The sequence below is a fragment of the Aphis gossypii genome, chromosome 3, assembly GCF_020184175.1.
Source record: "Aphis gossypii isolate Hap1 chromosome 3, ASM2018417v2, whole genome shotgun sequence".
Taxonomy (NCBI): Eukaryota; Metazoa; Arthropoda; class Insecta; order Hemiptera; family Aphididae; genus Aphis; species Aphis gossypii.
Window position 1 is genome coordinate 12,035,810 of NC_065532.1, and position 138,103 is coordinate 12,173,912.

Genomic DNA, 138,103 nt, shown 5'->3' on the forward strand with positions numbered 1-138,103 from the left:
CACTTGCACGTCGTCAACCAATCTCGAGTGAAAGTTTAAAATTAAAATGTATTAAGCCGGAAATAACAATATTAAAATATATATCCTGCCATTTGCCAATGTATAATAATAAATATTTTTATAGCTGAAAAAAAAAATATCATCCAATCTACAATAGCATATTATAATAACGAAATTTTATAAAAAATTATGTAATATTTTATAGTATTAGTAATAAAATATAAAAATAATTTGTTTTTAATAGGTACTAATAATCGAAATTTAATTGATACCTCAGTCAATATCATTATTATCATAATATTTAAAATCTGTTATTATTGAAATTAAAAAAATGTGCTACGTTTTATTCTGGAAAAAAAAATATTTGCTATAAAACAATTTAACTTTTTTTTTCATCCACCCAAAGTAGTTAGTTAGTAAATATTGTGCTTTCACATCATTTTCATTATAGACTTTTATTTTCATTGAATCAATATTTAACTAAGTAAATTAGGTGAATTAAACTAAAATTTCATTATCACAATATAATCAATAAAGTCTCGTCTAAATCTGGTTATTCGGTTCACCAGATTTCAAATGTAGTATTTCAAAGGAACATACGGCATTGTGCCTTTCTATTGTAACGTTCATAATAATGCGAATTGATTTCCAAGCAATCCATTTTCACCGTTACCCCTTTGCGCTTCCGGTTGCCTTCTCGTTATTAACGTATTTCTTGCCTCGTATAGAGTTTCTCTCTTATAGTGCCACGTGATAACGCGGCGTGTGACTATATAGTAAAAATAAATGGTCGAAATATCTTAAAATCCATTTTCATTATTTTCAATGATTCGTTTCTAATAACAGGTACCTATACTTCATAATTGTACTTTGTACTGTTGAATACTGATACACATAATGGCAGTCAATGCACTTTCGACTGAATTGACAATTGTATAAATAAAAAAACGCTGTATGGTTCAACTGAAACGTATTATGTTAAAAAAGAAGGTCGGCAAATGGGTACCGCTTTTCCGTGCATTAGTTATCGATTAGGTTACTGTAATGGATGTGTTAAATTTTAATTCAATGATATATCATTGTAGGTATACAAACAACGATTCTAAATGATAAAACGATTTGATAGCTTACATATTATATATCACTACCTAAGTATATTTTATAATAAATGTTATATGTTTTTCGATATAGGTACCTATTGAAGTCATTAATTTTAACATTATAAGTTGATTTACTTTTTCCCTTAAAAAATTCTGATTTATTATATGATTAGTGTTTGATCATAAAAGTAATACGTATATATACTAGCTAATTTATCCGGCGTTGCTCGTACCATATGATATTATTACTATTATTATTACATTTTATTATTTTAAATTATTATTAAAAGTCAATACCACTAAACCGTAAAACGGTGTGAATGAGTTCATCATATCAATATAACAGGTATTATCTTAAAACTAATTGAATTATTTTGAAAATTATATTGTGTAAAGTAAAATTCATAATGTGCATACCTACAAGTCACAATGAATATGTCTTTTTAAATTATAACAAGGATAGTAATTAAAGTGAGTAATTTCATAAACGTGTGAAGTTAGATGTTTATAAAATTAATTTAATTTATATATTTTTTATCATGTGTGGCATTTTAAGTTATAGTCATACAACTAGCCATGACACACTTAGTCATCGGTTTGAACCTTTGTGCAGTGCAAAAAATATTACTTCGTAAATACGAAATCTTCACCATCATTCCGATTCCTAACCTAGTCACCACCGGACTATTCAACTGAGCATGACGTTCATACACGTGAAAAATGATCTTTTTAGAAAAAGGGGTTATAGTGAGCCACACAAACACTACCCTTTCAATTGATAAAACATTGACAAAAGCTGATAAAGTCATATCAATAAATAACTAATAATAATAAAAATATTTTTTAGATTTTGCACTATAAAATATTATCTATGAAGAATATTGTGTTTAATTTGTAGACCTTTACTATAAAAATTGAAGATATTACAAATTTTTTATTATAAAATACGTCTTATACTTTGTAAATTTTTATGAATTTGAAAAAATTCATTTTAGTTCTAACTCAAAATACTTGTACACAATTTATTATTTTTATTTATTCAATGGTATTTTACAATCTAGTTATTAAAATATTAGCTATATTTAACAACTCATATAAATTTTAGTGGATTTAATCTCAATTATTTTTATTTCTATTATCATCTATTATTAAAAACTTATAAAATACTTTGTATTATATTTTCAAGGTTTTTGAACCGAGTGAAAATATTTTTTCATTATCATTTATAAAAAAAAAAAAACTAAGAAAGTCGAATATTTCAGTTGTCTATAAAACACTAAAAATATTTTGAAAATTATACCATATATTTATATAAAACAATAATATTAACATTTAGTAAAATTTTCATATTTCTAAGATAAGTTATTAGCAAGGTTATTCGTTTATGAGTTATAAAAAAATATAGAAATCAACTCTTTTTTTCTCTAATTATTAAAAAATTTAATCAGCATTTTTTACGTTTTTCTTCCCAGTGTACAAATAAAATGAAATTTTCTATCAGAAATCATCTAAAATTAAAATCAAAGCATTTTTACTGTCCTAAAAAGTTATGGTAAACCCAAAAAAAAAAAACATCGTATAATCATTACATGTATTGCTCCACTCAGAATCTAAAAATAAGTAATTGTGTAATTGTGTAATTGTGTATTGACTATTAAGATAATTTAAAATGTTAATGTTTCAAATGTATATTATTGAAAAATATTATTGTCTTAACTTTAGAACTCTAAAGACACTTAAAAATACTTTTATGTATTCTTTAAATTTTAAAATTAATCTCACATTATTAATTGTATTATCGTGCAATTTTGATGCTTTGAAAAATGAGATTACTATTATTTGTTTTTGAACTAACTAACATATGCAATAATAACTTTGTATTATAACTTTAATATTTTTACAGTATAACATATTTTAATTTTCCGTCTTTTTATTATACTAAAATAGTTCAAAAATTAATTTATTATCTTTTTGATAGATTTTATATATATATATATATTTATAAACAATGATTTTATAAAATAAAATTTCCAAAACTTTAATTTAGTTTAGTTGGTACAAAAATTTCTGTCAAACTGTTGCATAGTATTCTTTAATAAAAAACTTTCTGAAAACTTTTGACTCTAGTTAGACCTGACGACATCTTAGAACTTTTGCTTTTAATATTCAAAAAATGCGACCATAAAATATTTTAAAACTAAAATGTTTCAACATATGTGTTCAAATAATATTGTAACTAGTAAAATAGATACAATCTATTAAAATGATAAAGGCAGTATAATATCTATTGATATGGTATGTACCTATTTTAAATTAAGTTTTATTTCACAAATTAAAATATATTTATAGCCTAAAAATAAACTAATAATCAGAGTTTATCGTATAATAATGTACGAGTTAAATTGAACGTTTTATTTTACAATAATAAAAATAATATAATGTTCATAATTCATTTAATATTTTGATAATCATTTTAAAATAACTATATCATGGCTCTCTAGATATACACATTAGCTAACTTTTTTAATTAATTTTATTACAATAGAATAAAAGAGTATATTATTATATTTGTATATAAATCTTTCAAATTATGCCATTAGTAAAATGTTTTTTCTTTCTTTAACGGCAAATGAAAAGAAATGAAACTATCAATAAATTACGCACAAATTTTTATACGTCGTTATTGCTTATTTATATTACTGCATCTATCACTTTTATACAGCTATTTATTGGAATACTAATTTGATAAATGAGGAATAAATCTAATGTAAAATAATGTAATTTGTTTTTTTCTCAGAAAATTTTATAACTATCTTTTTTTTTAACTCAATTTATTTATTTTAATTCCTTTTAATCAGATATTTAATCAGTAAATCAGTAAATTATTGGAGTAATAATATAAAACTTACTACTATAGCCATTTTACATTATTTAAAAATAGGTATTTAATTATATTATATTGATAATTTTTTTTCTCCACAAATGAAAAACTAATATAACAACAATAAATCATGCTAAATAAAAACATTTCAATGGATAAATATAACGTAAAACACAAAATTATAAAACAACTTTTATAATTTTATTTTAGTGTCTACATTTTAATAATATCAAATTATGCAATATATTTGTTTCTTAAAAAAATGTCATTTAATTTCTGTAAATTATGTTTAAGTAATCTTGAGTTCATCAGATTTCAAAATTGCTACTTTAGATTGAGATATACCTACGCGATCTTTTTACATACCTATTCCACCAAATTGCACAGTACCAATGTTTATATTTCTCGTTCTTTCAATTTTCATCCTTCCATCAGTTGATGGAAAATACATATGTTCCCGGAAAAATCTTCTCGATACCTCGCGCAGAATCTATTTCGAACATTACAGAGTTAAACGATACTGTATAGATACATGGTGCAGGAAGAGACGAGGACGTACAGTGTAAGCGGATAACAGATTTGGGTACCTACACGTAGAGAAATTCAAAATGCATTAGAGACCACAGCCATTTTTAACATAAGCACTCCTTTAGCACGATACCAGTTTCGACCCAAACGTTAAAAATGTAGTCCGTAGATGTCTTATCTTTCGATAATATTGCTGCTTGTTTGTATCATTTTCTATTCGCTTTAGGTTTGCACGAGTACCCAATCGATTAGATAATACCTACGCCACAATGTATTGGTAATACACAATTGCATTACACGTGTGAAAATCATCAAAAAGTGTGCAATTTTAACCTAACTCACACAAAGTAATTTTAAAACGATAAATTTATTTCTAACTGGTTTAATTTCGACTTTTAAATTTGATCGTCAAGATTTGTACGTATTCTATAGATATTTCTTTTCATTATTATGAAAATATCATTTATTAAACATGTATTTTACTGATTATTAGTTTACTAGTATTATCGTGTGTTATATTGATGATAACTTGTACATAAATATAAATTTAATTATATTGTAAAAACTAAAATTAATCTACAATTGTCGGAGATTAGCATATCCAAATAATATAATAGATTGGTTAGTGTATGATTGTGTATAAATAATTAAACATATAACAAATAAAAATGAATTAGTTTATAAAAGATTTTAATAACAAAGATGATTACAAATTATACTGGAACGACTGAGTTAGTAAATACTGAAATAATCAGATTAATATCACAGGGGGTTTGGATATTTTATAGGAAAATTATACAATTATTAATACATACAAATTTCAAGAGATAGCAATTTCCAATTTTCAATTTCCTCGAAAATGGCAGTAAAGTCAGAATGTGGTTTAGCGACTACAAGTCCCGTAATAGCTGTAGTGTTTAAATGCACTGTGAATATTCTACGGGACAATATTCTGTTATATTTGTGTATAATTAGATTAAAAGTAATTATAATACATGTTTGATAAACCAATAACTTATGAGATCAGGTCAATATATTATGTTATCAATATATATAATAGATTTTAATTTAAAATCCAGTACGAAAAGTGAAATAAAACCACACAAAATGTACCTACCTTTACATCAAATAATTATATTTTGGTATTGCTGCGAGTAAAAATAACATTGTATTTAATTATGATTTTAGTATATTTTTTAGAAGTTAAAGTAGGCACACTTGCTAAGTGATTTTTTTTTTTTTTTTGACATCAACTACATGTTGATAACTGAGTTATTAGCACGAATTTTGATTTTACAATGGATTTACATGATCTAAATTTATACAACTAGGTAATTTATTTATTTTTTTAAATATGGTTTATTCTTTTGATATCCAGAAATGGTCTGATTATTTCATAATGGTATACAATTTTATATACTTATAGATTTTTCCAACTATTGCAAATATTGTACAGATGTCATTTAAATTATCTAATAATTTTATAATATAATATTATATTTTATACTTTGATCACATTGTGATTTAAAAGCAAATTATGTTTGTAGTAATTATATTACACTCCTAAATTAATTTATGCTAAAAGTTACTATAAACATGATTCTGCCAGAATCATTATAGGTATCTTGAAATGGTTTTATTTCTTAAATTATTATTATTATTCAGGAAAAAAAATATGATTTAACTTATATTTTTGCTAGAAAATTACATTTTATTAAAGCAAAATTTATATTAAATTATATATAATATTATGAAGTGTAAAACATGCAAACATTTTAAAACCATTATATTTAGAATACTTTTTACCAAAACCATTTTGTATCCTCTAAAATATATACTGCGTTTTAATGATCAAAAGAGGATTTTCCTTTTGTGTGATATCTTTTATGTCATACAATATCCACTATCGTGTTTCGATAAACTAAAATATAAGTTGAAGAGAAAATCATAAATATATTTATTAATAAAACTAGAATATATTAAGTTTTTTTAAAGGAGTGTATCACCGATATAAGTATACAAAACTAAATCAGTGAAATAACTTGAAGTTGTATTTTCGATTAACAAATAAGACATAAATGAATCAATGAAATATTTGAATAATTATAATATAATAGTAAAATCATATTTTTAATAGATATATTACTTTATTGAAATATAAAAATCATATTTTTGTCTCAAATTTCATTTATAATTTTTATATTTATTTATTTGTTTGTTCTTATACTTAAAACATAAAAGTATACAAAAAAAATAAACTATTTGAGCTTGTCAGTATCAATCATCATTTTCTCTTTAAAAGTTCGTGAAATAAGAAATATAATACATATCAATATAACTTAGCGCTTGGCCAGTATTTTTGTTTTGTTTAAGACTAAAAAATAAAGTTGTTCTATGATTAATACGTTCAATTGACAATTAAAATTAATATATTTTCATCGTAGACAGCATATTTATATTTAAATGTAAATAAATTTGTAGAAAGTCTGATGTTTTTATCCATGAATAGTAAACAGTGTTTCTCAACCTGAGAGTCGCGATCACCTTAACTAGGGATCACGTAGGTCAAAAATAATAAAAGAATAATTAACAAAATAAACATTTTTATTTAAAATTGTTTATTGAATAAAAAAAACTTATACTTTTAACAAGTTTAAATTAAGTACTACACATGGTATTTATAAATGCCAAATGGTATATTTTCTTTGGTTAATTGGTTAATGATATGATATTTATATCGTTTAAATTTGTTCTTAATATACATAGGTTTACTTTTTGGGGGTCACGACACTAAAAAGGTTGAGAAACACTGGTTAAAAAGTTAAATTTAGTAATTCTTTTTTTATTATTATTATTATTTTCAAGTTCATACCAAAAATTATTTTTTTTTTAAGTTTTTAACTCAATTAAAAAATTGGATACACCATGATACAATCTAATCATCAGGTTAAAATCATAATTAGAGCAAATATTCACAATGATTAAAAACAAAAATTTTGGAAGTAAAGGTAACATACTCATAGACCTAAAACATTAATTATATTAAAATGTATAATTATAGAATTATAACATTTAATACGTGAAGTATAATACTTTTTTATTTGGTCAATAATGTATTTTTATATTTAAAATAGGAAAACTGACTGGCGCATTCCGATAATAATTTAAGGCAGTTGAAAATGAGGTGAAGAATATCATACATAGCGGTATTGTAAATATTTTCAAGTGGTAAAATGAAATGAAACGTGAAAGCGTTTCCCAATAATTGAATTATATTTATTTTACAAATTCAGAAGTTAGGGCTGAAGTCACACTACGAAATTGTAATACTATAAGTTGAGACATTCCGTGGATTCTAACAGTTATAAATCAAATATTTCCAATTAATAGCTTAAAGTTTAAGGTTACTTTTTAACACACACCCACACACACACAATATCCCGGTGTATCCAATCTTCAACTTGAATCTATACGTTTTATTAAAATATATAATGAATTTCCATTAAAATGTAGATATATATTAACAGGTTGAACTTAATTTTGAAAAAAGGTTCTGTATAATATAAAAAAAATACTAAACATATCTACCGTGTAAAATAATCAGTGTTCTGATAAATTTAAAATAAGATAATCGCTTCGGATTAAAAGAGTAAACATAAAATAATTTTCTGTTTAAATTTTATTTTTTTATTTCTATACAAAACAGTTTATTTAAATCATAAACAATATACATTCATTTTTTGCTTTCAACAAAATACAACAAATATCATAATATTACTCACAATACGTTTAAAAGATTAATATTAATGTAAAAAAATATATATGCATATTACTGAAGTATAATTAAATAATTTAAAAAAATTTAATTTTACTGATTATCAACTATATGTATAAAATATCAATATTTTTTTTTGGCACATCAATCATTATAATGTTTATGTTACTCGTAACTTATCACATTAATTTATAAAAATCGTCAGTTTTAGATATTTCAGTATGATAAATATTTGCTATATTATTCAAGTTCGATGTATATTATATTGTTGTACATTGTATCAAATTATTTATTAATTTGAAAAAAATAGTAAAATTATTATTAAAAAATATTATTACTAAGGTTCGAATCTTAAAAGCATATGTTTCTTTTTTTTATATATGAGATAAAAGTCTAATTTTTATACATAAATTCGTTTCACGTCACTCTAATTCTAAATACGAGTAAACAAATTTATTTTTGTTTTTTTCTGCTTTTTTATGCATAAATGTTTTTTTTTACTTTTTTCAGTTACTTCAGCTCTATAATAAAATTTTTATATGTTTATTATGCTATTATTGTAATAAAAACAAATTAATAAATAAAAAAAATGTAAAAACCCAAAATACGGACTAAAATTTTATATTGGATTATTATTGTTTTCGTTATCGGCTTGTTTATTTAATTTATTAAAAATATAGGTAATCGATTTACATATAACCTGTAGTACCTTTACGTCAGTATGCTTACAACATCGATATCGATCGTTTCAAAATTTAAGATTTAGTGTTGTAATTTGAAACCTCGTGTATGAAGTATGCACCGATCATTTCAGTGGAGGTACATTGTACATAGTTCGTTTTCTATGGATAAAAATATGTTGTCGGACAATATAGAATCAGCTTCACTACTGCAAATCTAGAGAAATACACAGTAATTAATTCTTGTTTAATTTAAATTAATTTTTCAAATTTTTTATTCTTTTTATGACTAGTTCGCGTTAAATGTTAGACATGTTTCTTTTTTAAAAATAAATATACACCTTTTTGCTTTTTAAAAAAAGCGTGTGGTTTTTTTTCTTAGTTACTTATTATGCTTTAAAATTCGAGTCTTAATTATTATAACCAATATAGGTAGCAAAAAAAAAAAAAAAACTCTAACAATGATTTACTTGTTAGTTGTTTTCATTATAGATACCGAGATAATTAAATAATTGTATAGTCTCAAACCGTATAACTAAAATGTTATTAATCTAAACCCCTCATTCATAGATTTTTTTTATTAATTAGTTACTCTTCTATAATATAATTGGTGTCGTGTTTATCTCGTAATAGAGCAGGTCACCGTAATGAATGAGCTTTATATAAATTCAATGAAAAATAATTGAAGAATATGAGTTCTTTTATCTATCCAGAAACTAAATGGTTTATTAGCTTAAATTCTTTAAAGATATTTTATTATAAATCTTTATTTTTAAATGAACACAATACGATAGATTTAACAAATTTTTGCAAAAAAAAAAAAATCGCTTACATTAAATTATTATAATTTTATTTCATATTATATAACAATTATTTAGTATAAGCTTTTTGTACAATACTACAACATATATAATATAATATACGTTATAACAGTGTTATATATCTCTAAAAATATAAAAATACATTTGTGTTTCTGGGATTTTTATATTTCTTATAGTTAGTCTTATAGTTTAGTTTTTGAGTTTTCAATTCTTTTATAATTAGCTATAAAATGGTAATAACTTTAGTTATAAACAATAATTTAATATTATTATTACTAAATTATTTATTTACGAGTGTTACTTTTTTATTATACTTCTATAACAAGTATACAGTAAATTACTATACCTACCCAATAAAAATGCTGCATTATATACACAATTCAATTCACATTTTAAATTCTAAGAAGTCCGTAAGCTTTGTATTAGTTTTACACTTTTAAAGTGGTGGTTTATTTTTCTATTTTTATGAACAATGTTCTGGGTAGAAGACGAATGATCGAAAAATGCATAAAATTCCTTTGGCCTTTGATAGTCGTAAATCAAGTCTGTATACTATTTTGAAGAGGTAATTTTTCGATTTTCTCGATGGTTTCTGTATAAGCGTAACAAAAATCTACCACCGAGAATATTCCAAAAAACGTTTGCCATCACGGTTGTGACTTTCCTCGCTCAAAATCCTTATTCTAATATTGATAATTGCCTTTAAAATCGATATCCCGAACCACCAATTATATCGAAATCTACAGTAACATGATCACAGAAGTTTTTCGCCCAGATTTTTAATCACTTTTCGTCTAATGCAAGAGCCATACAATACGATACCTACTCAAGTTAGTGAACACTTGCATTACACTATAGCGTGCCGTATTATTTCTTCATCGAATTTATTCACATCACGTCTTATTATAATATAGTGAACACTGAACATCCTGTCGACTAATGCTTTAATTCTTCTAAATACACTATGAAAATGGTAATCTCGCCCATTGTTATACCACACTGTTTTTGTATGCAATTATTTTCCATGTTATGTTGCGTTTATTGTCTATAATCGTGTACAAATCCATTAAAGCTTGTTGAGACACGTATTTCTTGCTTTAAAGACCGTTGTTAGTTTATCAATATAAACAAAAAGAGAAGTATTAATTCTGATAATGAGCAATCATCTCACTCGAAATTTAATTCAGCAGAATTACATTTTAAAGGTTATCTTAACCGCTGGATGGCGGCAGAGAAAACACGCAACATTTTGTGTTTGATTAAAACTTAATTGTTGTTCGTGGTTTTTTTTTTGCGAACACACAACAACGAGGATTTTCTATTCTAGACCAATCCCAAATATCGTATTACTATCACTAATCATTGACCGCACGTTAAATTAGGTGTTTAGAAATGTGTAAGTTTTCATTGCGATCTCATCAAATATTTTAATTTGACACGAAAATTAAATCTTTTATAAACCAAGTATAATACTAAGAATAAAATATAATATAATTCAGTATTTTTAAAGTATTCTATGTATAAACATTATCAACACACGTGGTATGTTGATTTTAATTCATGGAAAATTGATAGTATTATAAAATAAAAGAGATCCGTTCCATATTATAATTTGTACTCTCAAAAGAAAAAAAGGTCAACGGTTTTTTAGTTGTCCATCATGTCATAATACTAAATGACTAGTGGTATATCCCTCCATCTATCTTCCGCCGTCGGTTACTCGCGAACACTTTCTATATTCACGGAAAGACCCACCTCCTCCCTCTATATTTGCAATCAACACTCTTTCCACGTATCCCTATGCTAGCGTTTTTTTTTCTATCACCTGTATTCATCTTCCTCTGAGGTACGGTTTACTGAAAGAGAAATCGATAATTTCTCATTCATACCTCATTACGCCGCTTTTGGTTGACTAAACATAAATTTATGATTTTATTACAAATCATTATATTATATTATAGTGGACTCTTGGCAACTCAAAAGTTCAAGGAGAAAAAATAAAATTCGAATTATTAAAAATTTCGAGGTATCAAAAATCTGCAATTAAGTTTTATGGCGCATGAAGGAGCAGAGTTTCGAGATACCAAGAGTCGGCCGCCGTATAAGGATATTATCGTTCCAAACATATTTTTATTTAATACCGCATGGTAATAATATCAGTGGCGCGTATTACCTATATACCGCCTACAATACCTACGCGTTTATCGTAGTCGGAGAGCTTTTTATATTAATGTTTAGGGAATTTCGACTATAAAACTCGAGGGGAAAAATTCGCCCAATTAAAAGTCGAAATAATAAATTATACACGACGATATAGCTTAAGCGCAAACCTACCTACCTACACACATCTAACACGTCTGTACCCGAAGGCTATACTTTACTTTCGGGTATAATATAATTTAGTTATAAGTGCGCGATGGTGAACAACGAGTGTCTGATTTTTTGTCGGCAGTCGTGTGCAACGGTGTGTTGCAGCTAAACCGTATAAAATGTGTAGAATATTATATAATTGCGATATTATATTATTGACGTTTAATTTCAAATGGCACAAAGTTTTGAACGGAACGAGTTGGCGTTTCAAACGGATTAAATTATTTTCACATTAAACCATATACAAAAAAAAAAAAACATTTTTAAACTCATCAAAATAATTAAGTAGTACGAAATATTATTATAAATCGAGCACTCGATTCATAGAACGGCGTCTCGCGCGTGTTTTACTTTAGTGCAAATACACATACCAATGGATAACAGTTGAAAGTTGATTGTGTGCTCAGAGTAGTTGTAAGATAAATACTAAATATATTGCAAAACAAATACAGCGTAATTTACTCAAAAATATTATTCTCTTTTGGTTCTGTGAGGGAATCAGTTATAGCCGACATGCGTCCGAGCCAACAACATAATATATATACATATTATATTATGTCATTTGAACTTTAAATATTCTCGTGTGCTCTAATCACAATTATTTCGGTGTCACGGAACCACTTGTAAAATACTTTGGATTTGCATTTTAATGCATTTTTATGAATTGTTTTGAATATCATATTTTACTTGGCGTTTCGTTAAAATCGTCTACACATCACGATATTATACGCATAAACCCCTTGGAAAAACTTCGGTGAAACCGCACGTCCCCTAACGACAGTGATAATATATGTACATATATTCGTGTAATATTGTCTATAATTTTATTTATTTATTTATTTATTTTTTTTTTTTCATTTTTACATTACTCCGCCGGCCAACTCGCGGTATACGTTTTGCGGTCGCTTCGTCCGCCTCGATCATCGTGTCCACACACACACGTAACTCCGTCACGTCGCACAACCCCAGTGCTCACCCTCTCGCCCCACACTCACTCGAGCCTACACTCACCTACACTTGCACACACTCGCCGACACACGTGCGCGGGCGAGAGGAAAAGCGAGCGCGCGCGCGCCCTTCGAATACGCCGCCGGCGGTTCGGAAACGGTTTCCATGCGGCGACTGCGGCGCTGCTCATTGCTCCTGTCCCCGCGAATCGCTCTCTCACCGCGACGTTTCGCGGCGAAACATTCCGCACGGACTCTGTTGCATGCGGTCTCAGGGAGAAGAGTCATTTTCACCCGCTGCCACCACCGCCGCAGTCGCGTTCCCGTGTAATCGCAAAACGTTTTTTTTTTTTTTTTATAATTTTTTATTTTTAGAATTTCCGTTTTTTTTTTTTACGATCGCCAACGGTTTTTAATTTTTTTATTTTTTTTTATTTTTAAATCTTTTCCCGTTTTCTATATACCTACTATTATTTCGACGACGAGCAGCCCCGTCCCCGCCCACCCACCATCGACTCGGGCTTAAACATGTTCCGTTCTTTTTGTACGCATATCACATAAACGACGCCATCCGTCGTCTCGTCTCAGGAGATCGGTTCGGATCCGCACGACAGTTTTGGGTAAGTCCATACAAACGCACGCACAAGCTCCCATCACGATTTATTAATAATTATTTTATTGTTGTAATCCGTCACGGCGATTATTATCGTCCGCTGCAGGTGTACGAATTTTAATATGCGCTCGTGTGCATTTAACAGCCAAATCTCTAAGGTCAGAGATATTTTTTATACGATTTTTACACCGAGTTATGTGCAGGTCACTCGCTGACGGTAGTTACGATAGGGTCGAAAAATCATATTGTACAGTAAATACCTATTAATATTTAGTCGTCAAATCGAAACATACAGATTCAATTGGTTTGTTAAATATATTAACCACAAAAAAATAAAATACAATAATTGTTAAAATATATTTACCACTGTAAATGTTTTTCGTGCATAGGCGCCGGACGATACACTGAATATCAATAATTACTAGTCGATATGCTATTAATCGAACTATAATCAATACAAAAACACGTAGGCTTATAACTAATCATATAGACAAAAGTTATGGTAGTTGAATTTATTGATGTTTAATCGTTATAATAACTATACGTTTGTACATTTAATATAATAAACTCATTCTAAGTATTCATTTGAATTAAGTTATATTTTATTCCTCGTAATCGGCAGGATGAATTCATTATACAGTTATTCAAATAGAAAATATTTTAAATTAGTTTTTTCTCGAAAGCTATCAAATTAAAAATTGCCAAAAACTTAAAATTAGCATAATTAATTTATAGCTTTTAAGAAAGAGTAATGATATAACTATAATTATACGATAGAGATTTTTATTTCTCACGATACTCAAATTATAATATTGGTTTTGTAAATATTAAATAATGTAAAAAAAAGTGCTTGAACCTATCAATCATACATAGGGTATTGATTTATACATTTGATTTTAAACGTCAAAATATCTATCATAGATTGAAGTGTGTGAACTTTATAACACAACAAAATTAAACGTTGAATAATAATATAATCGTTTTCGAGTTAATTATATTATATAAGATATTCAATTTATTCCGATTAGCCAGTATAAAATTGTAAAATATTGTCAGGGACAAAGATATAGGAATTATTTTTTTTTAACGTAACATTTAAACTATTATTTTTTTTTTCAAATTAAACTTTTTTTACAGTAATTAAAACCACCATGATATTATTTATTTTGTTTAAGTTACAAGTATTCCATCTTAATTAAGTTTGAATTGAACAAAATGCTATTACTCTAATTGCACTATCACAGTACTTAGTGATTACTCCAGATAGACTAGAAAAATTATTATAATAATTAACTTGGTCTTTTTTAATAAAGTATTGAAAATGTATAGTATATATTTTTTTGATGTAATTAAATAGAAAAAGTGGTTCAGGTAATTATAAAAATTCAAATATTCTTTATCTAATGGAAAAATTGTTTAATTATTTTTTTTTAAATCTCTAATCCAAGTAATTAAAATAGTAAGGGTGGTATACAAAAATATACCGATAAATACAATTTAGAAATTGTATTTTATAAAGGTAAAATATACTGAATTTTATTGAAATTATTTAAAAATATTTTATTCAAAATATTGAAATAACTATATAAAATATGATGTTAATATATTATATAGAAGCTTAAAAAACATTGTATAAAAAATTTGTTTAGAAAATAATTTTAATAATTTATCAACAAAATAAAAATAATTAAAACTATATCGTGTGTACTTAAGATAATATTATATAAGTCTTAAGTTAAAAACAATATAGGATTACCTACGAAATGCCAATTCTTTAAAATACATGATATCTATTCATTATTTAACACGGCGTATGAATATACAAGATAAGTACCTAAACTCCAGGTAGAAGACTACATAATACTATTATTATTGCATTCTAATTTTTATTTTATAAATTATGATTTTACACAAATGTTGTGTAAATATATTTTCTCTATTTTTTTTTTTATATACATAAGTAAATAGGTATTTGTAATCATAAAAAGAATATCAATACGTAGATGATTATTAAATATATATATAATATATATTATATATATTATAAATTAATACAAAAATATATTGTTATAAAAAGTTTTAGCAGAACTGGCAATTTAAACAGCTTACAAGGTATCAATCATTAATTTTAGAAAAAATACATTTCCTATTGAATGTTTTAATGTAAAATTATTCACTTTATTGATATAATCGAAATATGTATATTTAGAGGTAATCAAAGAATTCCCTCGATTTTCATAAAATGTAAAATACACCGATCTAAAAACGTAATATACTCGAACTAGAAGTTTCGAGAAAAAAAAACCATAGGTATAACTTTTTATTTTATGGATTTCAATTTTTTTTCTCATTTATATATTTTGAGTTTTTACTCTGAACGTAATATATACTATATATACATATCGTTTGAGACGTCTTGAACTTGTTATACCGCGTAACCTTTAGGTTTCAGGGGTTTTATTGCTTTTCAGTAAAAAACAAAAACACAAAATCAAAACGTTTTTTAGTCGAGCGTTTCGTAAAAATCGAATGTGTAATATTATTATAAAATAAACTTTTTAATCCTTCCGAACATAAAACGGCCGTGCGTTTTTAATTAAGTGTCTGTCGTATATCGCGAAAATAAAATAAAATAAAAAAAAAACCCATCCCTTTTTCAGCATATAATAATATATAGAATTTGACGATACTGCACACGGCCATACACGCGATATGCACACACGCGCGCGCATCTCTCCACAAATACATAATATAAACATAATATTATATCGAGCGCAGTCGTTGGTGACTGTACATACGCAGCGTCCGATTATACTGTATATACATATATATATACTATACATAGTTATTTACTGGAACTCCATCACGTTCGACTCGGTAGTCGGTAACCACCTCAACTACCACTACCACATACCGCGTAACACATGTATATATTATATTGTTTAGGGTTGTATGCGCACGTACGTTTTGCAGGAAAAACTTTGTGGTTCGAATTACGACCGTATATAATACTGTCGTCGGTCCAATCACGACGACACTTCGACCATATTTCATTTATCATATACACTACGCTCGAACAAGTACACCGCCGGTTATTCTCGACCTTTTCAAAGTGACAAACTATATTATATTCGACTTGAATATTATTATTATTTTCGGCGATAGCCAAAATTATTTCACTTCTTTAGACTCACGGGTGCAGTGGGCGTGACCAGCTCACGATTCTCAGTGATCCTCAACCCTCTGTAAAGGTTTTCCTCTATAAAGTTTAAAATCGGTTAATGTCAGCTACTTGACCACCAAACGATTGAGCACTGTCGTACGTTTTTCACGAATTATTTTTCATAGTATTATTATGCCAAGTGATCTGCTTTTAATACAAAACACTCGTTATTTCGTATCGATATAATTTTTTAAGTTGTTTACTCTTTTGGACGATAAAGTACATTTTTTTTTTTTATTTCGTATTCAAAAGCTCAAAATATAATTCGAGATTTTTCGATCTATGAAATTCAGATTTTGAATAAGTAGGTTATCATTACTTATATAAGTATTTAAAGTTTAGATTAGTGGACCAGTATTTTGTGAAGTACCTACCCTTACATTACTCCAGTTTTTTTTCTACTTTCAGTTTTTGAAATAACGAGTGTCTTATATTTTAAATATCACCCACTATATGTTAATCAATGATATTATGTGCTATACATATATAAATTATAACTAAATTCGGTAAACAATACCTATTGAATACGATCTCGTGTGCAGGAAAGTTATGCGACTCTATTGTGAATTTATTTCAATGACATAATTTGTATAACAGACAACAGTATACAACAGTGATTTACCCACATTTCTCTTCAATTGTATATTTATTTAATATTTTTTTTAGGGTTATTTTTAAGTGTACTGCTCGAATACTGTCACATTTTCAATTATTTAAATGCGTTTTTATATTATATACCTATATATATATATTGATGAATGATGATTCAAATATTTTTTTCAAAGGATTGACTTTTTTCCTTTAATTTTTAATCATATGATATTTTTGAAAACTTTTTCCATTTAATTTTAAATTGAAATACATTTTATTTGATATAACATTCAACATTAGCTTAATAGTCATGATAATAGATTTAGAATATAATATGGAGACTATCGTGGTTATAAAACGGTGTAAATATTAGTCGGCTGTTTTTTATACTCAGGAAATTTTAACAAATGATAAAATGATTAAAGATTTATATTAACTACCATATTTTTAAATTACTACAGTCTTCATATTATCTTTCTAAAAATTCCATAATGAATCATTATTCATAGTACGTTAATGAATCTGAAACTACTTAATAATTTATATAAAACAGGTTCGTGATTCTAATTTTCTAATTTTAAAAAAGAAGTTTGTATCATCGCAAAGTACTCCTTATAAATGGGATAGTAATAGTAATAAATCTAATTATTTAGGTATCATAATTATTAAAACATACAAAAAAATGGGTTATAAAGAGATACACGACTAAAGAATACAATGGGATGAGCATACTTTGTAAATCACTATGTATATTCTGTTTTAATTAATTTTTTTTTTTTGTGATATGGCATGATTTAAAACCAGAGATTGTTTATACTTGATCATTGCGTTAGCTCGGTCAATTTGAGTGAAAAAAAAAATAATACCCGCTGACCTCTTATGAAAACGCATGTTAACCTCTAGGTAAACAAATATATACAAACAAAAAGCAATTTTTATCGGGAAAGTTTTTTTGACCGACCTACGGGCGGGGTGACGGTCTGCCCTATCGCTGCGCTCGCTCGGACGGTTTAAATAAATCGAAAATATCCGTCGACTTATTACTAAAAAAAAAAAAAAAAAACCCACGCTCGGGATGGTTGGTCGCTCGGGCCTTCAAGTTCAAACGAGGTACCAGTGCAGGTATACCTATATGTGTATACTACTATATACACGTGCGACGGTTGAGTACGAACTTAACATTTGTCGTGTGCTCGATCGCTTTGACGAAAAAAAAAGAACGGGGTCGTCGGAAACAATTTAAAAAAAAAAAAAAAAAAAAATCGAACATGCTCATTAGCAATACTTAAAAAAGTGTCTGCCGCCGCCGATAAGAGACGTGCGCTGAATCTTAGTCTATACGCGCCGAACGTTTTCACCGTAACGGCTTTCTCGAACAAACAACGCTGCGCGTTATACGATATAATATTTTTTTTTTTTTATAACGCGTACCTGCCCGCTGACGGTATACGGCCGTAATGATAATATGACGCGATATTAAAGATTGTGTATTTACGTCACACTCGACGCCGCCGCGTCGTTATACTATTAGCGTTTGGGAAATTCAATTTGTCCCGAAATCCGTCGAATCCCCCAGCAGCATTAAGAAACGATTCGGCGGACCGGCCGGGAAAATCGCTGGTAGGGTAGCGGCAGCTGCAGCGGCGCCGGAGCCGCAGTCGTCGTCGAGACGTCCTTCAATCGTTTTACGCTTCATCAGCTATCGGCACGGAATTATTGCCGCCCCAGAGTCGTGTTATATAATACGGTTACCGTCATCGCGGCCGGAATCGCCGCACCGCGACCGCGCCCGCAAAGCCCGCGCAGATACGATACGGAATAATAATAATAATGACGATAATGATATTATGTGCGTTTGATTTCACAGGTTTTTAACGAGACCTCTGTCGGAGGGCGCGATCGGGGCGACGCGCCGGCGGGGAGGTGCGACCGTTTTCCTGACAGACGTCACAGGCCGGCCGACCAGGCTGCTGTCGTTCCGCGCGTCAAAATCCCCCTGATCCGCAGTATACCGCAAACGCCGCACACCCGCCGACTCGGCCCACACCCACATACCCATCACACGAGACCATAAACACAGACATCACTCTGACACACGCACGCACGCCGTACGATCCACCTCCGTCGGGCACTATATATATTACCTCCACTTCTCCGCGCGTAACGTTGCGGTGCCATATAATATATTATATTATTATATAATTCGGTCTGCTTGTCTCGATGTCGTCCTCTGTGACTTTTCAGTCGCGATATTCCCGTCGGCCGTACGTGTTCGCATCACGCGATCGCCACCGCCGCCGCCCGCCGCAATACGACCTGCACGCGCGTTATATTCTCAACGGCGGTGGCGGCGGCGGCGGCGGCGGTCGGTTGACGGTCATACACACACACATCCGAACCGTACATTAATCAATATCTTTATTTTTCTCTTTCCTATATATATTTTATTATTACTTTTTTTTTTTTTTTGCGTTATCGACGACGGTGTGTTTTTATATTTCCAAATGCGATTCCATAGTGGCCCGTTTTGATGATATATTATTATTTATTGTGTTTCTTCAAATCCGCTTAGGACTCGTTTACGAGACAGACAACACACGTATTATACGAAAACGATAATCGCCCGTGCCGAATGCAATAATATACACAGTAATATATATTATAAAATCACTACAATGTATATATTAAGTTTGCGAGTACATTTTTGTCCGCCTGTCGAAACTAATCCGTCGCGTCATATGAGATGAGAACATCGCTGCAGCGACGTACGACATTAGCTGCAATATCGTTAATAATTAATTGTTCGAACAAACAAGATATTCGTTCTCGCGCCATACTGATTGATTATAACAAGAGCATCGTATTGTAAAGAAACGTCTGCAGTAGAAAAGCCAAATAATTTACTCCTGTGATGGTAGTAGTAGAAATAGAAGTTTTTAGTAGACGTGCCAACGATCAAGACGGTACAATTGACATTATATCTAAATTTTATTGTATAATAATTGAAATTGCCAGCGGCAAAATTTTCTTGGGAAAAACGATTAATTTAGGCCAAAACGTATTGACGTATAAATAAAATGGTAACATATGATATTATTTAAAATACATAAGTTATTCTTTTCAATCATATTGTCAATCATTTGACTTGTTTTCTTTTTAGAACTATACTACGTAAAATGCTTTATTCAAAAGTATTTCTAGATAATATAAATTACTAACTATCTAATTAGCTCTTACCTGTAAGTATTATTCAGACTATTCAGAATCCATATTTTTTATTTTAATTTAGAACAGAATTCAAGATTTTATAATACTCTATAATAAATAAAAACACATAAAAATGTTATCATATACTACTATTTTTTTAAAAAAAAAAAATGTCCTTATTATTATGTCATGTTCTTTCTGTTGTCAATGCTATTCATTCTAAGTATTTTTTTTATTAACAACGTAATGTTCTAAACATTTTTTATTTGTTCACATATATTAAACTGTACAAATACATTATTATCATCTAGGGTCCCTTTTATAATATAATTTTATAATAATATACTCAGAAAAAATAGATAAAAAATAAATATAACATAATGGTTCATGAAAAAATATGTTTCATATATATATTTATAAAATACCAATATTATTTGGAATTTTTATAAGAAACATAGTTCTGAGTACTTACGAATAATTTTACACTTTAACTAAAACAAATATTGTTCTGAATACGTTTATAATGCATTTAATAAACAAGATAGTTTAAGTTATAAATCTGTTACATACTTACATGTAAATTTGATACGAATATTATTTTAGACTCGGTTATTAAATGTAAAATGTTATTATTAATCAATACTTAATATTTGTTAGATAAAACAAAAACACAGGATTTTATAGCAACATGCGCACAGTGCGGAAGAATCTAAACTTTTATATAGATCACGTATTCACTGTAACATATTTTGTGTTACATAAAATAAATTAAGCAAATATTTCGGTTATCTCAATCATCTGAAAACAAAAACAAAATTAATGCAAAAGTAACATATAATTCTTATAACTAAAACATTTTTATATTTTAGGAAACGAGAGATATAATTATGCTCGCTCTTATCATTTTTAAGTGAATTTTAAATTCAAGTTAGTATTAATAATTAATACTCGTATCAGGCATTAAGAATAAATTCGTAATACGGTTTTTAAAGCAGATAAAAAATACGAACCCATTTAATATTTCAATTATTTAAAGATCATAAATTATTTTTAACTAAATTCGTGTCATCTGTCTGATTTTGGTATTGTTCACATAATGTACTCAAGAAGTTCCCATTAAACCACGCAATGAAAATTTAATTAATCGGGTTTCTAAAATCCATTTACAGGTCACAGGACTTGAAAATAATTTACCTATCTAATCTTTAAGTTATTTTCTTCTATCTTTTCGTATTTCATAATAGCTTCGATTTATATTCTTAAAGTGAATAAAAATCAAATCAAGTGCAATATAAAAATGAATACTATAATGCACCTAAACTATATAATATTATATAATTTTTTATTACTAACAATACAAATATTAATTTTAGGTTGTCATTCACCTATATATACGTTTATTTATTTATTTTACATTATCTGCTTTGCCTCTATGTACCAAAGTCCAGATTTATTAAAAATTTAGAAATAATTGAATTCCCCTTAGTCGAGTTAAATATAAATTATAATATCTTTAGAAGTAAAAGAATTTCCTTGAATTTCCCAGGAAGATGTAATCCTTGAAATTAGGTAGAATGCTCGGAGTTATACTTGAGGTTTTTGTAAAAATGTTTTGACCCTACTCATTTTAACAATTAACAAGAGTACAAGATATCTAACTGTCTAAGTTACTAAAATTTGGTTGCTTCCAGCTAATTGCTAGCCTAGCTTAAATGTTGATCCAATATGTTATATGATAATGATTAATGACAAAATAAATTTTGATCGACTTCCCATGTCCTAATATTATTATAATTGACTGACGAACTCTAGTCTAGAATTTTGGTGACCCATTTATTCCATAAATCAACCCACCCATTCAAGATAAACGCTGATCACGCTTTAACGGGGTAGATACTACCTGTATTATAGTTATTAATGTGTACTCATCATTATAGCGTGTATTATACGGGTGCCAACTTATTGGTTGGATCTTAAACCTATGATTAATTTTTAGCATTTCATTTTGTTTCGACAATCGTCGTTATCAATAATCCATTGTATCAAAATATAAATATTATTGGTATTATTATTAGATGAATACCTTATCATAAAATGAAAAATATTATTTTTTGATAGTTTGATCTAAATATAAGTACCTTTCTGAAAAAAAATTTTTGTCAAAGTTCTAATGACTACCTGACAAAAATGTCTAGATAAATAAAATAAAAAGTTTAAAAATATCACGAATTCAACAAAGTTAAAGAAGTTCCATTTTGTTACTTGTTATTTTTTTTTTAACATTCATTTTTTTATTACACAATCTATAAATACATATTTACAAGAAATGTATATATTATAAAATAATATATACACCACTTCTACTCGAGTAAAGAGACTTCCAACGAAGACATTACGGTTGTTATATTTAAATAGTAAATTATTCGATTCTTTTTGACATAAACAATTTAATCAATAAGTTAATGATAAATAAACATAAAAAATATTTAATCATTTATAGTTATAGCTTTACAGAAGATTAGTTTTTGATTAATTAAAACTAGAGAGAAAAATGTCAATAAAATATGAGTCCGGATAAAAGCATTATGACACAGACATAGTTATTATGAACAATAATAATATGAAGCACATGATATGATTCAATAAGTAAATATTATATAAACAATAGATGTGTATCGTGTAATGCAGAATTTAGTAGTCATTTAATATGATATTTTGACAGGAAACGACCGAATACCAAATTATTTGTTTGTAAGCGCTCGTAGATGAATACAAATACTTTACTAGGTACATATTATAGTAAACTGCAATAATATACATCATTGGATTAAATTATAAAGCTTAATTTTATATCGTTATATTATGTGCTGTATAAAACATCTTTATTCTCGGCAAATAAAAATAAACCTTATCCAGGCGCAACAATACGCCGAGGCTAGCCGTTGACACAGTGTATTGTTATCAATTAACATTTTAAGCGAAATCTCTACTCGTCTACTACTTGTAGACCGTTATCTTTGGCGAGCCGCCTCGAGGGTGTATCTATATACGGTTTGAACCGCAGCGCCGATCACGACCGATAATTAGACAAAGGATTTTACTCGAATGAAATTACATTTGCGTCACCGTGTATTTGTTTCGTAGAGCATCGAATAATGCGGTGAGTAGCGGCGCCGTTTTCTTTTATTCAAAGGCAATAACGATTTCAGAAACTTTCCGTTTCCGAACACCTCTCTACCGAAAATACAAATAAAATAAAACGCGACTCGGCACCGTTCGAACATAATGCAACCCGTAAAAACTTCCAATGTAAACATAATAACAACAGTGTAGGCTAACAAGAACTAAATGAGACAAAGTCTACACCTGTTTTCGTAGTTTTTCGGCTTATTGAAAATCTAAAATGAAGAATTGAATAACAATCGCTTCGCTTAAAGTATAGGTAGTTAAATTATTATTGCCCGGTATTTCTACCATCGATAATACCCTTTACCTAACAATAGTGTATAATGTCAAACTGCAATAATTTGATTATATAATATTTATTAATTTACGCCTGAAGAGAGGAACAAAAATACATCACCCTCAACTTAAAATACTTAAATCAACTTTATTTTTTAAAAAGAAACCTTATTAAATATTATTTATTCATAATTCAATGGAACTATGTTTTTTTTTATCGACGAAAAGTAATTATAACATTATCATACTTTGATATAGAAGTATATTATAACATTTGAATGGACATAAAAAAAATTAATTTCTTATGTAATAATAAAAAGATTATGTACAACAATATTTTTTCAACTAAAAGAGATAGAAGACTGCAAAGTATTTCTTATACAATATTAAGACAATTAATACATTTTTATAAAAGATAAAGTACCTAGTGCTGCCTTAAAATGTGATTAACAACTCAAGATAAAATGTATTTTAATTTGTTCGATGTATTATACTGCATAGAATAATGAAGAAAAAATTCATCAATTTATTAAAAAAATTATTCAACAACTTTGAATTCTTATAATATATATATATATAAGATGAAATAAATTAATAATAAAAATTAAATTATTAAATATTATATTAAAAATATGGATAACTATAGAAATAATATTTATAAACTAGATTAATTATGTTTAGTAACTACCATTTTATTTTTTCCTCAAACAAGCTAATTCAGCCTAAAAATATTGTAATATGATAATATTATAACGGTCATTAGAATAAGTTTTATATATTCACGTTTTATGATTATCATTGAACCTAGGAGTAAAATATGTTTAGTTTGATAAATTTTGTTTAGACACTACTACATTACAGTAATAGAGTTATGTTTACATAGACCTAATATTAAGAAAAAAAATATTTTATTACGTCGAAAAGCGAAATATTAAAACTATTTAAATTTAAAATAATATCAAATAAAACATATTATAATAATACACTCGGAATTACAGTTTAAAATTTCGATGTAGTTCGAGTTGATGTAATATTCTTAATTTAGTGTAAAAACAAATAACAACCAGTCATCAGTCATCGCAGTATAGCGTATAAATAAATAATAGATAAGAATAACGTGTCTGTTTCAATAAATATTTAAAGTTCAAGAGTTATCGAAGCTGACGTATTCGTAATAATTTATATAAGTTTTGAATAATATAGGCGTATGGCGCGGGCTTACGAAAACATAGTTTGATAGAAAGGGGTAACGTTTACTTGTTAACTTTACGTCTTATAAAAGCCTATAAAGAATACCTCCTACGAGTATAATATAAACGTTTAAACGACAAAATTGTGTTCGAGAATAATATTTTTAGGAGTACGCGAACATCGAGTAAACACTTCACATATACGTGTAGACCATTGGAATCTTGGATTACACGTTGTGGATATATACTTTTCTTCTTTTTTTTTTTTTTCATTTTCTTCTGCTTTTATTACTTCTTCTTTTGACCAACTTTCCCAACCGCATTTTCGTATTCGACAAAGACGTGTCCAGCATTATAAAAAAGTACACGCATCCTCGGAGACATGCGAATGACGGCGGTACAAAGATACTATGACTCGGGAATAAAAGAAATTTGTATGGCAAAAAAAAAACAAATCGTGCAACTACAAACGCATTACGTGTATATGACAGCTAACAATTAGATTTACTTATTCTTTTGCTCCGTAACGTTTTGTTTGTTGTCCAATTTTTTTTTTTTTCAATATTTATATTTATTATGTATGTATAATATTATATTGTTCCTACTAACGTTATTTAAATATAATAATATAACTCACAAAATCATTCACTATATTATGTTATGTACGCATTTAATCATATCATATTTTTATTTTAAATCGAATAAACCAACTACGACTTAACGAAATCAATTTAGATACGTTTAAATTAATATGCTATACATATACGTTGAAGTTTTTAAAGTAAGATGCTGATTTTGTTCAGTGAAGTTTCTGTGCGTAATTATTCATGAGTCTACCGCAGAACGCGACCAATAATAATAATAATTATTATCATACCCATAAGCCAGAAGCCAACTATATTATCATATCAAATTTGACGTTATTAAATCGGTGAACTCATATTCAAACAGTCGTACAACGTACAACGTCATGTCACATATTATACTAACTTCTACACGAAATAAACAAAAATGAAGACGAACCTTAATAATACTCTACGTCTTTCTGTTTTAATAAACGTGTGAGAATTATTATAAAAAAAAACTACCTTAGATGACGATTTTTTTTTTTTTATTCTACGTTTTTAAAACTGTTAACAGTATAATACGGCTTATTCAAAACTCGATTTCATCACGTGGATTTTTTTTTATGGTTAAATAAAATGAAGAAATTGAGCGTACCCATAATAGTACTATATATATTTTGCGGTCTATTATACAATTTATAACTCGACTAGAATCGCAGTCAAAAATACAAAAACTTCGATTTTCCTTTCTCCGCGACTTTCCATTCAAAACGTCCATATGCCGTGGCCTCGGCATCTGTGAGTTTTTATTATCTCTTTATTCGCCTTTAAAATTTTCATTAATTTTCCGAAGTATTTTCACGCCGCCGCCGCCGCCGCTAACTATCGCGCGAAGTGTATAATACCTGAATAAACGAATGCGCACATAACGCCCTGCGGCCCGTGTAGAACCTACCACGGCGTCGGAATAATAATAATAATATTGTGGTGCCGACGGCCACTGCTTTGATGTAACTGATCAAAATTATTCATTACAGAATAAGTAGGAATCGTTGTAGCGTTATTGGACACTCGGTTTATCGATTTACCGCTTTGTTTCTAGAGCACTCCTATTATATTATCATATAATATCTACACGCAGTATTGCTCTGCGTACAAAGCTTATAATGTAAAACATTGTAAACGGAAAATATTAATAATAGAAAAAAATCGCATGCGATGCCCGTGATTGTTGTTAACGATATCAAAACGGTCGAAATATTTTTAATTTATATTTTCGTCACACGATTATAATATTATACATGACGTAGACACCGATATATTATATTATAATATAAAACATTTTTAGTGCAAATCCTGTACATATATAGGTAGGTAGTATTATTAGTGCATACACGTCGTCAAAGCCGATTTCATAAAAACGCAGCTGCTGCTGCAGTGTACGTGAATAATGTTCTCGAATCTGTATAATATATAACATTGTATACACGTGGAATAGTGTGTCCGTAAAAAAGCAATTCGTCGGATGTTCAAGTGGTTTGGATGTAAATAATATATTCCAAATCGAACCGTATTTAAAACGCGACCGCAATAAAAAAAAAAATCAGCTTTTCTCTGGAATACAAATTAAAATTCTCAGCAAACCGTTTTCTCGACGACAATCGAAATTAATTTTCAACCATTCATACGGTTTGTGGTTAGACACGTTGCAATCGTCAACTGCGGTAAAATATAAAAAACAAAAAAAAAAACAAAACAAAAGCGCACATTTATTCAAGCGTTATAAATGATTTATTTTATCCACGGCAAAATTGAATTGTATTTTTGCAAACAATAGTAACTTATTGTCTGTTGATTATTTCCAACCGTGTATGCATTTTTAAAATACATAATATTTTTTATATATAATATAAACAAAGTATGGCATTATTATTACTATTATTACTGTTTTTAAATTAAAAATACGAACGTGTTTTATACGTTAAATGTTTATGTACACATAAAAATCTTGGTAAGTAATAATCAAAGATATATGAAAATATATTTCGATATAGATATGACTTGTTTGAAAATTAAAGTCATTCAGACGAAAGTGTTAAGAGCAATTCGTAATTCGGCCCCTTGAATGAAGAAGAAAGCTTTCAGTGATTAACAAGTGGGTCATGTTATGGCAAAATAATCCAATTTAAATATTAGTTAACTTGTATAGACTGTATACGTATACACACGACGACCAAGAACAAAAACTTAACAGACTACGGTTCTAACAACTTACACTAATTCTATTTCAGCGTGTGATTATAAGCTTTTATTATATTATTAATGGATTTCGCGACGTCTAATAATACATTCTATCATTAGGAGTATAGTACCTATAAACATATATATGACACAAGGAAACAAATCGGTATACCTGCCAGTATAGTTTGAATGTACGAGCTATAGCAAAATAATTTATTCAGAAATTCTAAAGTACCATAAGTTGTTTTACCACCAAGTCCGTACATTATATTCAAGACACTGAGAATTCGAAATCATTCTGTTGCATTCTTGTACATGTATCTAGTGACACCGTCGACATGAATATCATCAACAGCTCTAGATACAAAATAATGATAGTAAATAAAATATTCAAATAGCATTTTTTGTTATAATAATAATATTTAAATAAATCAATTTAACAAAAAATCTAGTGTTATATATGAGTATAGTTATCAATTTATCATAATATTATTCTATCATTATTCTATTTAATACTGTATGGAAATCGATTTATGAATTGAAATTTAGTTGTTAATGTTCATATCGTGTTAAAGTATATGAAAACAATTTTTAGTAAAGCTCAATTTACCCAAAAATGATAAATCATTACTGAAAAATGTTTAATATTACGTAAAAAAAAATAATAAATGAAGGGTTGTTTCTAATACTTTTTTTGGATATGCCATTTTTTATTTTACTTTTAAATTATTTTTACTGTTTCAAAAATTTGTTTAAAAAAAACCTCTATTTAAAATTACACGTAAATTCAAAACCAATAAGCTTACATGCACATGGAATCCTTAATTATACACATTTTAGTTATGTAATTATTACTACACTACATAAAGTAAAAATGAATACCATTATAAATAATTCTGGACAACTCTCTGTATATTATCATGTCTCGTGAACTTTGGCAATTACGCGTATGGTGAAGTTTGAAATTCCCTTTTCTCGTATAAAGTAAAAATGATCCCGTAGGGCTCAAAAACAGATAAGAAACCATAGATAAAAAAGAAACTTAAGTCGGGCTGAGAGGAATAAAGCTCTAGAAAATATTCGTAGCAAAACTAGGTCAGAATTCTTAGTAATATTCTAGAATTTTTTACCAACTTAATATCTGATGTTTAAACTTAAAACACATATTACGTCTAACTGTATTATTTACACCTGTTAACAAAAAAACAAATAGTTATACTACCTACACGTTAATTTGTTTTAAAATAAAATAATCAAAGTTTATAATTAATATTGATAATAATTTTTAAAATTTGTTATTTTAATGCAATGTTTATTGTATCATTATAGCAGTTTTAGTTGTTTAATAATAATTATTTATAAATGTATGTAGTATGTATACGATAATATTTATTATATATTATTTTTTATAAATCGACGGATTGTTGACTTTAAATTCCTAGTAAATATTATACTGAAATCGGTAAATTAGTGCTTTAAAATTTTAAATGTTACTACTTGTTTTTGATTTTTAAAATAATAATTTCACTTAAATATAAAATATATAAATCATAAATTTGCATAAACTTAAATTTTATGTTTGAAAGATTATTATCTCTGAACAAATCCCGAACATATATTAAATTATGTTATAACATTTTAAATAAAAATTCGTTATCATAAAAATCATATCTAACGAACGACAAATATAAATAGGTAGTTTAATGATATGCAACTTTTAATTCATTTATAGGATAGTTAGTACGTCATTCATATTATTTTCATGACATTGACTAAAATAATACAGAATAGATTCGTAATCACAAAAGCAAAATAGAATTCTTTAAAATTTTTCATTATTACAAATATACAAGAAAAAAACATTTTTTGCAAGTTTTTGTGATCGTTCAACGTGACTGAAATAATTCATTTTCATATAAATCATACTGTCAATTAAAATTAAAATACGCAGATAAGAAATTATAAAACTTTTAGTTGGCAAACATTGAAACGTTACATAGATTATGCCCAAGGAAAGTCAGCAAAAGTTGGATAATACAAGTTTTAAAATGATCCACTTTGGTGCACCATTATAATATTTATAGTCATTTAATACTTGTACGATAATTCATATTTATTAATAAATTCAAAAATTTTAAACCGTCAATGATACATGCCATGCCGTCATTATATGAATAAAATTAATACCAGTATATGAGATATGTAAAACATATTATATTTCATGAGTTTATGAATAATATGCGTATCTGAATATTTTATATTTTTTTAAATTACTAACATAAAAAAAACATTTCTGTAAATATTGTGAAACAGTAAAGTAAGTTTTTAAATTATGACAAAATAATTAACATATAATTATTTATCATTTAAATAAGCAATTTCATCCAAATTGTATAAACTTAAAATGTCAATAAAAAATTATTTTCTTTATATACTTTTTAAATTTTATGGTTTCAGCTCAAAATAGATTAAGCCAGAATAGAAACTCTAGCTTATCAAATTTTAGTTCTCCATTTTGAAAGGACTTATCAATGAATTAATTCTGTGATAATATGTTTTATTTCGTAAGCAAACTAAAAAATGTAATATTTTCTGCCCTTAGAATCACTTCTCTCTCAAACTTATCATCTCTAAAGCTTTGTTGATTACCATAATTTGACGACAAAAAATATATTTTATAGAACTGAAATTTTTATGTTTATTTTTTCGTGTTTTTTTTCAAAGATTTTCGAACTGATAAGCCCTTCACCATTATATTTTTAGGTGACCATACGAGTTGTGTATTTTCTTGATGAGTTTCCATTCTGATTTAATATATTCTGTGGTTTTGGCATCAACTAATTATGAAGAATTTCGTATAAAATTGTACTACTGTAAACTTAGATACAAAAAAAAAGTATTTATGAATTTTTAACAACAAAATAGTTAACATTTTTTTGCAATTTTAATGAAGTATAAAGTCCAACTTCAAATACATATTATAAAAAAAAATTTGACAGTGTGTTTAAATATTTTTATACAAATATAAAAATAACTTTGGTGGGATCTTGAATTAAATTTCCAAGAATATTGACCCAGCAAATAATTTTTATAGAAATTTATAGAAAAAACGAAAGAAAAATGTTAATGTTTCATATCTATAAATAATTCAAAAAGAGCTTACAAAATTTAAAAATATTATAGTATGTCGTAAATAATAATATTGAAATTTCCAGTATCTACGGTTGTTTGTATTTGAGTTGCATCAAAAACCAAAATTTTTCGTAAATAGGATTTGTATAAGAATACCTATTTTTCCTTAATTTTTTGTTTGTGTTCCCATTATAAAATAAGTTATTTAAATAAAAATGTTTATGTTTGAACTCTTAAAAGTACAAACTAGATCCAATTTTATTTCTAAAACCACTCCTATTTTTGGAAATCGACGTATTACTCATCATAATGAAATCTTATATTATAATATTCATCCACATAAAAAAATGTATCATGATAAAATCGTTCCGCTCATAATCTAAAATTAGTTTTAAATATACTCGTATATTATAAAAAGCTAAAAAATCTAAATATTTTTCACTTATATATTTATATATATATAATATCAAAATATTATTATATTTGATTCTTACATAAATTAAAATTCATATTTCGTGGAATTTAAGTATATCCTAAGAAGTTAAATATATTTAATATTTAAACTAATTATACATGTTTTAATAAACTATAAACTAACTATATTGAGAATATACTTGTTAAAACTTAAACTACTTACAGTAATCTAGTTGAGAAAATTTTTGATTTGTTTATTTTTGATTACATATTAACATACATTAAGTACTTAACTACTTGAGTCACGTAATATTGTGTATTTTAATTATTTTATGTTATTTTTTATTACATAAAATTCACTAACCTCAATTTATTTCAACATATGTTTCAGTATATTTTTTATTATTTAAGTAATATAAAATAAATTGTATTATATAATATATTTTATGTATCTACATGAAAATCATCTAATAATATGAAGTCTATTTGACAAATTATGGCTAAAATGCTTACCAATTTTTAATTATTTTGTAAAAAATATCTTTTAAACAGTTTAAATATAATTTGCTAAAACATCAATAATAATTTATTTTTTTTGTATTTTATTTAAATATGAATTTTTGTTGTGTGAAATAGTTAAAACAGTATATTGTGTGTAATATCAATGAACCTATCTTTCCAATTATGTAAAATATTTTAAACACATTTAAATTGATAGAACAATAAATATTATCATAAACCAAAAAAAAAAAATATTAGATTAATTCTAACAAATACGTTAACTATGGAAACTATTTTTTAGAAATAAGTTTAATAAAACATAGTTGCGACAAGTTTCAAATACCTAACTTTTTTTAACTTAAATTTGTTATAAAGTTTTGTTTCCTTGAACATTTCACAAATGTTGAACTTACACGTTACACGTCTAGATATATTTTTTTCTCTTTTTTACGTATCAAAATGTGTACTTCATTTAAAGTCCTATAAATTTCATAAAATATTTAAGTTAATAATGTATGGAATTATCAAGTAACAAATACATTTTCAATTGTATTAAATTTCAGTGAATGAAATATCGAGAATTTTCAAATTATTTTCTCTTGAACGCATATACTCCTATACGTTAATACACTAATACGTTATGAATTATATCATCGCTTTAAGTATGTAATACTATTAAACGACAGAATTGTTATTGTTGTTATTATTTTTTTGTTTAATTTATTGGTTCAATCATGTAAGCTTGAGAAGAAAATTTCAATGATTAATCGTTGAATCTGGGAAAATTATTTAAATAATCTGGTTGGTAGGTATATTGTATTTTTTTTCTTTCTTCGTCAAATAATAAATATTTCACTAAAATATTATAATTCAATAAAAAAAGTGTAGTTCAATTTGTATTTTAAATGTCAACTAATTTTCTGAATTATAACGTGTCGAAGTTTAAATTTTATTACGCTTAGACTTGTTTTTATTTTGTATCAGCTGTGGATTTATAATTAGTTATTATCTTGAAATTTAAAATAAAACAGAACTAAACTTTAACTTTATATTTTATATGTATATGTTACGAAAAAACAAATAAACTATACAATATAAAAAACTGATTCAGTTAAAATAATATAAAATAACATAATGAGAGCAATATAATTTATATTATGTTCACATACTACTGAAATGTTTTAGTTTTAAAAATGTAGACCTACCATATCATCTATATAGGCTATGTACTCTATAAAAATAAATCAATGAAATATTTTCATGTTCTCTGTAATGACCATAAAAAGCACATTTCAAATAAGCCCTTACCTTTTTATAACTGTAATATTATATAGACACTATGAGACTATGAAATAGCTAGACATTAACAATTGTATACAATTCGACGTGTGTTATAAATTTATAACCAGTCACAGCATAATTGATTAACATTATATTTTATAAGATCCCAAATGTCGGAGTTAAATTATTTATTTTTGATTTGATAAGAATAAAATATATAATATTTTATTTGTTCGTCAAAAATTATAGTTAATTGAATTACAATACATTTGTTATTGTATTTATATATATATATATATAAAAAAACTTTTTGAAAAACAATTGAAAATGTAGAACTGAAAACAAATATCATAGAACCTATTCTATTTTTAGTCAATGTAGATCAAAGGTTTTATGCAACGTTTATGAGGTTTTTTTTTTTGTTTCAGATAATTTGTTTGTATTAATAAATGAAAATGTACCTATATAATATTATAATGAATAATAGTTAGTAATTTTTCAATACAATAAAGTGTCATGATCAATCTATTTAAACATAACATAACTCAATAACAATAATATATAGGTAACATTTTCTATCAAGATTTTCATAACAAAATGAACATTTTTATCTATTTATTTGTAGTACTATTTTCCACGAAATCTATAAGTAACAACCAAGCTGAATATCACGCTTCAGCCCTTAGGATTAAATATGACCTTCGGGCACGTACAATTTCAAACAAATGGCGAACACACATAAATTCTGGTATCGGTTAGGTTAGGACGAAGAGAGTACATTATGGCACCAAAGTGGTTATTAATATAATATATATTCATAATATATAGACTTATAGAATGGTATGTTCTAGAAATCGTTGTATATTAAACATTTAGTAAGAAAATAGACTGCTATAAATTACAGACATTTCATAAATAAATCAAAACACGAATAGATCCATGTGCGCGTTTGTGCTAGAAAATTTATAATATTATTAAGGATAGACCGTGAATTTTATAGTTGAATTATCAATACATTTAATATGTTAAGACTTAATTTTTCTTCCACGATATTATTATATTAATGCATTAAAATCGTTTAAGGATATTGGATATAAATTGTACTTAAATTGATTTATATTTATTTTTCACGTTACATTATTATTGTAAACATAAAAACTATAAATTTCTCTAATTTTATTATTATTATTTTTTTTTTAATGTTCTCTATATCATAGAATTTTAATACACGGGCATAATTATATCAAACTTTTTAAATTAGAAAATTCTCATGGGATACCTGTATAATATTTCAAAACTTAAATAAAGAAATTTAAAAAAAATAAACATAACTAAATTTTATCTCATTGCTCAAATGTTTTATGACTCATAAAACACAAATCCCAAGCTTACACATACAATATGTTGGTTCTTATCATACAAATTCAAAGAACACTGTTTTTTAACTCTACCTATATAAGATTTAAAATAATATCATATTCATAAATAAAAACCTTGTTTTTGCGCTACTAACTATGTTTACTTTCTTTATTGAGTTTTATTTTTCATAAAATGAACTAAACACACTGATTACCTATAACGTAACTTTGGAGAGATTTACTTAATTTAATTTGCACTTAAAATTATACTAGAATTGATTAACCCAATTTGATAAATGAATAAACATTATGTGTTTTGATTGATTCGAGTTTACTATTCACGCATTCGCCAATCAACGTACCAAAAATACTTTACAAACGTACACATATAAAGTGTTAACAAGTGTTTCTAGTCAACAACATTGTAATGAATTGGACATATTATTTTAATTTAGTTATTACCCATGATACTAATTCAAGTATTCTACTAAAATGGCATTTGCTCGTTTGATGTTAACAAATAGGTACCTACATCTAAACTGCAACACGATGCACTTTAGATAATTTTGATATACAATAAATTGTATTATTAGGCAAATGCATTGTGCATGTACCTAATATTTATTTTATATAGTTCAATACTATGGTATTTTATTATTATGATTCGATACAGCTTATTTTGTGATTACTATCAGCCAGTAATAGGTGGTCGAGATCATAAAATAATAAAAATTAAATCAATGCGTGAAAAATCATTCTTCACGTTCAAATTAATTATTTTAGAGTACTCGCGTGGCTTTAAATTATTTTTTAAATTTAAGTTCATAGCAATAGTTCTTTTAATTATATTTAGTGTATGGTGGATGCAGTAAAATAGGATTTTAAAAAAAAGTGGAAAATAGGTAATATTATATCTGCTACACAGTAAGAGTCGAGTTTACGGTATACCTCTCTCGATATTTAGTAGGTCACTGCAATGGCTGTGTATAATTTGAATACAATGATAATTGTATACGAATAACGTTTCTAAATGAATACTCAGCTTATAATAGAGTAATTTATTTTATTAATAGAAATACAATATAAAAGGCAATAGTTAAAATTAATCAATTAACAAAACATCGTTGCAAATAGTTAAGTAGAAAAAAAGATTTCGATCTCCAAAAATATTTTTGAAATACAACAAAGTAAACTCTTTATTCTTCATTTATATATGCACTTTCGTCAATATTTGAAATTCAAATGTTCATATAAAATATGTGACAAAATATTTTAAATTTTTGATTTTCAGTAAGAAATACTTTTGAAGAAAAACTAGTCAAACTCTTATAAAAAAAATAAATAAATGGCGTGATGGGAAATTGTGATTTTATGCATGGATTTTGAAAATCAATGAAATTTCAACTTCAAAAGTTTAGAAAAAGAATATTGTAGAATGACAATCAAATTTTAGTAAGCAAAACTTATATGAATTCTATTATTACATTTTCAAGCCTTTAGTCTGAGTATTATAAATTTTATGAATTTTTAACTCTTTAACTCAAAATAATTTACAAATATTTGATATTTTGACGAATTTTGTCAGAATTCAAAACTCAAACATACATGCAAAAAATATTTTAGATTTAAGCTCAAATTTTATCCAAGCTTTTTTTATAAAACTTTAAAAAAATATTTTAATATTGTTATGTTTATAAATAGTTCAAAAGATTCAAAATATTTTGAAAATCATATTATAAATCTATAGAAAATGCTAATAAACAAACATAATAAATGCATAGTGGAAACTTCATATACCAACGATTATTTATTTTTGAATTAAAATAAAAAACAAGATTATCGTTTTTGTCTACTAGTTTTTCATACGATTTTTGGTTTTTTTTTATAATTTTATTTTTGTTTTTATCAATAAGTAGAAAAGTACCAACTTAGAATTTTTTATTTCTAACATCCAAATCGCACTTTCTTATAATAAAAGATGCTTAAGAACATTTTTTGAACAATTTGGTTACGATACTACTATTTGTGTAAACTGTATATTTTAGTACTTACAAATAACATTTACCTTATTTAAATTGAACTTATTTTTAAATATTATAATAACTAAAACAAGATATAAGTTGATCATAAAGCATAGTAGCACACAATTTCGTGATTACACTTATGTAATATTTTTTACTTTCATTTTTTTCCTGTTTTTTGTTATAGATAGAACCAATATAATTTCAAAAATCGATTCTGGACAGTGCTTTATATGTGACATAAGTATGTACGTTATTTTAAGTAATGGACTTCGTGCATGTAAGCTCGTAGATTGCTTTTTCTCGTGATAAATCAAACTCATTTGGATAAAGTTAAAATTTTAACACGGAAACTGCGGTTAACAAGGTCGAACTTGGTCAGTCGTATTGATTTCACATACCTACATTTACCCCCGATGCTTGTCCTCCCTTCGTTTCACAGTTCTCTTGCAACATGCTCAGCCAACATAAAACGGTTCATTGAGTATGGTAATGAACAGCAACATTATCTCTTATAGTATAGTAACTATATCAGTAAGGTTGGCATTTTCCGGCCATAACACATATAACACAAGGGTATGAAATATAATTTCTATACATTTTGTAGATTAAATCAACACTATGTATTAAACCTAAAAACAAATATCGATTTTCATACATGGGTGTTTAACATTATTCCTCTATTTGCTTGCACTCCGATATACATATAAAAAAAAAAATATATATATATATTATTTATCTAAATCACCGTAAAAATAATATTGTGAGTCAGATGTATACATAAATTTTATTTTAATGTTTACAAATCGGGTATCAAATCATTTTCAAACATTATTAAATCACGCGGGCATCGTAAAAACTAAACTGTTATAGTACCTACAGAATATAATATTCCATAAAATCGAGCAAACGTTAAGTAGTTTTACTGAAAAGTATAACGAATAAAGAAATTATAAAGTTCTCCGTCACAATACTGAGTCGACATTTTTTGGGTTGGATTGTTTTCAAACGTACTGATGAGTTGATTCGTACTTAAAAATAAACTGAAATAACTCGACTTATAGTTTATTTATTTTCCTATCGTAAGATATTTACAAAAAATATTATTATTATACGTATTAGGTTTTTCTATATCTGGTGACTATAATAGTTTGAAAACGTGTTGAATTAAGACGACGTCAGAATAATATATATGTGTGCACGACGCATGTAACAATGACGTAAAATAACCGTCTGGTTTATTATATCACAACGTTCATGATCTTCGCGAAATATTACAGTCACTACCCCGAAGTAGCATAATTTGGTAGGTAGGTATACGTATGCGTATTATGTAGGTAAGAACGTGACGAATTAAACTGCGAGCGGCTGGTATTGTGTTGTGTGCGTAACGAGTAAACGCGTTATGAATTTGGACTCGCTGGGTGTAGTTGTTCATAAATCACGAGATGATAATAATAATATTATTATTATGCGCTGTTATAATGAAGACGACGACAACGACGACGACGACGACAATGACGACAGAGAATCTACACACTCTCAGTACGAATAACGCACAAGTACTTATACATTAATATTTTATACTCTCCGAGAAGGCGTTTACGTCGATCGTTTATAGTACGTTTCGTCGTACGTTCGCGTTACGTCATTTCCGTAATGTGTAGAATACAACGATAATAATAATATTATTATTATAATAATAAATTGTGTTGTATGATTGATCGAACGGTTGAACGATGGATCGGCGACGCGGAAACAGACGAGAACGACGAATAATAATGTGAAGGAAGTAGCTTTTTTTTCGCATCGAAACGTCGTCCCCATATTGGCATCCAGTATTTATTTAAAAAGAATCGTATGACGTTATGATTGAATCGGTATCGTATACGATACCGTCTTCGGTGTTGCACGCAGACTTTGAACACGTTATTATACGTATACTTCTCAGTAGTTATCGAATTAAAACGTTGAAATTTAAAAAAAAAAAAAACGATTCAAAAATATCGATCTACGATATTTTGTACTGCCGTTTTCTAATCGTTCCATATTTGATTGAAGATGACTTCCTGCACATGAGTTCTAAGTGCACGTTTTTCGAGTTACTGATTACCAGCCTTTGCTAAAATCAATGGAATCTCACCGCCGATTCGGACGATATATTATCATAAAATATTGAAAACCAATATTCTGATGTTTTTGAACTTGGGAACCAATTCAAAAACACCGGTTTTTTTTTTTTCGTATAAAGATAAATTTGAATAATACGTTGTTTTAACACGTGAAAAAAACGCACAACGAGTGAATCGCCTGGAGATTTTTAGAATATGATATATCGTTGTTGTTATTATTATTACGCTGACCCTTTGTAAATTTTCAGTGGCGTTCTATTTTCTATACTTTCTCTCTTTCTGAAATTATTTTATTTTATTTTTTCTTTTTTTTTTTTTTTACTACCTACTCGTCTTTATTGGCATCTTGGCAGACGATGGTCCATGTTTCCCCACCTTAATCCTCGGATTACACCAAAACTACGGGCGTGCATTTATTTTTCTCCCTTCCACTTGGAATACCTCATTATCTAACCCTATATTTTTCTTCAACGCCACCATAGTCCATAGTAAACACTTTCGGCTACAGCATCATTATTATTCCTATCCGTTCGTCGTATTCGAAATGCGTACAACGTTTATACATACATCACGTTGTACGCTCACAAAAATTATTTCTGTTTGTAGACGTAAAACACAAATTGCATCGTACTCTAAATAAAAGACGAGATGCATTACGGTAATTTTTATTGCGGGAAAACCACATTCTAATTTCCGAAAGCTAATGGTATACCATCACCCACACTGAAATATGATGGCTACCTCGTTTACTAATGAATAATAAACAGCTCACCGATTACAAATCAAAAACAATTAAAACTCCAATAAATGGTGCACCGTGAATCTTGGACTGTTTTAATTACCATGTTATTAGATTATGTATCTAGCTGACAGAAATATTTGGTCTATTTTTTACAGCCAATCGAAAATTTAATTCCGTGTTAAGTACCTATTAAAACTGAAGTTTATGATACATGCTCATACACGCGCCACACTATGATAAAGATAATGCATGAATATTGTAGGAATTGGAATTATTGTTTAAATTTATAAATAAAAAATGTCAAATGAGTGTTATTATTTCTCACATAGATAATAAAAATAATACTATATTGACTAAATTACACGCCACATAAGTTTTCGTTTTTTCTGGTTTTTTTTAAAAAAAATAGAAATAATAATAAATAACTATTACGATTGCATACAACTGCGAACAATAACATACTGTTTAAAATAAATAGTATTATATTATAAATCAATAGGTAATAGAAAATGTATATTATAACCTATATAATATCCAATGGTAATTATTTAAAAATATATTATTGACTTCTCTGAGAATATTTAGTTAAGAATTTAATTTGAGTATGTGTAAAAGTCATTAGGTAAATGTTAATCAGTTTTACAGTGGCTTCTAATCACGGCAAAGATGTACGCTATACCTTAACTAAATAATAAAATTAGTTGTATTTTACTTAAGTTTCATCAAACACAAATAAAATAATAATTACATAATCAGTTATGTGTTATGTCATATTATTAAATTTAAATTTCAGTATGAAAATATTACATTTATTACTCATCGCATAAAAAAATATTATTTAATTAAAATATAATTCCATATACATAAGTCGGTTTATAATATTTTCCAATTAAATAGTTAAGCTTTGATTATAGAACATAAAATTAAGTTGTTGAGTTAAGTTATCCACATAAATCAGTTTAATAACCAATTAATATTTTGAAGATCTTCATTCTCTCTCTCTCTCTCTCTCTCTCTCTGATCTTTATTATCATAATATACGTATACACCTGAAATTTATTATTGTTGATATATTATTTATGCTTTGTTGTGAATTTCCAAAAATTAAAACAATACATTTTTTTAACCCTTATATACAAACGATTTAAGACAGTTATATCTAGATATTATTAAAATGTTATAATTTATGAATAAATTAACTCTCAAAAGCAAAGACAGCAGGTAAGTATTTTATTTTTTTTTTCAAAAATGGCAACCAGATTTAAATATTCTATAATTTAATACAATATTAATAATGCGTATATCCTCTTCCATTTTGAGTGTAATTATACATTTAAACATGTTCTTGACTTTTAGTATCAATCGAAGTACAGTTTAAAGGAAGTAGTACAACTAATAATATTATTACATCAGAATATTTGTTAGGTTTGGCATAATTTTTGATAGGGCTGTGTCTATAGGTAGCTAGTTTATTTTACTTTTAGGATAAGTTTTAATTGTTGCAAAACGTATAAAACCATTAAATGTGCCGCTGAACATGTTTAACATATTTATACCAATGTATATTACACATACCTATATAATATTAGTTATTATCGTCGTCGTAAGAACCCTGTTCCAACCACTACCCGGCCAACACCCAAAGCAGGTGCACATGGTTGTACGTTACAAACTCGGTTAGCGATAAGCCACACAAACCTATATATTATATTATTATTACTGTTGTTCGAACAAAGGACGTAGTAATAATAATAATAATAATAATAATAATAATATAAAATACGTATAGCTGATAAAGTACTTATATACAGTTGATTCTGCGTTGGTTGTGGTGGCGGTGCGACAAACTCCATCCAATGTAGCTGCGATGATGATGATCGGGTTAGGACTGAGACGGTTGGCGCGTATAATAATGCGCTTAGTAATAATGTACTTAGTACGTACCTATAGTTAATCGAATATTACACTTTGTGGAGGCACGGAACACGTGGTTCCGGCAACGGTGGCCGAGTGCGCGACGGAATTGTGGAAAAACAGCTAGTGAGAAATAGAGAGAGAGACGGAGAGAGTGTGTATATGTTCGCCTGTGTATGTGTGTGTGTGTGTGTGTGTGTGTGTGACGGAGAGGCAGAGAATTCGCAGATGTCAGGAAATAAACTCGACTCTCGCAAAATTTCCGCACGAATTCTCGGGGCCGCCGACAAGCGAGCGCTCCGATTTCCTCCCCTCGCCGTATCGCCACCACCACGTCGTCCGACGAACACGACGAATGCTGTTTAGCACCCGTTGTTTATTTTTTTCGCACTCCGCACAAACATAATTATTGCCCCCGGTTCCGCCGTGCACGTCGGCTTGTGGAAGGGGAGCGTACGCAATTATTGCCCCGGCCCTGGCGAACGGAGCGCATATTATGCAGTCTGTTAATTACCGTCACGCCGTTTCCTTCCGACCGGACGTCCGGGCCGATCCACAATCTCCTCCGAAAAGAAACTATATCGTCGAATACCCCAGCCGCCGCGGGAAACGATCGAGACTTCTGTTATGTACGTCACCGCGACACCAAACTCGTGCATATACTCGAAGGCGTCGCAGTCGTTACTTGTTGTTGTTGTTGTTGTTGTTGATTTTATTACTTGTTGTTGGTATTTTCGTTGTTTCCGTTGTTTTTACTATCGCTTTAATTATTCTTATTTTTTTTTTTTTTTTTAACACGTCAATCCACAGATATTACCGTGTGAGTGTTCGCCAAAATGTATTCCTAACACATGTCTATGCCTAAAACTCGATTGTAACACCCTCAGGAAGTTGTGTATATATAATATTATATAAATATATATATTACCTATATGTATATGCTCAATCGATATCGCGTGGCGTACAAAAGAAGAGCCCGGCACTTTGTGTGGTGCCTTTTGTACACCGTTCTTCTTTTCATAAGACACGTACTTAAGCTCTGAATACCGCCACCCTTCGTCGCCGCCACTAGCTACAACACCAACAACGCCAAGAAAGACAACTGAATATTCTCGAATAATACTGCTCGAGCCAAACAAAATTAAATACATTTTTAACACCCATTTTATCGTAGGAGAACGAAACTCGACGGCGAAAAAGTAAAAACGTACCTATATAATATAATATAATAAAATGTTACGTTACTAGACAGTAGACGGCATAGTTTAAATTATTATTACTATTATTATTATTATCGTTATTATTGTACGTATTGTATTCGGTGTAATTGTGTTATCCGCGTGCGAGAATTTTAAACAGAAAATAGATTTTATCAGATTTGTTTCCAAATCACATCTGCATGACAATGAATATTGAATACCTAAACTATAAAACTCTACCATATCAGACCCTTAACTCTAAAGAAATTAAAATAGAAGAAAATTGCAAAATATAAAGGAAAAATCGCTCTGATTAAACGATATAAGCTTCGATCAAAGTATTTTTTACAACGATTATTGATGAAATAACAATAGATATGGGATTAAAATAAAATTCTTTTAAAAATTGAAAATAATCTGACTTGTGATATAGCCTCACAATATTTTACTGACTGGGTAGTTAAAAGTTAAATAATAGTAATTACTAATCAAATACTAACCACTATAATCATAAATCATAGAAGTCAGCCACAAATTACAGTAGTCAGAATTCAATCAATATGAGACAATAACATACTTATATAATAGAAAAATTATTTCATACATTTATATTTTGATATATTTAAAAAAAATAAATATTAAAAAACTATGTCTTAACTCTTGATCTCTGCAACTTAAGTAAAATAATATGTAGGTATACATTATTTAAATTCAAAAATTTATCATGATTAATATTATACTCAAATTAGCATAGTAAATAGTAGAAAATTATATGTTTAACTATTAATCACTCAATTATTTGCTTTACTTTTAAGTTTTAATACATAGAATATATTTTCAACACGCGATCAAATGCTTTTCTTATCTTCTGATTCGAAAAGTATATTATTTGCAATCACAAAGTTTATTAAAAAGCATTTGTATGACCATATTTTTTGTAAAAATATACGTATATTATTTCGATATTTTTCTATAATGGTCACGTTTAAAAAAAAAAAATTGACTTATTATATAATTGTATATTTTTATACATTACGTAATCTAAACTTTATTACGAAATATAGCAATCAGTCGTAGAAATACATATTTCTATTATAAAAAGAAAAATGTACTCCTGAACTGTATTCAACGTGTACCTAAATTATAATGAAGATTAGAGACTTTTACATTTAACATGGTTAAATATACGAGTATACTTGTATATTTTGAGAATATCAAAAAAGTTACATACGAATCCTTTTATACAGTAACAAGCTAAGTTATAAGACATGGGGCATAGCATATTTTTGTGTACAGTACTTTTTCTTTTGTGTCATATTATATTATACGTACTAAACATATAAATAGATACTTCTAAAACTTAATACTTAACTAATTAAATTTCAGAATTTACATACATCAATTATTTTTCATAACTATAGTTGTATCTAATTTATATTTATACACAATACACATGAATAACTCATATATTTTTCGATTAGGCAATCTTAAGTTGATTAACTAAAGAAAATCGTATAAGCTAACATATTTTGATTTACCCGATTTATCATGGTTTTAAATAAAATAAATATGTTTACTGCAAGACTTTCCCACATAAAATTATCATTTTTGTCAATAACTAATATGCACTTATCGTATATAATATTTACTAATCAGAACATAGAAAAGTACATTGGCTACAAAAAATCTTTTATCGATAATTACGTTCAAATAAGTAGGTAATTTTTTTATATATCTATACAGATTATACATATTTATTATTTTTTATTCGTATATAGTTATATTACCTTTTACCTTTTTACCCGAGTCATTTTGAGACAAGAACGTTGTTCGTTATAGAATACAATAAATTATAATACTATACTTATAAAATATTATATACCTATGTAAGATCTGACATCGTATATTTTATAATCACAGCATTTTTTTTTTTCAGGAAAATTTGTCCTTATCATAATTTTTATCCGAACCATTAGAACGCCAGGTAATGCATTAAACATTTTTTTAAAAAAAAAATTAACGCTATTGTCTAATTGTATAAAGCATAAAGCCCATTGTTTCTATACAATACTCGGGTTTCTTATAATATGTTTTATGACGTAGATATACCAAAGGGAATAATATAATGAATATTATAACTTGGATGTGAGGTAATTACCGTAGATACACGTGTTTATTATACGCACGGTAGTGTATATCTTCAGACAAGGTCATCAGCTTTCCGCTACCTTAACGAGTGTTCTAAGTTAATAATCTTTGGGAATGTATGTTCCTCGTGGCTTGAATATTCAAACGCCAAATGAAGCTCAATGAAAGAAGATTTTTTTGTTTAAGATAAAAAAAAAAAAAAAAATGCTAATAAATTAGAAATAATAAAGTGTGAAATTATCTGTGAAAAAAAAATTAGTACATTTATAATAGAATCTTGAGCGATAAATAAAACGATCTGCGTAATTTAATATGTTAAGCCATACTATTTAAAAATAATTGATACACGAACATTTTAATTAGAATTGTATATCCTATTATAATAATCATTAATTTCATTAACGTACTAAAAACCTTGACTTTCCAATACAGTAGAGATAAAAAGGTCGAATTTTTAGTGTATAAGCTCTTAACATTTGTAAAAAGTATCTACCCAAAATCTTACTATATTACATCAATAAACTTTTGGGTATAATATCCTATAAGTACCTACTCGTAATTTACGATTATTTACATTATTTATTCTTTATTAATAGTAAATATGAAATAATGGTAAACTATAGTGATTAACAACCGTCACACTCATGACCGTTTGATATTCAAATATTTTGTGATTGGTAAATTTAATAAATATCTAAATGCGTATCTATTATGTATAACTAGTATATAGTTAATAATCTGAATAGGTTATAATACAAAAATGTGATAAAAAAAAAAAAAATGACATCTACCCGTATTATTATTAATTAAGACATAAACAAATTATATTATTATATACTGATACTGTATTTATATAAATGTGTATTTTTTTTTCTTGACAAATTTTTGACTTTATTATGCATTAGTTTGACTCAATGGACTACTTTTTAATTAGTCCTCCTCAGTCATTAATTTAAAGAATTTTCAGTACAACGAAACGTGTTTTGTTAAAATTACGATAGCCGTTTTTAGATGTTATATGGGGGAAGTAAGTTGGCCTCTAAATGGTGTGTGCCAACAATAAACATCAGAACAGTGAGAGCCGGAGGCATTTTAAATGAGAGAGAAAAAATTCGTCCGCGTTTAGGGAATTAACCGGTGAATTAAACATACATATACTTGAGTCCACAGCGTGACGTTTTCCCGTTCAAATGTCCACTTTTCGTTTTTTAATCCGTACTCACAGCTATACATAGTACAGCAAAACGATTTTTGTAATCGACAGAAAATTTAAACGAATTGAAACTGATCGAATCAATATTATTCGGAATTATGCTAATCGTGTGAATAATGCATAAAATCAGTTAAAATAAAATTCTAGCTTATTTCATTTACTAGTGACAAGTATAAAAATACTCAAGTCACAGTTTTTTTTTTTTTTGCTTATTTTTACCAAACCAATTATAATAATATTATGATCGGAAAAAAACAATCAAACACAATTCCGTTGTACCTATAACGTGTTATATTATACCTATCTTGTATCTATAAATACGAGTAAATTATACAAATAAGTATATTTGTCTATATTACACACGTTATTTTACAGATATCTTATTATTTTTTGAATTTTAATTTACTCTACAGTATTTTCCAAAATACGATTATTTTCACCACCATACACTGTGCACTGAATGTCAAATTAAAATCAATATGAATAATTTACTTTTTACAGAATTCTAAAACAACAGTATTTTTTTGGTAATTGCGTGTCTAGATGTAAAAACAATTGACAGTCGTTAAATAATGTAGGTACAAATTTTAAATAAAACCCAATAAAATAGAATGCTATAAAAGCCTAATATTAATTTTTTTTTAACAATACCTTGAGTCAATAAAATGTATTAATATTTTAATAATTCAAAATATACTATTACAACTTTTATGACTGGGCTATTAAAAACAAAATACAAATTAAATGCTTTTTATTTTCACTAAAATTAATACCTATCCATATATTAAACTATTCGTTTAACGAGTTTTTCTTACGAGAAAATTCGTCACTGAAGAATGATACCGTAAGCCAAGCTTAATAACAATATTTTAATCCATTATATATTATGTACCTTAATTTTTTTTTTCTAGATAAAAATTATGAATAAAAAATAACAACGTGTAGTGAACAAAGCAGCCAAAAAGAGATTAATGTTATCTTTAATTTATTGTTGTCCTACAGCCAAGAGTTTTCAATGTTTTACGAGATGATTACTTTTAAACTGGCAGTTTTGATAAACGGAATTAATTAAATTTCTTGAGTTATAAACGGAGAAAATGCAATATTTTTCCATCACACTCCTAAAAATTGTCAAGCGATATAGCTTTATATACCTACATATATTTTATTTTATATGATTATTATTATGTTCATTGTTCATGCTTTTTGAAGCTAAATAATAAATATTCCGACATTTGATATTGTCGAGACTCGAACAATCGATGTATTTCCGAGTGTAAACACAAACCAAAGCCACCATGACAATTTTACGTATAATACGGGATTATAATAAAACAAAATAAAACAAATCTACGTTATCAAGTAAAAACACTGACTCCTTTGTCGTTTAACAAACACGGTGGATTCAAACAAATATTTTCGTTTTTATTTTCTACGATCAATAAGGATAACTTACTATTGCAATGGTTTTGTAGAACCACAATGTAATACTTTACGTAAACCAAGTACACAATAAAAATAACTCCGAAACTTGATTTTATTAAATTAAAAAAGAAATGCCAACAATTCTCCTTTATAATATCATATTATTATTATTATTATTATTTTATTATTATATATTATTTTATATTATGCTACTCTTGAAATTCTGATAAACATTCTTAAAAGTACCTTTATTTTTCAAAACAACACACATACAGTAGTATTGTATTATTATTTGATCGAATAAATAAAAGCTATAATATTAAGTAATGTTTCAAATAATTTTTAATCTTGAATTTAACGTAATATGTACGAGGCAATAAAAAAAGAAGCCAACTATTGAGAATATATTGAAATTGAGACAAATTTCTTTCACGTCTGTCAAGTTTATTAAATCAAACAACTGAGACGTTAACTACGATAGAATTATTTCCATCTCGTTCACATTTTCTTTTTTTCGTACAATAATAACAACTCAATTATACACCAAATCACCAATATATACAATAAATGCGCCGTAATGGCCAAAACCTACATCTAAAATATATACACAGTGTACATATGATATAATAATAAACTACAATAGCGTTCTCTACTCTCGATGGGGTGCTGCATAAAATAAAATATTATTAAATGAACCACAAATGCATTTCGACACTGTTATAATAGAACTATTTCACACAACGGCTAAAACAACAAGGTACAATTTTCTTATTGAACCATTTTGATAATAAACTTGTTTGAACACTTCCAAAAGGATTTTAATTGAAACCCCTAGTATGACCGCAAACATAATATCCATCTTAAGGAAAATGTGTTTTCATTATTGCATTATAATTTGAAATTTCCCATAGATTAAACATGTATTTGACGCGTATATAATAATATAATTACTAACCATATATAATCTACATAATAATATTAATACATGGTTTTTCACATTATAAAAACCATTATTTCGAGAAAAAAAAGTCGTTATATAAACATAAATATATATATATATATTATGATTTATAATCAATAATCAAATATGAATTAAAAACGTTAATACCAATAAGCCATGCATTTTTGTAAATTATAAGACTAATCAAACTTTAGGCAAATCAAAAACTAAATAAGAAAATATAAAAAAATGTATAATTTTATTCTCCAAATATTATGTTTTAAAAAAGTTTACAAAACTATTGTACCTACTATTGGTTTTTTGATTGCATTTAAACTATTTAATTAGCGATTTATTAAATAGATTGAATATTTATTTTCTCTAGTGCGTACACAAATAATTTTAAAATATAAGGTCCATATTATAACATTATATTAACCACTAGGGCACTAGGCTATAGTATCTGTTCCTGTTTCTGGAAAAATGACACTTGATGAGCGTATTACAATATTTCAACGATAAACAAATTAATTTCTATAATGTGTTTCGAGATAATCACATTTGAAATCGCAATTGCGTAGGTATACATCGTTATAATCGGATTCGGTAGTCACGGTAAAGACATCTCGTCAAAGCGCATTCTAATTGACCGTTGCGGCACTGATCATACGACTCGTGTTGTTACACGAAACCAGCAACGTTCACGGGGAGGTGAAAAAAATAAACTTAACAACACTAACAGAGGTAGATGGGTGGGCAGGTGCACGTGTTCGACACGTACCTATAAACGTTTCAAAGTCCCGACGTTTTCCTCCGGTTTGGCAAATATTTGCCAAAACAAATCCATATAATATACACTTACGTCGTAAATATAAATAAAAAATCTCGTTTCGAATTCAAAATATCACTCGGCCACTTTTCCCGTGACCCGAATCATACTTTTATTTTTGTAAGCGCACGCACACAGCTCGTTCACACGCGTGTAGAAGGTTTTATCGTAGTGACGTGACTGCAAACTACACGCACACACACACACATACGTACACAACAAACACACACACACACTAGAATTATAGTAGTCAACCCTCCCCCCTAACCCTGACCAGCGTTTAGAACACATGTGCCACTGCCGGAAATGTAGTGGGGAAAAAAATGAGTAAGGCCACAAAAAAAAAAAAAAACAAACAAAGTTCGGTTGTGTAATATACCACATATTATTATTATTGTTATATGACTATGCGGCGTGCCTTACAAACGGGTGAAAAACGGAAATCAGACAGGCGACGGTTTATCAACGACGGACTACCAGCTCGCTGTCGGGGGAGGTGGCTATATCGTAATATAGCCCTAGACCCACCCAACGGCTTTTCTCCGTGTACACACAATCCACTTTCAAATTTAAACAACACTGATAAATGTATAGAAAAAAAATATAGATTATAAAAAATGTGATTTCTCCGAATAGCGGAAAATATTACATTTTTTCAACCAAAAATCAAATAAACTGCTTTGATAACTTCTTCAAATTTTAGTAATGATACCGAAATTCCAAAAATATCAAACGTCAAAACTACTTAAATATCTTATTGTGAAAATATAATATTAATATTATGTCGAATAGAATTTTACACATTGAAAAATCGTAAGGTTAAGAAATACATTTTTGTATGAACTAGCCATAATTTCTTTGACCTACTATTTGAGAATAATAATATGCAAAAACATTTAAATGTAATGTCGGCACTGGTCATTAAAACGTCCTGCGGAAGTTCCTGTTGAATCGCATTAGACACGTCGTCGTTATAATGTTATTTGCATCAATCGCCGACGATGGAAACCACGAATAGAACTTTACTCGAAAAAGCCTCACGCGCTGGGTCAGATGCGGCAGATATGGTCCTAATATCGCACGGACGAAATTCGAAGAAACCCCCCATCGCGATTCATCGATTCCCACTTCGAGAACCTTCGCATCCAAATATCATGTATATTAATAGCGGGCGTTTCGCAATGATGTGGGCACCGTAGTAAATAATAACGAATAATGATTGTACCGCTGTTACAAAATTCACGAGCGGTCTTACATTATGGTCGTATGTATAGTTATCTGCATACCGCAATCAATAATGTTATTATGTTGTAGGTATAATATTATTATAATAATTTAATAGGTATGCTCTGCTCAATACTTAAACACAATTATTATTAAACTAACGATTTCAAATACCTACCCGCCGCCTTTATTTATTCGTGGATTTTGTTGTTTCCTCGATATTAGCCTCTATTTTAACGTTTGATTTCATGACTACCAAACCTGTTGTTTAGACTATACCTAAATAACAAAAAAATTTTATTAAATTATTTTTTCAAATACTGTTTTTTATATGTATATATATGTGTATGCATGTATATACACATACCTATATATTATAACATTGATTGGTTTTTTTTTAATGTTTTTCTTTATGATTCGTTGTAAGATACTATAACAAACTTTATGAGAACAAAAATTCTGTTGTATACTAAACGAAATCATGTGTTACCCAGTTACCCAGTTTTTTTATCTATATGATTAACAAAACTTTTGTAAATTGACTCACATCTATTAAAATACCTCGGTAAAACATATTTCTCCAATTTATCAGTTCAATCTAACACTTCCAACAGGATATGGTCAGATCATTCACAAAAAAATATAAATACGGTTTTAGATTGAAGTTAATAAGCTAAAATATACTTAAATATTATTTTTGGTGAATTTCTGGTTACTATACAGATGTATTGAGCTATAGCAAAATGTTATAGGTTATTATCTCATACCAATAAATGATTTTCTTAAGATATTTAAATCTTTAATTTAGATTTTGAATAAAAAAAATATGTATAAGAATAATATTTTAAGTACAGAATCAAATAAATATTATATTCAAAATTAATTTAGAATCCATACCAAAGTACCCATTTAAGATACTATATAAATATATCTACTTGATTTTAATTTGAGGTATAGCCCATATAGGTGTAGATAAAATAAACCGAAATGATAGTCGAAACACGTAATGAACCGTGAGATATTTAAAAATCTATAAATTTTTTTTCCACTAACGGATATTTCTTCCGGGAAGACATATTTCATGGTTGAGTTGTTATGTTTCTGTGTACCGTGGTGTACAAATCAGCACTGACTTCTTGAATCGGACGTAATGATTTTTATTAATGATGACAATACCACACTTTTAACTTTTAAGTCAGGTGGAAAAAAATCGAAATTCTTCGGCATTCAGCTTCATACTAATTCTATATTGCTAGCGTTTCGTGAATTGTATTTACAGTACACTAAATAAAAACTTTTTTTACATTTATTTGAATAAAAACGAATAATTTTCAATGACGATCAAATGATAAGCGTTACTGGATAATAAATATCAGATTTTTTAATATTCAAATAATACTTTAAATAATTTTAGTTTTATTTTAATAAAAACTATAATATGTAATTTCTATTAAAACCTAATGAAACTTTCACTTTCAATGTATTTAAGTTAAGTTTCCTGATGATAATAAAATATTTTTTCAATAACTCGTAAACTTCTTGATAATCATCCATACATTTTTTAACTTCAAACAATTTCAAATGAAAACTAATAGCCCTTATTGGTTGAAATTAAATGAGAAATTACTCATTCATAACAAATTTATGAACATGATGCATCAATTTAATATTAAACTGTTTGTGAAGTATAAAAAATGTAATATGTTCCGATAAAATATATAGTTAGTTGTATTTATATTTATTCAAAATATGTATTTAATATAATTTAAAACGTTTATTAAGTACACATTATATTTATATTGTAAATGATAAAAATGCATCATAAATAATATATTAGACTATAGTAATAAATATATTCTAACCCAGTATAAACTACGATACATTTATCACCTATCGTTTCTCGTTTCCGATATTAAATCGAATTTGTCTTACTATTCGCACTAACGAGATAACCTTTGAATGTATTTTTATATCTCCTTTTCCGTAATCAAGCACAAGAATATCAAGTGTAAATATCATTTAAGTAACCTCATTGCATTTTATTGCTAGCTATAACCATTTTACATCAGTGGATTTGTTTTACAATTCCCAAATGACACCTCTTCCAAATAAAATGTAATGTTTGTTACACAAAAATATCAAATTATTAATACACCATGTGTATGATTTTATGACAGATAACAATTTTAATTAATTTTTTTTGTTAATAGGTAATCTTAAAAATGTAATGTTTTGTTTAAAAATTAAATTAAAATTTTAACCAGATACAATAGAATATCAGTACAGATATAAATATAATTCATACAGTGTAATGTTTGTTTCATGAAATAACATAGTTAACAACTAAATTAATTTTTATATGAAAATGTAGACTATGCAAATGTGTTTGTAATTTGGAAATAAAATTATCTAAATGACATTGACAAAATGTACTAAAATTTACAAGTAAAAGGTTATTCATTTGAACAAAATTAAAAAATACAATTATTAATATTTTAAAAGATAGAAATAAAACTTCCTTATCTATCACAAAGTTCAAATCCCAAATGATTTTACCGAAGCAAGTTTATATTTCATCAGCTGACATAGACAATAATATAACGTAATAACGGTATAAATCAATTTGGTTAATAATTATGGTAAAAAAAAAGTTATGAACAAAAAATATTAAGCTCTACCCGCCTAGCCAGACAATTTAAATAAATTGATATTTTTAGTCTAGACTTAAGAATAAATATAAATACAGCATAAAACGTAGAATATTGTCTTTTAAAACCAATTTCAAACAAAAACTAATAAATTAAAACAAATACTTATAACTAAGAAAATCTGTAGATTAAAAAAAATATATTCTTCTAAATTTAAACATTTAAACAAATATATTATTAAAGCATTTTAGCACAAGTATAAATTATTAACTGTTATAATAAATTAGAAAATAAAATGTGTATAAAATACCAAATATAACTTATAAAAAATGAACATATTTATATTTTTATAAATAAAAATGTAAACCTAAGATAAATGTGATATTTCAGATAAATATAAAATAAATTACATAATATTTTAAGAATTTAAAATTAATAGGTTCTTTAACAGGAATTAATAAATAAAAATATTAATTATTAAATCTCAGAGTTAACTTATTAAAATATATACATATTTCTACTCCTTCGATATAATTTATTAAAATGTTAGCAAAATAAACCTGAAACTGAAAGGAATGTACTAAAATGTTTGAATATACGTAACCAAAATAGTATTCTGGTTGAAGTACAGTTTAATGATACTGAAAATTGGATAACAAAGTTATAGGACATTTTTCACACATATTACTTTCCGGAAGTTTTATGTATAGCATAAAAATGCGTGAGTGTGTTTATTATCGTGTTCATGTGTTCATGTTTAGATAAATTTGACTGACATACACCTGAATAAGAAAAATAAACACATTCGTTGAACTTTTGACCCGTATTTCGACCATAAGCAGCAATTTTTGTTTTAAACACAACTATTTTTCTGCTGTCATCATAATTCGATTTATTGTACCTTTTTAGAGGATCAGTAAAATAAGTATGCTGAATACGCGAAACCTACCCCCGTGGGAAATATGATGTTTAAAGAATATTACTAATAAGTTTTGTACAATAAATATTTTTAGTAAGGTTAAGTTATGATTGAACATAAAAAGATTATGACAAATTTGTTCGTATTTTATTATACACATTCAATTAAATATTTTTATATTATAGCAAACATGCATTTGTTTCATAATTATCTAGTAAAGTAACTATCAAATTTTAGTAAGCGTTTAACAAATGTTGAGGTATTCGAGTTATTAAAACATAAACCACCTTCTTCACCACCCAATGGAAAATATATATCGTAGGCTGACAAATCATTTCCATTCAGATTCGTTTTCATATACTTATCATTGTATTCAAATTTCACTCACCCATTAGAGTGACCTACTCTATATCCGAAATCCACTCAATAACTTCTGTACAGCAGAGCGTTACCCATATGACCACCCTTTTTTAATTTGATATGGATAAATTTTTACCTTGTATTCCGTAGTTTGTATATAACTTAAAATTGCAGCTTCATATATTATTTTAAAATAGGTATCTAAGAAATAAAATTTAACAGCATATATATAATTACAGTATAAAACATCTACTAAACAAGTAACTTAATTCATATTATTATTATATTGTTTTAGTTTTTGAGATAATATGGATAAAATATAAATGATACCTACTTCTTAAAGATAAGTTCAATACCTAGTACCTATACATTATGCAATATTTAATTTCCAAATAAAAAATTGTGAAAATCTATATTAGTAATAATTAAATTGGTGTTATTTAACACTGAAAGCAAATTGTTTTAACCGAAACGGTTCCAGTTCTCGAATACATTTATACTAACACGGCGACATAGATAGGCAATTTAGCTACAGCAATGTCATGCATCAGTTTTCCCGTTGCTCATAAATCATAACTATTATATTATTTGTTAGTAATATATTTCAATAACAAAATTATGATCATGATACAAATTGTAATCATAATGACATTGTAAAATATAATTTATGCTAATAAACCAGACATTCATTAAGGATAACTTTTACACTTATTTTCCAGTTAAAAATTTGACTCCAATGATTGACTGCTAAACAATCCATAAAATTTGTACCTAGTCTATTACACTACATATTTTAAAAGTCGATGTGTACATTGTTGTGTAGTTAATTTAAAGTGTACAATTTTAATTTTATGAATGTTGTGCGTATAGTGTAATATCCGTATAACATCAAGATAGATAAGTTTTATTTCGAGTTGAAGAGAAACTTGTAATAAAATATGTGACAATGTTTTAAATGTATTAATGTTAAATAAAAAATTAATAAATAGTATTGATTAAATATTAAATATCAGAAAAAATGTATTCCTTTTGTTATAAGTTAGATTAATCTTAAGACGTTGTTAAAAGAAATAATATCTGTATTCACAATAAAGCTCGTGAAAAAGGATAATCATGATGAGGTTACTCTAATACAGTAGATTGAAATAATCTAGTAAGGTCTTATAGTGTCATGAAAAAAAAACTATTTATCATGTACTTGAATAAATTTAACAGAATCTCCACAAAACGAGTATTTGAGGTATTTATAATATATAAAAACGATTAAGCTTTTCAAAAAATGTATTAAAACTATTAAATTATTATAAGTACATTTATCGTTGATTTCATAGACCGAAAATAACTTTAAACTTAAAAAATAAATATTTTTCAGTTATTCATATTACTATTAAGATAAAAATAATGATCATTTTAAATTCGCTTTAAACTTCCACAGCCTAATTCTAATTTATCTAATCCTACAAAATAATTATTTCTTCGTTAGATAGAAAATTAATTCCTAAAACCTCTAATAGGCTTTTCAAAATGGTACTCCGTAGGACAATTTACCCTACTTCAAATAATCCCCCTCTAAAATCTACCAAATTTTCCTTTCTACTATTTACTGCTATTGACCAACCTTATAGGTACTTGGTAAAATAAATATATCCCTTTGACTGTAAATAATACTCTTATTTAGGGGGAAATACTTCATTGACTATTTATAAAGTATTTATAGGTTAAATTATTTAAAGAAGAAACATAAACATAATTGAAAAATAAGTTAATTTAAATTGATATGATTTTAATTGATAAAATATATAAGCATGTATAGTTTAAAGAAAATAATTAACATGACATTATCATATTTATAAAATTAAAAAAAATTTAAATCATGTAAAAATTATCTTTAAAATCAATTTATTACAGAAATTAAAAAATGATAATATTTTTATTAAAATCAAATTGTACTTAACATAATTACAAAACACTAATTAATAATTCATATGACATCAATGTATTTTCATATTTGTCAATAAAATGATAGAAAATAACCCGAAATATTTTTTTATTAAAATAAAATAAAAATATAAAATAGGTGACATAACATACTGAGTAGCAATTACTATAAAAACGTTCAACAAATATATTTTCATATATTTTTACAACAACGAGCATCATCATAATGATTCCTTATTATATTAAAAATATTAAAGTTACTCAAAAATTACTAACGAGCTCTGTGTTTGAAAAAAGGGGAAGAAAAATATTAAACTGACCCTATCTAATGATTATAAGCCTTAATTTACATGTTAAGTTGGCCAAGACCTATGAAAAAAGGTTGAACCATATTTTTTTTTTATATATACGTGTTATAAATTAATCCTTTCAAATAATGTTTACGTAACACAGTAACCTGTTATTATCTAACAAAATAAATTAAAATGTGTTATTATTATTATTATTATTACTGTACAACTGACATCATTAAACTATAAATAATTGTATCATTATTATTTCTTTTCATAACAATTGAATGCTGAAAAATTATTTAAACAGTTCTTATCTAGTCATAAGAAGTAAAATTATATTAATACCTTCTCTGTATTATTATTATTGCTAACACATACACAGTTCACAAAATTAGTGTGAAGAGAATGCATTTTTAATATTTATTTTAAATGAAATACTATGCATTTCCATGAAATATTATAACCATGCAAATTGTATTTGTTTTTTTTTTCTATTATAGCTGCAAATTATACATAATATAATATAATTTATACATTATAAAAATATACATTTTTATTCAGGCCATCTCACCGGTTTTTATCTTACTATATTATATAATAAATAATTGCAAAATATATTATGAGACATTTTTTGATAATAAATTAATTTAACCTACCATATTACTAGCTATTATTACTAATAGTTAACTAAATTACTAATATCATTAGAAATATATTGTAAGACATTCTTGAAAATAGAAGCCAGCCGTTTCTGTTCAGAATCGTTTTTAGTATACGTTAATTTATCACTGAATTCAAATTGAATGCATTAATTATAGTGCCATGTTTAATGACGAGATATTAATATGCACTGTACAGCAAAGTGACTTTGCCTTGTTTTATAATTATGTATTTATTTTTAATTTTATCTTATACAATTATCGATATTACTTCTCTACTTTTATTTAACATTATGTTCATACTCATTTTCGTGGAAAGATTTATAATTTAAAATAAGTCGTATACCACATTTTAAACACTAACAAAAAATAAAAAATTATACACAATATGTATACTTATTATGTAGTAAAATATATATCTAATGTAATAATAATACAATATTTAATAAAACTTTAATTATTATTCAATATTTTGTCTTTATTTCCAATGGTTTTTACTTAAATATTAATATTATACCTATATTAGATTCTGAGGAGAGCGATAACTATATAATGTATATTATGTATGTATATAAATATATATATATTACATAATAAATTTTAAAGATATTTACACATGTTAATAAACTAATATTAGAACAAATATCAAATACTAATTTCACTTTCATCACACGTGATTTCCATGATTTTCATGATTTTACTTTTTTCACATTTTTATGCCCTAGTGAGGTTACAAAGTTTAAATTAAAAAAAAAACCTAGTAGATAGTTTATTTTAATTCCTAGAATATAGGTACCTTTTCTTGTTTTTAAAAGCAGCACAAAATGCAATGACCATCAGAAGTTTCATCAAATTAATTTGTATATTTTCTTAGAATTTTCCAAGATCGACAGGTTAAATTATAAAATTCTATATAAGTAACCTTACCGGTATCCATACTTATCATAACACATACATTAATGCAAGCATAATATATATATGTATCATAGTCAAAAGTAGGTTAATATTATTATTATGTATAATGCAACCGTGTCCGGAAATTCATCTTAAACAAACACTACTAGACGGATGTCGTACCTACATATTATAATACCACTGCGGTAAATAAAAAGCAACATCGTACTTAACAGCCCTACCCCGAAAGTCCACGAGTATGCTGCGTAGCATTTATGACGTTTGGATAGGTTTGGATCGAGTCATGATGATAACAACGGCGATAGCACAACACGTTATTATTGGACGTTATACCATAACAACACGTCTTTATCGCGGGCTTTATCGTATAAATGTGCGAGGAACGTACAACGTGTTAATTTACACGGCGTATGACGTTCCCAGACATCAATCGTTTACAAAAACAAGTCACGTACATTACTGGTCACGACGACGTGTGAAATTCGGGCGCATATTATATAGGTGGCGTACGGGAAGACTTAGTGACCTTTACCAAAATCCCTCTCGAACGACGTATCTCACCTTTGCGATTTCTGAATTCAACGTTATTGTTTCGTCTTGTATTTTGTTTTTGGGTATAATCATACGATGAGCCAAATCCTCCCTACTAATAGATAGTTAAAGCTAATCGACTCGATGAAAAACACGAATGAAACCGCAAAATCGTTGCGATTCGCCGACTAATCCGAATGATTACATTGGCGAAAGCTTATCGCTGTTGTTACAACGTATAACGGTTCAGATGAAAGCATAAACAACTGCAAGTACTCGCGCGGTTGATTTAAATAATATATGCACACACATATAGTATCTATGTGTTGATGGAAACCTGAGACCACGCAACCAACCGTGACACGGCGCAAAAGCTTGAAAACCGTTGATATAGCCCCATTACGACCACCATTCATTCCCCTCACCAATATGGACGAGGTATGATGGTACGGTATATATGAAGATATCATAAGTATCACTAAGTTTTTTCGCTAGTGAAAAACAAAAAAAGGCGGTAATGTAAGCAACCACTCGATACTGTAGTAAGTATCGACTGTCAAGTATACTTCGACACTGAGCAAGTCACTCATGTTATGTGTGTGTGTGTGTGTGTGTGTGTGTGTGTGTATTAAATTTGAATTCAATGATAAATCATACGTAAAATGATTCTAACTCTAATCAAAGACGTTTTGGCAGCTTATATTACAAAATATATTTTTCCACTAGTAAAATGATTCAATTTTCCCCAAAAACATTGCATTTATTATAGGTAATAGTCAATTAAAATATTATAATAGTGTTTATTATTTATAATTATATTATGTAATACACATAAATGTTTCAAATGTAAGAATAATGTTTTTAAATTACGACAAAATTATTTTAGTTTTTAAACATCTAATTTGATCAAAAGCTAAAATATTCTCAAAATTATACTGTGATAATATTATAAACGTTTGGTGAAAATGTTAAGAGACTACGGGGTTATTCGTTTTTGAATAATTACGACAAAATGAGAAAATCGATTTCATCGAAAACTAGTCATTCTATGTATATAATAACTCAAATTAAATAATAACAGTTTGGCGAGTGGAAAACAATACGTGAACATCTGAAAACTCAACAAACGTCAATAATAATAATTATTATTATTATTATTATTATTCTCAGCGCCTGCAGTGCAACGGAATAACACCCAACCGACGACGTAGACATATTATATAGGTACACCCGCAATATCTTTCGAAGAAATCCGTAGCCATAATGCATGTTTTCAACGCGCGTAATACGCATCTATTATTACGACCCCGACCCCTATACATTGTATATTACCTACCAATTGATATACCGGGTATATAATAATATCAAAACACATAACCATTACGGTACCCGACGGTCAGCACAATAACATTATTATTATTATTATTATTATTATTAATATTATCATTATACAGACTGCGGCGGCGGCGGCGGCGGCGCGGAAATATGCTGAAGACACGCGGGCACCGGTGTAATCGAATTAATAACGTCGTTCGGCCGACGACGACGAAGAGCGCTTTGGAAAATATGCGGCGAGCTAGTAAGTGTGGCGGGGGGGTTGCATTCGCCGACCGCGACGTTGTGAATATTTCAACGCGGTCGTCCGCCCGCTTTTTATGGCGCGATTCGCGTACACGACCGGAACTCGGCCCTCGCGCTCGTACCACCGCTCCGCGCGACCCACCGACACGGCTTTACCCACACGCGCGGCTGCCCCTTACCCGCCCGGGACCGAGACGGACGAGCGGCGAAAACGTGTAAATTATTCACTCGCACAAACCCCGAGTAGGCTTTCCGTATATAAATCGTTTTGCCCGTCGTACAATGGCAATAATAATAAAAATAACATTATTATCGGCCCGAAAATCGTGAGCCCCGCTGCACCTACCCCCGACGCTTGCCCGCCACCCCCTCCGACGGCCAATGGTCGCGGCGATGGCCCGTCGTTACCCCGACGGCGAAAATCACGCGAATTTCCGCTACGACGTCGATTTAAGTATTAGACCTCGACGCGCCGTTCGTTATCTCGGCGATATTATTGCTGTGTTCGTACGATTAATTTCACCGGCCGTCGGCAAATATATCGTTTTTATGTAAAGCACCTGCAGCCCGTTATTATTACGAAAATCGTGTCCGCCTGAACCCCGTCATAGTGTATTATTATAATATTATATTCCTACATGACTGTAATTATAATTTTTTTTTCTTCTTCTTCTGCACGTTGTTAAACTGCCATTTCTGCTATCAAAATCGAATCTAGTTTAATCGGTACTCTGTAGCGGAGTCAAACGTGTAGAAAATTTCCAGTATGTTGTTAACAATAATCGGAAACTATAGAAAACGAGAATATTTAAGCAACACGAGTTTTTGACAAAATCGATCATTTTTTTTTTTTTTTTGTTTTGGTTTGTTATTAAAATACCGTAAGGATTTTAATTTATTTAACGGTTCAGAGTATTATGTATATTTTACACGTATCGCGGCGATAACTACGTAATCTAAGTTGATACTTGCACTTCATAATCCTTGATGCAAAAATAATTATAACCAACTTGTAGGAATGATAAATGAGATTATATAAAAGAACTGTAAAAGCTTCATTTAGTTTTTCTAAATCTTAAAAAAAAACAAGCGTAATGATTTAAAATTTACCAAATATTAAATTAAAAAAATTTCAGATGTTCGCCTATTATATAAATTAATTTTAGCTTATCGACTGTCCATTTGAAATTTTCAACTTTCGATTATTATTCGCCTTTTATTACCTCGCTAAAGCTTACTTAGAATTTATACTAATACATTAATTTTTAAATGTTAACAATTTTTTTTACAAAATCCCTTTAACGGTATTATAACAGCAACTAAAAATATCTAAAGTTAAGACACAATTCATTTAATAATCGTTTGAAGTTATTGTGGTAACATTTTTAATTTTAATATCCTAAGATTTTAAAACCAAATACAATGTTTCTTTTAAATTTTTCTCGCAATAACTTCAAAATATGAAAATACGTGATAATATTTTGTGTGTCATTATTACCATTAAACGAAAAAAATTCCATATATTTAACATTTAAATAAAAACCATCCAATACTTGTACTAAACCTAATTAGTACCTATATTACCTATTGTTTGAATAAACATTGAGTTTTTGAAACCTAGTTAGAATTAAAATACAATTCTGGTGAATTGGGGAACTATTGGAAAATGTTCTGATGACCAATTAAAACATTGAAAAATTATGCCGCTGTTCCGGCAAACTAATTTTATTCAATGAAATTTTACGCATAAAGTAATTTATTTTGTAAATATTTAGTATTTTAATGATAAATCGGGATGTAAATCTTAATTTAATGAAAATTTCCTCCAACATCTTTAAAAATGTGTCTTTACCAGTAAATCAGAAGACTCGGAAATCGGTGTTAACATTTTTTTTTTATGTATATATAGCAGTATAATTGTTACTCTTTGTTGTTAAAATAAACATTGCACTTTTCTGTTATTATATTTTACACACTTAAATGAATACGATTATGTCGAGTTCTAATCTAAAACAGAAAGAAAAGTTAAGTTTAAAAAAATTACACTTTTTCACAACAATAGTACGGATAAAGTTTTTTTTTTTTTATTTAGTTGTGGTCTTCGATTGATGTTATAGCTTGTTAAATCTGTCGACTATAAGGTTTAACGAGCGCAAATGACGGTTTCATTATCTTCAAAGATGACTGGACTCACAGGTGCCTCTTCTCATTGTTTTTTTTTTCATATACTTTTACTACCACTGTCGGTAAAAACAACGCATTACTATACACGACGCATAATAACTATGTTCTTGCGAAACAATGGTTGCTGTTTTTTAATTACTATGTTCCATTGTAATGTGAAATCAAAAAAAAAAAAAAGTAGGTACGATTCTTACGTATTACCCCAAAATAACACAACAAAAGAAAGCCTGGATTCCATAAAAAAGAGAGGAGAGTGTCCGACTGTATGAATATCAGAACTCGCGTAAGAGGAAAACAAAAACTAATGGACTAAAATACCACGAACATATTAGATACATAATACTATAATAGCATTATTTAGCAACCCTTATACGGTACATTATACCTATGGGTGCGTCGCAGTGTTGAAGAATACAATTTATTTTATGTATACGAATAAGCTACACGTGATTTTAAAGTTTAAAAATAATGGTTTTAAAATGTGAACATCATACATAAGTCAATACTATACTGGAAACAAAAATATATGATAAAATAATATATTATACCTCATACCGAGATTATCAATACTAATTAAACATCGTTCAAAAATATTGAGTCTTATTATTGTTTATTATCCGTGCAATATATTATTATAATGTATTCAATCGCCTACGTGCAAAAACTCAAAATTCTGAACGAGATAATAAAAGTATAATTGGTTTTAAAATATAAGCTTTTTATTTATCTTTTTTGTATAACAATTGGTAATGTTTTGAATTACGTTAATCCGACAAGTTATTTCTCGTTTATATTGGAAACAAACATAGCAAACAAGATTATACACATGAATAAACACAGTTTTATTATAAAAAATACTATAATATATTACTCTCAAAATGAATCTTTTTAGTAATATAAAAATATATAATGATTATGTAAAGCATAATATTTTTTCCCTATATCCTAAAAATAATTTGTTATACAGCGTATAATGTACATCACTTCAAAATTATAATAGCCCTATAGAAGCAATATAATTAAATAATTTGGATTTATAGGGGTTTATAGGGGTAGCGCATTCTAAATAATATACGACGAAAACTTATTGACTACAACTGTAGCTGGTATTAATGTTTGCATATAAATAACTATGTTACTGAAACCTTGAACCTGGTCAAACTTTCCGAGAAGTGTGTACCTTATAATAGTATATTTTAATTAAAGATACGAACATCTCTTCTTCGAAAGGTGATTTTCTTTTATATTTTCTAGTTACAGCGGACTCAGATGTTTGAGTTTTTGGTTCACATAACTCGTAAGTTTAAATTATACTTTAAAATTGTTTTACTCACGATATAAATTTAGTTCTAAAATAAAATATATATAAATTAACGAATGAACTGTATTTGACAAAATTTTAAACTGAGTACTTTTTTGTGAAATTTCGCTTATAGATACCCAATTAAATATAATCCAACATATTATATTTGATGTGTTTAAAAATTCTATTAAAATCATATTTTATACTAGTATTTAAATCATATTTATAACCTAATATTTCCACTACTATTAAAACTATATTTACCGTATTTAAATTTCCATTGTACAATGGAAAAATGTGCAGTTGCAATTTACATAGAATATGTAGCGAAGCTCAATCAACTAATTTATAGTCATAAATTACTCAATGCTTGTAGAGCATAATTATATTTAAACACACTGCAGGCAAAATGTCCACAACCATGCTATGTAAATTAAGTGTCTTTGAAAAGTTTGTATTTACCGACCCATAAGCTATAAGGTTTGCAAATTTCCATATGTAACTTATATATTACAACAAACTATTACTTATTTTCAACATCAAAATTAATCCACATTTATGTGGATATATTCTAATAAAGCATCTATAAAAATGCCATATCCTCGGAATGTAATATATTAATATATTTCACCATTATTTTATCAGAAGTAAGTTTTAAAATTGTTTTCCTAAACGAAAATTCGGCCATTAAAAACAAAATATAACGACAAAGCTGTTTTCAGTAAAGTTTCGAGTTTGAGTTTATACTGAATGAGACCTTATAGTTAAGTTACAGTCGCTCCTAAACGTCACCTAAATAATACTGTAACTAGTATTTAATTTAATAGAATAATGCGTGAGGTAAACGTTTTAATAAGTATTCCAGCGTGGTTCGCGTGAACATCAAACGTACTAATAATTCTCGTGTTCCAAAACAAACAATCGTTTTGACGGTACCTACAGAACTAGCGGGCGACGGCGTGTCTGAGTCGGTTAGAAAATATACTTAACGGGGAAAAAAAACGAATAAACAAATAAAAACAAACTTCAAACTTAGTTGAGCAAACACACGATGAACAAAGTCAAGGTTAGATTCCTGCCAAGGTCGTTTCGGCGGGGAGGTACTCGCGGTAGCGGATTTTTATCAAGGATCCTATGTCGTAGCGGGGTATTTACGGTGACGGGTGGTACAACAATCGGCGTTGTGTGTAAAACAATGTATAGTAGTCATAGCAACGACTGTGACCAAAACACTTTTGCCCCGAGCCGTCTATGGGAAATACACAGAGAGAGAGAGATAAAGACAATAATATAGATGACGATGGAGACTCGGTGTAATCACACAGAGCTGTGTTTCAGTTCGTTCGTATATTAGTAGTGCAACAGAAACGGGAGAACAGTACTTGACGAAAGGTATAATAATATGCTGCGTAAATAACCTGTAACTGCACTGTACGCTTAAAAAACAAGACTTTGTTATTATTAGCTATTATTTTTTTTTTTTTTAATTCACACGCGTGTGAAATAATAATTGAGTTCTCGATAAAAATTGATAAATTGTTGAAATTATTTTAATATGGATTTAAATAGTGTAAGGTACATAAACGACAAGACGAAAATCACGAGACACTCGTATAGATTTCATAAAAAAATATATTTAAGCTTATTGAATATTTATGATTTTCAACTTGGTCCCATTATATAAATGGGCTGTCATATAAGGCACTACACACATCTAGTGTCATAGCATAATATATCGTCGACATTCACGTAGCAAACGATCGTGTTTGTACCAATAGTTAAGACGAGATAAACTGTATGAACCAGCCTGAATACAAACTTATCTCATCACATCACTACAATGCTGTATTTAGGATTTATTTAAGGGGAGGAGATATGACTAAAATAGTTTTTCTCTCACCACTCGAAATACATAAAGATACTATCAATTTATTATAACTTCATACCTAATATATATTATACATAGGGCTCGGGGTTTAAAGCATAATAAGTAACAAAAAAGCACACTATTGTTTAAAAAATGCAAAAAAGAAACATATTTATTTTAAAAAACAAAAAAAGCACGACCAAAAATTAACATAAACTAGTTGTAAAAATAAATAAAAAATTTTGAAATATTAATATAAATTAAAAAAAAAAAAAAATTATTTACCATAATATATTTCCTCAGATTTGAGTAGTGAAACTGGCTTTATTGTCTGATAGAATATTTTTATATATAGAAAACGAACTATGTACATCCGCTGAAGTGATGGGGAACTCATACCAGAGGTTTTAAAAATATTAAAACACTAAATCTTAAATTTTAAAACGATCGATATCGATGTTGTAGGTATACTGACCGTATAGGTACTGCAGGCTATGATGTAAATCGACAATCTATACGTTTAATACATTTAATAAACAAGCCGATAACGAAAACAATAATAATCCAATATAACCATTAAGTCCGCATTCTGGGTTTTTACATTTCTTATTAATTATTTTTATTTTATTACAATAGCATATAAACATATATAAAAAAAATCCACAGCTGGAATAATTTTTAAAAAAGCAAAAAAAGCATTTACATAAAAATACAACAAAAAAAATTGGTGTATTTGGAATCAGAATGACGTGAAACGAATTTATGTATAAAAATTAGATCTTTATCTCATGTTTAAAAAAAAAGTATATGCTTTAAAATCCGAGCCCTAATAATTATAAATGTTCATAATAGGTGTATAAACCTTATATAAATATAATATATAACATATTATATTGAATAATATGAATTAAACAATGAATCATTTATTTATTTATCATTTACAAAATAAACTGTACCGGGTGTACCCTTCTAAGTTTTTTAGCTAATTCGTCAATAATTTCTTCAACAACCAAATTCATGTTGTTATGGATATAAAGCTTTGTAAGCCCGTTCAATCTGGACTAAAATTAAAATAATATTCAAAAATTTAAACAATTATTAAATATAACAAATATTTCATTAGTGAATAGAGAATATTTACCTACCTCCTTTATAGAATTTCTTAAATATGTTTTTATTCTTTTCATACAAGCTAATACAGTGATATAATAAGCTAAAAAAAAAGTCAAGGTGGGAGATATATCTCTCTCATCTCTCCCCGTAAATACGCCACTGAAATCATACATCTTAAAAAAGCATTGCAATCGGCTAAAAAATATTATTGTCAAAAGTAATTGTTTAAAACAATTGATTTTAATTGTTAAGTCGTTGGCAATTCAACAGACAAAATAGACGTGAAAATATTATAGAACGGACCACTACATAATATGGTTATTATAAAATAACAACGATATCAATACATAGAGCTATTTTAATATAATTGTTTCAATTAACGATAACCGATGACATTGTTTATTAAAGCACAAGTTTTAAGCTTAACGACATAAATGTAATTGTCATTATTTATACTCTGCAGCATCTACTTAATTTTTGTTTTACAATATTATAAAATTTGTTTTCATAAAATAATACGAAAATTATTAAAAACAGCTAAAATTACACTAAAATAGATAAATTGCCAAAATTGCATATTAATGCAATGAAAACAATTATATTAAAATAAACCGTTAAAATTAAATAAAACCCACTTTTTATCTTATTTAGCAATGAATATTAGCATCTATAATTCGCATGCTAATTCAATAACTTCAATACCTACCCTAATTATTATAACTCATCTTAGTATGATTTTAAATTTAAATTAAAATAATAGAAGGATCCTCTTCAAATAATATACTAATACTAAAATCATTTAATAGTATTATTAGGGTCGAGTATTACGAATAAAATAGTTTTTTATTATAATACAGATTTAAAAAATAATATTCAATTCGAGAAAATGACTAAATAATAAAGTTTCACATATTTATAACTCGTAAACGTACAAAAAAAAATTGAAATTTTTGCTTAATAAATCAAATGAACTTGAGTTATACATTTTGAAACTGCTAATATTTCGTTTTAATTATTATCAGATTAATTGTCGACTTATACTCAAGATTTATTTTTAATTTACGTTAATTTTGAAATTCTATTTCACATTTATTTTCTTATCGTTTATATTTTAATGAATGTCAACACTATAAATCAACTCATTTTCTAAAAGATAATTTTATTCGTCATATGATACTAAAATCATAATATAGTTTTGTAAAATATCATCAAAATTTTGATAAAACTTTATAACTACCTAGTATATTAAATAATACTAAATTTAACTATTAAAAGTACTTAACCAAATACACAATGTATTGACAAAAATAATACCTAAATAATATATGTAGTACAATACGTTTTTGAATTTAAAAGCTAAGAATATAAAAAAAATCGTCTCTCGAATACAGCATAATTATGACATTTCTAATCTATAGAAATATTGTATACAACTATTTAATCTTTTTTTGCAAATCCAAAAACTATTTTTAAAAAATATATATATAAATACAAGTTATTAACACTATAAAAGCAATTGCACCTTCAAGCTGTTCAAGATTCAAAATGTTGATCTAAAAACTATTTTTTTAATTTTTTAATTTATTATTATAATACATATATATGTTTTATGTCGCGCATACATTTTAAATAGAAAATTGTCAGATAATTTAATTTTAATTTAATTAATTTAAAAAATGTGTATGGGATCTATTCACCGATAAAACAGTTATAATCAATATTTTTTTATTTATTTTTACATACCTACCTACACGATTTTATGTTCATAATATAGTAAGGCTGTATAAGTAATACCATCGGTATAATAATACTTAATAGTATATTTTATTTGTGTGAACTTCTGCAATTGCCAAAATGTAAAACACTAAACCGTTAAAGGGCATATAGGTAACACAAAAACCATAACTGTATAAACTATAGTACATCCTCCATGTGGTGCCGGATGTAAGCCACTCCTATATCATAAGTCTGTCCTGGAAAATTGCCAATAACATTGTTTAGTTACACGTCTCGAATATCGGAATATATATTTACAATATCTACCCACACACGTGCGGTTCTCATGTGGCTACATTTGGTACGATGGTATAAAACAACGTTCCAATAACGCTTATAGATTATAGTATAATTATATTAACAAACGTATATTGTGTTTATATATAATATATATATATATATATATGTGTGTGTGTGTGTGTGTGTGTGTATGTGGTATGTATATAATGTATTGTTTATAAATGGATTGCAAATTAATTCAAGGCCAACCTATAAATATACAGGTACCTAATCGAGAAATCCTTTGAATGAAAGTTTGGAATTTAGTAAACTTTCGTCGGTAGTTTAATGGAACTGGGGCGGGTAATATTATTTTAAACATGTATGTAAAAGCACTTCCGGGTCATTTAGTGAACGCACAATGTACATTGATAAATGGCTGTGGACTCATACACTCGATAAAATGATAATGAAAAATAAAATAAAGTGTTCACTTAATAAACATTAAATGACCCTTAACGTTTGCAATGCATAATAACGGTATGATTTATTTACTATGTCGTTTAGTTTTACTTTATATAACATCAAACCACAATATTTTTATCGATCTTTAAAAACTAATCACAAAAAAAAAACTCAGAATATTAGGAAAATTGTACAGCTTAATAACTTTTGCAGTAATATACCTACGTATATTGTATACCATACACATAAAATTCTTTATATTTATGATCTTGAAATTTAATTTTGGAAGAGTTTATACTATTTTATAATAATTATAATTAAATAAACCCTATGATAGTATCTATATCATTGAATAATAAATACATAGGTACAGTTTGAAACTGATATAATTATATAATCAAAATATTAATCCGATACAATAAACAAATCAAAAATGCGTTTATACGTTAAATATATCAGCATGTAAAATTAAATATATCAGTGTATGTAAGTATGTAATAATATTGTTTTTATTATTATTTTTCAGAAATGGGAGAATTTTCATGTTATGGATAGCAGTAATACCCGATTCAGTCAGTATGTATCGACAAATGAATTCTTCGTAGTAATAATATTTTTTTAATTATTATTAGAGCTTTCTATAGACAAATATATAATAATTTCTGAAATAATTAGCTAAAGACGAATTACAAATTGATCTGTTAAATAATATTTTATCCAACATTAATAGTATCGACATTTTATTAAATAACAAAAACAAATTCAAACCGATTTTTAACATAATATTGTAAATATTACAAACCGGCAAATATTTAAATATATATAATGCCTGCAGACTGCAATTAATGTAACTTGCAAACAAACTATATAAAATGTTTAATATTATCAATAATTAATAACTAATAATTTTATATTAATTTTATAAATTGGCTTAACCTTCTTTAACGTCAAAAGAAGTGTTATGTTAGGCTATAAATACGTCATATTTTTATTTTTAAACAGTAGTTGCAAGCATACACTATTTTTAAGTGTTTGTTTTTAGGGAGGTAACTTTAGATGATAACAAAAAAAAAAAAACGCATAAAATTATAAAGCAAAATTATTGACTTTTTTTACAAATCGTAAATATGACAGTTATTCTATTTTAAAATTATAATAAGATTTGCTTTAATGAATTATTTTGTATGATGAAAAAATATATATTCAACTAAAACTAGAGAAAAATAATTCTTGGAAATAATAATACACATGAACACAATATAATATATTTATTATTAGATTAAATAATATTGAAAACAAAGTTGTTGTTATGATAGAATTTTGATTTTAATTGAATGTTTTAAAAAATTAACAAAACAATAATTATAATTTAGTCTTAATAAACCCATATTAGATACGAACTTAAGATAACAATTGGAAAATGTATAAGAATGTGTTGTAATAAATTGCCATAATACTAAATTTCATTAGAATTAATTCAAAATGTTCTAATATTAATCGTATAGGATGTCTAAACGCTCATAAATTATTAACATACTTAATAAAATAAAAAAATATAATTTTTTTTCATAAGCTTCGGTATTTTGATCCACCAGATTTTTGCATCAACTGCTAAATCCCATAAAAAATTGGATATAAATAAATATATATATTATGTAGTACCTATTTAAGTATATTAAACTCTGTTTTAACGTGCTCGATCAATTTGCCCGTCATGTGTACATATTAATATGATAGGTCTTAACGTTTATATGGCATACTTTAAGAATTATAGAGAAAAAAGTCAGAAAGACTTACTTGACGTAAGCCATGGATATTTACTATCCTAGTTATACAATTTTAAATTTTAAAAATAATAATAATTCTTATTCTTTATTATTAATTAACCCATATTTTGTAGGTTACAAAACTATACATTTTTGCAGTTTATTTCATACTGCTGATATGACGATAAATTATATTGTTAGAGCCAATAAAAGTATTCGAGTTAAATTTATTATACATTAAACGTATTAGTAGTTGTACTAATTTAAAAATAAATCAATATTAAAAAAATAGTCACGAATAGAGTAAATTTATCATAATAATATAATATTATACGAATAAGACTTTTAATATTATTTATTTAATTATTTTTTTCGTCTATAATTCCATTATAATACCACGACTTTTAAATGGATGAAAGTTTACAAATCTTCGGGATAATATAGTTGAATATCTCACGCGATAATTCTTACGATTTACATTGTAAACAAAACCTAAATAAACACGTATCATGATTATGAAAATTAAATTAATCTTTTAAAATAATATTAGCTAAGTGTTTAGGTCTGAAAACAAATACTAACAAATTAAAACTGTTTACATCAATACTAAGAAAATTTATTGAAATTTGATATTTGATCGCTAATATAATATTTAATAGACATCTTAACAATTTAAAAATGGGATACAATTTATGTGTGTTAGATAAATTGAACAAATATATAGTAATAATCCAACGATAGGGTTAGAATGTTATTAATTATATACCGTTTTAATCAATCAATAATAACACGATGCCCATATAACTAATAAATGTACAGAAGTTGTAATGGTATTTACATTGACATTGCTTTGAATATCAATTCGCTATACATAATACCTATTCACATACAAATATATGTTATATACATTATACAAACGTATTATTTAGTTGAAATTTGAAAACATATTATTATCGTTCTATGATATTGAGAAAAAATATTGATTTACGTTTTTATGATTATAGCAACACAAATTTGATTATACTGAAATTATATTACTAAAGCGTTGATACCTCGAGTATGTTATTAGTCCGGTTTTATATAATATATAGTGTTTTAAAATCTTTCTATGAATGTGGTTTAAAAAATTAACTGTATGTAACATAGGTTGATTGGTTCTTTAGCACCGTATTTCAATTGTTTTTACAAACAAATTTATTCCACAATCAGTTCTTATATTCAATGGAATTATTATTGCCTGAAAAACTAACGATTTGCAATACAATAAAACTGCATAGAAAATTATTAAATGCTATTATTATATGAACATAGAAATAAATTGTATATAAAATACATTTACGAACTACTGACAGTTTAAAATGGTATTCTATTCGTTTTACAGACACTTCTTGAATAAAGTATGTTCCTAAGTTTGAACATTTAAAAAAAAACCTTTTTACCATTTTAAAAAAGTTGTATGAAGGGGTGGATAACTGAAACTCTGTTTACAAATAAAAGTAATAATAGACATTTTAGCTTAAAACACGGTACATACGTTATAATATGATTTCGTAATAAATGTGCATAGTAGACTGTTAAAAAATGTAATAAGCAATATTATTTCATATACATTACTTAAAAAGACATTTTAATTCAATTTAGTTGACTACTTTATAAACATATTATTGATCAAACGTAATACATTATCTTAAAAACTGCACGGTACCTACCTATATTGAAAACACAGCTTTTATGAGAAAACTCCAACTATTTATTAATTTCCGCGTCTACTTTTTCCTATTAGATACTATCGTCAAAGAACAATGACGAATTAAAGTCCGTTGTAGTTAAGCTTTGTATGAACACCTACCTATATAGAAAATTTAGGATTGATATAACTTGAAATTCTAACGTTAAGTGAATAATTTGACATAATCAATGGTGTTAAATAATTACTTCCTTCACCTGTAAAATGTACCAAGTCAGCTCGAATGAATGAAATTGCTATGTCGGATTCATTACGCATAATATGTGTACTTAATTAGGAATCGAACGTTTTGGATCGTTAGTTGTATTTAATAAGTAACGATGAGTTGACTTGATGCAAATGCAAACACACACACACTAAAACGTTTATCAACTGGTATTGATATTTCTCTAAGGATTGAGAAGGTGATACATTGATCGTCTATACCACTGTTCATAATTTATACGTCCCATGTTAACTGCGGTACCTTGTGTGATCCATCCTCAGAAGTAGTGACGTTACTAGTAGCTGAGAGTTCAGAACCTTCTGACTGAGCTTTGACCTCCATTCCTCTCACTACAAAACAAATTAATATTTAAACGAAATATTTTTATTTTTTTTTTTTTTTTGTTATTCTAATATAACAAGTAAATAAATTTGTGTTAGTAATCAATGTTGAGAACCCGGTAAGAAAATATTAATGGATGAATAGAATTTCAAGAATTTTAATTATTTCATATATAATTAACTTTGGTGCATGGCTTATAACTGTAGAGTTGAACACTTAAAAGCACAACGTTCAATCGCTGTAAAACCAATACATTCTATATAGACTTCAATTAAAATCTAAAACGTCAAACAGTATGTAAGGGAAAGTGGAGGGGTTAACCTCCATTTAAGCCAACTCAACCTAACCTGACGTATATTATTCATTTTTTTTTTTTATTCTTAGTTGAATTGAATAGTGTTAGTACCATTGTAGATACGATTGTAAATACATACGAAATCTAAGACCAAACTTCCGAGGGAGGGAAAACGATTCACCCATCGCATCCTATTCTAATACTCCACTATAGAATTTAATACAGCCATTGTGGTTCTAATGTTGTACACTTAAACGATACCAAACATAAATAAATAGTATGCTATATACTATTATACTATATACATACGGTTCATCTTTGATTGTGCAAAAACAAATACGTTCAACGTGTGTGTTGACTTAACGGCGTATCCTTTGAGTGCAGCGCACAAGTCATTTCACATCAATTTTTATACCAACTATTAAAGTTGTTTTTATTGGATTTTTTTTTTTTTTTTGTTAGTTGATTTGGTATATAAATTAATCCAAATACAGAAAATTATTATTTATTTCTATCAGAATTAACGCAGTGACGTTTCTATGAAAAATAATGAATACTGTTAAACTGCAGAGTATATACTATATAGTTCAATTAACAAAATAGTCTTTTTTATTATTTAGTTTCAAAAACTTTACTATGATATATATCGAAAACCCAAAATATTTTTTAAAACGCTTCGTGCATTCGTTATTAATACTTATTTATAAATTTTCTGAAAGTTTAAAATACATTCTCTATTCACTATCGTATATCTTACATAGGTGAAAAATCTATTCTCAGCGAGTTATTTTTATATTTCCATTGAAATGATTAAGTATTATGTACGAAGTTGAATAATAATTTTATTACAAATATTGTTGTCAAACATTATATTTTATATTTTTATTCTGTAAATGTGCGGCAAATCCTCTATAAGATAAAAAATAAATAAATAAATAAAATCTATTCAAATTATTTTCTTTTGATATCATTCCTGAAACTTTTCCTTTATTTTCGTCGAACACCTCTTCTGGCCTTGTATCAATTGCAAGATATTTTCTCGACACAATGGATACAAAATGATATGATGCCCGTTACAACGCAACCCTACGCCACCATGAATGATAATTGATAACATATTATGTGGTAAGAGCAATATTGTATTTATTTGAGTGTACAATAGAATAATCGACGTCTCCATTAGTATTATAATATTATGATAAAATAAGGTATTGCGTTTTCAAAAAAATCGCTAACAATAAAATAATCGTATATTATTATTTATTATTATTATTCAGTATTCACAAAATGGGCAGGTGGCGTGCCGCGTGTGGTTTTCGAGAAATTCAAAAAAATAATTTAGTAAATAATTTTGGTAATAGTAATAATAATAATACTTATTATTTGTATATGATAATTCAGTTAAAACGCCAAGCCCCTTGCTGTTTATTATATTAGTGTATATATTATCCTCGATTTAAATATTAATACGGGAACAATATGCCATAATTATTTTTAAAAGAAGTAAATTCACTTTGTCTACTGTTACTAAAGGTGTGCGAAAACAACATTTAAATTCACGTTCATTTCTGTGCACGTGTTTCTCGGCATTTTACGTATATATTTTAATTTAATCAGTATAATTTTGTGGAAAAGATAATATACAAAAAAAAATTAATTTTACCTTTTGACCTTTACACTATTATGTAATACGCTGTACGAACATTTAGTGACTATATATTGAATATTACACAATGTCAATTCCTTAGAAAAGACTATTTTTTTCTTTATACGATAGTACACGCTACTCACAAAAAACATCTGAAAGGAAACAAAGGTGAAAAATATAATTATTATAGTAGCACAATATTAAATTATAAATAAATTACTATACGAAAATGATATACAGTGTACATTATATACCATACAACTTTTTTTTTTAAACTTAATTTCAATTTATTTTTAATTGCAACAAAATAAGTTAATTACTACTGAATAAATTTTTTAATTGATTTTTATAGTATAATATAAGTAATGATGGTAATAAATTGATTATTATTGGAAACTAGATTTTTTTCCCCCGTCGGTTCAAACTTTTTTCAGTGGACTTTTTTCTTGGCCTTTTTTTTTGCTTATCATTTATGGTAAAAGTATAGCTTAATGGCTTTTCTTTTGAAGACTGAATAATTCACAGGTCGTTATGAAAAAAAAATAATAACAATATACAACACTTAACAGTATAATATTGTTCTGTTTCATTCGAGCCAATTTAATTGAAAATGTCAACATATATTTCCAATATCATGCCGTAAATAATAATTAGGCTATAGATATAATTTACAGTATAATATGTACCTTAATACGAAATATTTTTTTAAATATAGGTACACGAGTTTATTCTCTAATCATTATATTCGAATCATATATAATTCGTGAGGTATTTGTGAAATCATCGTTTTCTCGAGAGAATACAAATACGACCGTGAGAGTGCACATGTAAGAAAATCGCAAATATACGCTTGTTTGTACATAATATATTGTATCACGATTCCCAATATGCGACGAATTTTGTGACAAACTATTTCGTATTAGAATAGAGTAACTATGTGTACCGAGTATAATAGTTAAATGTATAGTTGTAACTTGCGTTTTGCGGTAACACACGCGCCAGAAGAAAACGGTAAGTAATATCCATTGAATGAATTTGGAAAAAAATCTTCTTTCCGTAAATTAAGATTTAACAGGCACGTGCATAATGTGGTAGTGACGTACTATATTCTGTCTATATGTGATTGCAGCCGTACCTACGTGGTGAGAAATCTAGTATTATATATTTTATATATTTATAATTTGTACTGGCTTAGCACTTTTTTCGTAAAAGAATTCAGATTCTGGTCAGAATTAAGATCGTTGCAAAATCGTATTAATAGCTAATTAATGATAAAAAAAAAAAAAAAAAAAAAATGCTAAATAAAACAAAGTTATTTATTATAAATAATAAATCAAACAGATAAATCATTGAAAATAAATATCGATTATGCACACACTAAAATATAAAATGTTGGTCAGGATTTATTTTACTGTGACGTGGCCCGTGGTGGAAAAATCGTTCGATACAGCCGCGGCTCGACAACACACTCAAAAACTACATAATATTGTATAAGTAATGGTGCGCAATAATAAGCATTTTACGTAATGTACACGTACGACGCATATGTATAATGATATCCACTCAACTGTTCGATCGACAATATTAATAGACGAAATCTTATGTCGAACAAGAAATTATAACGATAAGAGTATTGGGAAAGCAAAGCAAACACCTATAGTAACGTATATTTGCGTATAGGTAAAAGACTTAAACATTCTTCGACGTGGGTGAAAAAATGTCTAATTTGCGCGTTATTTTTTTTCCAGTTCGACCCGCGCAAAATATTTCTATTATACGACACGGATCCAAGTGACCGTGTAAAAGTGCGCATTCGTTTTCAGCATAAAAAAAAAATGAAGCACCCCATAGGTTATATTATTTGCTATCGTCGGCCAATATTTTTCACGCCGTCTGCCCACGTACGACAAACTGTATAACTTATAGTTATCATACCCACGAAAATTTGGATTTTCTTCTTTTCTCTCATAGAATAAAAATTCGATATACTGCGTCGTGAAATCCGGCCGTCTGCGGTTTTCCGCACCCCTCGATAAAATATTATGACAATCAAGGACAGTCAAAATATCTTTTTACTCCGATTATACCGTTATTATTCGTAGAATTTATTACCAATATATTTCAATATTTACACCCACAGTCCAACACATATACGACAAGTGTAAAATATCAAATGTAGAATATACATATACGTATTATCTTTATTCGATACAGACGACATATTTTGAAGAGAACGAAGTCGTGTGAGATCGAGAAACGTGTTTTTTTGTAGACGTAACTGAATCCTTGAGCACTGTTCGTTTTTCATATTCTTTGGATCTCCCTCCCCAAAAGGCATATGCTATTACAAATTAAATATAAACACGAGCATTTACACCTACTACGCACAAACGTACACTTTACGAATTTCGTGTGACGAAGGTGTATTATGAGACAGTGAGACACGGCAAACTGATAATATTATATACGTTCAATAAAGACTAAAATTATAATATCATTGCAATACGATATATGAAAATAATATATTTGAAAACGTTATATAAAAAAAAAAATGTATAACATTTCGTGAAAAAAACTTTACATTTTTTAATATTTTTCGAGATAAAATATACATATAAAATAATGTAAAATAATAATATATATTCATCATCCCGAAAAAGAAGACATATTATACTGCTCAAAAAAAAAAAAAAAACTATTATACGCGCCATTTTAAAATGAAAAATCTTTTTATTTCTGGCACCTCCGTAAAGGAATACCAACTAGACAGTAGATAGTGATCAATCGCCGCGATAGTATTTTCGGCTCGTTACGTGGTGCATAAAATATTGTTACAACATCATTTGTTTGAGATAAAAAAAAAAAAAACCACACAAACTAGCATAAAAAAACCCCGTGACCATCGATTAAAATTTAAAATACGTACCAATTTAACTATTTTTTACTCGTACTTTGAATCGTGAATGTTTGAATATCAAGAATTATTTTAAATTCAAGTATTTAATCGATTTTCTCCACACCATTAAATTTCAAATCTATAATTTCAATTAACCCATTAGTTTTTTTTTTTAAAGTAATTTATATACTAAAACGTTACTGTAACAAAAAGAGATCGTATACAATGATTTATTTACGTATGACTATATTATTATGTAATATGCCAAGCATTATAATTCAATGGTATACTTTAAATTATTTTAACCATGCAAATTAAGGTAGTTTTAAGAGCGTTTTTAGAATACCAAAAGATTAATATTAATTATTTATTAACGTTACCGACTACACTCAACAGTTCTAAGGTTTTGTCCTATTCACATTGAGTTTTTGAGAATAAACAGCAGTTTGCAAGTAATGTGTTTAAATTAAACCAATAATGTACTATAAGTAATAATACAATAATAATTAATGTTAGGTATCAACAATTTCGAAACAATACATGGTTTCGATATGTTTATATCTATAGTGCAAAGTAATAAATGATGGACACTGTTTAAATTGGTGACATACATATAATAATACTTTTAAAAATATATTTTTTCCTTTGTTGTCCTTCATATTGGACTGAAAAGTATTATTTCGTTTTGACAAATAATAATATTTATAACATTTCATTGAATATTTAAGCTTATCCTTGTAATATTTTATTGTTGTTATAGTTATAAAATATATTATACGAAATACTATAAATATACTAACCAAAAGTTATTTTTTCTTTACTCGTAAAGAATTGATACTATTTATATATATAAAAAAAATTAATTATAAAATTTAAATTGATCAATCAAAAACAAAAATTACAATCAGCTAGTTACCAATCTATATTGTTTAGGTTCAGACTAAATATTAAAATTTTTCTACCGAAATACAACTAAGTATATTCCACCATGTAAAAATACTTAGAAAGAAATTTAATCGACAATCAAAGAAATTAATAACATCAAAGCATAAAAATATAAGAATAAAAAAAATATATGTACATTTAAACATTTCTAACATTATCGAATTAAAATAAAGAGAACGATACAAGTAAAATTGGTTGTCGTCATCCTCTGCCGTAAATTTGACCTAAATCCATGTTAATTTCGTACTTCTGATGTTTGAAAACCGATTATTATTTAGTAACAAAATCCGTCGTAGAATATTAAACTTTTAAACTTAAAATGACATTCACTTTTTATGGTATTTATTTACGGGCTTTCAATAATAAATTGGGATTAAACAGTTTAAAATATATTAATAAGTAGATCCTATATTGGTTATTTATTTAGCAATGAAATATAAATGTATTTTAATTGACTTTTTGACCTTTTCAATCAAATTAATTATAATAAAATAATTGAAACTTTGATAAAGGATTCATATAATACGTATCACTAATTCACTATGATTAGGTAAATAAATATAACATATTAGTATTGTATTAAAAAGATATAATGATAAATGAATAATATACAAATATATTATTATCTTTAAACCAACTACTTCGAATGTATAGGCACACATATTGTATTTCTAATACTTTCTTCGCTGAACTAAATATCAAATTATTTTTTTTTTAATAAGAATCTAGTTCATAATATCAAATTTAAATTAATAAATCTTAAAATTCAATTTTTTTGCAAAAATTATTCAAATTGAGAGTTTCGAATACATTTTTCATTATATATAAAAAAAACATTAATAACTTGCATGTGAAATATTTATAAAATCATTTTCATAGATAATTGAACAACGTATTCAAAATTAATACTGAATGTAAACGATATTGTAAAAAATAAAAGTTCACGAATAATATAGTAAATATACGTGGTATAAGAGAAAAGTAGTTTTCGTGAAAATTGTGCACACAGCCTTTTTCACTTCGGCACAGTAATTTAATAGTATCTGTATAGTGTGTATGCATATTAAAATGTATAGTGAAGTTCCCACAATGCTTAAATAAAAACTTTAAAAGTTCACAATACACACATATTTACACACGTATAATACATACATTGTATAAACGAGTACACACTGAGCTGAAAGGTTCTAGGACTGTATCCAATTTATTTTGTCCAACAGACGTTAAAGTTGACATACCTGCTAAATAAAATCTTATTAATTTTTAAATAGTTCATGAACTTACATATTTTAATTACATGTGTGTATTACCTATGATTCTGAGGAATGAGTATCGCCGTCAAACGTGTAACTAATATATTATTATATTGTTTTACTTCTCATTATTGTGTAAAAAAAAATTCATTTAAAAAAATACTGTAATCATATCTACTTTGGCACCTATAGAATATGTGTTTTATAATATAACTAAATGTATTTTTTATATTAATATTAATAAACAATATATGAAAATAACATTTCAAATACATAGGTATGGTTTTACCTACGTAACGTAGCAAATGTGAAGTAGATAGACCATTTGATAATAATACTCAGCACACAGAATTTTTGATTGGTATAGCAGTAGTAGCAACGATGGTCAATTCCCTCAAACTTTTCAATCGTTCGTCATCATCGTAAAGAGGATAAAATATGATGTGTATACTATCAAATAATTTATAATTTAATACATCTCAAATCGATTATTCAACTAATGACAATTACATTTTTGAGTTTAGCACATAATTCCGTAATGCTTTTAGTTTTCCTATGTTTTGAGTGTATGTTAGTATGAGGGCATTATTGTATAGTTATTAATTGAATCGACTGAACAATTTGGACAGCATATTACTAAAAAAACATGGTGGTATTATCCCTACGACATAATCATAAAACATTTCAGCCGCATAAAAATGTATTTTCAAGTGCGCATATAGCTTTGTCTCTTTTGTAGTATTCATTATTTTTATCAGTATCCTCCCCCTATCCCCGCCCGTATTAAAACCCCGATACGTGCTTGTGTCATCAAAAAATAATTGTTTGTTCGCACTACTTTGAATCTACCACCTAGATGATAGATATATTCATAACATTGCCAAAATAATTCGTTTACTTAATAAACAAAAGCTCTTTAATAACAATCAACTAATTGTTAATACATTGATCGAAAAAGATAAAACCATAACTTTATGTATTATTCGACTATTAAAATAGACGAACGAGTAAGAAATATTTCATGTTTTCATCTTCCGCGAATCGTTAAGTAATTTTTTATGAATTTTTTAATATTTATATATAGCACTAGAATATCGTAACAAATATGCACTGACTTACATATTATCAATAAAACATGAAACATGGATTTTTTTTTTTTTTAATATTATTTCTGTAAAGATACCATTAAGTTATTTATACACAAAATGTCAAAATAGGAATTTAACGAGTTAAAAATAAGTCTAAAGGTTAATAAGTTACTTTCATTTATAAAAGTTTTTAACCATTCTATTTTTCCCGTGATATGGAGTTACTTAATCAGCTATTTAATTTTGTAACCACGTTAAGTAAATCTTTTTCCAATATAAACAGCAAGCATAGATTCAATATATTTCGATTTTTTTAAATTATTATTTTTATAAAAAAAAAAATGGAAATAATTATTATAATGTTATATATTATACTAGGAAACAGCATCTTAACAATAATATTAGATAGGTACCTAACAACCCAGCATGACATTTAAAAGTCCGTTTGTGCTATGGTTTCATAAAATTTAACCTAAAAATAATTCCTGTTAATAAAGTAGGATTTTATCTTTATATGTCATCTTCCTTTCAGTCTGTTTATATTTCTCCCAATTATTACTCTTATACATGCATTATTATGTTTATAATTTACTATGCATTTTTATTATTTATTTTTTAATATTTAATTATAATACTTTGTCATGTACTGAAAATATTCATTTTAAAAAAATACACGACATTTTAAATTTAAATTACAGTTTTCTATATCAACTTATTACATAACTAAATTAGTTAGCCCAATCTTGTAAAATGTATTTATTTTTTTTAGAAAATTCACTAAACATATTTTATAATAGGTAATTAAAATTATACATTTTAATACTTTGTTTCACAGTATTATATTGTTTAGTATTAAGACATGCAACATAAAAAATATAATACGAAATCACAGTGAAAAAAATAAAATAAAAAATGTTTACTACTTTGAGATTAAACACTGCGTTTATTATATTTAATTAAATAATAAATATCTTACAATAATTATCTAATGGTTAACTAAAATTTTTTGAATAAAACTATATATCTCATAATATACGCTATACCGTCTATACTCAATATGAAACGTAATTTTGTTGTTTTTAAATTAATAAACCGTTTTAAAATGTGAAAAATGGCTTGTAAGTATCCAAACACGAATGTAAAAAAAAAATATATTAAATACAAATAGGTACATCGTATAATACTAAACTCAATACGTTTTTACCGGTTCTATTACGTCTTGTCGTTTACCTAATAAAAATGCACGTAATATTTATAAACGAGCAGAAAAGTGATGGTCTTAAATTAAAGAAATATGAATACATGGTTTTAGATCACTATGAATTAATAATTAGTTATTATTATTATCGTTTAGAATGCCCTGCAAACCAAAACTGCCTACCCACTATGCACATAGACACGCCTGTGTACAAACAAAACGAAAAGCTATTAAACATCAATGCCCCGGCGAACAAACACTGGAAGTGGGATTCATATTTAATTCAAGACTCAATTTTCCGTTTTTTTTTCCTCTTTAACCCCATACTCTAAACTGTTAGGAATTTATTATCTTTATTGACACCATCGACTCGACTGAGAACCCCGTAGAAAGATGTACCCTGCAGATGAAAAAAAAAATAGAAGAAAAGAAAACCGCTATGTATAGCTCACACTGTAGATGACAAACCACTAAACATCCTCGTATACATTATTAATATACCGTATACATGCATAGGTATCTATACAAAAAGAATATTAAACATAAATAAATATTAAGTAACACGCCATTAGCCTAAATAATTAAAACGAAACTGAAGAGAAAAAAATGTATATACCTATATTATTTAAAAATTCGTTTTAAACTTTTAAATAACGTATTCTACAGCAGAAGTCACGTTTGTCGTATGGTATAACAATTTTATTAACAATGTTACCCAATTTCAGTATTCGTATTTTATCTTACGTACTAGAATCATCGCAGATGAAAATAGGATACAATATATTAAAAAGCAATAAACTCCCATTGAAAATGTTAGTATAAATCTGTTATAATAGCAAAGCCACGTAACTCTCGTACGAATCTTTTTTCTCCAATTTTTTTTATATAAAAAAAAAAGATTTACCAAACTTTAAAATATAGTTTCAAATTCTATAATAACAACTACTCTTTTAATAAAATTCTTCATTTGTCCAAATATGGAATTTTATAAAACTAAAAAATCAACAATATATATGTATTTTTTAATAAAACTATAAGTATCATTAAATACACAATAAAAATAATAAAACACGACTAAACATGATTTACTGATTATTAAATTTTTGAGTGTCAGTAAAAATACTGAACCTTTATTATTTTATGAATTAAGATAGCAACGAATATTTATTTTATTATAAAGTATTTGTTATAAATATTGAGGTAAACAATAGTAATAAAAATAAAGTAGAAATAATATATCAACAAATCATTGCTATAAAAAAGATTTAACAATTTATTAAAATCCAATAACGTAAATAACTCAATGTTTAAATGTGATAATAATAACAAAGATTTAAATTAAATTATTTTTTCGTACGTATATATTTTAAGAAAACAAACAAATAAAAATAGTTTACTTATTGAACATGACCTAAATCCATAGAAAAATTTTCCAATCAAACCAAGAATTTAAAAAATCACAACATTTAAAACTTCACTTATTTCAGAAAAATGTTTTTAACTTATTATGATATGGTGTTTTTCAGATATTCAAATTCTGATAAATCCCTTTTCCGAACATTATAAATAACTAATGCGTAATGTACTAGTTATCTACATAAAAATAAACTATTACTAAAAAATTATTCTGTAGGTATCACTTAACAATATAAAATATACTTAATATTTTAATATGAAAAAAAATATATAATTACATAGATGGAATTTAAATAATTTTTCATTTCATAGCATAATTGATAAAAAATATATATGCATTGACCCTCGTTGTATAATAGTAACTAGAACAGAACCTTAAAATTTAACTAAACAACTCAGACGTGAATAAAATTTATAAGCTCAATAAATCAAGATGGCAACTATATTGGAGTTTTCGACCCAGATTTATTGGAATCACAATAAAATTGACACCTATTTTACATTTAGTATTTAATCAGTAACAACAAAAGTTGTACATAATGTACAAAAATATTATTAATATTTTATAATAAGATTTGATATTTTAATTTGAGCATCAATTTAAAAACGTATTTGATTTTTATGGTCCAAAAATTGCATGGATCAATCACTACAAAATGCATCGTACTGAAAACTTATAAAGTTCAAACAATAATAATATAACTTTTCCATTGTACACATACAAAAATACATTAGCCACGTTATTTTGAACTAAACCGAATTTATTTGTTTCAATAATATCATTGATATCAATTTTTATTTGTATTATTAAAGCACGAGTAAATTTGAATGCATTCAAGACATTTTAAATACTACAATGTATAATTGAACACTTAACACACAATTATTAACAAATTATAAATAGTGAAATATCGTTAGGTGTATATTATTATAGTATAATATGATGAATATTAATTTTTTTATTGGGTTCGTAATAAATTTAAAAAAAAAAAACCCATCACAGTTCTAACTGTCTCAAATTGGAAGTTCTAAGAAATACATTAAAAAATAAATGATTTTACAACAATTTACATAAATGAATATTGAAAACTGAATCAAACACGAAAAAAATTAATATACAAAATTAATAAATTAAAAACTGAACAGCCCGACAAAAAATAACGATAATAATAATTTTATCGTGAAATAAAATTATAATATATTAAACACAAAATAAAATGAGTTGTTAACACAGATATTATAAAATGTTAAAAACTTTAAATATTAGTTTGTACCTGCTTGTTAATACTTATATCATATTATAATCTGGCTATCGTATTCACAGTGTATTACTACACTAAACTCAATAATAAATATCAACAAAAAATTTCAAACGGCACTACTGCGTTAATATTATAATAGGTATTATACCTATACGTATATAATACATATAATATTTAAAGTATTAAATCATGCGTATTATATATTTTTATGATTATACATTGCAATATCCGTTTTACTGAACATCGAATGTCATCTTTAGCAGAAATTGAGTTGGGTTTCGTTTTAGGACTCGATGACTCTCGATCAGTCATGCAGAATAATATACATCCCTAGGAAATTCACCGACGCAATACACCTATATATATAACAATAATATACCAATATTTTTCCCGTCTGAGATAGACGATGTTTAAACCGTTCGTTTTTGAACCGTCTTGAACCGCGCGGGTTATCGACCAAGCTATGCGTATATTTTCGTTAATTTCAATAAAATTAGCTAAATTGTACTACCCCGTCTCCATACAAAATAACAATACTAAAACCGTATTAAAACGTCTTATTTCCATGCGCAGGATATCAAATCGAGCCGATAAGGAACAACGGTCGTCACGTCGGTACGGGAACCGACGACATTCGCTTTCGGAGAAATGCTGCGATCGACTACACCGCTACTACGACTTTACGACCTGACCAGGCCCGATCCGTGTCCGTCGAGCAGGAAAACCGAGGCTAATAAGTATGAACATTGAACGTAATATCCGGTCGGCAACATATACCGCGGGGACCAGAATACTATAATATAATATATATATATATAAATGATTTATTACTGTTGTCATCGTTATTGTTATTCAACGCGGGTTGTTATCGTCGGCGATGTATATACGGAGAGTATAGTTCCCCCCCCCCCCCCCGGGGGTTGCTAAGATTTTCGACCGGATATTATTATATTAAGCGTATCGATGTTTGAATGAAAATCTCAATATAATATTCCCATATTACATTACGGCCACGATGATTTTTGCGTTCGACCGATCGGGTCGAATGCAAAATTCGTAAAGACCGCCGGGGTCCGATTCTTTATGCCGATCTCCGCCTATAATGATTTACCAGTATATAATATGATGATGTATATTATACGCATGTGAATGTTGGCGCCAGCGCTTACAGGATTTTCCATTGTTATGCGCCAACAGTAGTTTGACGTGCGCTGACCTTTGCAATGTGTCGCTGTGACCGAAGCTCCTTGAAATCGTTCAAAGAATAAAAAAAAAAAATGTTTAAAAATCGCGATAGACGCTGCTATTTTCGACCACAGATACCTAATGAGTGACTTCGGAAATGGGGGAGAAAAATGTTTGCTCTTCCCGGACACTGATTAACGATATCGTTTTCATAATATTCGCTGTCACGCGTTTAGAGTTCATTTTACACCGTATATTTATAAATTCTAGTATCGAGAACAATAATTAATAACGCATAATTCAATTCCACAAACACACATACCACACTGTAATAATAATATGTAACACGTGGAGGTTGTTGTATTGTGTCTATATATAGTTGAAAACTCCGTATGGAGTGTGATGACGTAGTCAGTGAAGCACAATACATTTTATTTTTTTTCAAATGACTGGCGTACTACATGTATCCATCTGTTCGCTGCGACCGTCACAAATAACGGAAACCGTTTAGGACATATTTTATTGGCTATGACAGGTCCGGCAACTGGAATAATTTAGTTCCGACGTGTCCCCGGAGCTTATAAAGTACACATATATAGATACGTACGATTGAACGAATTTCGCATATAGGTATACAAAATCAATAACGATTCATATACACGTTTGTATTGCGATAAAAATAGTATTATATTATTATAAATCCACTTTAAAGTTTGAAGTAAAAAAAAAATTATATATAATAATAAAACCGTCATTATTTTTTTATTTATTTTTTTTTTTTTTTTGTTAGTACTACTCGATAAATTCATTATCCATTTGATATTATGTATAGAGCTGTTCGAACGTAAAAAACTATATTTAAATAATTGGCCAATTTACAATATCCGTGTTTTGCGTATTTCATCGTGATCGTTATGATATCATCATAGTCTGTCCATAATTTTAATTGTTGGGGCTGTTGTTCAAAATTATTCAATAAACGTACCTTCATATCCCTTCATATTTTAACGCATATAATATTACATAAACGTTTATTACGGCTTACAGGATAACTCACACGTAGCCGTTAAGGATGTACAATTCAAACGCCAACGATTTTCACTCTTTTAAGTGTGAGTTGTGATATGATTGAGTGCAGTACGAGAATTAAATAAGAACATACAAGGAACAGTGAAATTATGTAAAGCCTATCATTTTAATGTACTACTAAAGCTGAATGCGATTGAATACGATTTTAGGTAAGGTAATATTTTAAATATTTTATACTTATATAGTTATATAAAATAATAATAATATGTTTATTAGTATTATTCATTCGATATTATTTTACTTAAGATAAAAGGAGGATACTCAAATAGTCGCTCGTTATTTGACGATATATATCTATTAATACACACGTGTATATAAGATTTGAAATAGGTGTTTATAATATTAATATAATCACGATTATATTATTTGCGTCACCGAAAAAAAATAATTATCAAAATAATACATGAGACGACGACTGTTGGGCTTGAAACAAGAAATCTGCCGTACTCGCTATTGTCGTTACTTCGGTTTCTATATAAATGCGCAATACTGTAGACCACTTTTCTATATAAATTGTAAATTCAGATGAATATAATAATAATTAATTATTCCTTTAACGTATATATTTATAGTAATTATTATTATTCATAAAATATAATGAAAACGACAGAAAACTTTGAGGGGTGGTCGTGGTAAACGAAACACGACTATTCGCGCGGCAGTATTGCCGAAAAGTTTTTCGTCATGGACGCTCGGAACAATATCATCTAATAATAATAAAATACGCATTTTAGTTTAATTTAGAAAACTCTTTCTTAAACTCGCCAACCAGTGCCCAACTTATATATACATATATATAAACTAATATATTATACAAATAATAATTATACAGTGTGTCTGTCTCACCATGTTTGTCATCCCGCCTACTTTGTATAAATACTACCTATACGGTAAAACTTCATAACCATTTGAATACCTAATATAAAATTAATAATTCAATCCTTAAAATATTTACATAAATTAGTCTGAATTTTTAGGTAACAGGAAAAGTAAAAGAAAAATAATATTTTATTATTTTTAATTTAAATAAACCTAAAACAAAATACTTCAATAACGTTGTCGACGTTTTCAAAAATGTCCGTGTTGATTTAATGACTGGAAATTTAAGAAATATTACAATTCTATCTTATATTCAAAATGCTATGTAGAACTGAGCTGTCTTTTGACTCGAGATCCATATCTTCATAATTTCATATGATTGGTCGATTCACGGATTCAGCGCATTTTTTCTCTTGTCGTATTTTACTTTTACAACAAAACTAAATATAAATAAATTAAATCAGTTCTTATTTTCAATTTTTATTTGATTTATTTTTAACATTTTTCATTAATCGTCTTCACCCTCAAAATATGCATAATATAAGCTGTGAATGTCATGATTGGATAGCACAATTTTTAAATCTGAAATGCATATAATATAAACCTATACATAAATGAGTTACATACAGTACTTAGACTTACGATTATGATAACTATATTATATGATATTTATGCGATACGTCATAGTTCGCAGATGGATCAAACTGTTGTCAACGGCTCGATCGCGGCGGCCGTCGGCAACGGCACTGCCGGCGGCGTTCCGGGATTGGAGTCCGACACCAACTGGACCACAGCGGTGGTGGCGCATGTGGACCTAACTCCGGTGCTGTCGCCGTTCGAGTCCTGGCAGAAGGTCCTCATCGTCCTGGTCATCGGCATATGCATGGTCCTCACCATCACCGGCAACATACTGGTGCTGGTGTCGTTCATCGTGGACCGGACCATCCGTCAGCCGAGCAACTACTTCATCGCATCGTTGGCCGCCACGGACATGTTGATCGGTAAGGCAATAGTGACGATGTGAGATCTGAAAAATCCAAAAACGCGTCGACGCGAGCACCTCCCCCCACCCCAACTCGGTTACGGATACAGTCGCCAAAAACCTACAATTTACCCAATCTAAACCCCATCGCATACAACAATTAGCCGCGACATTTCATACCGATAATTTTATATAGTGCGGACTATGAAAATGTTATACTTCACGGTATAAAGAGCGCATATTTTCGAAAGTACGATTGTGATATGTCTGTTATTACGCAGTGTCAATCGAGACACGGTGATTTCATCTAGCGGTTTAAATTACATTTGGAGAGAAGAAACTTATGTATTATCGCGTCGCAAAGGCGTGTGTACTCGTATACAGCTGCAGTGATGAATACGTGCGACGATTTTTTCCCTTCCTCTTAAACACGTTTCAATGAACAAATCGCTAGGCTTTATTGAATAAGATGTGTCTCGATGTAGACATACATAATACGTATAGTACGATAGTATATTATACTGTTTTCTGTTTTTAGATTTTATTTGAAATAGGACTTATCTCTTGTCACTAATATTTGTTTGTTCTATTTGCAATTAATGAAAACTACGGTTCAGCGTGATAACGATATAAAATCAAATAAAACACACACATCTTTATTGTCCGTGTTATTTTCTCGACTATAAGTCGAATAGTATAAGATTTTGATTTTTATAATACATTTTCACAATGTAGTTTTAAAACTGATGTTGAAAATCAAAAAAAACTGCAGAAAAAAATTTAAGTATTAAACCATTATAAAATATATTAATTATTCCGGTTATTAAGTTGAAATCATTAATTAATTTACCTTAACTGTTGTGATAAGTGAATAATTTATATTAAAAACCAAAATTTATGATTCGTGACCATTATTGGCATTTAAAGAGACTAATAAACATTCAAACAATTCATTTTTATTAGATTAGGTTTGAAAAAAAAATAATTGGATGACATATTTTAACTGGAGTAAATTAATTTCCACAAAATAAAAAATGTTATTCAAGAAAAAGTAAAACGCTTATTTTTATTTAATCTAATCTCACATTATTTTGTTCAGCAACCATTAAAGAACAAAGCGTAAAACGACATCTGACACATAGGTGCTATATACATATAGGTACGTGTTAATTATAACTATACTTAATGGAAAACTGTAAGAGCTGGTTTGTTTGGAAAAAAAAAATAAATGACAACCACCCAAGTCCTACAACGACGAATCACTGATTACTTCCGACTTCACGTTTTCAGTACCTATCGATCGATCGTTCCGTGAAATTACTTTCATTACTATTGATCGCGTGTCAAAATATTGTTCAAAATCTATAAATTGACACACATATCGCTATACTTACATCAAAATCATTTATACTCATCGAAAACTCGGATACAATTACGAGTGACGCGTGTCAAAGCATTATGGAATCGGAACACGAGATAACATAAAATGTTTATCATTCGTAGCCCCAATAGTCTCGTTTTCTTTTGGAACCATTGAAATAAACACTATAAACTTTTCTTTCTATTTTGACTTTTATTCACCTTGACCTACGTCAAAACTAGTAGTATACACTATGACATTTTATCACTTGCATAATATATGATTATTATCAGTGTTATCCATGCACTAAAATGTAAATGTGATCAATTTTATACGACCTTGGTATATTTTACTATTGTTGGTAAATAAAAGGAAGTATAAAAAATTATAAGGATCTAATTGAAATTATAATAACAAAAAAACCCTACTATATAAGTTCTATTTTATTCGTTGTGGTCGAAAAATAAATTTGGTGCAGAGAAATAGTTAAAATATTATATAATTAATTTTTTTTATACCTACTAGTCAACCATAATTATTAACTTTGTTTATTCCTAAAATTATAATTATTCTAGCATACATATGTGCAACTACCTACATAAATTATTATCGTCAATTAAATATAAATTTCTTATCAAAGAAATGCGTATTCAATATTTTAGCAAAATAAATAAGTCGACTATTTTTTATAAATAAGCTTCGTACTATTTTTGACAGACTTACAGTAAACTACTCTTTCGCCATAATAATTTAAATTCACTTTTTCGTTAACAGGTACTATAATTATTAAGTACTCCGTTCGGCACATGTATAATAATTATAGTTCCTTTTATAATTTAAGAAATTCAGATCAGAAAATATTGATACGAGTTGAAAAAACCACATGCAAAAACACGAAATAATTTTCAACAATATACACCTAACTCCATAAAACCCGTTATCAACGCAATAATTTACCTTTTTCACGTGCTAACGTAAAAATAACTATACTATAATGACAATAAATTGACATACCTTACACGGAATATAAAAATTTATCCTTGCAAGTAATTGTATCAAAATGTTTAAAAATATTACATAATATTTTTTTTATGAAACTCAAGGTTGAAAAAATAATTTTTTTCTAACAAATATAAAATAATTAATAACGATGGAAATCCAAAAATATAAATGTCAATACATTATCAAAAAATCTAGCAACTAATTTTTTGCGATCATGCAAGTTATACATAGGGAAAGATCGTATTCTTAAAACAGTGAGTGGAGTTAAATTAGGTATAGAATTGAATAGTAAAGAATGCCGAGAACAGCCTAACGAAAACTTTCTCACGAACTTTCTATAATCACACCACCACAATGATTTCATTGATCTTTTAACTTTTATTTTACTAAACAAAACGTCAACATCGCTTTCTTATTTCATTTGACACCCATCCCATCGATATTTTATTTACTTAATTTTGATCAATTTAAAAACTGAACCACATATCGAAGTGACAAATATTTAAATCCCATGCAGACTCCAGAGTATGTAATTATTATTTTCAACATCAATATTATTTAAGTTAATATTTAAATGGATTATACACGCTTCGGAAATGTGTTTTATGAGTGACGACTATACACAGTGATTAAGTACCTAAAATTTCGTGTTTTATTACCCATGAAATTATTAAAGTATATTATATAATTTATTTATACTTTGATGCTCTGGCGTCTACTCTTTACAAATTAATATGAACCATGAATAACACTTATTATTATTAAATGTACCCGTACCATAATTATATACAAAAATACAAAATATAATGTAAACGTTTGGTATACTGTGTTAAAATTATATTATTTTTATAAAAAAATAAAACAGAAAAAGTAATACATATTCCAGTTTAGCCTACAAAGGATTACCAAGATAGTGCATTTCCGTAAGTCTATCGAATGTCCTGACAAATTCGAAACCACTTGAACTATTGTTCAACATTAAAATATTTTTAAGCGCGATCGTTTATAAAATTCCAAACAAAGACATCGAAATTAAACTCATTAAAAAGATAAACAAAAGAAAGAAAACGATACGACTGCAGCCCCGATTTCAAAATACTCTTTATCCGACATGCTAATGTAACTATATTATTTTTATCTCAAACAATACACCGTACTACACTTGCTTTGAAAAACGATTAACATTAGCTATTATAATACTCTATTATTAATAAGCCATCGCGATAATATTTATTGACTAAAAAGAAGTCTACAACTCAACACCTCCTATACAAAGAATAACGTAACTCGATTTTTATCATTATCAGAAGAGCAGTTTAAAGTTTTAACGTAACTCGAGTTACGTCTTTTTTCTTCGGAAAAATGTAACAAACTTTACTGAAAAATAATGTTATTGGTAATTTCCAATTAAAAACGGACGTAACTCTAGATACGCGCCCTGGTTCACTGGTAAACACAATACAAGGACTTTATAATTGATTTTATTTACCGCCAGTTTGGCAGAGTAGAGTTAATTCAGTGCTTGTCGGAAATAAAGAGAAAAAACGCTAACAGATATCCAAATAAACCGAAAAATGAAAAAAAAATTGAGTTACGTCCTTCTTCGTATGGGCTCTGTTAATGGGGATAACTAATCAAATAATCGGTAGGGTTTTGTTTAGAATCGTTATTTTCTTAATATTACATAAAACAGTAACCAAAATAAAATATTGCATAATAGTATAGATACTTACCACGAAAATCAAAACATCGTCTAAACAGGTATTTTCAAAACGCGACGTTTTCGGTAAAAAAAAAAACCATCTAATTAAAGTCTGCAGATGACAAATAAAGAAATATAATATTGAACAAGTACCTTAAATTATGTGCATCGAGCGAATCGGCCTGAATACGATCTGAATAGTATTTGAACCATATAATCGGACATTGACTAAATCGATTTTTTTTTGTCTGTGTTTACCACAAACAGGTACGGTGTCGATGCCGTTTTACTGCGTGTACATACTGCAAGGGTACTGGGACCTGGGACCGTTGCTGTGCGACCTGTGGCTGTCGGTCGACTACACCGTGTGCCTGGTGTCGCAGTACACGGTGCTGCTGATCACGGTCGACCGGTTCTGTTCCGTGAAGATCGCCGCCCGGTACCGGGGCTGGCGGACCAAGGACAAGGTCATGTGGATGGTGGTGCTCACGTGGATCATCCCGGCGCTGTTGTTCTTCACCAGCATATTCGGCTGGGAACACTTCGTCGGCTACCGGGACCTGTTGCCGGGCCAGTGCGCCGTACAGTTCCTCAAGGATCCCGTGTTCAACACGGCGCTGATCATCGGCTACTTCTGGACCACGCTCATCGTGCTGTTCGTGCTGTACGGCGGCATCTACAAGGTGGCGTACGAGATGCAAAAGAAGAGCGAGGCGAAACAGCGCAAGATGCAGTCGATGGTGGCGCTGAGCGCGGGCACCGTTTCCGGTATGGCCGGTCACGCGGCCGGCATCGGCATGTCCAAAACTCAGAGCACTCTGCTAGTGCAGGACAAACCTCAGCAGCAGCAGCAACAGCAGCAACAGCAACAGCTACACCATCAAAACCAACAGCAGCAACACCAGCAACAGCAGCAGCAGCAGCAGCAGCAGCAACACTATCAGAACCAACAACAGCAGCAACGACAGCAGGCCGAGGGCGGCAAATCCGGTTTCGACGAGAACTCGGCGGCGGCGGCGGGTTGCAGGAACGCGGGACCGGACGACCGGAACTCGACGGCCGTGGTGGTGGTGGACAAGGAGCGGTCGAGCAGTCCGGCTTTCGAGTCGGACGAGGAGAGCACGACGGGCGAGAAACAGCAGCAGCAGATCAACTGGCCGCGCAAAAAGTCCGTAGCCGAACTGATCGTCCAGTCGGCGCTCGTGCAGCGGTCCAACAGCGGCATACACCTATCGCCGTCCGACAATCTCATACCGTACTCGTCCGGTAACAACAACTGCAACCACGGTAGTCCGATCGTCCGGTCGTATTCAAACGCCGCCGTCGTCAACTGCAGTCAACCGCGACCCCAGACGCCGCCCGACACGCCTTCGCCGCCGCCCGACAGTCGGGTGGACGCGCTCGTCGGCATGGACACCAGCGAGCTGCACTTCATGGACGACAGTTCGATCGTCATCGGGTCGCCGACGTTCGAGAGTCCGACCAACAGCACCAGCTCGATGAACGAGACCATGTCTTCGGCCCAGTGTTCTCCGGCCCACGGTTCCGCGGCCTCGTCGTCGCTGCTGCAGGCCGCGCTCATCCGGGCGGCCGCGGCCCAGCAGATGAGCCACTCGTCCGCCAGCGGCCCCGTCGTCGCCAAGGTCAACACGGCCGTCGTCATGGACGGCGTCCGCCATCGCGGTTCCGCTTCGGCGGCCGCCGGCACCGGTACCACGACCGTGGTCGTGGCGAGGCGCGGCGACCGAGGTGGTAACGACAACGACGACGACGGGTACGGCGACGACTACGGCGACGACGGCGACGCGCCGGCCACCGGTACCGGCGAGAAATCTTCGTCCGAGACGACCAAGAGTGGAGGCGGCGGCGGTGGAGGTGGCGGCGGCGGAGGCGGCGGCGACAAGCGAGAGGGCAGTTCTCGAGGCGACTTTGTCCGGACCATCGGCAAGCGGCTGAAAGTGAAACGGCCCAAAGTGTCGGGCCGGCAAAAGTCCAAGTCCGAGAACAGGGCGCGGAAAGCGTTCCGGACCATATCGTTCATACTGGGCGCGTTCGTGGCCTGCTGGACGCCGTACCACGTCCTGGCGCTCATCGAGGGCTTCTGCTCCAACCCGCCGTGCACCAACGAGCGGCTGTTCCTGTTCTCGTACTTCCTGTGCTACGCCAACAGCCCCATCAACCCGTTCTGCTACGCGCTGGCCAACCACCAGTTCAAGAAGACGCTGACCAGGCTGATGAAGGGCGACTTCCATATATCATAGGCCCCGCCCACGTCCGCCGCCGCCAATACGCGAGCGCGTCGCGTATTCCTGCGACGTTTCTGTTCCTGAAAACGCGATTATATACCTACGTATTGGTTTCCGGATCGACGCCCGATCGCCGGAAGTTGCACAGCGGCCCATCGGAAATAAACCCTGACCGCATTTTAGAATCCGAACGGTTTTAGTAGTCATAATTTTATCACCCCGGGTACCTACTTTCGATGGACATCGTCTCCTCATAAACTTCGGGAACCCAATAAACCTCGTGGGAGCATTTACGGCACAATATTATAACATATTCTTACAATAATCATAACTTTATTTATTATAATAATACTGTAATATATACATATAAATATTATTATATACGTGATAGAAATGTTGTAAATATACTTTTAAATAGTGTCTTGATAAAAAAAAAAAAAAAAAAAGGAAAAGAAAAGAAAAAAAACCACCATAATTTATTGGCTTATACGTTAATCGATATAAATAACTAAAAATATGTGTAGTACCTACACGTTCGGTTTAGCTTAGATTTTTATAGATCTTTTTATTATAATGACTTAAAGATTTATTCGTGTAAATAAATAATATTATGTGTTTTTGAACAGGGTAACATCAAAACTGTACTTTAAAATGTTTAATTATTATTCTTAAATCTATTGTTTCGTGTATAATATAAGTAATAACATATACATAAGACATAAGGTATAATAAAACAATGTGATATTTATAATTATTAGAATCATTGCGACAATATTTACCAATGTAGATTAATATTTCGTTTGATTATTATTGTAAAGCTTATCAAAAACGAATCCGGTTCACGGATTAAATGAGCCCTAATCTGTAAATGGAATTCGTTTTCACTAGATTTTAGCAACAAATCAGCTGTATTTTACATATAATTATCGTGTAATTAGTTTATTTTAGCTATTGTATAGATAATAATATAATAATTATATGTTATATTAATATAGTTGTGTGTACTGTCAAATAAATTAGTTATTCATATTTATTACAATAAACAATAGGGATTTTTAATTTATAACAATTGTTGTCTTTCATTGATCTATACATGCTAATCTTTCCAGATATCCTTACACCCGGAAACAAGTTTTGATGAGGTTTTGGTAATTGATACCGATTATTGTAAAATTAAAAATTCCAGAATTCGATCACATATAGGTACAATTCTTATAATACATATTATAATGTAAGAACCTACTTAGAATTTAGTTTGGTCTTGTTCCTATATGCATATCGCGTGCACTCCGTAATCACTATCGATGAATACTGAAATAATGAATCTACAAATTATCTAAACAGAAATTAATAATATGCAGGTATAACTACTTTAATTCAGTACAATATTTCGATAACATATGTATTAATGAGGATAGAATTTCCACATCAATGCCATATAAGTTAGCACTGAAATTTGGTGTTTAAGATTTATACATATCTACAACATACATGAATCAGAATTACAAAGGCAGCAATGTATGCAACATACAATTTATCGATAAATTTACAGACAATATAATTTGAAGTTCAAATAATAATTCATAATCACTTTGAAACCTATTTAAAACAAAATAATATATTATATAAAATTGTGTATGTAGTTAGGTAATGATGATTTTATTGTTATAAGAAATAAGTAGATACCCATAACTTTTAACCCTATATTGTTATGCGAATATTGCGAATGTAACTTATGATATAGACAATGCGAGATGTATCGACGTATCGTATAGTGCTTTAGCCTATATTCGATGAATATTCGCTCAAGATTAAAATAAATGCACATCAACTATTTCTAATTTAAAACACAACTCGAAAACCAGCGTGTAAATTAACAACTTTATAAATGAAATTTTAAAATTATTTCTTTAGTTACCTATTTATTTTTTAATACACCTTTTATTGTTCACGGCGGGGTAAAATTTATGAAATTCATACTCAATTACCCGCATAGGTACCTATTTAAAATTAGGATAGCTTTTTAAACAAAGTTAAATTATTTTTGAATTCTTGGATAAATTAAAAATATACATAAGAAAAAATGTTTTAATTGTTTCTGTTTAAAACCATTGCTCTTGTGAAAAAAATGTATATACCACAACAAAATAATACAAAATGTGCAATAAAAATAAAAATAAGGAATAACTTACAGTGTAGTAATAAAAAAGCAGGTAAGTATGGGTACCGCTCTGTTGTACATTAGGTGCTATGTGGATCACTATTATATATTATAGGTGTTAAATTTGAATCCAATGATAAGTATCATTGTATACGAAAAACGATTCTGAACTAAGATGATTTGTCAGCCTAATATATAATTTCCAGTGTTAAGTGAAAAAGGTGGTTTATGTTTTAATGGCCTGAATACACTAAAATTTAAGTTCTTTATAATTATTGTAAGCCAAACTTATGGAAAATCTTGTATTAAATTTTCAACTCAAATTAAAACAATTTATGAATTATACCTACAAAATAATTTGCAAATATTCATGATTTTGACAAATTTTTGTCAATACTTGAACTTCAAATGCTAATTGAAAAAAATTGTTCCAATGTATTTTTATAATTTTTGAATCACTATAAAAATAACTTATGACTTATGAGTAACTATGTATTAAATATTCAAGTTTTTTGGCCATCCAAATTTTTTTTAACAACACTTCAAAAAAAAATTCTCAGAAAAATCAAAATATTTTGAAAATTTAACTGTATATAGATAACAATAATACAAAAATTTGGTGAAAATTTCAAGTACCTAGTTACAGTGATTAATTTTTGAGTTATAACCAATGGTTAGGTTAGGTTAGGTAACCTATGGTTATTAACCATATAAAAAAATCAATTTGGTCGAAAACTGGTTTTGCGTAAAAATTCCCGTTTTTCCGTCACTTTTTTTTTTTGTTTTTCTGGATTTTTTTTTAAACTGTTGGAAAATGTTTACTTTTGTCCTCTATAATACACCAAGTATATTCACTATGCCATAGGATACCATTCCCTCCCCCTCTTAAGTTTGAAATTGAAGTATTATTTCGACTAGTTATGCTATACACAAACACAAAAATAACAAAAATATAAAAATTGCTACCTCCCCTTAAGAATTCTCCTAATTCTGTCTATAGGTAACTAATAACCAGTATATAAAACGTATTTAGTTCATATTCGGCGAATTTTAATTTCTACTGCTTGACAATTTTGATAAGGAACATGATAATGTTGGTATATTTATTATGTTTGTGTAGTTTCTTAAATGTTAAATACCTACTTTTTTCATCATTCGTCGACGAACTGGTTAATTCCCCTGGAAAAAACCAAATTTTAATAAAAAATAAAAATAAAATTTTTCTTTATTCAATGCAAATTAGGTATTAATTTTTATACAATATTATTATTTATTATATACTTTATCATTTATTTTGCTCATCATATAGTGCATTTTATAAGTCAAATCACCCTTATAATATTACTTTATCATAGCATAGTCACATAGATAACTTATTGAATATGAATTAATAGCAGTCAAGAAGTTGTCACTAACACATAATATGTCGTAATCTATTTTTATGATCATTAATCATAACATAAAAAGGTATAATGGTATACAATAATGAAATGAATAATTTATAGGTGCTTTTTTATCTTAATAGTACCAGTATATCTACCACCAATAAGCTATATAGTCTATCTATATTCTATATTATAAAATATCACCTGTAGGTATGTATACAAAAAAATAAGATGTCAACCATTTCAGCATTCACACTTTCCCACCCACTTAATGATCTGCTACTGACCCACAAAATACTTATTATCTAAAATTAAATAAGTATACTCATATACTATAATATTATACAAATTGTAATAGGTATGTTGAATTTTAAAATATATCTAATCCATTTATCTAACTACTTTTTGGACTGTTTGAAAAAATATACAAATGCATTTAAATCCAGATCTTAGTTATAAACTATAATTTATTATAGTAAATATAAACTGCAAGGCATTCTATGACTAACTAGGCTAATTTTAAAAGTGGAGAAACAGATTAGTATACAATTAATTTTATGGTTTTTCTTGAAGCCTTCATATTACATTGCTTATAATATAATCTGAACTTTAAATGTTTATAAATTAATAACAGTCTACTTTGACCAATGTCCAATGTAGACATGTAGTTAAGGCCTTGTATTTATAATAATAACATTCTACATCAATTTTTAAACCAGCATTTTTATAAAATATTCTGATTAATAAAATTAAAAAATTATTAACCTTACAATTTACATTATAAAAACACAATAAAATTAAATATTTTATTATATTATTCAAAACAATATAGTTTTTTATTTTATCACAGAAATTAACTGAAAGTGAGAAATTGTACTAAACATAACCAGTTAAATTAATTGAATAAATGAAAATTTTTATAAAAAGTTATGCAATAAGTACTTAATATAACAAAAAATAAAACTTTATTTTCAAAAAAAAATATAAATACATAATATAATTAACTTTCTTTAAAAATATTTATTGATTCATGTGTATTTTTTTTTATAATTATGATAATAATGCATACATGTCATTATGGAAGTCATGCATTACCATTATCATTATTACATTGTTCATTTGATTGTGAAATTTCAGGGTCTTGTGTGGTAGATGGTTGTACTTCTATTATTTTAGTTTTTGTACCTAAACAAATTAAAAAATATATTATGAATGTGGTGTAATATATGTTTACATTTACTATTACACCTATGTATTAACAGATATAAAAATAAATACATTACTTGGAGAAAATATATTGCTAAGGCGCTTTGCTTTCTTTTTTAATTTTGACATAACTGTTTTATTTTTTTTAACTGAAGTTTTATTACAATCAATTTCAGGAGAACTATGTGATTCATTTTTATTGTCTTCACAAATAGAAACTTCAGAACACATTTGATTTTCAATCTTTTAATAAAAACAAAAAAAAATTAATTACATAAATATTTTAGTAAGTATGTAATAATAATTATTAATACCTTTTCATGTAAACAATTATCCTGCTCTACACTCTCATCCATCCCATCCACAAAACTATAATGATCTTCCAACCTTTTGTTAACTAAATCTTTAATTTCAAATTTTATTAAATCCATTAATGGGACATTTTTAAATAATTCATTAACTCGAGTTTGACCAAGTATCAGTACAATTTTTATACTGTTTACTAAGTCGGAAGACAACAAAGGCTCTGACAAATTTTCACAAACATTGTTATCATCAATATTCATACGAGCTTCCAGTCTTAATTTCTTTAATTCATAAAAATCTTTGTCTGAGCTTAAATTATCATTACACTGATAACCATCTAAATTTGTTTGATCTATATCTGAAATATCCATACTACAGATTCCTTTATAATCATCCACAGGTATTACATCAATTCTCCGAGGTGGTCGTTTTGGAGAACATACAGGTGTTGATTTTTCAATTAAAATATTTGTCTGTATACACTTTGAGGATTTTTCAGATTTATAAAAATCACACTGTTGATATTTATGATCTAAAACTGAAACATAATTTAAGATTTTGGATGTAATAATTAGATAATACCATATCATTATCATTATAATTAATAAACATGTCAGGTTTTCTTCATGGCAGTGGAAAACCCATAGCCATTATGGAAGAAGTTCAGAAGTTCTACCTTCTACCTAAGTCAACAAGGCATTAAATTCCCTCTACACCTCTATCACAGGTCACATTTATAATTCTACTCTTAACTATAATAAAATATAATTCTTTATATAAATGTACTAAAAATATAATTATATAACAATATAACTAAAAACTTTGCAAAAATGAATACATTTTGACCAAAAAATGTATTTTATTATTGCAGCTTACTATGAAATATGAAAAGTATAAAAGTCAAATAAATGATTAAAATCTAATTAAGCGATCTCACAAAAACTGTACATAAATTTCACATATAAGTATACTATAAGTAATAAGTATACTATATAGGTAAATAGGTACTTGCCAAAATGTGCCTGTAGCCTATATATTTGAATAATATAAATACTACGCTAGATATTAGGTACACTCTCAAACTAATATTGTACTTCAAATATGAATACAATATACCAATACAATGAGTAGAAAGCTGACGATTTGTAAAATAATAAATTATCAGTGAAATTACTAAAATTGAATCGAAAGAAATTAAGGCCCGCTACTTATTATATTTATAACACATATAAATACTAAATAGTGTATTATACAATACCTATACATAATACTAAATTATACAACTTACATATACATGGGAACTATGTCTATGTTCGGCGTAAGCAAGTACCTACTGATAAGGTAATCGACTTCCGAAAAATAATCTTTAAAATAATACTTATAACTGAACAACTATTAAAATAATTTAACATTTGAAAATTACTTCACTAAAATACGCATAATTCCTACAAAATTGTGACATCAGTGGTTTTTGATTTTTAAAAAACATAATTTTCAAACCATTTTACCAACCTTCTCACCCATAACATTATCGTTATAAATTATAATATTAGCAACAACATAAAAATGTATTTCCAACAGAGCGAAATTTTTTCTCAGTATCACAAACAATGCTCGATAGTGCCTTACAATACACCCTGGCGGGCACATCTGAATCAAGTACATGTATTATTATTATTTTGTCAAATCGTTACAAGTTACATTTATATTGTATAAAGTTGGTATACTAGCAAATTATTGATCCATAATTTTTTATGAGTTGTAAAATTGGTATTTCAAGTTTTTGGGACTCTGTGAGTTTTTTTTAGCATCTCAAGGGCTTTACGAAAAAAAAAGTTTGAGAACCGCTGTACGACAGCAACTCAATGTATGCTATACTAAGATATAGTTTAAATTGAAACAAACAAAATTTTAATGGTAAAGCTAATTTAACCAGTATTTATAAACTTTAATTAAATTAAATAAGATTAAAAAAAAATATATAGTTACTAGTTTTAGATTTAGTAGAACTTTGACTTTTTTCATATTCATTTTTAAGAGTATTATAATTTTCTTCTAAGCTTTCATATTTTTGTTTCCAATACATTTCTTGTATCTGCATAGGGTTATCATAGGGTTGAGGTATTAACTAAAAATAAAATTCAAATTTAATATTATTGACTAAAATACTCCAAATCAATGAACATCATAAATAACTTACATGGTATGATAATTTATTTTTATGAACAAAATTACAGTTATTTAGGTCATGTTCATCAAAGTACATTTGAGAATTCTAAAATCATAAAATATAATACTTCAATTTTAACCCGTCATAGGTATCGCTATGTTTTGTAATACAATTGATATCATGTTAGCGTTATGTTAACATTATCATTTTATTGGTCCTGTAAATTATTTAATGTACTTAAAATAGTGAAACAAAGGTAAAAATGTTTATCTAGCTATATCCTAAAATTATTTCATTATTTTATATCAATTTTCATTAAAACTGTATGTATGAAAAATTAAAAACAAATAGAAAAAAATATATAATATAAAAATTAAACAAATCACTGTCTCATAAAAAAACTTGTTTGTGTTATTGCATGTCGGACAAGTAGTAAATGGAGTAGTTTATTTCTGCTAACTGAACGGTACTGCAAAATTTGACTGGTTATAATATTCACAAATAGATGTGTTTATATTAGTTTTGTTGTTATCTCAGTATAATATTAATAGAATAAGAGATATATGGTATTTCAAAACAATTTATTTTTATTTGGACAAGTGGTATTTATTATATGTAAGTTTAATGTTAACAAAACACTAACACCGATACCGATTAAGGATTAAATAAACACATAGTATAAATGGGTACAATCTTATAATATACTTTACTTTTAATTTATTCTCAAGAGTTAATGTAGTTTCTTTCAATTGAGTTTGAAGTTGAAGGATTTCTGATTTTAAACTATCAACATATTCATTGTCTAGAGAATTTGTAAAAGTGCATGAGTTAAGTTTATGTCGACGGAAACAATGATATTTCAAATAAGAATTATCCATGAACATCTTTCCACATAACTCACAAAGTGCCATTGAATCTACCTAGATAGATAAATATTTATTTATTATTTATAAGTATTAATAATTTTTTTTAATAATTTAATTAAAAGTTATTGATGTCAATCTTCTTAAAATTAAAACGGTATACATACTTTTTCATTGAACTTAAAAGTTGAATGGTTTTTGTAATGTAACAAAAAGTCTATTATCAATTGTGAAAGACGAAAAATTTTTTTAGACACACTCATTTTTTCAATATTGTAACTAAGAACACTGGCTACAAGCTTTGACAAACTCTTTACATCAGCGTTATCAACTATATCACCAATGACAAATTCTTCTACACAGATCAATTCAAAGAAAAAACAATATTAAGATATTATATAATATATACCTATGTATTGTATGAAAATTACCTAAATATTCCCAATCAACCGATCCATTATATTGATTGAATCGAAACCCAGTATTAGATGCTATGTGTTCAAAATCTGAAGTCACAAGTCGCAAAAAATCATCCATAGTTAAGTTATCGATACAACGTTGTACTTATAAGGTGGAATCTCTTTACCTATTAAAAAACATCAACATTTACATCATTGGTTAGTTATACATGATAACACGTAAAACAAGCAATCGTGAAATCGAATTACCTACTTAGTTACAGAGATTTAAGCCAACAACGGTCTGTATAATTGTGTAATTATAATTAAAAAACGGACGAATCAAATTCTGTAAAATAACTCATCGTGTTTAGGATTTCTGATCTAAGCTTGTAGCTTATAAAAATTAAAAAGTCATTTTTTTAAAAAGTAACATTGTTCAATGTACATTCTTCAACTCAATGAATCAGCCATAAATTATGATATAATAAACGATTCAACAGTAATTAATTGAGTTCGGTAAAAAAATTTTAAACCAAACAATCGTTGTTATCACTGATTCACTTTCACTCAACGAGTAGCGAACGAATGATAACGTTAAAAATTAAAAAATGATTAAAAATTTGAAATGAGAAATACGGTATCCAAATGTTTGGTATGAGTGGTATGACTGTTATGCCAAATGCTGAAATGCCTCCAATACACATGCTGTCATGCGGTTAAAAAAAAAAAATAGACTCCTGAGGAGAGCGACTTACACTGAGACTGAATTAAGACCAAAGTACAAACCACTTTCACAAAATATCCAATACTCAATAGTCATTATAGAGATTTTATCGTTAGGGTCGCAGCGTCAGTCGATGAAGACGTATCACACAGCGTAGGGGCTCCAGTTTTTTTAACCGTGTTTACCATCTGTAAAGAATATTTCAATTCGATTTCATACCAAATTCATCGGAAAAAGTAAGTGAATTTTATGCTGTATTGTTTACATTTATCAGCAGACCGAAGAACTAGCATAACGTTTTCCGTTTTTTATTTAGTATTGTGTTTATATGTACATAATAATGTGGTCCGGTCAACGTTTTCGCGGTCACGGCGGTGCTATTTTTTTAATAATAATAACAAAAACCGGTTTAATATTATGCGATACTTACATTTAATGATATTAAAAAAAGTATACAAAAAAATTTATATTTCGAATACCCAACCCAAATTTACCGGTTTTCAAAGTGCAATACCTGTTAAAAAAGATGATTTATCAGCCTAGGATATAATTCCCAGTGGTTGATGAAAAAGGTGATTTACCTATGTTTTAATGACCTGAATACCTACACCAAAATTTAAGTTCTTTTATAATTATTGTAAGCCAAACTTATGGAAAATCTTGCATTACATTTTCAACTCTTAGCTACTTATACAAACAACTTTATGAATTATACTTAAAAAATAATTTGCAAATATTCACGATTTTGACGAATTGTTGTCAATATTTGAACTTCAAATGCTAATAATAAAAAACTGTGCTTATGTATTCTTATAATTTTTTAATCGCTATAAGAATAACTTATAAGGAACTTTGTATTAAATTTTCTAGTATTTTGACTCGGCTAAAAAAATTTTATCGATATTTATATAAAAAAAAAACTAAACAAAAACGAATACCTACTTCAAATGTATATAAATAAGCGAAATAATTAAAAAATGAAATCATATAAAGAAAATGCTAATCTAAATAACTGGTGACATTTTCAAGTATATCTACGACTTATACTTTTTGAATTATAATAAATAGGTATTTAAATTCGTTTGAAGATAAATCGTTATCGTTAGGTACGCGATTTCGTAAACATTTAAAATTCAAACGCACATAACATTTTTCCTATTTTAATGTTTAGAGATTTCTCTACAGCTATTTGAAAGAAAATTATTTATGAAAAACTTAGTGTTGAATTATTTAACCTTAAATAAAATACAAACAATTTTATAATTTTTCAACTACAAAATTACTTGCAAATTTTCGTGATTTTGATACATTTCGTAAAAATTTGCAGTAAAAACGCTTATAAAAAAAATTACGACTAACAATTTTTAATTTTTTTTAGCTACAGTAAGAACAACTCATAAGGAACCTTGTATTAAATTTTCAAGTTTTTTTGGACGCCCAACATTTTTTTATCGACACTTCAAAAAAATAATCCTTAGAAAAATCGAAAATTTCAATTGCCTATAAATAGCTCAAAAAATATCAAAATATTTTGAAATGTTAACTATATATAGATAACTAGAGTTAGGATGTTGATGACTTTTCATTTTTTTTCCTTTCATTTTATACAATGCTATCTTAGCTAAAAATTTGGTTCATGCTCCCTTGATGCATAATATTCTAATTTTATTTTGCATTTTTTGCTTTTTTGTTCATTTTTAACTATAAATGCATTTTTTTATTTTTTACGTCATTTTTAAGTCATTTTTGTAGTTTTTATTCATGGGGGGGGGAATTTTTATCAAATTTTTTATTTTAAAGAAAATGTATTTTTAATGTAACATTAAAAAAAAAATTTTAATATTATTATTTTTATTTTTTTATTTATATTTTATTTTTTAATAATTATTAATAATTTTAAATAATCCTTAAAATATAAATGTATACTATTGTTTATTAATATTATAATTCATATTTTAAATTACTATCACACCCATACCTCTTGTAAAAATTATTATTTTTAAATACATTTTTTCACCTATTTAATTAGATATTTTAGATGATTTTTAATTTCAGTTTTTGAAGTTGTTAAGGCAATTTTGTGTGTATTTTAGGTCATCAACATCCTAACTATAAATAACATTAATATAAACATTTGGTGAAAAATTCAAGTATTTACAGTAATTAGTTTTTGAATTATAAGTTACAACTTACAACCATATAAAAAACTCGATTTGGTGGAAACTGGTTTTGCGTAAAAATTCCCGTTTTTCCGTCACTTTTTTTTGAAAACTATTGGAAAATATTTACTTTTGATCTCTATAATGCACCAAAGATATTATCATCGGAAAACCACCTCTGAAGTTTGAAATTTAAGCATTATTTCGACAAGTTAAGCTGTGTACACACACAAAAAAAAACATCATTGTAAAATCAATACATTCATCACTTCGTTCAGAATCTAATTTTTTTTTTTGCGAGCGTCTGAACATTAATTAAATAATTAAATTATAATATAGCCGTGAATCTTCATGTATTATTAGGATTAGAAACGTCGGGGATTTAATATGTTTATAACTTAAATGCCTATTATTTATTATAATTGTGCACTTCTAGACAAGGCAGGCCAAATTATAAATCCCTTTGATATAATGTAGAGGTTTAGGAAGAAAGCTTAGGTTAAATTTTTACCTTATTTTGTATGTGTTGTTATTTGAATTATCACACTATTTGTTAAGGATAATTTTAAAGATACTTGAAATACCTTACAAAAAAAGAAGACTATGCAAAAGAGTTAGTTACTAAGGGTAATAATCGAAGTAATAATATTACCTATCTAATTTGAATCAAGTATTAAAATCATAAACTGATTAGTTAATAGGGCTATGGTTAAAATTGAGAAGAATTTGATAAGTATAATAATTTTGTAGGTAATATATTAGTAGTTAAGGTAATAGAAATTTTAAAGAAAAAATATTTAACTTGTTGAACATTAAATTCTAAATACATATTTCCTCGCATATTTCTTATTTGATAATCTCAGCTTTTATCTAAGATTATCCTCAGAAGATTATTCTGAGCTATTTGTTTATTTACAGTAGTTGAGTGTATTTAAATGCAGTCTATATTAAAAAAAATATTGCTATTTAGATAGTTTGGTAAAATAAACAATTTTTCTATGTTTAAAAATAAGGAACTACCTACTTGATAACCATAACCAAATTAATTAAATTTATTAAATATGTATAGTGTATACTTAAACTAATAAAAATAATTCAATTTTTTTATTTCATATTTGACTGCGTAATTGTCTTTAAATAAATTAGATTCCCCTTTTTAGATCATAAACATTCTAATCAATCAATCTATTAACCCTACTCTTGATATAATATAATTAATATCTAAAGAACAATTTTCATATGTAATTACAATTTTTTATTATATGTTCTCAATCTTATGAAAACAAAATATTAAACCAAATCAAGTGAGGTAGATTAATTTTAATAAAATTGTATTAAGCAAAAATATTAATTCAGAGCTTTTGTATTAAAATATGCAAATTGTAAATAATAGTATTATATAAAAATACTGTTTTTTGTATTATTGCAAGTACTACAGAAAATAGGTAATAGATATTACTTTTTTTGTGTTACATTATTATTATTATTATTAGACTAATTAGATGTAGAATTTAATAAAAATTATGAAGATGTGAAAACTATAAATTTACAACTTAACTGATTATTAAGTTAACGTTGGCTCTCATAGTAGAATAATGGGAAAACAATTAAATTTTAATAAAATTACACTTATACATAATATATACCTAATATATAACATAATATACAAAAAAATTACAATATAAAGTAAATAGTAATGAAAATAATAAAAAAATTGTCGCCTTCTTAGTCCTATAACACCAAAAATTTCATTTTGCTTGCTTAAAAATGTTAATTGGATTTTTTCAAGCCTTATTACTTAAATATCTAGTCGTTAATTTGTCATTTATAAAAGTAGTAGTCTACTAGAGACTTGAATTTAAATGATAGTAGACTATTAATTTAGCAAATAAACTAGTTTAAATATTTATATAATTAAAAAAATACTTGCTATTTTTTAAGAAGATTTATAATAACAAAATAAATTATTTTAAAAAAAAACTACAAATTAATTATAATCTAAAATTTTAATTTTAATTATTTACTCATAATTTTTTACCTACTTAAATATTTAAAAACAGCATTATAGTTTAAAAAATTATCTAAAAAAATAAGGATCATCATATTTATATATTTTCTAAATGTAGTAAGTAATTTCCATTACCACAATGTTAAATTATAATAAATCATTTGAACCCTCTTAAATAAAAAGTATCTTGCTATTATTAATCTAATATGTAATAACAGGATTTGGGATTTATAGCTCTAAAAAACACTAAAATATGTGCTTATATATGACCCAAATAAAATTTTATATTTAAATTTTCTATACTATAAAACATACTTTTTTATCACTGTTATGTTTTACTACATCTTTGGTGGATATGGAAATGCTATAAGTCCCAAATTCTAGTAATAATTAAATATACCTTTAGATAATATATAATACATTTATTAAATATAATCCATTCTTCTTAATTAATAATATTTTAGTATGTTTTCCAAGTATAATAATATAATATTTTTATTTTACTAAATAGCATTTACCTATTAGTAGTATAACCTTTAAAAAGATGTATTTTGACCTACAAATATGGCCTATGCACTATGCCCTATTAATCTACAGAACATTTATTTAAATCTCTCTTTGTTTTAAAACATAAAATTTAGTTAAATATTAAATCATTGTTTAATATATTTATTTCCACGAACTTAATCAGTAAAATTATCATTTGAAATATTATTTAATATAAGTATTATACAAAAATTATTTACATGGTTTATAACTCTAAACATGAAACAACACGTCATGTATTAGATAATATGTTCTGAAATTATGTAATAAATTCATTTATTTTATTATTTTATTTCTTATTCAATGTATCTATCATCTTCCAAACATCCATATAAATATAAGTTTTTTTAATATTTTCTTACCTAATAATATTTATATTATGTTATTAACAAATCAATCACTAAATCAAAACTATCATACCTATCACTTCTTTTTGATTCTAAGCTGAATAATAAATGTAATGATTTTAAATTGTTGTGTTGTATTTTTGTCTAAAAACACTTTTTATATTTAAAAAAATTCTTCAATTTTCTACTTCTATTTTTTATCCTGGTAGGAAAACAAATCTAACTAGTAGGTACTTTAAAGAAGTCATAAGTAAAAAAATACAAATATTTTTCTTAATAATTTTAAAAAATAAAATAAAAAAGCAGAAATTTTACATAAAACCAGTTTCAACTTTAAAATATTCATAAAGAAAAAATCATAGATGATTTCATTTTTTACCAAATGTTTATGTAAATATTTTGTATCAATAAAATAATTTTGAAAATATTTTTGCTCTTTTTAAGCTCTTTATTGACACTTGTTATTTTTTTCTATAATAAAATTGTAGTTTAAAAAAAAATGTTCTGTTAAAAAGCTAGTTTAATACAAAGTTCCTTATAAGTTCCTGTTAAAGCAATTTAAAATTATTAAAGATTTTTTCACTATACCCATTTAAATTTCCCATTCGGATAGAAATTGATGTTTAAATCAAAAAGAACAGTTTCAATTATTTTGTTGTATCTATCTACCTAGTTCAAGAATATTTTTTTTATTGGAATTTTAAACTTAAAAGTATATTATTAAATTTATATACACTATTACATTTTCTAAATATTTAGATTAATTGTATGCCATTGTCTACAATGGTTGACTCCATAAACCTATTCATACATTTCTACATTAGGTCTGTAATGACTCAGAAGTTCTTTTCCATAATATAATTACTATTATAATAATTAAATACCTATTAATAATTCTCTGAGCTATATTAATTTAGATAATGTAAGCTATAAAAAATAAAATATTTTAATAGTATAATAAATGAAATGTTTTGACCAAAAATTAATTTAACTTACTGCATCACTAATAGTTAAATAAATTATAGAATGACAAACTAGCTTTACTTAAAATCATTGTTTACATTCAATGATTTATCATTGAATTCCAATTTAAAATTTACATTTTCTATATTACTCCCGATATTACTACTTTTATTATTTTGCAAAATTTTCAATTTATATAATATAAATCAAACAATAAAAACTTTTTATTTTACTTGTGATTGTATAAGGAAGTCTTCTATTGTGGTGTCAACAATATCTCAATTATAGGCACCCAAAAAATAAAAATAAATTTAAGTAATTTTTGACCATTTTATTTTTAACCCTCTTGGAGAATTTTTGGAAAAGGCAAATAATTAATCATAAAAACTAAGAATTTTATGTGTTTTAATATTATACTAAAGTTCTATTAAGCTTATTTTGAATTACAGGAGAATCAGAAATATGTTCATAAAATACGAAGGAACAGCAGATTATAAGCCTGATTCAAAGCAAAAGAAGGTATTAAAAACTGTGAAGAAAGGTGCAGTTAAAGTATGGAAGTATTGCAAGTCGGCTGTAGTAAAATATTTTGATGATATGATGAAACAAGAATATGTTATCGTTAAGAACGGTATTATATACAAGGAAGGTTGTGATCCCAGAGTTAAAAATTACTATCATTGAAAAGTAATCGCTTATTATTTTTATAAAAAAACAACAACATGGTTCATTAGCCTTACTCAGATTACTAAAGAAAATGTCTAAATTATCTGATTTTTTTTAATTATTCATTTCATTTTATTTTTTTATTAGTATATTATATAACATTAAAACTATGATTTTATTATGCTAGATAATATTCTTTAACAAGTAACATGGTACAAAATAATATTACATAAATTGTATTTTACTTTTACTTTTAATAAAACAGTTAATTATTTTATGTTTTAAAAATAGTGTTTTATATTTTATTCCAAGATATTAATTATGATTTATAAACATAAAATTACAATATTAAAAGATAATATAATTTTTTTTTTTTAATGTATAAATAGTATTCTTTCAAATTATATGTGTGTATTACTGATAAATAATTTGCATGGAGTAAGTATGGTTAAACTTAAAAGTTGAATGTTTTTTTATAATATAATAAAAATTCAATTATGAGAATTTGATATGTGTTATTTAATTTAAAATAATTAGTAAATAATTACCTATTTTACCTAAATCTTAAATTATTATTCTTAAAAATATTATGTATGTTTATCATTTATGCAATAGACTTTAGAATATTTATATTTCACAATTTGAAAAAAAAAAGAATAGTTGCTCAACAGTATGGTAAGTGTTTAAAATATTGGTCATTGAGTCATAAATCTATTAAATTTAAGTTTACTAAACAATATGGTAAATTGAACTAATATTTGCCAAAAACAGATCACATATTATAATAATTACTAAAATATTTTCTCATACAATATTAATAAACATTATAAATTAATAATCCTAATTTATAACTTTTATTCCAATTTTCACAAACAAAATAATTTACTTAAATTTAATAACCTACCAGACATATACGATTTTAATGTATCAAGACATTTAAACCTAATTAATTAAACAAATTTTAACATTTTTCAATCCAAAGAAAAAAACGAACTAAATTTATCAAATGATTTTCTTACTAGAAATTTTTTTGAAATATAATTCTATTAACTCCTGTGGAAACTTAAGACTTTTCAGTGAATTTGCTCAAGATGTAATTACAACCAAACAGTTTTGATGATAACATTTAAAATATTGTTATGCTGCTGATCAATTAAATTTTATTTTAGAATAAAATAACATAAGATTTTTACCTTTAAATAAATTATGTACCTATGCTTGACGACTGATTATTATTATTTATACATAATTAGTATTCTTCAACAATCAACATAAAAATATACAAAATACTTTAATAATAAATTATATTATGTCAAACCTAACCATACCTATTAATGATAATAAAATATTGTTAAATACTAAAAGCATAATTTATTTATTATAATTCTATTAATTTAATTTAAAAATCTTCATTGCAATGGACACTTGGTTGAAATTTTTTTGACTGCTTTATTAATACTAGTCAATTTTTTTTCAAAGCAAATTTATGTATTTTAATCATGATTGTTAATCTTCTTTGTCACTTAAGTCAATTTTTTTATATATATTGATATTTAAATAGGGTCCAATTTATACTCATAACAATTTCAATACTATACAAGTTATTTTGGTAACAGATTGTGATAGGTATATTGATTTTTTTGTTGAAATTATTGTTATAATACATAAATTTATAACCATGATTAGAATTTAAAAAAATAATTATTTCAAATCTTCATGGCACAACCTTTGCTTGAGCTATAGTCATCTATACAAAATTATTTTAGGTTTATATTCGCCCTCTATTAAGCCAATTTCTGTATAGAATTAATTTGAATCAAAACATTCTTGAGTTGATGTACCTATTAAAATAATCCATTACTACAATAATAAAATATATAATTACTCAGGTTTTAAACAATACATAAAAAAAAAAAAAAAAATACTCAGGTTGTAACTATAATAACAGTATTTATTAAGAAATTCAGTGTAATAAATATTAAACAACAAAAAACACATTAAATTAGTGAATCAAATATTTTGAAGAAGCAAAAATAATGATCTAATATTACATGTCACTTAATTATTTTTCAAAAAATGCTTTAAATTTTCATAAGCGACATTAACCACGCCCCAACTGATAAATGACCTCGTATAATTCATGTGCACTCCTCGATAAAAATATGATATTCTATTTCCACGTTCTTGATATATTTCGGTTGCTGCTTGTTTAATACTTTTAAATGGGCCACCCAAGTTGCTTTGCATGTGCACTTTGAGTACATTACATGGATAAAAAAGAGCACTGTTTAAAGCACCAATAAATGCCCCGGTCAGAAACTCTTTAAACAATTTATAGCCAGTCCACGCACTAGTGGGTATCACAATATATGAATTGGCAGCTTCGCGCAATAAGAAAAAAGAAATATTAGAAGGCCCATTACGTAACAAAATTGGTGTAAGACCACGGTAAAATTCAGACACTGAATAATCAGTAGCAATAACTTTTATTGCATGTCGCATATTTATAAAATTTTTATTATAGTGGTTGTTCTGAAGTAATGTTTGTACACGTTCAAATGGCGTTAACGTAGCTTCCGCTGTACCAGCTACCAATGCTGCAATGACTTTTGCTAATCTCGTGTTTAAGTTAGATTCCAAAAGTGGTTTTTGGATTGCGTCATAAGTGCCAAACATTAACGATGTAGAGATGGTCTTCTGAAATAATGGTGGGTAAATCCCTCGATAAAGAGTAGAAAACCCCTCATTCATAAGTTGAGAAGCTGCATTCTTTAGGCCTACTCCATGTAGCATCTAAAATAAATTTAATTCAAACATATAAATGTAAATAATTTACATGTGTATAAATCTATACAATCTGTTTATGAATTAAAATTTAAAAAAAAAAAACTGTAAAAATCATCCAAGCAAACCCAAATTATCATACTATTGTAAGACCAAAATATTGGAAACTAGTCAATAAGGAAACAAAATACAATATTGACATGTTAAAATTAAATTATAAAGAAATATGTCCATCTAAAAACACAGATTATTTACTAATCTAAAATAGTAAGTACAAAGTTTAGATCTCGTACAGTTTCTTCTTTGCCAGTTTTTACTGAACAAACATAATTTATTAGTATATAATATTTACTCGGAACGATCAAATTTTTCAAATCATCTATCAGTTATTAAAGAACAAAAAAAAAAAATAAAAAATAGTATGCAACAAATAATATAAAATAATTTAACAAATTTTTAAATCTTCAGTACAGTATTTTGTCCAAATACAATTTTTTTAAATTTTATATACTATAAGTAGAGTCCGGATTTTTATGCAAAGCCATATTTTAACACACGTAAGCTGTTTGACAAGAGAAAAAAATTTTTTATATTAATATATTATATTTCCGCTGTTTTGGATTATATTAAAAGAAATATTTTTGAGTTTTTAACTTAATGCAACAACTTTGGGAATAAAATAAAGGATTTAAATTAAACGTAAAGTGTTAAAATTTTATCTGGGAACATTAATGTGACAATTTCTCAAGATTTATCTCTTAGTATGGCCACTGACCTGAAAAACACTCCTATGACGTCTGTAAATGTTAAGAGATCAGTTCAACATATAAAGACAATAATCACAGACTGCTGTACTAACTTTATTCCAGAAAATTTGAAACAAGATCATATTATCATATTATATTCCTTAAAAAATATTGCATAATATTATAATTTTTTTTTTTTTTTTTTGATTTTAATGTATTCCATAAAAAATAATTATAATTATATTTCAAGTTTAATTTAACAAAATAACATAAGTAATTAGATATTAAGATGTTATTTATTTATTTATTTTTTTTTTGCTTATTGATTATAATTATGAAGTTATAAATTATGGTTAAATAAATTTATTACCATCAATTTTTTTTTATAGAATATTTTGGGAATATTTCATTAATTTTTACTGTATTATAACATCATATTTCAAACATTTTAACAAAATATAAATCCGGGCTCTAACACCTATAAGTAATCTTATTTATTTGAATAACATAATTTTTAATTTCTTAAACAAATTTTTTAATTTTAAAGACTTAGATAACTTTTAATAGTAAAATAAATGGTCAGTATTGGAAATATTTAAAAAAAATAATGTTGATCTTATACTTAAGTGTATAATGCATATACATCACACAATAATAATAAATATAATGGTCTTTGAGTGCTAAAAAGATAATTATAAAATACAAGTCTTGATACATGTCCTCTACCTCACACATTTCTATGAATAATTATAAGTGATCTACTATATATATATTTTTTTTTAATTAAAATATGAATAAATACATAAATGTAAAAGTATAATATATTTAATAATGATAATAGACATATATACAAGAATCTACAGTACGTCTGTACATACAAGGTGATTTAAAATAAAATTTTTTCTTTTCAAAAATATAAAATGGTTAATAACTTTTATAGTTAAAAATTCAAATGGGAATCTATAATGTAAATTTTTTGGAGTACTTCAATCCATGGTAAGTGAAATAGTAGACAAACATTTTGAAGGATATCAGTATATCACAGTAAAATTGTACTCCGCTCATCTAAACTTTAAATGCTTATAAAGTTATAACTCATAAATTACTCAACATAATTTCGAATTTTTGTATTTAAGTACTCCAAAAAATAATGTTCATATTATGATAGCGAAAAAAAATATAGATTTTCATTATTTCTAAAATTAAACTCAAAGCCCTCCCTAAATTATCGTAAAAAATATAAATTTTACTTATCATTTTAGATATTTCTAAATAAAAAAACTTTCATTTTAAACATTTTTCACTGCTTTGAATGTTAATAAAATAAAATAGCTGAATATTAATTTTAAATCACCCTATATATATAAATATTATCTAGTAGAACGTTATTTAATAATTTACATTATATAGACATCCAATCACGTTACAATCAAATTACAAATTAAAATATGTAAGTAATAGGTATTTTTAATAGGTAGTAATATATAGTTTTTACAATTAAAAATAACTATTATTATTATTATTTTTATCATAAAAAAATAATTATTAAAAAATATTTATTCTATATTGGGAACTTTTCTATTTTACCGGACCCCCTAACTTTTGACAATTTTTTTTTTGAAACCCGTGTATTTTGACATTCTAAAAACGATGGCGCAAAAATAAATTGGGGCAAATCATTAGTTTTTAAGTTATAGCACTTTGAAAATTACGTATTTTGTAATATTTTGCTTAAATAGCCAATATATTCGATTTATAAATTTTTTGCACTTTTTTACGTTTTTATTAATAATTAAGTATCGAATTAAAAGCATTTCGGTTGCAACTCAATACTAAGCTTGGTCTAAAAATTTAAAAAAAATTGATTATCACAATATGCCTCGGCAGTGACTGCGCGTGGATCGGCACTCGTCGCTACACTCCTTGGCGCCGTCGCTTCGCTCTGCACAAAATGAAAATATCCCCCGATTTGCTATGTAACACCACCTCAAGTCGGTCACAGGACCAACAGAAATGCATTTCGGTTGCAATTCGATACTAAGCTTGGTCATAATCAAAAAATCTAACAATTAGGAAATCGAATATATTGGCTATTTAAACAAAATATTAAAAATACATGATTTTCAAAGTGCTATAACTTAAAAACTAATAATTAGCCCCAATTTATTTTTGCACCATCGTTTTTAGAATGTCAAAATACATGGGTTTCAAAAAAAAAAAATTGTTAAAAATTAGGGGGGCCGGTAAAATAGAAATATACCCTATATTGCAATATAATTTGACAAGTTTTAGATAACAATCAAATGGGTTGCCATTATTTTGCTAAATATAAAATCAAAGACAGTGATGTACCATACATTATCAACCATGTAAATTATTAAAGATCCCTATTAACTTTGTATGTGTAAGATTGACAAAAAAAAGTGGGTCTTTAGTCTCTCTATGAACTCAAACTTTAATCTCTAACATCTTATATGCAAGCCATTTATCAGAATATATTAAAATTAAATTTTAAATTATCTTGTGAAATTTATGTCAATCTCTTTACCCAGTATAAAGAATCTTGCCTTTATAATATTAATTTTGACATTTCTACACATACCAAACACCAATGGAACAGTACATTTAGCCATAAGTCATAACTTATTAACTTCTATAAATAAAATCCCGTTTCTCTTCATCACTCAAATTGTCTACATCCAAATTTTTAACGACAATATCAGCCTTTAATATTATACATGCATTATATTTCCATATTTATATATTTATTCATATTTTAATTAAATATGTGATAGACCATATATAACATATAATAATTTTGGTAGGTAGTAGACTGCATATGACAAGAATAATAAATTAAGTTTATAAATTAAAATAGAAACAATATTTATACATAGTATTATTATTATTTTTTTTTTTAATTTTATACATTGTGTAAGTTGCACATAATTGTATACCTAATAAGATTAAATAAAATATATTAAATCATAGAAAGTATTTAATTTTGTTTATTTAACTGTAAACTGTATACTATAATAACAAATTAACTACACATAAAATGGGTTTTTATTCCAATAATTAGTGCAAATTAAGTAAGCAAAATAAAAAAATAATTACATTAAAAGTAAAAAATAATAATTAAACAACATGCTGATTTGGACATAAACATTGCATGGGATAAAACAAACACATTAAGTATAATACAATAACTATAGTAAATTTAAAAATGTATTAGTTTGTCTTTTATGCTTTCTGCAGATGAGTGTGCTGATGATCATTGCCACAGTGCAATTCTAAAAATAATCATTTTTTATAACATGAATAAAATATGAAAATATGGAATAAAAATTAATTAATATAATATGAATACACTACAAAATGTTGGTATACGCTACAAAAAATTGAACATTCTACCAATGATATGTATTTATTTTTTTGCTATCTTTAAATTAATATCTTTTTAAACTTTAATAGTTTAATACTGACATTTTAACTGGAAAAAAGATATATAGTAATAATAAAGGGTAAATTTAAGTAGATTATAAATTATTTTTACTAATTCATTTTTGAATTTCAAACATAGTTGAGGCAACAAAATGATTTTAAATTTAAAATAAAAATATACCAATCCGAATATTATATTAAGAGGACGCGATACTCGCGTTTTTAATGTCTCCGTCTAACAAGTGTGTAACATAACAAATCTATGTTAAGTAATTCATGTTTAGATTCGTTAATATAATATTGAAATGAATGGACCTATTATAAACTATATGTAAGTATATGTAAATTTCTTACGAAATAAGAACTGCTTAGAGTAAATTTTCTATATTAAACACTTGTAAACAGAGATAACAAATACGGTTAGCATTTTCTCATCAAAACATATTCTCATTTAAAAAAAATTAAGTTGTTTGTTTGTTATTTTGAAAAAATTTAAAAAATATAAAAAAAAGTACTCGAGTTATAGTACCTATTCCTAGAGCCGCTATATGCTATTTCTATAGATAAACAATATAACATGAATATTAAACATGTTAACAATTATAATAATATATCATTAATGTTATCTATTAAATGGCATTAATTAATAATTCTGATTAATAAAATAAATGTACTGTAAACAAATGATAAATAAATATAACTAACTCATCGTTTTATTTTTATTCTATACTTTTAAATTATCATACTTGAATATCTATTACACATACTTTGTATTTAAATTACTATAATAATATTAACACAAAGAAATGTCAAACATTGGTAAAATATCCAAAATTATATTATAAATATTAAATAATATAGGTATAATAAAATAAACTTTTCAAATAAAATGAAACTTGTCAAGTTAAATAGCTTGCTTTTAAATGTGTGGCGCTGCTTTCAGGGATATGACACCAGGTGCAATATGTATGTCACTTGTAGCTGCCAGTGAAAAGTTTTTAGAAAATTTTGATAATAGACAAGTTTCACTGTTCATACTTCATTAAATAATCAACAATAACATGCATGATAAATAATAACTTTAAAAATAATATAAAGAAATTAAATTAAAATTAATAATATCAAAACTATGTACAAGAAGAATTCCCATTATTGGGCAACCAGCAATGCCATGCAAGAAATTTATTGAAAAATTGTAGCAAAAAAATTTGAACACTAATTACCGGCAAGAAGACACTACATACGTGAATCAAATTGGCACTATATCATAATATTAGTAATTATAAATAATTGTAAGGTCTTTTAAACAAATGTTTTTTGTGTTGTATAAAATATAGGTTACAATCTATCATGGTAGCTAAGAGGGACTTGAATAGTCCTATTAATAAAAAACTGTATATATTAAAATTTTTATCTTTGGATTTTGTTTTTGAAAAATCTAATATATACTTAACAGTAATATTATATGTACATTTTTAGTAGCTATATAGGTAGCTATTTAGATGTAAATCATATTATATTTTTGCAATTTCAAGGTCTCAAAACAGCAATTGTTATCATTATAAGTACATTTAAAATGTACAATTTATGTTGTTTTTGAAACCACAGTTTTACATTATTAAATAGATAAAATAAAAACAGAAATTCATTAATTTGAAAAATAATAATAGTATATATGTTAGTGGATGTTAATGTTATTAATCTACACCACCATCTACTTAACAATATTATACATTTACAATTTTAGCTCTAATTATGATATACAAAAAGCTGAAAATATATTTCGTTTAAAAATGTATACCTGTCTGAATATGATTTTATTAATTGGGAAGGTAATGCCAACATTGATAATAGCAGCTCCACAACCACAAACAAATTCTGAATATTCTTCTCGACTCAAATGCATAAAAAAGGCCATATCGTGTTACTGTTAATGTCAGCTTATTTTCAGTTCATATATCATCCTGGAACCGTACATAATGTATTATTATAAATTGTAATTAGTCTACAAGGTTATGTATTGAAGTATGTAAATAAAATTAATCTACATTCAAGAAACTAATGAACTATTGTAGTATCGTGTTTACCTATTTTTTGGTATATACAGATGTGCAATAAACTCGTAAAAAGCCGAACTAGCAATTCAACGACTTCGACAAACAGAACATCAAATTTTTCTCAGCCAATAAATTAATTAAAATTCTAAATTTATGAAATACTTGCGTGTCTTATCAAGGGAGATGGGACACAAGAACATCAAGAACGTAAGAACAATTTAATGATTCGTGATAATACCACAGAATAGATACTTTACAATGTTATATTGTGATAATGATATCAGTAAAAAATATTTCAATCAAGATCACAGATTTCAATATTTATTATTAACTTTAAGTAAATACAAAAAATTAAAAAATAGTATTTACATAGTTCAGTGGCTATAAACTAAGTTTATAAGTCTATAGTTTGTCGAGATATTACTATAATTATAACTATTTATAGCAATAGTTCTACGATAATATTTGAATTTGAAAATACATTCTTGAAAAAAATTAAAGTGGGACTTTTTTATTTTTTTAATGTGGTAGACTCTGGTAGCTCTGATTCATCGTTTAAACAATTAAATCTGGCTGATATCACGAAGGAAGAACTACCGCACACGAACGTTGGCATCATATAATAAATAATATTATCAAATTGTCAACATCAACAGTAAAAAGAAAGATACTCTAAAATAACTGGTCACGTCAGTACTCAGTTGTCAAAGTTAGATAAAGATAATAAAAATTATCTATTTCTGAAGAGCTCGATAGTCGATAAGTCTTGTACTGTTATCGTTCAGAATTTTAGATCAGTCATCAATGTAAACAGTAAACACTCTACTAGTATTGATTATTGGCCTATTAAGAATTAATATTTAGCATTTTGAGGCGTTATCGGTGAGTCACGAATCATAAAAAGATATATTATTTAAGCTTAAAGTTTCACCAGAGATATTTAAAATATTATTCTAATGCCAAGTCTTTTTTCAGTCTATAATGGCGAATTTTTCGTCACCGATGCCGTCCAGAGAGTTCTTATGGGACGTGTTTCAAAGGTAAGTAAACAATTTACTATATCAATAACATTTAAGGGTAAAACAATATTGTGGCGTAGGGTTGACAAAGACAGAAGTGGGTTCATCTCGTCTGATGAATTGCAAATGGCGCTTTCGAATGGTACTTGGACACCCTTCAATCCAGAAACTGTACGTCTTATGATAGGCATGTTTGATAAGCACAATCGAGGTACCGTATCTTTTGATGACTTTGGTGCTTTGTGGAAGTATGTGACTGATTGGCAATCATGTTTTCGATCATTCGACCGTGATGGTTCTGGAAATATAAACGTATCCGAACTCAAAGACGCTCTGTCGTCATTTGGCTATCGGCTCGGTGAACAAATTGTTTCAGTTATGCTCAAGAGATTTGACCGCTTTGGTCGTGGCACTATACTTTTTGATGATTTCATTCAATGCTGTGTTGTATTACATGTATGTATTATTAGTTTTAACAAACATTATCTACAAGTAAATTAACTCTATTTCAGTGAATTTTATTTTAATCATTGTATTCATTTTTATTTTTAATAACTTCCTTTTTATTTATAGACACTAACTGCTGCATTCCGTCAATTTGATACTGATCAGGATGGATATATTACTATTCATTATGAACAATTTTTAAACATGGTATTTGGTTTAAAAATTTAAGCAAACTTTATTACTTATTGTATTTTTTTTTTTTTTTTTTTGTCTCTGAAGACAACTAATATAAAGAGTAATTTAGAATTGATATAAAATATAATATCTCAGCTTAATTATTACTTTATCTGTTTCTTCTTATGACACATAGGTTATTTTTAATACTGTCTTAATGTGATATTTTAAAGCAATCAATGATTTTATTATTGTTATATAAACGAATTAATAATTTTTCATAATATATATACTGTCATTTTAATATTTTATTGAAATAAACAAAAATAAATTTAGAACAGATTTTATTTTTCAATTATTAATTTTAAAGAAAACATTTGTTAAAAAGTTATGGCACGAATATAAAATACAGAAATATGACAAAAATATCAATTTAAGTTGAGTTCACAAAAAATATTTAATTAAACAAAAAGGTTTTTGAAATAGACGTTAATGACTTAAAATTATTCAATATGTTTGGAAACGTTTTGCAATAGAAGATCATTTGTATACTTGGCAAAAAGTGCTGTCAAAAGCGCTACTCCATAACCAGTTGCTCGTTCACCCTATTAAAAGAAGAAAAAATATGTTATACAACATAAAATATTAACAAATTCAATTAGTTATCTACTTATTTCAGACTTCCACAAGTCAAATAGTAAAAAATATCAAATTTAGAAATATTAAGCTATTATAATTCTGAATTATATTCAATTTTTCTTTTATGTAAGTGAAACTATACATTTCAAAATATTTAACATTTTACCAAGTCCAACATACAACTCAATACAACTTATAACAATAAAACAACATAACTCCAATCATCTGATCTTAACAATACATAATTTCAAGATAAACTTTTAAAAATAAGAAAAAGATAAATTATCATAAAACTACGCTAATAAATTTTTAAAATACAAATTGACCTCATTCCAGCTTATTAAACGTAAAAAAATGATTTCAATGTTTAATATAATATGTAAATCGGGACAAACCTGTTTGAGTTAAATTGTTAAGTCTATTAACCGTAATACTAATAAGTGTTTACTATAATTATATTTACGTAATGAGAAGGCCCTGCAATGTCCACATGAATCCATTGATTAGTCGTATCAAAGCCAAGATGAGCAGCTATAAACAGTCCAGCACACGACGAAGTAGCATTTGATCGATCCTAAAAATTATCAATTTAGTATTTCAGTTAATAAAAAATAAATGTTATCTTACAGCGACAGAATTTTTCATATCAGCTACAGATGATGAAAATTCACAAAAATGAAGTTCTGGACAGTAAACAATTGGAAATGTTAAATCGCCAGATATTAAGCCAGCAGACACTACATTTTTTTCCCATTGTTCTGAGTTAGACATTACTGCAGCGTGATACTTCCCTGTGCTAATTGCCTAAAACACAATTTAATACTTCAATACTTAATTAAAAATTTATGTTTAGACATACCTGTGCTCCAGTTAGTGTAGCCATGTCTAATATAACTTTGGCATTAAGATCTCTAGATGCATACACTACACCATCTGATAAAACTAGACGTCCTTCAGCATCAGTATTATTGATTTCAACAGTTCTAAAAGTTAAATTTGTATTACAAAAATAATTAATTTCCAGTACTGTTGGATAATGGAGACACTAATAAAAAGCTAACCTTCCTGAATAAAGTGTATGTATGTCATCAGGTCGAGTTGAATCTGGTCCAACTGAATTTTCTGCCAAACAAAAAACAGCATGAAGATTTTGTTTGAAACTAGACTTCACTATAGCATGGAACGCTCCTAAAATAGCAGCTGCTCCAGCACAATCTCTTTTCATGCCAGGCATAGCTGTCTGAAAATATTAAATAAACGAATTTGAAATTATATATTTATTTTACACACAATAAAAATATATTTACTTTTCCTTTGATGCTAAGACCACCAGTATCATAAACAATGCCTTTGCCAACCCAAGCAATTGTTTCTGTGGCTCCGTGTGGGGTGTAAGATAATACAGCAAGAGCTGGACCTATAGAAGATGCTTTACCCACACCATATATTCCTCCTAGACCTTTTTTCTTCAACTCTTCGCCGCTAATTATTGTAGGATTAATATTCAAGTCAGCTCCTACATGTTTTATTTCCTAAAAGTTGTATCCGATATTAAAATTATCCAATGTATTCAGCCATTTTGTTTGACTTGCATCTAAGAAATGATTGACATTCATATCATTACACGGAGTATCAACAATACGTGCAGTCATTTTAATAGCATTCGCTATTCTTTCCAAAGTTGCAATTTCTTCTTTTTCCACCTTGTTATCACCATTGCTGTCGGGAATTATTAAAAACTCTACTGTAACCGTTACAGTAGATTTCTTCTGTTCTTTTAGTTTGCCAACATATATTTTAGTTTTACGGCAGTAGTCGTAGAACGCTCGAGCTGCAGCACAACCTGAGGCAAACATGTCTTTTCGCTCGCAAACAATCTTTAACAATAATTTTTTTTTTTTTACATTACTTGATAATAAATAAAAGTGAATAAAACAAATAGCTATTGTACTATTGGTCACTAACCACAATGCATTCATTGTACCCAGCTGAATTCATATTGATCAGTTTTGTAAGCATATGGGGTTGTGCTGATGAATTATGACGACTATGATTGTTGGAAATGGCTGCTAAAGTGGCAGTGTTGAGAAAAAGTGGACAAGTGTCTGTTGGACAAGGATTTAATACAGACAAAGCAGATTTGAAAGTCTAAAAAATAGAAAAACTGACATGAGTAAAAAAATATTTTTAAATATTTATCAAACTATATTCTCACCTGTTCATTAACCCGTGGTTCTAGCTTACATTTGACAGCAGAATAAGGTAAACTAGACAAATGTTTTTCTTGACCTACGATCAGCACTGGTACACTGATCGGATCGGTTTTACTTAAAGTGGCTGAAAACTTTACAGTGGTGCTAGCCATTATGTTGACTACCCACACACTAAAACAATGTAAAATAAATCAGTTTCACGTTTACTAGTAGAATAAAAAATATCAAACACTAACCTAGCCTATTCGCTAATAGAAGAAAAAAATATTATTTCTGGAAACTGCATTCGCTATCTCGATCAACTGTGATCATCTAATCAGTTATCTGTTTTTTATGATCTTGATTCTTATTTTTTGATTTAAGAAAGCAAAAAGCTTAAAAGATGAAAACTCAATAACAGAAAATAGATTTAAAATCAAGGAACATCTGAACCAAGATCTAGTTTGAAGAACCAAATAAATAAGAAACAGTAGCTATAAAGAATTCTTGTTAAATCTTAAGACTTAAATTCGAAAATCCATGAAGTATTTCAAGTATTGACTATTGATCAGATGTTAGAAACGATAAATATCACAAAAAAAAAAAAAAAATTCATCGCTATCACAAATAAAAACAAGTTTTACTGACCTGCCGTAAAATAATAAATATCACAAAGCTCCAAGTACAAAATGGTTTGATTTTACACTTTTACTTTTTACCACATAACTCGATACTCATTAATATAGTAATAGTACATTAGTACCTTTGCACCTATCTAGACAATGACGAATGACTACTATACTTGTAATTCCCGTTTGAGTATATAAAAAAAGAGGGGGAATTACATATTATTATATTTTTTTTTATACATTTTTATAGTGGAAAATTTGCTTCAATATCGAGCATAGAGTATTACTCAATGACGATATCGATGGCAATTACTGTCTTCCTGGTAAATGTACGACCGTATCTAAATTAAATCCATAATATACGTCGACGTATAATATTATAAATTATAATATATTCATAATAATGTTCTTAATCCATGTTTTTTGGTAACTTACAGTTGCGCTTTATACGGTATTTAAATTAAACGATAATTAGTTAGGTACTCGAAAATATACCTTTTTTTTGGAAAGACGCGAGTTACAAGCAGTTTTTTATTCCGTTTGCATTGATTTTAAATCGTACCAAAAAAAAATGTGTATGTGAATTCAAAGAATAGAAAACGAACTGCGATAAAAAATTACATATATTTTTTTTTTTTTTTTTTGAGACGGATTGAACAATAGTTATATAAATTATCATATAAATAGATATGTGTAATATTTGTATTATGTCTATGGTTTAATCGATTTCTACAACTATTGTACAATAAAGCCTTATATAGTTAAAATAACAGGTCTTTTTTTATGTATCAAGTTTCTGACGACATTATTGAAATTTTTTACGATTATTTTTTATAGAGTTGTTCTAATTAATACTCACCCGAGTGTTCTGCCTTGCCCATTTTTTTTTTATCTGGTAGGAGGAGACAAGAAAATATTATATTTAAATGTTATAGTATTTCGTAGAAGCATTTGAATAGTTTTAAAATATTTTTTCTCGGTTGTTTTAAAAAAATAATATGATATGTAAATTAATAATTTTAGTTTACTTAGGAACTCGGGCGAAGCCGGGGAATTGAGCTAGTGATAAATAGTAATAGAATTAGGTTTAATATGAAAAAGTGATGAAAAGTCACCAACCGACGATACACCTGGGTTGTAGTTAATAGGCAAAAGTAAAAAAATTAATTTAAAATATTGTATTCAATTCTCAGTGGAAAAATGAATATAGTTACCAATTGATTTACAATAATGTGTTATTTTTTTGGCAGCCATCATTTAAAAAAAAAATGTTTAAATTCAATCATTTTTAGTAAGAAAACTAATCTGTCCATATTTTTGTGATGGGTCTAAAGTAAAATTCTCAGAACTCGGAAAAACAGTAGAAATTTGATGAACCTTCACTCTCTGTTATTCGTAATTGTAAAAAAATATTCAAAATGTTCAAATACAAGTATGCAATAATTGGTTATCTTAGATTACCCTTCTTGGTATGATTAGAAATACAAAAACCACGTACATTCAAAAATTGAAATAACATGAAAAACTGTTTGTGAACGATTATGTCAATTTTTAGAAAATAGGAAGTAAAAAAAAGTCCACTCTCATAGTCTACTCCACCTGGTGACACATATTCATCACATCGCGTCGTACATTTCTCGCGTTTCAATGAAGTATTGACGTTTTAATTTAAATTATTTATTGTCAATAATTATTATAGTTAAGTATACGGTATACGACAGGTAATTTAATGAATTTATTGTAACCTTGACCATTTCCAGGAAGCCTAGGACAATAATAGTCGCTCCATACACCTGCCGATTACGGTCGCTTATTTAGAAAGTGCCTTTTAGAGCAAGTCTCTAATTGCCATTTGGCCAAACTGATTATCGTCTATTATTAATCATTATTCACTTATTTTCGAATTTAATATTTTTAAGCAATAAAATAATGAAAAAGAATTATCGAGTTTTATTATCTTAGAAAACGCTCTAAAAAAACAAGCAAACTCTCACTTTTATTAAAAAAATTACAAATTTGTAAGTATAATTCTATACAATAATAATTTTATAATTTAATGAAAACGAATGTTTCTTTGTATGTAAATAGTGTCATAGTGACATAATGTTATTATTTTTGTTTTGGTAATTTATAATGATAGTTAGTAGTTACCAATATTGAGTTATACCTAGAATGATATTATAAAAAATTCAATATTAATAATATGTAGTAGAATGTAGGTGTATAATATATTCAATACTGTAATAATATAATATATTGTAATCATAAATTTACTAATTGATCTTTTTTATCACACACAAGTTCAAAACAAAAACAATAAAAAAAAAATACAAACTCAGACTGTCAAGTCATTCATGATATTAATTAACTTATTATCTAAAATCTATTATAATAAAGTCGAATAATTTAATTAATTATAAAATAACAAATTGTTTTAACAGGTAAAGGGTTAATTTATTATTATAGTAACTTGAACATTTTATGAGATACCTTAATAATTTTAAATTAATATTAAATAGATACTATAGATAATTAAAGAATACAATCCATTTAAATAAAAATAAATACCAATTAAGGTTATTTAATATTAAATGTTTGCAGTAAAATAATATAACAATAAATAATTAAATAACTGCCAATAAAGTATCACTATTTGTTCAAAATTTTTGAATTTCATTCAAAGATAAATTAGTTTATACATTTGAAAGTTGCCATTTTTAAGTTTTTTTAAACTTTAATTCTATAAATACAATAATTTTTAAGAAATAAAAATAAGAAAATAATTAAATTAGTATAATAATTCTTAAAACGAAATATACTTTATCAATTTTTTAAATTGTGTTATTAATGATAATAACTTGTATACAATTCATGTATGAACAATTATACAAATATAAAAAACAATATTTTGTAAGTATGGCTATTCTGTAATGAGATTAAAAAAAAAATAATAATAACATTCATTAACAACTATTCCATGAATGCTAATGCTGATTTAAGTAGTTAATAAAAATAATATATTATATTTAATGTTTCTTGTATGGTATTTTGAAACACATGATGTTAAAATGATCAGCCATTTGTTTCACCTAAAATATGTAAGTTAAAAATCATAATGACTCTACATCATATAAATTATTTATAAAAATAATGTAAATTAACTTACTACACAGCCTCCATAATATATGTGTGTTAAAATGCTTATTAATGCCATAATATACATGCAGATTAATTCAATGGGAGGTAAGAACACACTAAAAAGTATAGCTACAACCATAAAAGACAACAAATTGTTGTGTGCTTCACAGCGAGTTTTGCTCATTTGAGCCACAATTAAACGACACTGAAACAATATATAAATAATTATCAATTAAAATTTTATGTACAAACAACTAAACATAAAACAAGTCAAACACTCAGATACTACAATTTTATTTATAAATAAATAATTGTTGATGTAGTTTGAACAATATAAATAGATACTGGATACTTTAAGAGATTTACAACTAAAAATGTACACTGTATACCAAAATGAAACAAAAACTAAGTAATTTAATTTTTCTTCAATGTACTATTGGTGCTTAAAATAGGTAAAACATAGATAAATGTAAAGTATGTATAAATAAAATAATCTGAACTTTACCAACAAATGTTTACAAATAAATAAAACTGTAATATGTCAATATGTGATTAGCTTAACACATTGTATAATTTAAAGCAGATTAATATGTTTCACTCACACAAATATTTGAAAATATTGCTCCACTCATCATGAAAAATATTCTTGGATCCCTTTCAAGAACATTTGTAGGAGATATTTTTACCCATATCAAGCATAAAGATACAAAGACAGTCAAAGGAATTAATGGTCGACTACCTTCTAAAATACTTAAATTTTTACCTGTTTTGTCTCTGTAACTTCTACAAAGGTAAAAAAAAAATAATAATAAAAATAAAGATATTAAAACACAATAATATAATATCAATAAAATCATAAAAAATAAGTTTTAACTACTTACACATAAATATTATAAATTGAAACTGGAATATTAGTAATGAATGTGGTAAAATAAAATGTTATTTCTGTGACATGTCCAAAGGAATAATTTCCAATCAAAGACATTTTCCATTTTTCAGGACCAAAAAAAGCAGTAAGACCAAAGAAGAATACTAATCCCTGAAAATAATAATACATTTAACATTTGAAAAATAAAATAAAAATATACAGAAAATATATTTTTTTAGATTTACATTATTATATAAAATGAAAAAATTTTACTCGTAAGATAATATAAATATAAAAATAGGATTTAAATTATAATATAGGTACAATTTAATTTTAATGTAAACTTACAACCATTGAAAAATCATAACTCCATGGCAAATATAATACTCCAGTGTTATACTTTTCCCAATGAGCCAGATAAAAATTAATGAAAACCATTATACAGATATAATACATCCGTATTGGTTGAATAGTATTTGGGTCATCGCGCCCAAATATTGAATAAAGTGCAGTTGGGATAAAAACAGTTGTCCAGGAATCCAGACCATGGTCAAACAGTTCACCAAGTGGACCACTTGTGCCTGTACGTCTAGCTTGTTTACCATCAAGGCCATCTTAAAAAAATTGTTTAGATAATTATTATAGTTTTGATTATAATATTTAAAAAGAGTTAAGTATAAATACCAAGAGAATATGATATGAAAATAAATAATGATACAACACCAAAAACCCATCTTGGTATTGGATCACCTTGGTAGTTTATTCCAGATACATAGAAACCATAGTCATAATAAGCAAGAAGAAGTGAAGCTCCAACAGTAAAAAGAAAACCAACAAAAGTTAGCAAATTAGGTGCAATCCATCTTGGAGTAACCTAAAGTTTAAAAAAAAAAAATTGATGAAAACAATAATTTTTAAGATTTATTTAATTGAAAATAATGAGAACATATAATAATTCAAATTATATAAAAAAAAATTTAGGTATCAATAATAACACCTACTTTAATTAATGCGTTCCAAAATGGATGCATAATATAGGTACCCAATGGATTTGTATCGATGGCATTATACTGAAAAACAATTTTGTTAGTTAATTTAAATACATATACCTAAATTCAATTATCAAATATTTAAAAAATTCCAGATTTGTTATAAGTAGGTATTATTTGTTCAAACAAAAACTAAAATACATAGTTATTTAATGAAAAGTATTTGAGAACAATAAATAAATGTATCTATTTAAAAAATTGATACTTTAAATCACAGTGTAGAATAGCTGTTCCCAAACTATGAGGTACGCCTCCCTTAGGAGGTGCAATTTGTGTTATTTTGTCATAACAATAAAAATATTTGTATATTTAAATACTATACATTTTTTATTTATTTATTCACGGGAGAAGCAATTATTTTTTTTTATTCTTAGAGAGGCGTACACTAAATAAGTTTGGGAACCGCTGGTGTACAATATAGATACATATTAATAATTTAAACCAGTTGTAATATTAATAAGGACAGTGACAGTAAGATATTTTTTATTAAAATTTACAATTTCAAAATTATTAATTTTATTTTTTATTTTTTTATACGTTCTAAATAATTGTTTTAAGGTATATTAATAGTTTTACCAACTACCTTTTTATTATACTTTTTAATCTATTACAACTATCTAACACATATTTAAAGTTAAAAATATTATTATGCTATCAATATTGTCATTATTTAAATTTTAGGTATATCTACTTAAAAGGTAATGTTAGGAAAATATCCCTGAGAGGATAGGTATAATTAATAAAATATTTAAGGACATATTATTGAAAATTAATTTAGATAGATTTATAAAATTAATTTTTTTTCAGCTTTAAAATACATTGCTTACAATAATTAAAGAATAATATTCAGTCCAAAGTTAGTCTTAGTACAAATTACAAAGCATACAATATTTACAAAAGGAGCTTAAAATTAAATAAACGATTAATCGATAGAATATTCATATTAAATATATTTGAAAAATGTTATGCAACAAAATAGATATCTAGCAAAATGTTCTTTAATTAAAAGAAAAACCTATTGTACATCATAATAGGATTGAGTATTAAACAATTTTGATTTATCATACATTTTATTCAATTACATTGGTGTATAACCAATTAACAAAAAAGTTTTCTTTACTAGGACAAGAATTTTAAGTGTTTAAAATAATCATATCTTAATTAACAAATTATTTTTATTGCTATTGCTTTATGATTCACAAACAACTATTTTTCACTATTATGAACTATAATTATGTCAAACTAAGATATATTATACCATATGGAAATATGAAATATGATAAGACTAATACTACTAATAACTAAATGAGCATGACATTAGTATACATTATGCAAGTATTTTAATTAAAAATGTGTCAAGAAGCACTTACTTTGTAATTGTCAAACCCATTGAGATGGTCCTTATTAAGATATAAGTTATCAAACACCATTGTGTTAACTTATAATAATAATTACAAATTCTGTAACCAAGCTATCAATAGTTCAATTAAAAAAAAAACTAATTAGGAATTACTCATAACAAGTTACCATGAAAACTATTTCATACCTGATTTACGAATAATCTAGAAGGATATTAAGTTAGTTATTAACAAATCAATAAAATTAATAACAGTAAATTATTGTAATGAATAATGAAACGAGATAGCTGATACGTGGGGCTTGTGGACTAAATCTAGGTGCGTTTCATTTATAAAAAAATATTAAAATACATTTTTAGATGTATGTACATAAAAAATAAAACTATAAAGATTCACGGTTACAGATCTAAATTAAAAAAAACAACAAAGACGCATATTTTAATACTATAGCGTTAAAAGTTGATCCTTGAACTTTGCATTGTGATTGTTTACCGTTTTGTACTTTCGTCTTACACAGCCGCCGCCGGTAAATATCATGCCAACGCAGAGACCTACTCTGTGATAAGAGATAACGGTTTACCTTATCACTCCTAGAAGATCGATCAAAAGTTGTGCTAATCACTGAACACGATTACCAAACTGCCACTACAACTATTGCTGGCACTACATTATGGTTACAGTTTAAAAAAAAAAACTCGTTTTTAAAACATAAATATCTCTCTATGATGATGTCTTTAATCATGCACGAATGAACATTGAACGATATTACAACAGAGTAAATTAAACAAATATAAATCTATAAAATTATTTATTTTATACTTGTGTGTGATGGATTTGTACGATTACACAAATTTAAGCAACTGAAAATAAGTATCGAGTAGGTAGGTACCTATAAAGTTCTTACTAAGTAGGTTACTCTGGCTTTATTATGAAAAGTACATTTTTATTTACTTTTTACCCCCCAGAGTACCAACTATATTACATTTGGTATTTTAGTATTGCCATTCTTTCTGCAGCTGGAAGGAACTGTCTTCGAAGCTGAAAGTTTATTGTTTCCTTTGTTGCTCAGCTAATCGTGACGTAGGTACAGACGTCAGTCACACAAAAAAGAATAACTTACCAATATAAAATCAATACGTGTGTCGTTCTGCTCTGAATCTATATAAAATATATTTATTTTACAAACTTTCCATTTCGATCTTTGTTATTGAAAGTATTCGATTATTGTTTTTAACTAATACATAGGTACATTATAGGTAATCGTATTTTTGTAGTTACTTTTAATGTTCTATTTTATTGTATAATAATTTTATACATTTATTTGACCTACACGAGTTGTACGTATGTTAATATATAGCTAGTTCATTATATTTATTATTATTTTCATTTTTTTTCTTATAAAAATCAATAAAAATTTTTAATAAATATGTATTATAGGTATGACATATCTATCATACAATACAGTGACCATGAACCAAAACCACTGCTACAGTTTAGTATACTAAACAACTAAACTAAGGTTAGTTATACTACCTATACAAATATGTATATAATATGTATTTGTAATTTATATTGTTACATTTTTTCAAATCTAGAAGAATTCCACATTTGACCATAATATAGACATAATTATGGGCATATTATTTAAGATATAAAAAATTATCAATGCTAGATTGGCATTGTTTGTTTACTATTTAATATATATGAAAATATGTTTATTTATTTGTTATTTACCTATACAGATACATATTAAATATGTATTAGAAACAACTATTTACATTCATCGAATAACTCAAAACATATGAATGTATTGCATATTATTCATTTAAGCTTCCTGTACACGATTATAGACTATAGTTAATATGTAGATATACTAGATATTAAATTTAATTTACAATGACGTTATTTAGTATTTAGCTTGTTATTGTCATTAAATTTATCTCATAAAAATATTTTATTATTTCAAAATCAACATCATAGGTATGTATTAGTTAGACTGTTCTTATTGTTCTTTTAAAGAGCTTCATTAAAATTATAATTTATTACAATAAAAACGATTTAAAAACAAATGTAATTTACATTTAAAAAATTGTATTTATTAAACTAATAATATTTAATGATTATAAATAAAAAATTGTAATAAACAATAATTTATATATTTATATTGTATTATATCATATTTATATATGATATAGGTATATCAACACAATATTAACTTTTGAATCAACACCATAGATCTATAAAGAAATGGACTGATAACCGGAAGTAAAATCCGGTGGCCAAAATTATTAAAAAATAATAAAGCATACCTACAATCGAAGACCATCGAAGTCTAAATATTTTCTATTGATTAATGCCGTAGAACAGTTTGAAAAACAAACAGAAAAAAAATCGAAAATTGTATGTCCAAAATATTTGTTATGGAAATTAAACCATATAAAATGCTATATCATATAATATTTGGCGAAAATTTCAAGTATTTTTGTATTTAAATAATTATCTATGAGTTTAAGATTTGAAATATAAGCAGAAAACTTGTAGAGGGGTATTTATATGCGTATAAAGTATGCAGCATATGCGGTCATGCGGATGAGTATGTACGAGGACAAATATTAAAATATAGCGTCAAATCATTTACCTATATATATATGACGTAAGGTTGATGATTGTATAAAATAAGATATTAATTATTATTTGATTCTCGTTTAGTCGTTTGATTACATTCAAGATGAAGTCAACGTCGATTTTACTGTTGTACATTGCATTATCGTCAGCAGGTAACAGGTAACTTTAAATGATAGGAAAATGAACTTAATTATTAAAATGTGACAATGATTTGTATAGACTCTGCTGTAAACTGGGCCGTGGACGATAATACAGTTCCAGAATCGTTACCTGATTTGATGCGTGATAATTTCTATAGTAATGAAGAAATTCAAAAAGCTGTGTTTTGGGCGTATAAAATTCAATACGATGTTATTTCTGAATATAATGGTCGAGTATACGATGTAGAATCACCATTGGGATATTTTAATGATGTCTTAATTTTACCAAAGACCAGAGCATCATCAATAAACTCAAACGTCATATTCGAAAATAATACCGTCCGCGGTCTAATAGATTTTAAAAGTAATAATGTCGTCATACGATGGTCACAAGACCAGGTAAACTATAATTTAAATTATTATAACAGAGCTTAATATATATTATAATACATTTATTATATAAACAATACTGCCTATTGGTCCAATATTAATTCAAGGGGGACCTAAGGGGTTTCAGCCTCCCTTTTTGGACGTCTTGTATATTATATATAATTTATATAGGTACATACGTATGAGTAAATAAAATTATTTATTTTGTCATTCTGTAATATAAATTAGCCCTCTTCCCATTTCATATTTCTAGATCCGTCCCTGATAGCCTCATTATAACATTAAAAACGTTAAGATTCATTTATCAATAATTAACAACAATAATTAATTAAAAATTGATATAATATTATGTAATTATGTTATAATATTTTTGATTTTATAGTTTTAGAAAATTTTGTTAGTATTTTATAATGTTCATACATGACTAGATATTGACTATATATTTAGAAAGAGTCTTAAAATCTACCGATCTTAGATAATAAGTATTATAATATAAATTATAACAATGCCACAGTGGAAATAAAATATGCAATACGGGTTAATGAGTTATAGGTTATAGATTATACATAGAATCCATATTATTAATTGTTTTGAATTTTTGAGACGATAGCATAAACAAATTTGTATTGAGACGTTTAGTGAGATTGGCATCTATATACAGTTTTAAATAAATGGCAAACATATATGTCATATAAAATTTTAATAAAATAATATAAATAACACTTTATATTGTTGTAACTTATAAATTATGACTTATGAGTTTATGACTATACAAAAAAAAAAAATGATTATCAAAAAGTAAAAAATAGAAATTTAAAATATCCTCTATCTATATTATTACCAAAAATGACTATTACCACGTTTGATATCGATATGTTGCAGGTATCTACAGAGATAACTTGGAAAGAGCTTCAAATTGTTGGAAAATATACATTTGTAGACGAATGGAGATACGTAACAGGGAAATATGAAATTTCTGTAGAAGATGTTGTGTATCAGACCAATACGCCGTTGTCCAAAAACACTGAGTTGTATCCTTCGTCGGTGCCAAATGCAGCCGTATCTTATAGAACATTTAGAACCAACTTTACTGGGCACTATTCAATTCCAGAGGAATTTTCAGCTACACGGTAATTTTGAAAATCAGCTCATTTTGATAAGATTTACAAAAGACCCCATTAACAATTAATAATTACACATTAATCAATATATTCAATGAATGACAATTATTAATTATTATATATACTATATTATACAATAATTCACCAAGCGGCATGATCATTTCCTATTTTTTTTTTTAACAGTTAATTTGTTAAATTTTTAAAAATTCTCAAGTCAAAGTTTTAAATTTTTGAGATTTTACGTTCATATAGGTATTTCCTAGAAGAAGTGGTTTTGGGACGCATTGCGGACTATACTCTGAAAGCGACACGGGAGAACGTGACGTCGGCCATCAGAGCGGCCGTCCAGCCGTACGTGCAGTACCGGAACAGGTCAGACCCACACTTCCCGGCCACCACCGACCGGCTGGACGACGGACGGTTGTTCACAGTCAGCGACCTGTTCGTCGACGGCCTGGACACCGCGTTGCAGAAAGTGAAATCTGTGTGGACGGAACCGAGCACGGGCGCCGTAATGGTGGCCGTCGAGCACGTGTTGCACAACCTCAGCGGTACGTTTAATCTGCGAGTCGGCTCAAGAGAGACCGAACTGCAGCAGCCCGCCCGCTTAATTGATTTTTCCATGGATCGGATCGACTTGAGTATTACGTACGACGTGCTCAGACCCGACTGCCTTTGCTTGACCACTGTGCAAGTGGACAAGACGTCCACTTGGCCACACGACGGTCGAGACGACGATGGGCACCTGCTGCCACTGCGAGTTACCACTGCGTTCGCCAACACCATCAAAGATCATTTGTCCGTCGGTACTTGTGCGACCATCGCGAAAACCAACAAGTACGGTACCAATAACCGATGTCAATGAATACCTACTTGACTTACAGCTGAAAAATCATTTGAATATTTCTGTATACTTTAATACATTTTTTATACCTTTTTTTTTTGTTTGACACGAATATTAAAATAAATGCGATTTGTAATACGTAATCGTATTAGATAATAATATATGACGTTATGATCTTTGAACCTGCGGTAAGATAACTATTTATATCGTTCAATATTATTAAATGATTTATAAATAAAATACACAAGTATTATGGATGTAATTTGTATTATATTATGTACCTATATTATTTCATTATTAATTTGTTTTATAACAATTTTCATTTGATATGAAGGTTCAATCAGTTTCCTATGTTTTAATACCTCACTGAACTTTGTACGTAGTCTGTCATTATCATCAGAGTCTATTTTGTAAATTTGTAAATTCCAATTTATATCTAATGAATAAATGAAATAAAAGTTTTTAATGCCATTATTAAAAATAATACCATGTACACGTAAAAGTAAATTTAATATAATATTCATTATCAAAATTATAAAATAATAATAATATGTAATATATACCTACCTACAAATACTATTAAATTTTGTAAAATGTGTTTATTTTTTAAACGTTTTTAATACAGTTCCCCTTTTTGATAATATTAAAT

General features: G+C 27.2%; 7 protein-coding genes and 1 long non-coding RNA gene across 16 annotated transcripts; 4 read left to right on the forward strand and 4 right to left on the reverse strand.

The window, feature by feature from the left end:
- Positions 1 to 13,279: 13,279 nt before the first annotated feature.
- On the forward strand, positions 13,280 to 96,954 carry LOC114125632 (muscarinic acetylcholine receptor M3). Of its 5 annotated transcripts, XM_050204556.1 has the most exons (8): positions 13,280 to 13,722; positions 37,090 to 37,146; positions 44,826 to 44,873; positions 69,966 to 70,015; positions 86,074 to 86,237; positions 87,733 to 87,923; positions 89,281 to 89,594; positions 93,907 to 96,954. In XM_050204556.1, exons 7-8 carry the CDS (start codon positions 89,288 to 89,290, stop codon positions 95,898 to 95,900), a joined length of 2,301 nt encoding a protein of 766 aa, XP_050060513.1. In that variant the 5' UTR covers positions 13,280 to 13,722; positions 37,090 to 37,146; positions 44,826 to 44,873; positions 69,966 to 70,015; positions 86,074 to 86,237; positions 87,733 to 87,923; positions 89,281 to 89,287; the 3' UTR covers positions 95,901 to 96,954. The 5 variants fall into 5 exon arrangements, with proteins under 5 accessions (XP_050060513.1, XP_050060515.1, XP_050060512.1 ...); XM_050204558.1 differs by lacking the exon at positions 44,826 to 44,873 and having other exon boundaries at positions 37,090 to 37,150; XM_050204555.1 differs by lacking the exon at positions 44,826 to 44,873.
- A 2,912-nt stretch (positions 96,955 to 99,866) lies between these two features.
- On the reverse strand, positions 99,867 to 104,879 carry LOC114125612 (uncharacterized). Of its 2 annotated transcripts, none has more exons than XM_027989349.2 (9): positions 104,649 to 104,879; positions 104,408 to 104,562; positions 104,144 to 104,331; positions 103,824 to 104,033; positions 103,144 to 103,218; positions 102,933 to 103,071; positions 100,952 to 101,481; positions 100,715 to 100,880; positions 99,867 to 100,616 (listed from the first exon to the last, which is right to left on the reverse strand). In XM_027989349.2, the coding sequence occupies exons 2-9, from the start codon at positions 104,511 to 104,513 to the stop codon at positions 100,516 to 100,518; spliced, it is 1,515 nt and encodes a 504-aa protein (XP_027845150.2). In that variant the 5' UTR covers positions 104,514 to 104,562; positions 104,649 to 104,879; the 3' UTR covers positions 99,867 to 100,515. The 2 variants fall into 2 exon arrangements, with proteins under 2 accessions (XP_027845150.2, XP_027845142.2); XM_027989341.2 differs by having other exon boundaries at positions 104,645 to 104,879.
- Positions 104,880 to 105,176: 297 nt separating this feature from the next.
- LOC126551405 (uncharacterized) lies at positions 105,177 to 112,078 on the forward strand. The gene is made up of 2 exons (XR_007605303.1): positions 105,177 to 105,337; positions 111,574 to 112,078. It is a non-coding gene; the product is annotated as an uncharacterized LOC126551405 (long non-coding RNA).
- A 1,642-nt stretch (positions 112,079 to 113,720) lies between these two features.
- Positions 113,721 to 121,031, reverse strand: LOC114125412 (mitochondrial nicotinamide adenine dinucleotide transporter SLC25A51). Its single transcript, XM_027989046.2, has 3 exons — positions 120,852 to 121,031; positions 120,566 to 120,728; positions 113,721 to 114,583 (listed from the first exon to the last, which is right to left on the reverse strand). The coding sequence occupies exons 2-3, from the start codon at positions 120,680 to 120,682 to the stop codon at positions 113,849 to 113,851; spliced, it is 852 nt and encodes a 283-aa protein (XP_027844847.1). The 5' UTR covers positions 120,683 to 120,728; positions 120,852 to 121,031; the 3' UTR covers positions 113,721 to 113,848.
- Positions 121,032 to 121,471: 440 nt separating this feature from the next.
- Positions 121,472 to 122,803, forward strand: LOC114125417 (programmed cell death protein 6). Its single transcript, XM_027989056.2, has 4 exons — positions 121,472 to 121,703; positions 121,797 to 121,861; positions 121,921 to 122,296; positions 122,414 to 122,803. The coding sequence occupies exons 2-4, from the start codon at positions 121,803 to 121,805 to the stop codon at positions 122,513 to 122,515; spliced, it is 537 nt and encodes a 178-aa protein (XP_027844857.1). The 5' UTR covers positions 121,472 to 121,703; positions 121,797 to 121,802; the 3' UTR covers positions 122,516 to 122,803.
- Positions 122,789 to 126,441, reverse strand: LOC114125399 (probable aminopeptidase NPEPL1). 3 transcript variants are annotated; one of them, XM_050204561.1, is made up of 10 exons: positions 126,417 to 126,441; positions 125,316 to 125,484; positions 125,066 to 125,248; positions 124,693 to 124,977; positions 124,408 to 124,632; positions 124,162 to 124,340; positions 123,960 to 124,083; positions 123,728 to 123,904; positions 123,564 to 123,674; positions 122,789 to 123,066 (listed from the first exon to the last, which is right to left on the reverse strand). In XM_050204561.1, exons 2-10 carry the CDS (start codon positions 125,463 to 125,465, stop codon positions 122,965 to 122,967), a joined length of 1,536 nt encoding a protein of 511 aa, XP_050060518.1. In that variant the 5' UTR covers positions 125,466 to 125,484; positions 126,417 to 126,441; the 3' UTR covers positions 122,789 to 122,964. The 3 variants fall into 3 exon arrangements, with proteins under 3 accessions (XP_050060518.1, XP_027844835.1, XP_027844826.1); XM_027989034.2 differs by lacking the exon at positions 126,417 to 126,441 and adding an exon at positions 125,941 to 126,093; XM_027989025.2 differs by lacking the exon at positions 126,417 to 126,441 and adding an exon at positions 125,550 to 125,828.
- Positions 126,442 to 128,150: 1,709 nt separating this feature from the next.
- LOC114125574 (ethanolaminephosphotransferase 1) lies at positions 128,151 to 132,880 on the reverse strand. The gene is made up of 9 exons (XM_027989292.2): positions 132,523 to 132,880; positions 132,347 to 132,447; positions 130,929 to 130,997; positions 130,612 to 130,801; positions 130,276 to 130,541; positions 129,941 to 130,098; positions 129,662 to 129,842; positions 129,088 to 129,264; positions 128,151 to 129,010 (listed from the first exon to the last, which is right to left on the reverse strand). Exons 2-9 carry the CDS (start codon positions 132,404 to 132,406, stop codon positions 128,948 to 128,950), a joined length of 1,164 nt encoding a protein of 387 aa, XP_027845093.1. The 5' UTR covers positions 132,407 to 132,447; positions 132,523 to 132,880; the 3' UTR covers positions 128,151 to 128,947.
- Positions 132,881 to 134,965: 2,085 nt separating this feature from the next.
- LOC114125498 (uncharacterized) lies at positions 134,966 to 137,716 on the forward strand. 2 transcript variants are annotated; one of them, XM_027989178.2, is made up of 4 exons: positions 134,966 to 135,111; positions 135,179 to 135,498; positions 136,372 to 136,619; positions 136,863 to 137,716. In XM_027989178.2, the coding sequence occupies exons 1-4, from the start codon at positions 135,063 to 135,065 to the stop codon at positions 137,473 to 137,475; spliced, it is 1,230 nt and encodes a 409-aa protein (XP_027844979.1). In that variant the 5' UTR covers positions 134,966 to 135,062; the 3' UTR covers positions 137,476 to 137,716. The 2 variants fall into 2 exon arrangements, with proteins under 2 accessions (XP_027844979.1, XP_027844988.1); XM_027989187.2 differs by having other exon boundaries at positions 135,028 to 135,118.
- Positions 137,717 to 138,103: the final 387 nt, after the last annotated feature.

What these genes read in the sequence shown, in the direction of transcription:
- LOC114125399 (XM_050204561.1), bottom strand. Translation starts at nt 125,465, where the DNA reads ATGGCTAGCACCACTGTAAAGTTTTCAGCCACTTTAAGTAAAACCGAT. An exon ending in CTACACTAACTGGAGCACAG is followed by an intron (nt 123,905 to 123,959) that starts GTATGTCTAAAC and finishes ATTGTGTTTTAG; the next exon opens with GCAATTAGCACAGGGAAGTA. An exon ending in TTGCAGGGCCTTCTCATTAC is followed by an intron (nt 123,067 to 123,563) that starts GTAAATATAATT and finishes TTCTTTTAATAG; the next exon opens with GGTGAACGAGCAACTGGTTA.
- LOC114125417 (XM_027989056.2), top strand. Translation starts at nt 121,803, where the DNA reads ATGGCGAATTTTTCGTCACCGATGCCGTCCAGAGAGTTCTTATGGGAC. An exon ending in TTATGGGACGTGTTTCAAAG is followed by an intron (nt 121,862 to 121,920) that starts GTAAGTAAACAA and finishes ATTGTGGCGTAG; the next exon opens with GGTTGACAAAGACAGAAGTG. An exon ending in AATGCTGTGTTGTATTACAT is followed by an intron (nt 122,297 to 122,413) that starts GTATGTATTATT and finishes TTTTATTTATAG; the next exon opens with ACACTAACTGCTGCATTCCG.
- LOC114125574 (XM_027989292.2), bottom strand. Translation starts at nt 132,406, where the DNA reads ATGGTGTTTGATAACTTATATCTTAATAAGGACCATCTCAATGGGTTT. An exon ending in ATGGGTTTGACAATTACAAA is followed by an intron (nt 130,998 to 132,346) that starts GTAAGTGCTTCT and finishes ATTGTTTTTCAG; the next exon opens with TATAATGCCATCGATACAAA. An exon ending in TATATTATGGAGGCTGTGTA is followed by an intron (nt 129,011 to 129,087) that starts GTAAGTTAATTT and finishes TACATATTTTAG; the next exon opens with GTGAAACAAATGGCTGATCA.
- LOC114125412 (XM_027989046.2), bottom strand. Translation starts at nt 120,682, where the DNA reads ATGGCCTTTTTTATGCATTTGAGTCGAGAAGAATATTCAGAATTTGTT. An exon ending in ATAAAATCATATTCAGACAG is followed by an intron (nt 114,584 to 120,565) that starts GTATACATTTTT and finishes AATTTATTTTAG; the next exon opens with ATGCTACATGGAGTAGGCCT.
- LOC114125498 (XM_027989178.2), top strand. Translation starts at nt 135,063, where the DNA reads ATGAAGTCAACGTCGATTTTACTGTTGTACATTGCATTATCGTCAGCA. An exon ending in CATTGCATTATCGTCAGCAG is followed by an intron (nt 135,112 to 135,178) that starts GTAACAGGTAAC and finishes TGATTTGTATAG; the next exon opens with ACTCTGCTGTAAACTGGGCC. An exon ending in GAGGAATTTTCAGCTACACG is followed by an intron (nt 136,620 to 136,862) that starts GTAATTTTGAAA and finishes ACGTTCATATAG; the next exon opens with GTATTTCCTAGAAGAAGTGG.
- LOC114125632 (XM_050204558.1), top strand. Translation starts at nt 89,288, where the DNA reads ATGGATCAAACTGTTGTCAACGGCTCGATCGCGGCGGCCGTCGGCAAC. An exon ending in CGCCACGGACATGTTGATCG is followed by an intron (nt 89,595 to 93,906) that starts GTAAGGCAATAG and finishes TACCACAAACAG; the next exon opens with GTACGGTGTCGATGCCGTTT.
- LOC114125612 (XM_027989349.2), bottom strand. Translation starts at nt 104,513, where the DNA reads ATGGATGATTTTTTGCGACTTGTGACTTCAGATTTTGAACACATAGCA. An exon ending in ATAATTGTTTACATGAAAAG is followed by an intron (nt 100,881 to 100,951) that starts GTATTAATAATT and finishes TTTTATTAAAAG; the next exon opens with ATTGAAAATCAAATGTGTTC. An exon ending in TAGCAATATATTTTCTCCAA is followed by an intron (nt 100,617 to 100,714) that starts GTAATGTATTTA and finishes TAATTTGTTTAG; the next exon opens with GTACAAAAACTAAAATAATA.